Source organism: Chrysemys picta, chromosome 3 (assembly GCF_011386835.1).
Source record: "Chrysemys picta bellii isolate R12L10 chromosome 3, ASM1138683v2, whole genome shotgun sequence".
NCBI lineage: Eukaryota > Metazoa > Chordata > Testudines > Emydidae > Chrysemys > Chrysemys picta.
The window spans coordinates 23,903,596-24,047,774 of NC_088793.1; the positions used below are offsets into that span (position 1 = coordinate 23,903,596).

At 45.3% G+C, this 144,179-nt stretch overlaps 1 protein-coding gene and 1 non-coding gene across 6 annotated transcripts; both read left to right on the top strand.

Annotated features, from left to right (window-relative positions):
• Window positions 1-16,735: 16,735 nt before the first annotated feature.
• On the top strand, window positions 16,736-91,041 carry HS1BP3 (HCLS1 binding protein 3). 5 transcript variants are annotated; one of them, XM_065587604.1, is made up of 7 exons: window positions 16,736-16,914; window positions 26,717-26,882; window positions 40,382-40,589; window positions 42,930-43,134; window positions 69,700-69,857; window positions 70,330-70,465; window positions 89,461-91,041. In XM_065587604.1, exons 2-7 carry the CDS (start codon window positions 26,784-26,786, stop codon window positions 89,690-89,692), a joined length of 1,038 nt encoding a protein of 345 aa, XP_065443676.1. In that variant the 5' UTR covers window positions 16,736-16,914; window positions 26,717-26,783; the 3' UTR covers window positions 89,693-91,041. The 5 variants fall into 5 exon arrangements, with proteins under 5 accessions (XP_065443676.1, XP_008161290.2, XP_042704619.2 ...); XM_008163068.4 differs by lacking the exon at window positions 16,736-16,914 and adding an exon at window positions 16,975-17,160; XM_042848685.2 differs by lacking the exons at window positions 16,736-16,914; window positions 89,461-91,041 and adding exons at window positions 16,984-17,160; window positions 76,254-77,081.
• Window positions 16,854-16,935, top strand: TRNAS-AGA (transfer RNA serine (anticodon AGA)). Its single transcript has one exon. It is a non-coding gene; the product is annotated as a tRNA-Ser (tRNA).
• Window positions 91,042-144,179: the final 53,138 nt, after the last annotated feature.

Here is a 144,179-nt window from a genome sequence, read left to right on the forward strand (position 1 = left end):
ACTGCCCATATTATCTGTCTCATGCCCTGAGCCTCTGCATGTTTCAAAGGGTGAGTTACAGGAGAGGATGAGGAAAGGGAAAAGATCCCTTCTCCACATAAGATGAGGAAATATCCCCGCGCGCCCCCCTCCCCTCCACCCTCAAAGAAATAGCATCTGGAATATAATTAGAGGAATGCCATTGCTGTAGGTTTCCTTTACTGTAGCATAACCTTAGCTCATGCACAGGAAAATAGCACCACCTGCTGGTCAATGAATTTATAGTGGTTAAACTTTTAAGGACCAGCTATCTTCCTTCAGCTGTTTTGCAGATTCATGAATATGGAAGGTCCAAGCAGGATGCAAAGTGCACTCTTGTTTCACTGGCCTTATTTATTTTGTGAAACTGCTTAACCAGCTCAGTGGTATATGCGAGAGAGAGATCAGTGACCGGGTCATAAAATGAATCCACAGCAAAGAGTGATCTTTAATGTGTCGTGTGGGCACATTTTTTGCATTCTTGTCAGACTGTCAATGGGAGTTTTGAGTTTGCAAGGAATGCAGGCCCAGGCCCATTTTATATAGCCAGTTTATATAGATATGGAGATAGAAAATGGGCCTGATCCTGCATTACACTCTGTGGCAATGTAAAGGGGGGACTTAAAGTGGATATAAATGTAATTTACACCCACTCCGAGACTCCGTTGCATTGTCAGAACTGTATAAAGTCGCCTTAGTGTAAATCAGAATCAGACTCTTTATCTCTCTTTCTGTCTCTATCTGGAGATGTAGTGTGTGTGAAACACTGATATGTAAAACAGGCCCAGTTCTACATTCCTTGCACGTGCAGAGCTCCCATGCACGAGCCAATGGCTGATATATCTGGACAGACAGATATATACTCAGACATACAGACATGCATTTGGGTATGTGATGCTTTATTAACTATGACTGATCTCTCTCCTTTTAGAAATATATCCACACACGAACATACACTTCTGGATACAGGATGCCACTGGGAGTGGCTGCAAGCTGAGGGGGTTGCCTGGCCATCAGTATGTAGATGACACAGTTCCCACCTCTCCTGCCTGTGTGACACAAGTGGTGTATTTACTTTGCCCTCCCAGTATCTCCCCACCTTACTCACAGGAATAGTCCCACTGGAGTCAATAGGATTGCTTGTGTGGGTAAGGTCAGAAGCATTTGGCACACAGTCACAAACTGGGAATTGCTAAGGTAATGAGGAGGGAAAACAAATACTCTAAACTGAACATTGCTCTATGCTAAAAAAGCACTTGCTCTCTTTGGAAAAAAACCCGATTGTTAACCCTTCAAGTTTGCAGTGTGTTGTGAGTTATTGCGGTTCCACTAATGCAAAGCTCTAACAAACTAGGCGGGAAATAAAATAATGCATTTAAAGTTCCACACTCCATGCATGTTATCCAAGTGAAACACTGAGAATAACAGATCTGATCAGTCCGTATATAAAACTGAGTGATTGACTGGAAATTAGTTGCCACTTGAGGTCCCTTCCAGCCCTACATTTCTCTGATTTTAATTCGTTAACAAGTGCTTTACGCTTGTTCGAGAAGGGACGTATATTGCCTCTATTAATGGTTCAGGCCCTAACACTGCAGTCCGGATTTAGACTCTCCTGTCTCTGGGTTTCCAGTTTTAATAATAACAACTGAAAGGAATAGTCAGACACCAAAGCCAATTAAAACCCTGCCTGCGGGCCAGATTCATCCCTGCTGGTTTAGGGAGGTGCAAACTGCAAGTGAATCTGACTCTATGTCTCCTGGACACTGCAGTAGACAGTGTTTCCTTAAGAAAAGACCCCTTTACTCTATTCCTGCACAGTAACTCTCCAGCTGGTATGAATTCAATCCAAACCAAAGTATTTTAATGCCATTTGCCAACACAAATGCTGTGGTGTTGACCTAAAACGGGCCTTAGATTTCCAACATTCATCCATGCAAGTAAAATGGTATTCCATCAGTTCCTTTAGAAACTTATTCTAAAGGTTGGCCTTGAGTCTGAGATGCCCGGTGAGCAAGAGTGTGTGTCTTGGGGGAGAAAACCAGCCTGTGTGGTTGGATGCACATGGGTGAGGTTCAGAGAGGACTTTTCAAGATGCAGCAGTGATGTGTGCTGCTCCCAGGAGCTCAGTATTTGGCCCAACATGTTGAATACGAAACAAGGTACCTAGGAGAAAGTTTTCCAGTAAATAATGTGACTTTCAGGAAAAGAGGCGCAGCCAAATATTTCACATTTGTAATGGCTCAGTCCAAAAATCTGTTCTGAAAAACGGAGCTGATCAGGCTTTGTTGCCTTCAAATCAGGACAGTTCCACATTAGTGAATAATTCATCGGGACATCAGGGTTACTTATCAATAGGTTCCCTAGTTTTGAGCAGGGATGGAAAGGAGGAGGCATATCCCTTGCTGGGACATTGGTTCAGTACTTATGTAAGGCTCAACTATAGCTTTGCTTAAGCGAGGGTTAAGGCTTAAGCGAGGGACAGTGTCTAACTGTGCTGCCTCAGGGCTGACCGGGAACTCTGAGAGTCATAGAGTTGCCTTCATTGCTCCAGGAGAGAGGGGGGAACATAGAAGTAACCTATCAACCTAGAATCTGCTACTGATTACTTCCTCTCGTGACCAGGGCTGGCTGGTGCATGGGAAGGGCAGGGGCCTGTCTACTCTCCACATACAGGAGTCACTACTCTTGCTCTCCCCCCATGCTTCTCCCCACAATAAAGGTGTAAGGGTCTGTCTTATACAGCCCTTGTACAGGTGCATAAGCTGATTCACTGTTACAGGAAAGAGCACCTTCTGAACCACCAATTTCTCTCTGGGTCTTTCTTCGAGATCTCCCATCTAAAAGCAGATGAGGGGCAATCCACTTTAATGTGCAGTGTGTAGGTAGCCACCATGATTTTGTTTTCTATATACCTAGACCTATGACAGTTTAGAAGGCTGCTGTCATGTTATGGGGGGGCAGAACAGTCCCAGCCTATTACAGACCAAGGACAAACAATGTGCTGCCTTGTGAAGACTTGTTTTTGTTCTTTCTTCTTTTGTTGTTTCCCGTAACCTTAAATAACATTGAGAATGAAGGTGTAAGTTTGCTCTTTGTACGGGGAAAGCTTGCCACAACCTGAGAAGATCAATGCCCAAGATGTCTGTGAAGCCATATACATTTTACTGTCTTTGGTTGATGTCTTTCCCTCTAGAGAGACATGTACACATGCACGGACAGATCTGTATTTGTCTCTGGGATGCTACTGTGGGAGACCACAAGATGATGTGGGGTGCATTGCCATCGGTACGTAGATGATATGTATTTCTACCTCTCCTCTCGCAGTCATGTATAATTGATGGGCAATTCTAGCCCTGGCCGGCAGTCGCTGGGAAATAAGATGATGATTGGGATCTAGGTCAAGTATCCCCCCAGCACCAGCATAATTAGAACTCTTCAAAAGAGTAAGGCAAAACATTAACCTTTTTTGAAAATTTCCCCTCCCCCCAATTCAAAATTTTGATTTTTTTCAGATTTCAATTTCAATCAGCTCAAGAGTTGGTTAAAAGACGGGGGAGGAGGGGAGGATTCCTCCAAAATGTCTTTGAAAATGTTCCCGATTAAAAAAAAACCATTCAAACCTCAACAAGTGAAAACGGGGGGCAGATTATAACCCCAATGGGCATTAAATCACTCTCTGATGGGTGGCGCAGCAAAGAAGCCCAGAGTTTGGTGGGCTCGGACTGCATGTGCCTCTGACTCCTAGAGGCACTCTCCCCAGAGCAGTCTAGGAGTACACTTGTGACGCTTCCATAGCTGCTGACTGTTCTTTCACCTTTCATTGAATTGAGGGATTCACCTTTCACTGCATTAGTTTAAAGAATTAATCACCCCAGTCTCATCGACTAGCCTTTTTCTTCACCTTTTATTTTTTCACCAAAAAGTTCCATCAAACACAGCTGCTGTTGAAAGTAATATAAATAATTTGCTGCATTGTAAGAGCTGGCTTTATTAAACTAGGGCAAACCATGAAATGTGATATCTTCTACTTTGCTGGATACTATGAAATTTGTCCATGATTTACATAGGACCCCAATGCTTAGCAGAGACATGGAGTTTTAATTCCCGAACTATAGCAGGGCAAGTGGCAGGTTTATCTTTCAACAGGGATTACTTAGGGTTTCCCCATGATTGTTCCTGACATGTCACTCATCATATTACAAGCTAATTGTCTGAAGGGGAAAAAAATACCAGGGATAATGGAGAACGTGATATAATTCTCCTCTCTTCTCCCCCGAATAAATCTATCCTGCGTTTAGAAGGTGTGTAGGTTAAAAGGCTGCCTTGACAGGCTATCAACAGCCTTACCACATCATATAACAACAGTGAACTTTAAATCTGCCAATTCAGCTACCTTTGAAACTCACAGAGAACCCCAATCCTAATATAAAATCTCCGACAGGTTCACATCTGGGTTCTGTAATTGTCATCTGAAAAAAAACCAGAAGTATAAATGATAGAGTGACTGGTCATCTCATTGGAATCCTATTACCCCAGCACAGCCTTTTCCAATAATTAAATAATATTGTATTTCTCTCAATATGATCTAGGCCTAAAAAACATTTATGTTCAGCTTTTAAATTGTATTTTCATAGCCAATTTATTTTGTTTTTAAATATGCTCCTATGTTCTTGGTTTTTTCCATTTTATTTACTATACCCTAAGTAGGGCTCTGATTTCTCCACGTCCCACCATGATTATGAGCAGAGCTGTTTGCCAGGGATTTGAAATTTGGCGGACTATTCCCCCTGGGCTTATGAACTCACTGTTGTTCGCCTGTTAGTTTGGGGGAGATTAAAAGCAAACCTGAAAGCTGCCAAGAATCACACCCAGCTGCTGATGAACTCTGGAATTCCAACTGCTGTGAGCACGGCAACTAAGCAGAGCTATTCCCTGCATTGCAGAAGAGAGAGAAATGTAATGCTCGGAATGAGATCACCAGGTCAAAATCGTGCTCTGATGGAGTTTCTTCCCCTGCTGCCCCACACTGTCTGTCTGAGGAACAGAGGAGGATTAAACAGTGGGGCTGCAGTCGTTTATACTGAACTGAGCAAACAGAACTGGCTGCAAATCACTGAATGTTTTTAAGGGACTTGGAGAGGTAGTTTTTTTTCTCTCTTTACACATTTGTGTGAATTCAGTGCTTGTGTATGGCAGCAGGTTGACAGGCCTGGAGATTGCTAGCCGCTAGCAGGAATGGCAATAGCAGTTTCCATACAAGCTTCCCCCTTATGTACCTCAACTATCTATTGAGGCGGGGATAGTCACCACAGTCTATTTTGCCCTTGCTCCTCTGTGCTGGGTGCCACCAATGTGCTAATTATGATGGTTGGTGGCTTTTGTAATGCAGACACTGGCTCACCAAACTACAGGACACCAAGCAGGCATCTGATGGTGCCAGCTTCTGGTCTTGCTGGATTAGGACTGTAAAGCCTATAATTTACTGCCACTCCTTGGAGCCATCCAATTACACCCCACCCCAAGCTCTGTCACAATTTGAAACACTTTTCAAGTGTCCTTAGACAACCTGAATCTTGAGTTCAAGTCGAAAGGGAAAGACTAAGTGGGGTCCTAGTCTGTTTGTGCCATTCTGGGAGGCAGAAGGCGTGTTATCCAGGATTCCTCCATTGACTTCCTTCTCTTCGTGGTGACCTTTGCTGTGCCTCAGGATGGATGTTACTCTGCAGCTTGTGAACCAGCTTCAAGTGCTGCTTGAAGAGTGGTGATGGTGAGGACGGCGATTATGTTAAATGCTCCTTTAGATCTGGGTGCTGCTATTTCTGCAACATTCCCACTCTGGGAGCTAGTGAGAGAGGAAGATCCCTCCCCACCGAACACCCCTGGTCCACCTTCTTGCTTGCGAGGAGGGAGGGTGAGAGAACTTGGTTGGGTTGCGTTACATTTAAATGATTTCAGGTTAGCTGCTGAGGGATAGATTGTAAATGTCAAGCAAGCACATAGTTCACTCCGCAGGCCAAACCCAGCCGAATTGCTGTGTGATTTCTGCAGTGCAGAAAAACCAGCATCAGTCTTTGAATGTTAACTAAGGATGAGACTGAAGTCAGTGGAATTACTTCCGTGAGTAAATGCTCACTGACATGAGGGAGGGTTGCTCAACCTACTCCGAAAAGGTTAGCTGCAAGGATGGCATTGAAATATCTTCAGTTCTTTCTAGAGTATGTGTCCCTCACGTAGGCTGTATTTGGGTGCTCTCTAGTGGACAGTAAAAGTAATCAAGTGGAAAGCTCTGTTATTGTCCATTTTCTCTACGCCGCCAACCATCAGAGGGGTAGCCGTGTTAGTCTGAATCTGTAAAAAGCAACAGAGGGTCCTGTGGCACCTTTGAGACTAACAGAAGTACTGGGAGCATAAGTTTTCGTGGGTAAGAACCTCACTTCTTCAGATGCAAGTAATGGAAATCTCCAGAGGCAGGTATATATCAGTGTGGAGATAACGAGGTTAGTTCAATCAGGGAGGGTGAGGTGCTCTAAGTTTCTCCTCCCTTGGTGTTCACACCTCAACTGCTAGCAGAGCACCTCACCCTCCCTGATTGAACTAACCTCGTTGTCTCCACACTGATATATACCTGCCTCTGGAGATTTCCATTACTTGCATCTGAAGAAGTGAGGTTCTTACCCACGAAAGCTTATGCTCCCAGTACTTCTGTTAGTCTCAAAGGTGCCACAGGACCCTCTACGCCAACCAATCCACTATCTTAGCTGCATTTCTAATGTCTGTACTATTTACGTGCTATTTAGGATGGCTAAATTCCAGCTGACCTGTATACAGCACATAGGGTGACCAGACGTCCCGATTTTGTCGGGACTGTCCCGATATTTGCTCGTTTGTCCCGCGTCCCGACCAATGTTTGGTCGGGACACTGGACAAACAAGCAATTTTTGCCCTCCGCTCTGGCTCGCGCCCCCTCCCTCGCCCCAACTCCGCCCCCTCCTTCCCCCATTGGATAGCTCCCCAAATCCTCGGCCTGGCCCCACCCCCTCAACTGCCCCATTGGATCCCTCCCCAAATCCCCGCCCCCTACCGAAGCACGCCGCATTCCTCCTCCCTCCCAGGCAAGCGCTGGAGGGAGGAGGCCCGGGGACAGCGGGATGAGTCCGGCCTGGCCCTGGCCCAATCGCAGGCAGGAGGGTGGGGGGTACCTGCAGGGGGGCAGCCCCGGGTCCAGCCTGGGGAACCGGCTCCCTACGCGCCCATGGGTGGGGGGGCAGCAGCTGTCCGCGTGGGGACTCTGGTTCCTCGGGGCTTCACCTCCGCCACGTGCGCTCCGGCCCCGGAGGGGTGTAGTTGGCGCTGGGTGCCAGGCAGATGCCTCTGCCTGACACGCGGCGAGGGAGAGGCGGAGTAGCAGCTGGAAGGGCCGGTCGGGCTGCACTCCCAGGCCCGCGGGGAGCTGAAGCCTGCCAGGGAAGGGGCTGCCACACGCTGGCGCGCCCGCGGCCAGCCCAGGACGGTCTCCGCGCAGGGACTTGGCGGGGGTGCTCCCCCTGTCCGTGCCCATCTCCGCGGCATCGGGCTCCGGGCAGGGGTTGTTGCATCCCGGGACCCGGGGGCCGCTGTTTACCGGCACCAGCCTAGGCGCTTTCCGCTTGTTCGTGCTTTTTTTTTTTTTTTTTTTTCTCCCTACCGGCTTTTTTATTTTTTGGCTCCGCCCCCTTCCCCCCCCCCCCCCCCCCCCCCCCGCGCGTCCCGATATTTCGCCTCTCTGATCTGGTCACCCTAACAGCACATGGGGAGGATGACAGAGGGGCATAAAACTGCCTTTCATGTGAGCTTGACCTTTTTATACAACCTCCCTCCCCCCACCTCAAAAAAATCATTTCTCCTCTCCCAAACAAAATCAACCAACCAGTCTGCGGTTTTTCTCTTCCTACTCCCTATTGATGCCCTGCTGCAACGCCTACTGCTGCTCCTCTGAAACGGACCAGGCCACCTCCTTCCACTCTGCTCCCTGTTTCCCTCCTGCCTGAAAAATGCCAGCTGCTCCCTCTGATCTGTCCTGACCTTCCCGCTTCCTTGCCAGGTGGGCAGAGGAGAGAAAGATAGGGGGAAAATTGTAGAGCCCCCGCCCCATTTCCCCGTTTGTCCCTCTTCAGTAGGTCCCAGGGCCCCTGGCCCCAGTTATAGGCCCCTATCTCTGGCTCCTTGAAATCAGAGGTTGGCCAGATCTTCATTCCCTCTGCCTCAGCTGTCCCCGGCTGGGGTCCTGGTCCTGGTCCTGAGGTGTGGGGAAAGCTCTGCACTGACACTGCACATACACTCACACTCACTTAGGGGCAAAGCTATATTTTAGCCCCAGAGAGAATTAGGAAGGCAGCCTCTGAGAAGCTGCAAGTCTCACCCTGCTTTAAAACTTGGAGGGAGGAGCCGCTCTTAGGGGCTAGATACCAGCAGCCTCACCCTACATGCTGTGCCCCCTATGGGGCTGCTGTAGTGAAGCTGTCAGTAGCTGCCAGCTCCCTTCCTCCTCTGACTAAACTCTATACTGATGCACTGAATAGGCTAGAGATTTAACCCGTAGGATATAACTCCATTTGACGTTACAGGGCACCAGAGGATGGATCCCTTTGCACTGGGGTGATTCTTCCAGGGCCAGACACACCAACTTCAGGGCTAGATTGTGCTGTTGTCGTGGCAAAAAGCTGCAAAACATCAGACCCACCTGGTTACTTAAGCTCCTTTAACATGAAAAGTAAGGTTGAGATTTTATTGTATGAAAATCTAAACTGCAATCAATTCAGAGCTAAAGTTGCCTTCCAGTAAACTTCAGTTGCCTTCTTTGTGCATATGACACTGGCAGGACAGGTGCTAGCTTATGTCATGCTATCTGGAGTGGCTCACAACTGTAAGTGCCAATTTCAGGTCAGACTGTCAGCAAACTGGGCAGACACTGGAGATAACGCTGGCAGCCAATTTCTCTAGTAAACTAACTAAAGATTTATGAGCTAAGAAAAGGAAATGAGAGTTATTGAGAGGTTAAAGCAGGTACAATATTTTAACAGGTGAGTCAAAATGTGTAAGTCCAAAATGTTGATCGAGTTGTAGTAATCGACTAGATTTCCAAAGGTTCCTCGGTGGTACCCAGGGTAATTCTGGGGATCTCTGTCTGTTCAGTAGTCCACCCTGTTAGAATCCAAAACAGTTCAGAGATACAGGATTGATCCTTGGATCCATTTATATAGATTCTTATACCATCTTTCCATGGAATGCAATCTGGCAGGTGTTTTTATTCACAGCATGGACTCTTCCTTTGTTGATTAAATGCAAAGAGTCTGTGAATTTCCATTGTCGAAGACAGTGACCCATGCTTTGAAGTTAACATTCTTGTACATTTCCAAGGCTCCAATCTTGTGTGATGGGTGAACATAATGTAAACACAATGTGATAGCCAGAAACAATCTTTCATTAGTTTTCATGAAGTTTACACATCCAGTACATTCACATCTTAACACTAACACACACTTTAATCTCGGGATATCTAAAAAACGGGTATACACAATGTAATGCGATAGTAAATGACAGGTTATAGATAAGTGAAGACAATACCATTATTTCTTTGATATCCACACACAAATGAATTGGTCCACAGATACGGTACACTTAACATTTCTTTGATAGTCATCCACAAGTGAATTAGTCTATGACTTTGATCTGAGCTGGCCTGTCAGCATCACACCTATGCCTTAGCTGGACACTGACAGATACATAGTTGGAATCTCTCTGGCTCACTTGTGGATTAATATTGATAAAACAGTTGTTAGTATTTTAAAAAGTGTTTAGCCTCCACTGAGTGCCTGTGAGATGCTGCCTGCATCTTACTTGTCATATCTGTGTTTTTCAGTGTAATGTAGTTTTTGAGCAGTTGTATTGTGAGCCTCTGCAGGGCTGGTTTTACCATGAGGTGAACTGAGGCGGCCGCCTCAGGTGCCAGACTGTGGGGGGGGGGGGGGGGGGGGCACCACGAGGACCCAGAGTATAGAAAATTGTGTCTGCTGCTGGTGCATATGTATTCTCTCTGCTCTAGATGCACAGAGATGGTGGAGTGCTGTGCTGGAGGAAGGAGGGCACAAGAGACATAACAGGCAGGCAGGAGAAAAGGTGAGAGGGAATAACAGAAAGCAGCAAGAGCTGCAGGGAAAGAGAGGAGGAGGAGCCTCTTATGTACCTTTCTAGCACCCCAGGAGCCTGATTGATTAACACCAGCTTCTCAGGGAGCTTCCTGTTTCCTGCTGCTTCCCTGAACCCACTTGAGAAGCACAGGCAGTCAACTGAAGTAGTAGGAGCCAGTTAGGCCCTTAAGATGCTGATATCTTCCCTCACTCAGGCTGTGCTACCAGCCTGCTTATTTGTCCCCTTCAATTGAGTGTTGAGAGCCACTATAGCAGTCATGAGTGAAAGAAGAAAACGCCCCTCTGGGGCAGCATTCAGAAAAAGAAAGGAAGCAAAGGAAGCTTTTCTATCTAAGCTGGAAGGAGCTCTCCTGAGATACATTGACACAAATGTTCACGGTGAGCCTTCCGGCTCCAGTGAGGATGTGAGTGGTGAGGAGATTCCTGATCTTCCAGTTAGTCAGAGTGCAGGTGACTGGCAGCTACTGCAGCATCCATATCTCCATCTCAAATGGATGTAACCATGCACATTCCTGAAGAAAAGTGTAGATCAGAGAAAAGTGTGGTGGAGGTGCACGAAACAGCTGCTGCTGAGTTTAGTTCCTTAAGTCTAGATGATCCAGGACTGTGGACCCTCTTGAGCAGTAGCCTGAGGGACTTCCTTGTACTGCACGGGCCACAGCAGGTGAAAAACTTCATGTTCCCCAAAAACAATGAAAATAGAAGTTTCCATCCAACACATTACTGGCATGAAATCCCCAATGCAGACAAAGTGGAGAGGCCATGGCTTATGTACTCAAAAACCCAAAATGCTGCATACTGTTTTTGTTGCAAACTCTTCCAGTCTAATGTTCCAACCACATTGGGTTCTACAGGAACAAAGGACTGGGAAAATCTGGCTAGAAATCTGGCATGCCATGAGAAGGCAGCAAATCACCAGAGAGCATTCCATAGGTGGAAAGAGCTTGAGATGAGACTAAGGTTAAAGGCCACCATAGATGATCAGCATCAAGAGAAAATTGCATCAGAGGCTCTTTACTGGCAAAATGTTCTGAAAAGGCTCATTGCCATTGTGAGAATGCTTGCTACCCAAAACCTAGCACTGCGTGGCACTTCAGATCAGCTGTATGTGCCAAACAATGGAAACTTCCTTAAAATTGTGGAGCTGATGGCTGAGTTTGATGCTGTACTCCAGGAGCATCTAAGAAGAGTCACCACCCAAGAAATGTACACCCACCACTACCTTGGAAAAACAATTCAAAATGAGATCAAAGCGTTACTGGCAACAAAAGTCAAACAGAAGATTGTGGCAGATCTGAAGTCAGCAAGATATTATTCTGTTATTCTGGACTGCACACCTGACATCAGCCATACAGAAAAAATGACTTTAATGGAGTGTTTTGTAACAACAACAGAACCTAGTGAAAATGTCTCTGCCATGGTGACTGTCAGAGAGCATTTTCTAGAATTTATTGACATTGATGATACTACAGGAGCTGGTATGACCAATGTGCTTCTTAAAAAGCTGGAAGATACGGGAATTGCGATAGCTGACATGAGAAGTCAGGGCTACTATAATGGTGCCAACATGAGAGGAAAGAACAGAGGAGTGCAGACACGGATCCAAGAGTTAAACCCTCAAGCTTTTTTTGGCCCATGCAGTTCTCATTCATTGAACTTGGTGGTCAGTGATGCAGCATCAGTTTCTAGTGAGGCTGCTGAATTTTTTAATGTAATTCAAAGCATCCATGTATTTTTCTCTGCATCAACTCATTGATGGCAAATTTTGAAGCAACATCTGGGAACATCCTCTCTGACACTGAAACCACTGAGTGTCACACGATGGGAAAGTCGAGTGGAGGCGATAAAGCCTATCAAACACCAAATTGGGAAGATAGATGATGCCATAGTTGTCATTATGGAGGATAATGCGATGACAGGAACTGTTCGTGGGAGAACAGCGGCAGAGCGAAGTGGAATCACCAGAAACATACATAACTTCAAATTTCTGTGTGGCTTAGTGTTGTGGCATGACATACTGTTTGAAATAAATGTTGTAAGCAAGAGACTCCAAGGTGTTGACCTTGATATATCTGGAGCAATGGAACAACTGGACAAAGCAAGTCATACCTACAGTCTTACTGGTCAGAAGAGGGATTTCAAAATATTCTGAAGAGTGCACAGAAGTTGGCAGAGGAACTTCACACTGAAGCTATTTTCCCACCCAGTCAAGAATACAAGAGTCACCGAAGAAGAAGACATTTTGATTACGAGACATGGGGTAATCCCATAAGAGACCCCAACAACAATTCAAAGTTGAATTCTTTAACCAGGTGCTAGATTGTGCAATACAGTCAGTTGAAGAACGTTTTATGCAGCTCAAGGAACACAGCAGTATATTTGGGATGTTGTATGATGTTCCAAAACTCCTCACTATACCTGAAGAAGACCTACACCAGCAATGCAGAGCACTAGAGACAGTGTTGACACATGATGACATGTGCAATATTGATGCGAGTGATTTAGGTGATGAACTGAAAGCCCTTTCAAGATACATTTCAGCAGGATCAACTCCAAAGGCTGTCTGGAATATATGTGCACAAATAAAATGACCACCCTCTATCCAAATGCTTTTGTTGCTCTGTGCATACTTCTAACACTTCCTGTAACAGTTGCCAGTGGAGAATGCAGCTTCTTCAAGCTGAAGTTAATAAAAACACATCTATGTTCCACAATGACACAGGAGAGGCTGGTCGGCCTTGCAACCATCTTAATAGCTGGTGATTGGCATAAGAAGAGGCAGTACTGCAGTGTGAGTTAAGAAATGTAATTATTTTGGTTTTGTTTAAAGAAGCTCTCAGGCCAAACCTAAGGCCTACCCTGTAAATAAACCAATGTGAAATATTAAATCTCTGGAGTGGGATTGATTTATCCCAGAACCCCTCAATGCCAGAGGGAGAAACACTGAGCCCTGATGTGACAAAAGAGGTGTGTTGCCGCACTACTTATTGGGAGGTCTAGTGTATGAATGTATTGGTTTAGTTTAATAGGTGGGTGTAAGGAAAAACAAGCAGGAAAGCAAAAGAATGGCTTGAGGTTAGCCATGTCTCAGCAAACACTTGAGAGTCATTAACAGACAATGCCAGGACAGGAAAAGTCCTGGGAATGCAGAACAACAAAAGGACTACAGTACAGTAACTCCTCGCTTAATGTTATAGTTATGTTCCTGAAAAATGTTACTTTAAGTGAAATGAGGTTAAGCGAATCCAATTTCCCCATAAGAATTAATGTAAATAGGATGGGGGTTAGGTTCCAGGGAAATTTTTTTCACCAAACAAAATGTTTTAAACAAACAATTTAATACTGTTCACAGCTATGATGATTGTGAAGCTCGGTTGAGGTGGTAAAGTTAGAGGGTGGAAGAGGGAGGGATATTTCCCAGGGAATGCCTTGCTGCTAAATGATGAACTAGCACTCAGCTGAGCCCTCAAGGGTTAACACGTTGTTAATGTAGCCTCTCACACTCTACTAGGCAGCAGGAATGGAGGGGAGAGGGGATAGCATAGCAGATAGAGACAGACACACATCTGTGTGTGCGGGAGAGAGAGAGATGCACGCTGCCCCTTTAAGTAAGCTGACCCACTCTGAAGTGCATTGTCTTTTTAAGTGGATCAGGAAGTTGAGACAGCAGCTGCTGCCCCAAACTCTCTCTGTCTCTCTCCATCCGTGTTCCCACCCTGCTCTATATGGAGAAGGGGTAAGCAGGGTATAGGAGCAGGGGAGAGGGGGACACCCTTACATTAGCCCCTCCCTCCTTCCCCCCCCACAGCAAGCAGGAGGCTCGGGGAGCAGCTCCAAGGCAGAGGGCAGGAGCAGTACATGGCAGTGGGGGGTGGGACAGTTGAACTGCCCGGCAATTGATAGCCTGCTGGGCAGCTGCTGCACAGGGAACTTAGGGGAGCGGGGAACTGATAGGGGGGCTGCCAGTCCACCCTGGTTCCAAGCCCCCACCAGCTAGCTCCAATGGGCTGCTCTTCCTGAAAGCAGTGGACAAAGCAGGAGGCTGCCAAACGACGTTAGAAGGGAGCATTGCACAACTTTAAATGAGCATGTTCCCTAATTGATCAGCAATGTAACAATGTTAGCTGGGACGACTTTAAGTGAGAAGTTACTGTAGTTTCAAAAGGGACACTGTCTCTCTGAATGGGGGTAGTTGTTCAGGGGAACCAGACTAAGATGCAAGCACCGGCTGGGGTATATGAAGTCAGGCCTGTTTAGGTTACCACCAGGAAGACTGTAGGTAATATGTAATACTGTTGTGCAAAAAAAAAAAAAAAAAAAAAATCATTCTGGAATGTTTCTGAGCAAGACACGAGAAGTAATTCTTCCACTCTTCTCAGCACTGATAAGGCCTCAGATGGAGTACTGTGACCAGTTTTGAGCACCGCACTTTGGGAAAGATGTGGAGAAACTGGAGAATGTCCAAAGAGGTGAAACAAAAATGATGATAGATCTGGAAAACATGACCTGGGAGGAAAGATTGAAAAAATTGGTTTTGTTTAATCTGGAGGAGAGAAGACTGAGTGGGGATAGGATAACACTCTTCAGATATGTAAAAGGGTGCTATAAACTGGAGGATGCTATGGGGGGCTGGAACAATTTTTATAGTGGGGTGCTAAGAGCCATTGAACCAAACTATAAACCTTATATATGATGGAAACCACTTCAAGGCAGGGGGTGTGGCAGCACCCATACTTCCGGCACCACTGAGGATAGGACAAGAAGAAATTAGCTTAAATTTCGGCAAGGGAGATTTAGGTTAGACATGAGGAAAAACTTCTTAGCTATAAAGGTAGTAAAGCACTGGAACAAATTACCTGGAATCTCTGTCAGTGGATGTTTTTAAGAACTGGTTAGACAAACACTTGTCAGGGATGGTCTTGATAATATGTAATGTTACCTCAGTGCAGGAGACGGGACTAGATTACCTATGAAGGTCCCTTCCAGTCCTACATTTCTATGATTCTAAAGCCATGTGTGTGGACAGGGCCGGCTGTAGGCCGATTCGGCCGATTCCCCTAAATGGGACCCCGCGCCTAGAGGGCCCCGCGCAGCTGTCCACCCCGCCCCCGGCCCACTTCCCCCTCCTCCCCTGAACGCTCCGCCCACCTTCTCCTCCCTCTCCCCTGCTTCCCGCGAATCAGATGTTCGTGGGAAGCCTGAAACAAGCAGCAGGCAGGAGGTAAGGGGGCAAAAAAAAGATCTCCTGTCGACATAGCATTGTCTACACAGGACGTTAGGTCAGTATAACTATATTGCTCATGCGTGTGGATTTTTCACACCCCTGAGCAGGAGAGAGGTGTGGGGAGTAGGGGGTGGGCGGGGATCTTGGGTGTACAGGGCTGCCATGGTGGGGAGAGATGCCTCTCCCCTGGCCTCAGACCTGGAGCTGCTGCGGTGGGGAAAGACGCTCTTCCCCAGCCCCAGGGCTGCTGCGGGGAGAGAGGGCTGGGGGGCGTCCTCTCTCCCCGCTGCAGCCCCGGGGCAGCCTGCACCCTAAACACCTCATCTCCAGCCCCACCTCAGAGCCCATACCCCCAGCCGGAGCCCTCACTCCTCTGTACCCCAACCCTCTGCTCCAGTCCTAAGCCTCCTCCGCACCCTCAACCCCTCATCCCTGGCCCCACCCCAAGCCCGCATACCCAGCTGGAGCCCTCACCCCCTAACTCCAACCCTCTGCCCCAGCCCTGAGCCTCCTCCCGCATGCTGAACCCCTCATCCCTAGCCCCTCCCCAAGCCCGCAACCCCAGCTGGAGTTCTCACCCCCCAACTCCAACCCTCTGCCCAGTCCTGAGCTCCCTCCCACACTCCGAACCTCTTGGCCCCTCCCTTGCCACACATCAACTCCATATTGATGCACATAACAAAATTCATTCTGTAGATGGATGGAAAAAATTAGAGGGAACATTGCCAGGGAATAGTTACATATATGTATATTATGTGTGACTCCCGTGTTTGTTTGTTTTTTTGGAGGGGTGGGGAAGCATGTATGTGTGGTTGGTGTGTTTCTTTGAAAGTGAGATAGTAAAGGCTCAATCCTGAAAACATTGACATCCTTTACTAACTTTATTGCCTGGCCAGTACATATGAGTTTGCAAAATCAGGCCCCAAGTTTTAATAACATATTTTTTGGTTTATTTCATTTCTACAGAAGAACAAAGACTCATGGTACAGTTTGTGTTTTCATGAGTTCAGCTACTACTGGTGCCAAACAAAAGTGCATCTAGGTCAGGATCAAAGTGCTCCTTTTGTGCTGAACTGCAAATAGTTTCAAACGTGGCTGAATCACCTGTGTGCTGGCAATATTCTGTAGCTCATCAGAGGGCAAAGGTTATTAAGTGGGGGCATGAATCCTTCAGTGGTAAATATATTGAGAACAATTATGACACATTTTAGTTAGTGGATTCTTTTATTAAAGGTAATGACACTGGGTGGCACTATTACTAAGATTTGTAAAGGCATGCGGAGGGAACTAGTTAAAGTACAAAGAGAACAGATGAGCAGCCGCGTTCAGCTTGTGACATAAGAATACCTCCAATATACCAAAAACGAACACAAGAGCGAGGAATTTGTAGAGCAATCCTTTGAAACTAACCAAAAGAAGTTGTAGTCGTGGCCGAGTGGTTAAGGCGATGGACTAGAAATCCATTGGGGTCTCCCCGCGCAGGTTCGAATCCTGCCGACTACGGGTTTCTTTTGGTTCCTTTTCCCCCTTGTAATTTAAGCAAACGCCCCTATGGGGCAGAGCAGCCGGAAAACAGGCCGGGGGAGCCGGGCCAGCCCAGCACGGAGTCCCTGCGCCGCAGCTGGCTCTTAGCAAGGGAGCGATCTCGGGACTCCGGGCCGGGGGCTGCGCTCTGCGGGGCGGCAGGATGCAGCAGGGCGCGGCGCCGGCCGTGCTGGTCACCAGCAGGTGAGGCGGCTCGCGGGGCGGGGAACCTCCCCCGGGCCCGCAGCGGCTCAGGGCAGCTGCCGCTTCCTTTGCCGGGGCGCCTCGCTCCTGCGGCCGCAGCCCGCGCTGGGAGACGGCCCGGGGGACTGGGGGCTACGGCCTGCGCCTTTCCTCCGCGGGATCTGCCCCGGCAGCCTGGCTCCGACCTGCCGGGGACTCGGCCTTGGCCGGCCGGGGATTTGCGGGCACTGCCGGGGGCTGCGGCGCCCTCATGGTGGAGCCTCGGCCGGGCGCCCTGCCAGAGCGCTGCCTGTAGCCGGCCGCGGCAGAGCCTGGTGCAGCCTCTGTGCCGCCGCGCTGGGGCCTCCGCCGGGCCTGGCTGCCCCGAGCTTCTGGGCTTTCCGGGGAGCCGCGGGCGCTCTGCCTTGCGGGGAGCAGGGGGTGGGTTAGGCAGCACTAGTAGGAATCGGCGGTGATCCCTTTCCACAGCCGCGAAGGGGGCACAGTGGAGGTGGGAGATGATCTGACCGCCTAGCAGTTCTGGGCTGTAGTCCACGAAAGCTTATGCTCTAATAAATTTGTTAGTCTCTAAGGTGCCACAAGTCCTCCTGTTCTTTTAGCAGTTCTGAATTACCTCCCTCTGAAAATGTACCAGGCCAGCTCCCTGCGCTCGAGGCTTTCTCTTTCCCAGATAGCGTAGCCATTCTAAAACCACGCCTGGGAGGTTGTTAGTCCCTTTACTGGTATCCAAAGTTATGAGACTGGCAACAAACTGGTGAACATCAAAGGTTTCCGCGCTGACACTTGGGTTTAGGGCTCTGCAAGTGGGAAACACAGAACGATGGCAACAATCCACCTTTTTCTGTGCAGCAGGACTCCCTTTACATAACATTAGCCTGCCTCTGAATAGCTGTACAGCCAGGCGAAATTTTCTGCAAAAGCCTGTTATGATGCTGGATGATGCTTAATCAGTGTAAATTAATCCATTTTAATTTCACCCTGCTAGAAATTCTGGATGTGAGATTACAAGTGAAAAATGTGTGGTTTCTCTTAAAGTGTTCGAGGTTCACTGCAGCTGTAGAGTACAGCTATCTACCGCTATAGAGTAGTGTATAAATTCATCAACATTATTTATTTATAATCATGGAGCTGGGAAGGGCACAGGCCGCTTTATGATCGTCTTTGTGGCTGTAGGTAATGCACCTAAAACAATTTTACAAATGTGTGATTAGACAAATAATATTCTGAAAGTAAACACTACTCTCTCTTCAGTAAGAGCCTAATCCTGCCAGGTGCTGAGGGCATTCGGCTGCTCCTCAGTCAAGAGGATAATAATAATAATGAATAATATAAACCTCATTTCTTTTTATAAGAAAAGTTTAGAATTTGTAGAACGCAGCAAAAATTGCTGAGTTCCTAAAATTGTGGGATTGGCATGTTTGTTTGCATGCTTGTTGGAGAATGAGTATGTTTCAAGGTATGAGTATGTACGAGGTACAGTAGAAATACCATCTTTTTGTTCTGTGTGTGGACAGCACCTCCCACAGTGTGATCCTGACCCATGAGCAGGTATCCTTGTTGCAACCGTACAAAAAATAAATAAATAATCTTGTAAATTATGTATAGGAAAAAATCTGCATCTGCTTTTGATAGTACCCATTATCAGATGTGCATAGACCAGCCTTCATCTTTATTTCTGTTTATATTCTTCTGTAAGCTTGGTGATATTTAACTAGGCAGCGTGCCTAGCGGCTTGAGCACTGGTCTGGGGGGAGACCAAAGTTGTGTCAGTATGTAGAACATTATATGTGATTATATCATATCCTGCAAAGTCTGGGCAGGATGAAGTGGACGATATATTGGCACGTATAGACCCCTGACAAGTCTGTGTGGGGTACCAAGGTCTGGTGGCGGGCAACTGCATCCCTTGTCCCATAACAAATGATGCCCCTGTTTACTACTATGAGTAGTCCTACTGATATCAATGGAATGACTCATGGTAAAGTTTAAGCATTTCTCTAATGTTGCAGGGTCGGGGCCTTGGATTGTAAACTCTTCTGGGCAGGGATTGTCTCTTACTCAGTGTAATTATAGAAGGCCGAGCATGGTGGGGCCTCTGGGTGCTACCAAAATTAAATTAATAACAATACTGATAGATCCAAAATGTCCTAGGGACATTCATTTTGAAACTTAGGCAATTCAAAAACTCTAAAGTCGCTTCAGATAATGCATCTTCCTGAATTTCCCTGCCAGTTCTTATGGTTTTAGGATCACAATTTCCTAATTTAAAATAAATAAATAAATAAATAAAATTCTCTCTCCTGTTTCTGTGGGAGAGGTTTGCCCAAATAACAGGGAAACTGCACATGGGAAACAATGACGATGAAACTGACCATATGCAAAGTGCTGTCAAAGGCACAAAGTTAACAAACTGCAAACAAAAATATCATTTCCCTCTCTAAACTCTTTCAGTTATAGTAATCTTAGCTGTTATTTCTAACAATATGAAAAAAGTCCAAAAATCAGTGTGATTTTTTTTTTTGGGTGGATAGCCCTTTAAGAACTCTGATTCAGTAACCCTTGTAATTAAACTAGTGTTTTGAACCCAATACATTTGAAGTCAGTTGTTATCCTAATATACAAGAGTGTTGACAAGCTGCTAGATTTCATCTAGACAAAAGAGTTGTTCCATGTACTGAGGAAGCTGGAATAATAGTGGATGGTTTGTCAGTTCATTTTCTTTTTCTTATTGTTGGGGGTGGGGAGAGGGAGAACAGATTGCTTTATGAATCTGCAATATAGAGATGTGTCTAAGGATTTGTTACCAAAAGCAGAACTTAGTCAAAACTACCAGCCTGCTGAACTGTTGACTAACTCTTACAGCTGCAATCTGAGTGAGTAAGCATTTGGGGAGTGTTGTCTCTAACATAAATCTATATTTAAAACACAACAAATTTTACTGTCAGATGTCCCTTACTCAGCATTGTTGGCTGCCACTGCTGGAGAAGACACTCCAAATAACAGCCATAATTTATATGTGAGAGAAGCAATCTTTTGTGCAAACATCTAAGCAGTATGGGCAAAATTCTGTTTTCTTACATCAAGACAACCCTGGTAAAGTCAATGCACCAGTGTAACTGAGAACAGAATTTGGCTTGATTTTAAAACGAGTCTCTGCCAGTGTTCAGAGAAAGAAAAGGGAATTGGGACAAGACAGAATACCACATAAAGCATATAACGTTAGTTACCTAGGGTGAAATCCTGGCTTCAGTGAAGTCAGTGGGGCTAGGATCAGGTTCCTTTTCAACACGATCTGCTAAGAAGGGTGGGTGAGAAATTGGGCTAGTGTGCTTGTTTGTTTTTTTATGATTTATAAAGAAACCTCAGTCTTTTTGTTTAAAAAAATAATTTAACTTGATTTTTACATTAGAAATTATGTCTTGTCTTTTCGGGTAAACTCATCAGTATCTAAAGAACTAGTTCTATTATGATATCACATAAAAGCACACAGGGAAACCTGACATGTTGAGAGGGGGAGGGATTTATGGTTAGATTATTTAAAACTATTTCCTTTTTGTTTTTTTTAAGCACATTTAAAACTCTAATACCTAATGAACACTTGGAAGAAAGGTGGTCCTTGTTGAAGATTCCACAGCCTGCCTGTAACAATTGAGGCGTGAAAACATATAATAAACACCTCTGAGCCTCAAGAAATTCTCAAACAAATCCAGGGAAGACCAGATTTGTCGTTCCTGTTATTTTTAAGGGTAAAAACAAGCAGAAAAAAACCATTTAATTCAAAAGAAACTCATTTTTTAAACCCCTCCCCCCCTTTCATTTCACTTTTAAAAAAACAGGCAGGGAAGGAAACACAGGGAGATGCGTGTTCAAATAATATTTAATGCTATTGATTACAAAAATGCCACTTGATGGACCAAATTTCTTTTTGGTAATAATGTAAAGCTAGAGTTACACCAACAGTGTCAGTGGAATTAGTGTAGATGTACACTGGTGAAACAGGAAAACATCACCATATCTGTGCATAGTGTTTTATTTTCCAGCCAGTGATAATACACTATCTGTTTTGTTGAACACAAAGTTCTCTTTGGCCCTTATAAAATGTCTTGCTTTCTACCAGTGAACAATGGGATGCTGGCATTCCCTCTCCAAAAATATCGTAGATAATTTGGGATAGCTTCTCAGATATGGAACCAGATGGGAGATAATACTGTGGATCCTAAAATGGCAGAAGAAGAAAACAAGTTGGAGTGGGACTAAATGAGCATATTGATTGTGTTCTTGTCTAACTTTTTAAGCATTTTGGAAAACGTGTGTATGTTGAAGCATCTGCCAAATAATTTTAATTTCCTTTTGTGCAAAACATTACCATTGATCTTACTAAGCCAGGTGTCAATGCTCAGTAACATTTCCTTGGTCTGTTGGACTTTACCATTTGCAAATAGTTTCATCTTTGTCTCTTTTTCTCTTTCAACAAACATTGTTATAGGTGAATTATCTGAGTACTGTACACGACCTTAAATTATCATTTTGCCACTAAAATATTGTTAATTGTTTTATATTAAACTTTCTTAATTTCTTTTGGCAAACTGAGATAAAGCTGCTCATGGTCTCATTAACATAGCTTTCTTTTGCCTATGACATGATCCCTTTTTCATTAACTTTTAGGACAGTGGGTAATCTTTCACTGTACACGCTTATCTGAAATATCAGTATTGCTGCCTTCTGGGTCTTTGCCTACTTAGCATTTACTGGGTAAAATTCTTCTCTGTATAGTACTTGTGCTTTTCTTTCTTTTTTTAAAGTTACGTTGAAGAACTAATCATGCTATTTCTAGCATCAACTTTGGATGCTTATAGTCACGGTATTGCTGGCTTCTGTACAGCACGTTGGCATAATTGACAAGTGTTATCGAAATGAATTTCAAACATAGGGCTAGATCCTCAGCTGATTTAAATTGGTATATCCCTATGGCAGTCAAGGGAGCTACAGCAATTTACACCAGCTGAGGATGTGCTCCATGTATTTTTTTATGCATTGTGCGTACACGTAGTGATACAGCACATACACGTGTAGCCATTCTTTTTCTCCCTTCTGAATTACAGTGACTTACTAGGGCTTGTTTAGATTTGAAAGCCGACAGTAGCACAGCTTAAGCGCTTCAATGTAGACACTCACTACAGCAGTGGTCCTCACACTTTTTCCATTGTGGCCCCCGCCCCAATAATGGAACCTGTCCGCCCCCATTCCCCCAAGCTGCAGCTGGGAGCAGGGCCGGGGCCGGAGCTGTGGCTGGGGCCAGAGCTTGGGGCAGAGCGGGGCTGAGTGTTGCTCCCTCCCTGGCCTTTGTGGAGGCTGGCCCAGCCCCCCCCCCCCCCCCAACATTTCTCTGTGCCCTGCTAGGGAGGCACATGCCCCACAGTTTAGGGACCACTGCACTACAGTGATTTAGGGATTCTCCCATTGGCATAGTGAATCCACCTCCCCGAGAGGCGGCAGCTAGGTCAACAGAAGAATTCTTCCATCGACCCAGCACTGTCTACGCTAGGGGTTAGGTTAGGTTGGCTTAAGTGTGTCGCTGGGCTGTGTGGATTTTTCACACTCCTGAGCAACGTAGCTGAGTTGACTTAACTTTTGAGTGTAATCTGGCCTTAGAATTATTGCATGTTGACCTACATGTAGGTACAGCCTTTCTGGGACTGTCCGAACAGCCGGAACACAGCACCCTGGTGTATACCCTGGAATTTGTAATGTTAAGGAAAATACTGTACTGTACTGTTTAGTGTACTACTTTTTTCCCCAAACCTCCCTCCATTAATCCTTGACCATACTCCACAACAAAACAATAAAGAAGGATCTTGAGAGCACTGTCATATTCACATTAGAGAAAGGAAGCTCATTGGCTAGGGCATTTATCTAGGACTCAGGACATCCAAATTCAATTCCCTTCTCTGCCACAGACTTCGTGTGTGATCTGGGCAAGTCACTTAGTCTCTCTGTGCCTCCCTAAGGATAAAATGGGGAGAATATCGGGTTTTGGGAGGGTATAGACTGAGAGGCACGCAGATACTACGTTAATGGGGCCATGTAAGTACCTAAAGTAAATAACTGTCTGCTACTTAATCTGTCTAAAATATCTCACACTTGCCTTTCATCCTAATGAATAGGAGATCAAAGTACAAATTGGTATTGACCTACCACTGAAAGGTAGACACATCTGAGGTAGCAACTGTTTAACTAAGCACGGCAACAATGTACAATGATTAGAACAGGAAGATGAATGATAGTCTTATTGGAAAGTGAATTGGAACATCTTTTATGTCAGGTGCATGCCTGGTATCCTCACTGCTCCTATTTGCATTTGAAATGGTGCCGTGGTAACTCAAGAGAGTCACTGTGGTTCTATCTGGAAGACGAGTTTCTTTTACTTGGGAATAAACAACTTATATTAATAATATCTAGCATCAGCCCAGCTAAAGTTTGAATCAATTTCTGATTAGCTGGTAGTTCTCAGTGCTCTTCTTCATCTCAGCTGCCTAGTTCACTTCATGAGCTACAGCACAATTCCAGTGATCTGAAGAAACCTCTGAAGCACGTAAATCAATCAGTGTAATAAGAGGGAGGGAGACACTTGGAAAGAAGCAAAAAGAACTATGAAATATGACCTGTTTCCAAACACGTGACCATACTGGATAGTAATACTTAAAACAGAGGCCAAGTTTGCAAGTCCCAGATGCAGCTGTTGTTTTAAAACCTACCAAGCAATGTGTAATCCAATTCTTCTGCAGGCCCAAGCTCTATCAAAACACTAACTTGTCAGTAGGTCTGGCTTTATGATTTGTGGACCCCATGTAAAGACAGGACCCCAAGCTGTCAGAAAGGGAATGGGCTGGCTGATGAACTGCAGAGTTGAGGCTTTGTCTTCATTGTGTGTGTCTGGTCTACACTAGAAAATTAGATCAACTCACTGTGAAGAATCCACATACGCAAGCCAACCTAACCCTTGGTGTAGACAGTGCTAGGCTGACGAAGAATTTTTCTATTGACCTAGTTACTGCCTTTCGGAGAGGTGGATTAAATACAGTGAGGGGAAAATCCCCCACATCACTGAAGTGGGTGTATACGCTGAAGCGCTACCGTGGTGCAGCTGCACAGTTTAAAGTGTAGACAGAGCCTGTGTGTGTGTTTTACAGTGAGATAACTATTGTGCAATAGTTACATCACAGAAAAATCGTAGTAGAGACAAGGCACTGTAGTTTTTACTGCCAGGTAGCTAGGTGAGGTCAGCACTGTACTCACCACCTGTGGTTGACCTTGCCTAGTTGCCATGGTAAAACTACAGTGCTTTGCCTCCATTAGGACTTTACAGTAGGATAGCTGATGCACTTTAGTTATCCCATGGTAATAACACACCTTTTTTTATCAGTAAAGACAAAACCTGCTAGGCATTCACAAGTATAAAATTAGAGAATTAAAGTTAGCTCAAGTTTGGTTAAAGGAATATGTGTTATAAAGAGAGGCCGTGAAAGTAATGAGTTAAAAGGCGAGAAGGAATGAAGTAGGGAGGATGTCTGGTTCAAAGAATCACTAATGAAAACGGGAAATTTCTAAAAAGAAGGGCTCTGACTGATAGGGGTGACAGCAGAGGCTTTAAATAAGACAAAGAGAATTTGTTGTAAAAAGAGCCAACGTGGGCTTTCCCACTCCACATACCAGCGTTATCTCAAAGGGTATGTCCAGATTACCCGCCGATATGGCGGGTAGCGATCGATTTATCGGGGATTGATATATCGCGTCTCATTAAGATGCGATATATCGATCCCTGAAGGCGCTCCCCGTCGACTCCAGAACTCCACCGGAGCGAGCGGTGGTAGCGGAGTCGACGGGGGAGCCGCGGCTGTCAATCCCGCGCCGTGAGGAGCCAAGGTAAATCGATCTAAGATACTTCGACTTCAGCTACGCTATTCACGTAGCTGAAGTTGCGTATCTTAGATCGATTTCCCCCCCCCCCACGCCCCAGTGTAAACAGGCCCCAGTGTTTTGGGCTGATGTGAACGCAGGTGCAAAGGAAAAACTGTTGGTCAGCAAGAACGAGGGGAAGAGATAGGGAGGAAAGAGCTTAGGGAGAAACGCTGTTGTAAATCTTACCTGGATTAAGATTGGAAATAAAACTGAACGATCTCAAATTGTTTTTTAGCTGAAGTCAGTAATTGGCAATACAGCACCTGTTTGTTAAGGGGTATAAAAGCAGACTCTTAAAGGGTTCATTACTGATACCTGCTTGACCATGTTGGAGCCAACCAATATGGGTCTAAGCACCACTGGGCTTAGCCCTTTTGTAAGTCTCTTGATCAAATTCTTATAATGTTTTGCTACTGTTTGGATGCAGTAAATTGCATATTATTTCTTGCTTATTATTTGGGCTTTTTAGGCATGTTTAGAGCAATTGTATAAATACCATTCAGCCTTTGGATTTAATGAAGGAATTTATGGTTAAATTAGTGTCATGATAATATCCTGCATAAATAATAACTTCCATTGACTACTGTTGGAATTATTTATGTGTATACCAGAGAGGAGGATCAGGCCTGGAGGTCTGCTCCCGTAATTCACTGTGGCAACAAACAACCTTTGCAGGAATAATAATTTTGGTTGCTTTGGCCCCCAGGGTATTTGTAAAGAAAAAGTGTTCTAAGATATCTGAGGGTTCAAAGCCGGCAATGGCACTTCAGCCAATGAGGCTGAGGCTGATGGTCCTTTCTCCATCTTGTCTGTGGGTGGAGCATGCAGAAGGTGAGCAAATGGCAGGTAGTTCATTTGTGCACATTTAGGCGATGTGGCCGTGAATATCGGTAGACCTGCTTGAATGCTATGAAAAGTGGTTTTGCTTTGGTTAATTGGACTTGCTGTTCCTTGCAAAGGGTGCATACATTTTAAATAAGAAACAGAGTAATACAAGGTACAATAGAAGGAATTTCTCAGCAGAATAGAGGATGATTAACCTTTTTACAGATAATCTCAAATAGTGTAAAGTGAACATTTAAATTTAATATATATTTAAATGGGATTTAGGTGCTTCTGAAATGGGAGTTAGGTGCTGATCTGCATCTTTAGGCACCTAAATACCTTTGAAAATATGACCCTTAGGCTAAAATCCTGTGGAGGTTCACAACATATTGGAGAAGTTTTGTTTGGCTGCAGCAAATTTAAAGTTTGCAATTAAAAATGAATGCAAAATACTTTTCAGTCTTGATGCTGAAGTGTAGAGGTTTTGCAGTATATCTTGTTAAGCTGAGTGTACTCGGTGCTACTCTAAATACTTATACATTACTTAAGCAACATTGGTTATTTCTTTCATAGCATAGTTGGTGGTGTCATATTTTCACCAAATAGCAATGGTTTAAGGACCAAATTTAATTCCAGCTCCAAAGCCTATTAAAATTGGAGTCTTTTCATTGAATTCAGGAGACCTTTGATCAAGTGTGCTTTGAGGCAATCAATAAAGGTGTTCCTGTCAGTGCTGTCTATATTTGAACTCACTTTTTGTTTTCGTTCATAGGCAAGTTCAGAATGCTCACACAGGGATAGACTTGTCAGTGCCAGAGTACCAGGAAATCCATGGGAAGATGATGTCCGGCCATGTGGAATATCACATTGTAGCTGTTACCCGACTGGCTGCATTCAAATCAGCAAAGCACAAACCTGAAGATGTGGTTCAGTTTATGGTAAGTAGTTAATCATTGCTGTGTTTGATAAAGAAATCTTTTGTTTTTTTCCCCCCTCTATCAGCGTTGATTATTTTTATACTGTTGTAATATTACATGTTTGATCATATTCATAATCTTCAATATGACAGGGCAGTCTGGGCTGTTACAGAAATAACAGTACTTTGCATCTATAATTGTGCTTTTCAGCCAAACATTTCAAAGCACTTTACAAAAGTAGATGAATATTATCTCCATATAAGGCATGGAGCACAGAGATTTTCTACCCTATCTTCAACATCTTCTGAGGCTACCTTTGCTCCCCAAGCTGTTCTTGCCAGGGCCGGCTCCAGGCACCAGCTTACCAAGCAGGTGCTTGGGGCGGCCACACCGGAGAGGGGCGGCAAGTCCGGCTCTTCGGCGGCAATTCGGCAGTGGGTCCCTCACTCCCGCTCGGAGCGAAGGACCTCCCGCCGAAGTGCCGCAGATCGCGATCGCGGCCTTTTTTTTTTTTTGCGGGGGACGTGGGGGCTGCTTGGGGCAGCAAAAACCTTGGAGCCTGCCCTGGTTCTTGCTAAGTAATAATGTGAGTTCTTGAATTTAATATGTACTCTACAGTGAGATGTTAGTCATCCTAGCATTTCACCCTTCCTGGGTAAGTCATAAAGTAAAGCTGATTTATAGGACTAGAATTTTATCCCATCAAATATTTTTTGCTCAGTTGTCCCCTGTCTTGGAAAATAGTTTGAGCATGTGGAAGTAATTTTAAACCCGGAGTTTGTAGAATGGTAGGGTATATGCTTCACGTTGGTTTATTGTTGTTATTGCATTACCATAGCACCTTGGACTTAGTCGTAGACAAGGACTCCATTGTGCTAGATACTGTACAAACACAGAACAAAAAGATGGTCCCTGCCCCACGGAGCTGACAATCTAAGTATAGGACAGGCAGAGGAGTAAAATGAGACATTATTGGTCAGCATGATAGGCAGCCTAACCATTGTTAAGTTTTTTTTGTAGACATCATGGCAAAGAAGAGCTTTGAGAAGGATAATGAGGTGGCTTTGTGCCTGTCTGTGGGGAGCGCCTCCCAAACATGAGGGGCAGCACAGGAGGAAGCATGAAGGTGCTAATTTGAAAATGTAACGAGAGGGCAGTGGAGACTGGATCATGGACCTATCAGAGTCAGGAGTCGACCTTTTGACAGTGAATGAGAGCTGATAGGTAGGGTGGGGATAAGCTGTAAAGTGCCTTGGAAGTGAAAGCTTATGTTTGATGTGACAGAGAAGGGAATTATTTTGGGGAAGTTTGGCCTGCATTATATAGGAGATCAGACTAGATGATCACAGTGGTCCTTTCTGGTCATGGAATCTATGAATCTGTAATTCAGGGAGATGGTGACACGAACAAAATGATGGGATTAGAAAATGATCTTTGCAGCAGCATTCTGAATCAGGGCTTTGGAGCTCCGGCTCTGCTCCTGCTCCAGGCAAAAACCTGCAGCTCCACTGCTCTGGAGTTGCTCTGCTCCAAAGCCCTGTTCTGAATAGACATGAGCGGGGCAAGATTGCATTTGTCGAGGCCAGAGAGGAGTAATCAAGACATGAGATGATAAAAGCCTAGATGAGAGTTTTAGCTGTGCGGATGGATAGGAAAGACTGCATTTTTTTTGTGTTAGCTGATGTATTCAACAAAGGGAGTATTATCTGTAGTTAGTCAATTGAATTTATTGTTTCTGGTCATCAAGTCCTTCAAGGTTTTAGAAGTAATAGAGCTCATCCTCACACACTGAGTTTTTATTCATAGGTTGGAAGAGGAAAACAAGCTTTCCTGATTTTTCAACTCCCAATTGGTTTCCTAACTATGAATGAACAAGTCATTGAACTGAACTAGTTGAATAAACTGAAATGAAGAAAATAGTTTTTCTACACCTGAAAAAGAGGCTACTGCAGCCAAAAGCTGGTTTAACACTTCATAAGAATGTAAGAACAGCCATAGTGGGTCAGACCAATGGTCCATGTAGCCCAGTATCCTGTCGTCTGACAGCCAATACCAGATGCTTCAGAGGGAATGAACAGAACAGACAATCATCAAGATAGCCATTCCCTGTCGTCCGCTCCCAGCTTCTGGCAATCAGAGATACCCAGAGCATCTCTGACCATCTTGGCTAATAGCTATTGATAGACCTATCCCCCATGAACTTATCTAATTCTTTGTTGAACCTCATTATAGTTTTGGCCTTCACAACATGACCTGGCAAAGCGCTCCACAGGTTGACTATGCGATGTGTGAGGAAGTACTTCCTTTTGTTAGTTTTAAACCTGCTGCCTATTAATTTCATTGGGTGACCCCAGGTTCTTGTGTTATGTGAAGTTATAAATAACACTTATTCACTTTCTCCACACCATTCATGATTTTATAGACTGCTATCATATCCTATCTTAGTCATTTCTTTTCCAAGCTGAAAAGTCCCAGTCTTTTAAATCTCCCCTCATAGGGAAGTTGTTCCATACCCGTAATCATTTTTGTTGCCCTTCTCTGTACCTTTTCCAATTCTAATGTATCTTTTTCTCCATCCTAATCTAGAGAGAGGTCCAAGTCGAAGATGACCCCCAAGTTATGGGCCTGACTGGCAGGCAGGATGGTGGTGATATTATTACTGCTTGAGAAAAGAGGTAGCAGGCAGGGCTTTTGTGAGGCAGGGGAGATTAAGAACTCCATTTTAGCCTTGTTGAAATTGAACTGACTGCTAGGCATTCACAAGAAGATGTCAGAGAGATCGGCCAAGAAAGAGAGAGGTCTGGAGTAGAAAGGCAGATCTGTGAATTGTCAGCATAAAGATGGTAGCTGAATGTGTGTTTGCAGATGAGAGTGCCCAGAGATAAGGTGTAGGTGGAGAAGAGAAGGGGACCAAAGACAGAGACCTGTGGAGCCCGCACAGAAAGTTGGCAGGTGGATGAGGAGGATCATCCGAAGGACATGCAGAAGGAGCAATTAGAGAGGATGGAGATGACAGAGTCATGGGAGCCAAGGGAGGACAGAATTTCAAGAAGTGGAACATGGTCTGTGGTGTCAAAGGTGGCTGACAGGTCAAGGAGTATGAGTATGGAATATTCGTTCTGAGCTTTGGCTAGCAGGAGGTCATTAGAGACTTTGGAGACAGCGGTTTCAGCAGAGTGAAAAGGGTGGAATCCAGATCCGAGAGGGTCTAGGGTGGAATTGGAGAAGAGGAATTACAGACAGCAATTATAAGCAGTGTGTTCAATGAGTTTAGAGATGAAAGGGAGAAGGCAGATGGGGCAGCAGCAGGAGAGGCAAGTGGAGTCAAAGATAAGTTTTTTGTTGTTTTTTTAAATGAGAGAGACTAAAGGATGCTTGTGTTCTGGGGGGAAAGGGCTAGAGAAGAGCGAGCAGTTAAGGAGAAGAGTAAGGGAGAGTGGGTGCAAGGGAAATCTGGGAATGGGATAGGATCACTCTGACAAGTGGAGGGGATTACAGGAGGAGAGCAGATGAGAAAATTCTGCATCTGACCAGAGGGAAGGCGAAGAGAGTTGTAGGAGGGGATGGGGGAAAAGGAGGAGAGCCAAAGGGCAGGGGAAGGTCACATTGTATATTGTCAGTTTTCTCTTGGCAGAAAATGTTGAGATCCTGTGAGAGGTAGAAGTAGAGGCTGGAGGAGGGAAGGGTTTGAGAAGTGAGTCAAAGGCGTGAACAGCAGCTGGGATTGCAGGTGTGATATTCAGTTGAGTTGGAGAAGTAGAGTTGCTTAGCTCGGAAGATGGCAGAACTGAAAGAGATGAATGAATTAGTCATGGAGGAAGTCAGCTGGTTTCAGGATTTCTGCCAGAGACGCTCTGCAGTGCGAGAGCAGGAGGAGAGGAAACAGATGTCGGGTTGGCAGGGAAAACCTTGTGTAACACTGACAGACCCTGGTCGTCGGCGGGCGGGATCGAACCTGGGATCTCTGGAGCTAAATGCGTGAGCCTCTACTTCTATGATGAGATAACTGGCTCTGTGGATATGGGGAAAGCAGTGGACGTGACATATCTTGATTTTAGCAAAGCTTTTGATACGGTCTCCCACAGTATTCTTGCCAGCAAGTTAAAAAAGTATGGATTGGATGAATGGACTATTAGGTGGATAGAAAGCTGGCTAGACTGTCGAGCTCAACAGGTAGTGATCAACGGCTCGATGTCTAGTTGGCAGCCAGTATCAAGTTGGTCCTGGGGCCGGTTTTGTTCAACATCTTTATTAATGAGCTGGATGATGGGATGGATTGCACCCTCAGCAAGTTCACAGATGACACTAGGCTGAGGGGAGAGGTAGATACGCTGGAGGGTAGGGATAGGGTTCAGAGTGGCCTAGAGAAATTGGAGGATTGGGTCAAAAGAAATCTGATGAGGTTCAACAAGGACAAGTGCAGAGTCCTGCACTTAAGAAGGAAGAATCCCATACACTGTTACAGGCTGGGGACCAACTGGTTAAGCGGCAGTTCTGCAGAAAAGGACCTGGGGATTACAGTGGATGAGAAGCTGGATATGACTCAGCAGTGTGCCCTTGTTGCCAAGAAGGCTAACGGCATATTGGGCTGCATTAGTAGGAGCATTGCCAGCAGATCGAGGGAAGTGATTATTCCCCTCTATTCGGCACTGGTGAGGTCACATCTGGAGTATTGCGTCCATCTTTGGGCTCCCCACTACAGAAAGGATGTGGACAAATTGGAAAATCCAGCGGAGGACAACGAAATTGATCAGGAGGTTGGGGCACATGACTTACGAGGAGAGGCTGAGGGAACTGGGCTTGTTTAATCTGCAGAAGAGAAGAGTGAGGGGGGATTTAATAGCAGCCTTCAACTACCTGAAGGGAGGTTCCAAAGAGGATGGAGCTCGGCTGTTCTCAGTGTTGGCAGATGACAGATCAAGGAGCAATGGTCTCAAGTTGCAGTGGGGGAGGTTTAGGTTGGTTATTAGGAAACACTATTTCACTAGGAGGGTGGTGAAGCACTGGAATGGGTTACCTACGGAGGTGGTGCAAACTCCATCCTTTGAGGTTTTTAAGGCCTGGCTTGACAAAGCCCTGGCTGGGATGATTTAGTTGGGGATTGGTCCTGCTTTGAGCAGGGGGTTGGACTACATGACCTCCTGAGGTCTCTTCCAATCCTAATCTTCTATGATTCTATGATTCTACTGCAGGAGCTAAAAGACATATAGCTGTTAGCTAAGGCTGTAGAGCAGACTCATTAATCTCTCTCTCTAAGTGGTCTTGGTGCCAGTAGAGGGGACAGAACACCACACCCAGGAGGTGTGTGGGTTACACTTGCAATGGGAGAGAGAGGCAAAAGACTCAAGGATGGAGGAGAGTGAAGCATGGAGAGAATCAATAACAATATCAGTGGAAGAGACTAGGGAGGGAGGGCTGAGAGCAAATGAGAAGTCATCAACACTGATAGACTGGAAGGCACAGAAAGGCTGAGTGGCAGGGCGTGAGGGAAGGGGCTGATGGGAGATGTTGAAAGAGATTAAGTGATGGTCAGAGAGGTGGACCTTAGCAAAAGAGGGCAGAGACTGGTAAAGACTAAGTTGAGTGAAGACCCCTTTTTGTGAGTGAGAGAGCTGAACAAGAACTACAGGTCAAATTAAGAGGTGTGGGCGAGGAAACATATAGCTAGGGGGTTGGATGGGTCATCAGGATGGGGTTGAAGTCACCAAGGATGAGTGTGGGAGATTGTGAGGAAAGGGAGAGAGAGAGAGAGAGAGGGAGAGCAAGGAATCAAAATCAGAAAAGAAGGCTGATGGGGAGGAGTTGGGCGATGGTAGATGACAGTGACATGGAGGGGGGAGGAACAATGAGAAAGGGGAAGAGGGAAGGTTTGGAAGCAGCAGGAACAGGAGAGGAGAAGCCCTACAGCCCCACCACCATCTGGTGTAAGGTGGGACTGTGAGAGAAGAAGAGGCCTCTATAAGAGAGTGCAGCTGCGGTGTCAGATGGAGGGATGCAGGTCTCTGTGAGAACCAGGAGCTGGAGGGAGGGAGATATGAAGAGATTGTGGATGGTTGTGTTTTTTTAGCGATGGACTGGGCAAAGGGGTGGAGGTGACGGCGGCATGTGTAACAGAGATGTCAGTTTTCCGTCATATACTTGGGAGATCATATTGAATTAAGTTTACGTATCTTTGGGGTCCATTGTAGTAAATGAATGGCTTATGTATTATTGTGGGTCAGGATTGTATGTAACCTCTCAAATGGAGAGATGTGACAATGTGAAACCTGGGGTTCTATGTGGAACGATGTGCCAGACAAGAATGGACTTTTGGAACAAAAACGAAGTGGTTTTCCTAGGGAATATCTAGGGGGAGGTGAATGCAAAGTCCCCACCTCCGTTTATGCAAAACCCCAGCTTTTTGAAGCTACGTCCTGGGGAGGGGGCCATTATCTTCTGATCACAGCTCAATGAGGGCAAGATCAAAGGCCCAAGCTATATAAATGAAAGACTGCACTATTCATGGTAGTTCTGGTTCTGAATCTGAGACAGTTATGAACTTATCACCCAGTTGTGGGTTTTGAAGGAATGATATCTACCAGAGCCCGAGGCAGGAGTTGGGGTGACCTCTGATAAGCTTTTTAGCATGTGTGTAGGCTCTTTTATTGTTTTTAATATGTTTTCTCTGTAATGCTTTCACTTTAACAATAAATGTACTTGCTTAGAAAGAACTCTAACTGCAGGCAGCACACTGCGTTGAAGAGAAAGCAAAGCGCAGACACTGGCCTGTTTAGGCAGTCTGGCTTGCTGGGAATATCACATTGTAGGCAGGGAACTGCACAACCTTGTAAAACCCCTGGTTTGGAGGGAGAGATATGTGGGTCTCTGCTCAAGACAGGAGCAGTCAGCCTAGAGTGGGTCCTTCAAAGGACCACAGAGGGATTGGTGCAGATGCCCTGAACTGTGACAGTGGGGTAACAGCTTTTTATTGACTTGTTCTACAAGATATACTGTGTGCGTATAATCAAAACTACTTTAACAAGGAAGACCTATTTCACTTACAAATGTGAAATACTCTAGCCCTACCATTTCTTTGATTTCAACAATATAACTTTACCTATTAACCTGCAGTTTGCATGTGTGTGTGTTTGCATAGCATTCGGTATCAGTACATTTAAAATGCAATGTTCATATTGAGTATCAGCACGAGCAGTTCGCTTCCAAGCTGAGTCTTCAAATCAGAGTCTTTGTGAATCTGAAGTTATTTAAACACTTCCGTTTGTAAAGCACTGCAGAGTGTAGTGTGGGCTGTGGATAAGCGTTAACCTTGGGGTCACACTTGCTAAACTAAAGGAAAACTCGGCTGTGTTTCCTTTTAAAGTTCGGAATGTTCTCGGTATATAGAAACAATGGAGTTGCTTTATTTTTAAAACTGAATCATAGCAGCCATTGAGAAGGTAAAGCTTAATTATTGCACACAAACTGCCATTTTCTGGGGCAGAGACACACCGCCTTCTCTTGTCGCAAATGCGTTTCTACTGCTCACACCTTGTCTTTCCAGAAGTCCTCCACCGCCCACTCTCCTTTTAGAATGCACCCAGCCGTTGATGTTTTGTTTTATGTATCAGCCTAATACTCAGTGTAATTACTTATTAGTTCACAATTGAATTTGCTGATGAAGTTTATTAAATGCTAAAATAGCCCTGCCCTTACTGTCTTGTTGTCTTACATACAAAATGCAGCTTTATTATGTATGCACCACACACACTAATAGTTCTCTGTCTCTCTGTATGTATGTATATTTTATCTGTGCATGCATGCAAATTTTGGCCTAAAATCTCCTTGTGACTTGGTATTCCATCTGTGAATGTGGGATAACATTTCCCCACTTTAGAGGGATGTTGTGAAGATAGGTTCATCATTTGTGGAGCACTCAAATTCTAGGAGATAAATGCAGCTGAAAAGCCCAGGGGGTAATAAAACAATTCCACACTCAGTGCAGCAGTTGGTTGGTGTGCAGTAAATAAGACGTGGGGCCACATGTTGCTGAAAAGAAATATTGAGCCTCATCCTATTTGCACTTAATGAGGCAGGGTGGAAAATATAGCATGTGATCATGTAACTGTATCATAATACTGAGGCACAAGATTGCAGGGACAACCTTAATTACATCTTAACTTCTTATCTTTTGAGTGCTTGACTTTGCAACCTGGGATTGGAATCTCTGTAAAAAGAGATTATCATAGAATATCAGGGTTGGAAGGGACCTCAGGAGGTCATCTAGTCCAACCCCCTGCTCAAAGCAGGACCAATTCCCAACTAAATCATCCCAGCCAGGGCTTTGTCAAGCCTGACCTTAAAAACCTCTAAGGAAGGAGATTCCACCACCTCCCTAGGTAACCCATTCCAGTGCTTCAACACCCTCATAGTGAAAAAGTTTTTCCTAATATCCAACCTAAGCCTCCCCCACTGCAACTTGAGACCATTACTCCTTGTTCTGTCATCTGGTACCACTGAGAACAGTCTAGATCCATCCTCTTTGGAACCCTCTTTCAGTTAGTTGAAGACTGCTATCAAATCCCCCTCATTCTTCTCTTCTGCAGACTAAATAATCCCAGTTCCCTCAGCCTCTCCTCATAAGTCATGTGCTCCAGCACCCTAATCATTTTTGTTGCCCTCCGCTGGACTCTTTCCAATTTTTCCACATCCTTCTTGTAGTGTGGGGCCCAAAACTGGACACAGTACTCCAGATTGGCCTCACCAATGGCGAATAGAGGGGAATGATCACATCCCTCGATCTGCTGGCAATGCCCCTACTTATACAGCCCAAAATGCCGTTAGCCAAAGCCTGCAATTGTTTCAATTCAAAGGCTACAATGCCAGGCCTCCATTTTCCTGTAGTATGAAGAAGTGCTTTTTAAAAATGGAAAACACAGTTTAAATGTGCATACTGTAAAATACTATAAAATGAAGAGTAGTACTCAGAAAGCTGTTGGGCAGTAAGTTAAGGATACACCATGTCTTCTGCACACTGAAATCCTTGTGAACAAAAAGCACAAGAGCATGAGTTTGTGTCAAAGGCTTTGTTGTGGGGTGTGCCTGTCCTATAGTGCCCTCTGCTGACTTAATGAGGCCCTGCAGGCACTCCCTGCTCCGGGGCCCCTTAACAACTCCACACAGCCCAAAGGGGAATGTAAGACAAAATTCCCCTGATTGGGGTACTACTTTATTAAAGCCACATAACCTTGAAATAAGGTCTCTCCCTGTTGGATCAGGGGCTGCCCAGCCCTCCTCCTACTTGGGGCTTGTAGTTTCGGTCCTGGGCTCTCTGGCCAGAAGTCTCTCCCTTTGGGCTCAGGGTTGCACAGCCCCTCACCTTGTGGCCTGTGGTCTCTGGGAGTTCCTCTCTCTTTGGAGTGGGTTTCTCTGAGAACACTTCACTGAAACTGAGCCCTGAAGGCCTTTTATCAGGCCCAAATGCACCTTATTCAATTAACTGCCTACACAGGCTCTTTAAATTAGCTTCTCACAGTAGCGGGGGGCCGACGGGCGGTACTTAACTTCACATACATCTTGATAACTTCACTGGGATTCCTCATGTGTATCATTTGTAGGGTTGGAGTCAAAGTTTCAGTCTCCACCTTGAACTTCCGGGCAGTTTTCTTAGGCTGGGTCTACACTACCCGCCTGAATTGGCGGGTAGAAATCGACCTCTCGGGGATCGATTTATCGCGTCCCATCGGGACGCGACAATCGATCCCCGAATCGACGCTCTTACTCCACCAGCGGAGGTGGGAGTAAGCGCCGTCGACGGGAAGCCACAGAGGTCGATTTTGCCGCCGTCCCTACAGCGGGGTAAGTCGGCTGCGATACGTCGAATTCAGCTACGCGTTGCGTATCTTAAATCGACCCCCCCCGTAGTGTAGATGTAGCCTCACTCTTCCAGCTATTTCAGCATGTTTTTATTCCTGATAAATTTATTTATGTGTTTCTAGCAATAAAATCCTTCTTCCTAAAGTGCATGCTGTCTTTTCAAAATGAATGTTGTAAATAGGACCCCTGTCATGCAAATACGTTTGTGCTTAGTTTTATTCAGATGAGTAGTCTCTTTGAAGTTGATTAGCCAGAGTCTTAGATGGTGAATTCTATTTAAGCCAATTCTGCCAGTTTACACCATCTGAGAATCTGGCCAAAGGATACTACTTGCATGAAGCAACAGAGGGTCCTGTGGCAGCTTTAAGACTAACAGAAAGGTGCCACAGGACCCTCTGTTGCTTTACAGATTCAGACTAACACGGCTACCCCTCTGATATTTGCATGAGTAAAGTTAAGCATGTGTATAAGTGTTTGCAGAATTGGGGCCTAGAAGAATCATAGGTAATAGGAGAAAATCGTTTGAACCACATATTACAGATTAATAGTATTGATTTTTATTTATTTGCTAGAATAAAAAAAGATATTTAGATATTTAATCCTGAGTCTGGTACATGATAGACTATTCCAGCAGAGGGCACTTAAGCACTGTCTTAAATTATTTTGCATGGTGTAATAACATGCAGACTTTCAAGTAGCAAATTAGTATGCTTGGGATAGAGAATTTAGCACATTCTGTGTGCTGTATTGCACATGCTGGTTGGTTGTTGTGGGAAGCCTACAGGGATTTTCAATGGTTTAATTAGTAATAGTGTATGAGGGTGCACATTTGTTCTAAATTCAATAGTGTAAACACAAATTGAGATTTATGAAAAATGTGCACATTTGCTTTGCATAGGAAGATTAACATTTTCTGGGGTGAAGAGAAAAAAAGTAATATTTAAGGTTTTTTTGTCTCATCCCAATGCTCAGTTTTGAATTTGAGTGTAATATTTTGCGGGGTAGTTCTATGGATTAGTTGCTCTTTCATATTACTTTAATAAATTAACTTGCTACTTATTACAATTAATTCTACATTTGACATATTGTGCACATCATTGAAGAACAATATCTGTTTTTTTGGAGAAGAAACGAGGAATCTCCTGTCCCCACTCTGGCTATGTCTACACTGCAGAGCCTATGCCACAGCCCCCAGTGTAGACGCAACATATGCCAACAGAAGGAGGAGTTCTGCTGGTAAAGTGTAACCCTTCCAGCAGTGGCCTTAGGCAGCAACAAGGGCCGGGTCCTTATTTTAGGGGATTCTCTGCAGTTTCTTAATTTTTGGCTCAAACATCCACCAAGTGATCACTACCTATAACCACTCTAAGGCCTTGGCTACACTTGAGAATTCACAGCGCTGCCGCGAGTTCTCTCGCAGCGCTGCAAGTACTCCACCTCTCTGAGGGGAATAGCTTGCAGCGCTGCGAGTGAGCGTGCAGCGCTGCAGGCGCTAATTACACTGGCGCTTTACAGCACTGCACTCGCTGCGCTCGGGAGGGGGGGCGTTTTCACACCCCTGAGCGCAGCAAGTTGCAGCACTGTACAGCGCCAGTGTAGCCAAGGCCTAAGTCCCTTTACTAGGCAGATCTGTACCCGCTTGCAAGCACAGACGTTTAAACGAACAAACTTCATTTGGGAGGGGAGGGTGTGGAGGAGAAAAGGGAAAGGCCAGGTTGAATGGGACAAACATTTATAATTTCACACCTTCCACCACCATTCACCCCAGGGTGCATAAGTCACAGTCCCAAACAATTGGACCCTGAATGGCTGATGCACTTTGTTCTGCCTTCCAGCCTCCCACTCTCAGTTCATGGTTCCCCAGCTTCCGCACTTACAGTTTGTGATTCCAAGAGTTCAGGAAAATCACAGTCCCTGTTTTGTAGACAGCTCTGGGGCTCTACCACCCCTCCTGCTTTATTGATTTCAGCACGTAGGACAGGCAGACCTCATCCTAGTTGCTAAGCTGACACAGACTTACTACAAATTCCTCTGCTCTCACTGTAGTGCGCTCTGTTGCTCTCACTCTGCTGCTAGAAGCTGTGACCTGTGGGTGAAACCAACTGCTGCTTTTCTTTGCCTATGGGGTGCTATGGCTGGGCCCAACTCCAACTTTGCTTTGCCTGCTGCTCAGATGACCAGAGCTGCGGCTGGGCTCTGGCCTCTGCTTGCCACTGGTAGGAACCTTAGGTGAGCTCTGCTCACATAAGGCAATGATAGGTCTTAGCACAGCAATTTCAGATACAAGGGTTTCAGTGGTTTTAAGAATCCATCCAGCCTTTGTACTTCTATCCCCTGGGTCTGTCCCGGCCTCTTACCCCACCCCGGCAAACATTGGTTTAATCAGGGTGATTCCTCCCCAGTCATCATCCAGACTTTGTGCAGGTGGGTTCCCAACAAGGTCATCTCAAAAATTATGGGCCCCAAGTACAAAACTTGGGTCAAATTATACCCCTGTGTTCTCAAAGTACCTGGTGTTTATATGTAAATGAGATACTGTCTCAGTTGACACCCCTTGCTGTCCAGCAGATGAGGAATTGCCTCACTCAGTCTTCTTTTTCTGGCTGAAGTAAATGTAGAGCAACTACTATAGTTTTACATTAAGATGGTTCAGCCAGATAATTGTGTCTGGAGTAGCAGAGTATATTGCTGTGATGCCTCCTTCGTATTTGTGGGCATTGAGTTCCTTATGTAGATACTTATAGACTGTAATCAAGGCACCCCTTAATCTTCTGTTTTGTTATGCTAAATAGATTGAGCTCTTTGAGTCTGTCACTATAAGACATGTTTTCTAATCCTTTTATTGTTCTTGTGGCTCTTATTTGAACTCTGTCTAATTTATCAACATCCTTCTTGAATTGTGAGCACCAGAACTGGGCACAGTATTCCAGCAGCGGTCACACCAGTGCCAAATATAAAGGTAAAGTAATCTCTCTGCTCCAACTTGTGATTCCTGCTTATGTATTCCAGGATTGCATTGGCTATTTTGTCCATAGCGTTGTTCTGGGAGCTCATATTCAGCTGATGACCCCCAAATCTTTTTTCAGAGTCATTGCTTCCCAATAGAGGTAGTGACAAGTTCTGAGGTTCTGTGCTGGTTATCAGGTACATTAGCAAATGCGGCAGACATTCAGGCACCAACAGCATAGAGCAGCTACCTACCAAGGTTGGCAAATCTGCCTTAAAGAGAAGCAGCAAACTGGGAATAAGATCCCTGCAGCTTTTTCCATTAGGATGCTAGCCTGGAGAGGTTCCTACTTCCTGACCTCTCACAGGGCAGGCAGCAAAGAGTCTGTTTGTAGCTGAATGTTAGGGGCCTGTGCTTTCAAAGAAGAATATCTCGAGTTCTGATCCTCTATGTATGCAAGTAGCTGATGCCCATGCTGTCTGACTGAATACTGTGCTGGATTTTTATTTCATTACAGTAGGGGATCACAGTAACGCTGTGTGGTGAACTACAAAGATGACAAGCTGACACCAGGCCAGATGGAAAGCTTTTTGGTACTGCATATTTTACACTGAGGCATCCAGGGGAAATGTTTCATGGAGCATAACTCCCTGCACGTTTGCGGTCTGTCCTTCACTCTTGTCTGTTCATAAACGAATCCAACATATATATTTCATTACAGGTCTCTAAGAAGTACAGTGAGATTGACGAGTTTTACCAAAAGCTGACTGCCCACTACCCACAGGCATCTCTTCCACCATTACCCAGGAAAGCTCTGTTTGTCGGGGAATCTGATATCCGAGAACGAAGAGTGGTGTTCAATGACATCATGAGGCTCATCGCCAAAGATTTGGAACTAGCAACAAGTCCTGAATTACTGGAATTCTTAGGTAACTAAAATAATTATATTGCACATGCACGCGTACACAGGCACACACACACACACACACACACACACACACCCTGTTAAAACGATATTAAGTCAAGCACTCAAAAGTTAGGAAATACTAGAATTAAGGTCTTCTGTGTAACCTTAATTCAGCCCCCCCTTGTGCATATGCATTATGGTACAATCTTTAATGACATGATCACATGCTATTTTTTCCTTGCCTCATTCATTGCACAGGATGGACCTGCTCTGGAGATGAATGAGGGCTGCATATTGAAGGAGGCTATTGTCTATAGACCTTGCTTTATTTGTTGCTGAAGTTGGAAGATGTGTAATGAAAGAAGCAGGGGACTGCAGGAAGAGAAAGGATGGTCTCATGGTTCAGGCAGTTGAATGCTGCCCTGGAGAATTGGATTTTGCTCCTGCCCCTGCCGCAGGGTTCCTGTTTGATCTGGACAAGCCACTTAAAGCAGTCTTTTCACAAGTGGTCACTAATTGTGTGTTCCTCATTTTCTGGATGCCTGACTTGAGATACTGGGGTCTGATTTGTAGAAATGCAGAGCACTCACAGCTGCAACTGAAGTCAATGGGAGCTGTGCCAAGAACATATAAAATTCTGTATAATGCTCTGAAAAAACAGGCCTTAGGCATCTCAGATTGGGCATCCAATATCAATGAATGCTTTTGACTCTGATCTCTCTGTGCCTCAGTTCCCCATCTGTAAACGTAGGATAATACACCCACTTTCCTCGCATAGGTGTTGTGAAAATCAATTAATTAATGTTTGTGAAGCACGTGGATACTACAGTGATAAATGCCATAGGAAAGCCCATGAGGAAATTAATAATTCTGTCTTCGTGGTAGGATTTGAACAGTGTGCAATAAATAAGGTCTGGGGCCACGCAATGAACAATGAGGAGAAAAGACAATATTGAATAGCTGCTCACTAAATGAATGAAGCAGAGGGTCCTGTGGAAAAAATAGGATGTGACCAAATAATTAAAGCCTGTATCATAATGCATACTCATAAGGGGTTGCACAGGTAATCTTAATTCTGGCATTTCCTATCTTTGGGGTGTTTGACATTGCAACCTTAATAATGTTCTTATAACACCGTATTTTTGTGTGTAATTTTCTAGGTTTTTTTAAAAAGCAAACTGGAAAAAATTAATTCCATCATGGGGCATCAAATTGACACTCACCTGGATTATCGGAAGAGTTGGAAGCTTTACATCCACTGCACAGACATCTGCCACTTGAGTTAACAGAGTAATTGATAGCAGTGGTAGGCCCTTATCCTCTGTGTGGACCAGCACTAGAGGGGGATGCAACACTTTGCCAGAGGCTTTCACAGATATTTTCTGGCAGCAGAGGAATGATGAGACTTGGGAAGCTTGGGTTCCATTCCAGTGCATGCTCTAATGCAGAGGTTCCCAAACTTTTCTTTTTGCGTATCTCCTTCCAGATCTACCAGCTGCCTGTGTACCCCTTCCCTTCTCATCACTGATACTTTGTGTGTTCTTCTCAACACTACCTGTCTTTAGCCATCTGTCCATATTTCACTGTTACATACAGATATATTTATAATGCAATGTTGTGGAAGCAGAGAAATAAAACCCTTTGACTAAGTTCTGAGCTCAGTTAGACAGGACAGTTGCTGGGCAACTGAACCCACGCTGTACAGTGGTTGGAGATGAGGGTTGTGTATGTCAGCATCTCTGCGTATCTGTGTGTTCTCATTGGTACATCTTGAAGTAAATTAACTACCGTATTATATATAACAAATTCCCACAGAGTTTTAAAGCTGCATCTGAGTAGCCTATTATGAAAATGCAATAAATAAAATAATTAATAAATAAAATCCACCATTATACTGTTTCTCCCATGTGCTCCCCAGAGATGTCTTGTGTACCCCCAGGGGTATGTGTACCACAGTTTGGGAACCTCTGTTCTAGTGGGCACAGTCTCTTCTACCCATTTTAGATTTTTATTTATGTGTGCGAATTGAAGAATTGTACCACATACTTATCTCAACTTCATTTTTCATGCAGTCCAGGATTGTACTTTTAGTTTTCACTCTCTGTTGGGGTTTGACCTGAGAGAAGTCCAGATATGTTAAGTCAGTGTCAAATATTCAGATCTAGAGGTGCATATAATGCCATGTTAGTGGATAGGGGGAACTAACTCTCCAATCCAGATTGCTGGATATAGTTGACAATAGCTGATTGTAAAGCTAGGAACACATTCCCCAAGGGAACAAGTGGAAGAAATTGACAAAAAAAGTATGGCTGTCAGTTTAAATTGGCATGCTCAGTTCTTCGTGCATTATTGTTTTTCGCAGGGACAAAATCTACTAGTGTCATTGATTTGAAAGGTAAAAATGTTCCTGAGGAGGAGGAGAAAGATGAAGAAACCGAAGAGTTAGATTTCTTCAAAGAGGAGAGGACATCTGACATAATCCCTCAGTTTGGATTAGTAAAAGATCAAGATGCCAGAAAAGAGGAGGAAGAGGAGGAAGAAGATGTAGATCCTCTTGGCATAATCCGGTATGACTGTCTTCTTCCTCTGTTTATGCCATTTTTACGTAGAGTATACGGGCCAGGTTTCACTTACACTATTGAAGTTGGAGTTGCAACAGTATAAACCCAGTGTGGAAGCATTTTTATTATGGTGTCCACGTGTGGGCTTTCCCGTTCTTCTTCCTGTCTCCGAAGAGCTCATATGCTCCTAAGCATAAGCGACAGTATCTGGAGACTCTAAATAATTAAATCAAGACCTACTTAGGTAAACAAACCTAGATACCTACTTATCTTGTAATTCTAAGGCAATTATTTTCTTTATTTAAATCTGAAATCCCTCACTAATTCCCAAAACCACTTCTAAATTGCAACAGAAACCCTGCGGCTAAATTGGCTTACCTCTGTCGCCAGGATTGTCAGCAGTGACAACAGCAATATTGTGGATTGTCAGCAGTGCCCAACTTGAGATCATTTAAAGGATCTTGATATTCAGAAAATGCTAAGCACCCTCCTCTGAAAATCAGGCTCCTTTAAGGTGTGTCAAGTCAGACACCCAAAATCACCAGTTACTTCTGAAAATCTTGGCTTAGGACTTTAATACTGCTCTGAACTGGTTCCTCCCTAGGATGGCGACATGGTATGGACCTTTCCTTTTACTTCTCCCACTTAAATCTGAACATGATTTAACCTAAGGTCATTCCTGAGCCTGGGTCTCCCACGCTGCAGTCGGGCCAAGCAGAAATGTTTAATTCTGGAAGCATGTTTTAGAGTTCATTGCCACTATTAGAACAAGTTGCAATTACTAACTTTAGGACATTGTTATTTTTACTTAGTGTATTTCATTCCTTGCTTGTCATTGGAATATTTTAACCTTTACTCATTTAGCAATTGAACAGGTTCTTTGCCAAGTATCCAAATTATTTCTTCTTTTTTTTTTTAAAGATCAATTTTTTAAAAATGGTTAAATTACAGTTTACAATGAGACTCTAGGTATAGCAATACTTCCCGCAAAATGATCCCCAGCTGGTGAACTTACAAAAGAAGCTGTCCTTTTTTGGATAGGAAAATGATCTTTTGAGTTAGAAAATGTATTGTTGGATTTCCTACTTACACCAAAGATAAGATGGAAAGAATTCACAGTGCCAAAACAAACAAGAAGTTTGCTTTTCTGTTCTGCGGTGGTTTGACTTGCGTCTAAAAGTCTGAATCTTTGGATCTCTTTAGTGTATTGAGGGATGACCAGATCTGGCACTTAATCCCCATGTAGCTTCCTGTTCAACACTTCCTACCAAAGCAACATTCTTCCTGAAATCAATGGAGTTTTGTCTAAGTAAGAGCAAATAAGGCACTTAAAAATATGTACTCCACTACAGTGGGAATCTCTGCATTGTTGGTGAATTTTTTTTAAAAATCAAATGCTTTGAACAGTAAACTCAGGTTTAACAGGTGGCTGTTCTGGCATCCAGCTAATCTGGTTCTTTTGTTAAAAAAAAAGTTGTGCACAAAGCACCAATATTAAGGGTGTTATAAAGCCAGAAATTTAAAGTTGAAATGATCAGCCTGAATCTGATCTTATGCTGCTGTTGCACTGGTGTAACTCCACCAGCTTCAGTGGAAGTAACTCCCATTTTACACCAAGGAAATGGAGATCAGAATCAGGCCTCATGTCTTGAGCAGCTCCTTTTGTGCCTGCATTGCTGATCTTGTGCTATATATCTTTATTTATTATTATTATTATTTATTTGTATTACTGTGGTACTTAGAAGCCCAGGACCCCATTGTGCAAAGCACTGTACAAAAACATAAATAGGTGCTGAACCCTGGCTTCAGGCACTCTGCCATAATTAAATTTCACAGTAACATCTCAAATAAAATTGCCTGGTTTTTACCACTATAAAATATATAAATACCAGCCATTTACTCCCCTCCCCCACAGCAAATAACATCTGTACATGTTGATAGCCTGTAGATACGTTTTACAGTCTCCCACTGTTCTGGGTCTCCTATGAATGAACTATGTAAGGTCCAGAAAGAAAACCCAGTCCCTGAGATGAAGGCAGATTTTCAGCCTTAACTCTGGAGTTTTCTGCCCCTTGTCGGTTGTAATGTTTTATCTGCACGTGTGAATGTAAAGGTCCAGTTGGCTCTGGAGCAGTTATGGTGTAAATGTACAAGTTACTTTTTCAGAGGTGGATTTTGCAAACTTCCTAGATAACACTGGCTTCTTCATATATTAGGGGAAATTATCATAGAACTGGAAGGGACCTCGAGAGGTCATCTAGTCCAGTCCCCTGCACTCAAGGCAGGACTAAGTATTATCTAGACCAGTGGTTCCCAAACTTGTTCCACTGCTTGTGCAGGGAAAGCCCCTGGTGGGCCAGACCGGTTTGTTTACCAGCTGCGTCTGCAGGTTCGGCCAATTGTGGCTCCCAGTGGCCGCGGTTCGCTGCTCCAGGCCAATGGGAGATGGTACAGCCCAGCTCAGGGGTCCCCTGCTCAGTGTGCACTGCGCTGGGTCTGGCCCATCGACTCCGAGTCCGTGCTGCCCCCCAAGGCAGTGCTGCTGCTGCCCCCCGCTGGGAGCCCCCCACCGCTGGGATCCAGGGTCCCCCCGGCAGCGCCCCCTCCCCACATGTCGTCCACCCCTCCTCCCCTGGGGACGCCCCGGTGTGCGGGGTCCCAGCGCCCCGGGAGCTCCGGCCGCCCCTTTCCTTCCACGTGTGGCCCAGCCAGGCCTGATGTTCCGCTCCTTGCCGCGGTGTGGGTGTGAACTGGGCGCCACCCACTGAGGCGCTTTTACTGACGGGGCGGCGCTCCGGGTCTTCGGCGGCACCTCGGCGGCGGGACCTTCACTCGCTTCGGGTGTCCTCGGTGGCGCTGAAGCTTCATTGCCGAAATGCCGCTGAAGACCCGCGGAGCGAGTGAAGGTCCCGCCACTGAGGTGCCGCCGAAGACCCGGAGCGCTGCCCCGTCAGTAAAAGCGCCACAGCGGGTGGCGCCTTTTTTTTTCCGCTCCCCCTCTTCCCTCCACCTGGCTACGCATTCTTATGTCTGTCATATGGATCTGCTCTGTCTCCAGTGGAGTCTGCTCTCTGCAGGTATGCAGGCAACAGATGATTTTAGAATTTTTTACCTTTCTTTCCTGATGCAAGGGGGAGTGTTTCTGAGGGACCAAAATTGGACATGTCTCAATTTTGGTCCCTCAGAAACACTCCCCCTTGCATTCTCGCTCCTCTTGCCCTCCTTCCCCCGCATGAATTCACAGTTGTATTTGGTCTTATGTTAGCAGTTTCTTGTGGGTCTTTGGTAGGGTGACCATATTTTCCCAAAGGGAAAACAGGAGACCCCCAGGCTGGCCCAAGCCCTCCCTGAGGTCTCCCAGCCCCCATGCTCTTGGGCTGGCCCAAGCCATCCTGCCACCTGCCACCTGCATGTGAACCCCCCCCCCATCTGATGCCCCCTACTACCTGCCTGTGACCCCCCCCAACCTGGTCCAAGCACCCAGCTGCCTGCCTGCAATCCCTTGTGATCCTCTCTACCCCCCTAGAGCTGGTCTGACCCCCACTTCTCCCCTGCGCACAAGGCTGGTCTTCCAAGCCCCCCCACCGCATGCGGGGTTGGTGGTCCGAGCCCCCCTGTCACCTGCCTGCAGGGCTGGTGGTCCAAGCCACCCCCCCACCCCCATTGCACGCCCGTGTGTTGGGCTGCCTGAGGCCCTCCCATGTAGGGCAGGCTGGCCAGCCTGATCCACTCTTCCTAGCCCTCACTCCAGTGCAGGGCTGGCATTGTCATGACCCCCCATGTTCCTCCACACCCCACTAGGGGTCCCATGTGCGGCGGGGGGGGGTGGGTAGGCTGTGAGGTGAAATGCTGCTCACAGCCTGCTCCCACTGCCCCCTCCGCCCGGGGGAGCAGGGAGCACAGCAGATGCACGGAGGAGGAAGGGCACGCCTGGCCCTGGCTTCTCCCCCATGCAAGGTGGGAGCTGATGGCAGCGAAGCTGGAGTGCTGCCCAGGAGGGTGGCGGGGCAGGTGCAGCAGCAGGAACAGGGGGAGTGGTGGAGCCTGGGCTGCTCCTGGCCGCGTTGTCACTGCCCATCCCTGGCACTGGTGTCGCTGCTGCCGCTGGAGAAGGCTGCAAGGGAGATTCCGTCGCAGGCATGCGCTGGCGAGAGCAAAAGGGGGTGGCAGGGCCGCTTGCTGCCCCCCGCTGCTGGCTCTGTGCTGCGATCCCAGAAAATACGGGACAATTTGCCCATATTTAACAAAAAGTCAGGATATCTGGAAGAATGCTTAAATACGGGACTGGCCCATTAAAAACAGGACATCTGGTCACCCTAGTCTTTGGGCCCTAGCTAGCAAGGTGTATGATCTCTCCTTTGAATCCAGTTGAACTCTCCCACATCAGCAATGACTCTGCTGCTCTGTCCCATTCCCTTCTGCCAGGGCACTATCATTAGGAACTGGGGCCAAGGCAGCAAGGAAAGGGGAAGGCCCATGTTACAAGGTGGTTGTTTAAATGTACTTTAGACAAGAAAAACAAGCAAAGGAGAACTCCTTTCAAATGCTGTATTTTCCTAGCGTGCAGTTGTAGGGCAGTATGTATGTCCAGCTGTGAAGCCTTTAGAGTTCTAAACAGGCAGATCTTTATTTGCTGTCAATTGTTGAGTCACCAGTGAAGGTTGCAAACCATGCTTGGACATCACTGCTGCCAAGTGACACAAATATTTGTGCTGATTCCAATCCAGTTGCTGTCGGAACTGCAACTTACAAACCCCATTAAGCAACCCTTCCATTCCTCCTGTCCATTCACTCCTCTTGTGAAACATTTTAGGGCAACAACCTCAAGAGATTCTCAAATTGGAGACAGTGGCTTGGTGCCATAGCTATTTTTTTTAACTGTGGCGTGTGTATTGCTGATCCCGAGAGGGGCTGAGCCACTCCCCTTTAAGCCAGTTTCCTTTGGCTTTATTTGGAGCCTCAGTTCTCAGCCTCATGGGATCAGTTCTAAAAAATCTTTGATTAAATGTTTTTCTGGATAGGCTCCCCTGCTGTTTTTAAACATCTGACATAGCATTTCTGTTCCCTTTCAAACCTAATAGATAGGAGCAGGGGAGAGGTGCTCTCATTCCTCTAGGAATTTTATTGCTATAGTTTATCTGTATGTCTGTTGATACAGCTTGATCTATAGTTTAGCTGTGTTCATTTCTTGCATAGCCCCTTGATTCAGATCCCGTCATGGGCTTCCCCTTTCCTTCTGCATCAAAACTGAGGTCCTTAAAGGCTTTTCACAGCCTGACTCCCACCTGTTTCATCACCTTCTGTTCCTTATTTGTCTTTCTTTGCTATGTAACTTTTTGCCCCCATTATGGACTCCTCCCACCAGGGGCGGCTCTATGTATTTTGCTGCCCCAAGCACGGCAGTCAGGCGGCTTTCGGCGGCATGCCTGCGGGAGGTCCGCTGGAAATGCGGATTCGGCGGCATGCCTGCGGGAGGTCCGCCAGTCCCGCGCCTTCGGCGTACCCGCCGCCGAATTGCCACCGAAACCGCGGGACCGGCGGACCTGCCGCAGGCATGCCGCCGAAGGCAACATAACTGCCGCCCTCACGGTGGCCGGCAGGCCGCCCTCCGCGGCTTGCTGCCCCAGGCATGCGCTTGGTGCGCTGGTGCCTGGAGCCGCCCCTGCCTCCCACTGTTCGTTTCCCTGTTGCCTCCTAGGCCTGGATCCCACTCCCTGATGCTGTCTGTCATTCTTGTACATCGTCCCTGCTTTAATACGCTTTGTCCAAGAGACCTATAAACCCTCTGGGGGAGGACACTGTAGATATAAGATATAATAGAAGTATCAAAGTTGGAATTTGTTGCAATAGGTCCCTCTGCTTTTGAAAGATTGCCATGAGATCTTCAGTGGATTCTATTCCTTGTTTAATATTTTAACATAACAAACAATAAAATTTGCCACACGCTTTCTGTGTATATAAGGGTGGGGGTGGGAAGATTATTTAAAAACAAACAAGCAAAGCCTGCTTCAGAACAAAACAGAGTTGAGCTAATAAGCCACATGCTAAACCCCATGGCGCCCTCACTCCACTTCTGGCACTGCTTCATCTCTCATTAATTGCTGCGAGAGTCAGAAAGGGATTTTTCCTGTCCAAGCGGAGCATGATGTAATTGGTGTGGAGTGCTATACAGGGGGATTGGATGGCTCAGGGAGTGGGTCAGGGGTTATAGATAGGGCCCTACCAAATTCACGTCTGTGAAAAATGCGTCATGGACGGTGAAATCTGGTCTCCTCCCATGAAAGCGGGTCTTTTGTGTGCTTTTACTCTGTACTCTACAGATTTCACAGAGGAGACCAGTGTTTCTCAAATAAGGGGTGCTGACCCAAGGGAGTTGTAGGGGGTGGGAGGTTGCAAGGTTATTTTAGGGGGTGTCAGTATTACCATCCTTACTTCTGTGCTGACTTCAGAGCTGGGGGGGCTGGAGAATGACGGCTGCTGGCTGAGGGCCCAGCTCTACAGACTGCAGTGCAGAAGTAAAGGTGGCAATACAATACCCTGCCTTCCTTACTTCTGTGCTGCTGCTGGTGGTGGCTCTGCCTTCAGAGCTGGGCACCGCTCTCAAGCTGCCTCGCTCTGAAGGCAGCGCCGCCGCCAGCAGCAGCACAGAAGTAAGGGTAGCAGTACCGCAACCCCCCGTACAATAACCTTGCGACCCTCCCCTCACAACTCCTTTTTGGGTCAGGACCCTACAATTACAACACCGTGACATCTCAGATTTAAATAGCTGAAATCACGACATTAACAATTTTAAAAATCCTATTACTGTGAAATTGACCAAAGGGGATCCTGAATTTGGTAGGGCCCTAGTTATAGAACCTTTCCTCTGTGGGTCCTCTCAAACAGTGTTGCTGTGTGGATGTGCTGAAGAACCAACCATCTTCTGTAACTCATGCTCCCTGTAATGGTTTCTTCCTCAGTACAAATATGCTTCCTGAAGGTCACAGCTCAAGTCTGGTTAGGTGCTTGGATTTGAATTTGGGAGTTCCTGATTCCCACTCCCATGTTCCATCCACTGCTGCTCATTCAGGATATCAAATTTGGCAGCCAAATGCAAAAAGAGAAGTAGTGAATAAGCATTCTGAATTGGATGCCACAGCTCTCAAATTGGCATTGAGAGCTGTGGCATCCAATTCAGAATGCTTTTTCACTATTTGCTACATGGTGCTAACCATGTAGCAAAATGTCTGCTCTATGATAATTTAGGAATCTAAAATTGGTCTCTATGTATTCCTTTTTTTCAGATATAATTAATTGCTTTCCTATTCCTTGGACAAATTTCAGTTTTTCTCTGTCAGTGAGGGACCAATATCGGAGCAAGCGTTTAGCGAGGGCACATTCTGCTGCTGCTTGTGCATCTCTTGATCTATTGTTAAATTTCTGGTTATAAAAGATCCTCTGGTCGTTATTTCCCAGGCTCTGGGGAGAATTGCTGTTGTACTCTTAAGCAGTTGCCATATTTTAGCACAGCGGTATGTGCATTTCATAGATGGATAGAGTTATTCCAAATTTATGTATATAATTAAAGTTTGTAAAGCACTTCAAGATCCTTTGGGAAAGAATTTAAGTAAATTATTTTTAGTATGCTTCATTTTCCTTCTGATTAGACCCTGGAATATATTTGGTAGTGCTTATAAATAGGTTATATAAACACAAAAATTACTTTCTCGTCCCAGAGGATTACAAAGAGCTATGCAAATTTAAACGGCACTCTGTATAGCGTGATCTCTTCATCCATAATAAAAATGCAGCTACCTCTGGGGTAAAACTCAGTGATTGTTTACTACTTTATAGCACCACTACATTGCAGCCTAGGAAAATAAGTGGAGAAAACCTTATCCAAGGGAAATGCTGGGAGAATTGTAGGTAGATGTAATAGAAGTATCTAAGTTGGAATTTGCTGCAGTAGGTATCTCTGGTTTTGAAAAAAATGCCATGAGATCTTCAGTGGATCCTATTCCTTGTTTGTAATATTTTAATATCTAAAACAATAAAATTTGCCACCCACTTTATGTATAGAAGAATTGCAGAGACCCAAATAACACCAGTTAATAAAACTGCAATAATATTGCTACTAGTTTGAACAGACTATTAAATAATTTCTATAATCCTTTTGGCAAACTTCTCTGTTTGTTGTTTTCCCTCGTTCTATGGTTCTTTCTTCGTATTTAACAATAATATAGACAGTCACCTGTAGCCACGTAGAACAAAACATAACATGAAAGTCAAACAGAAGCTACAGAAAACAGCCTTGCAAGCATAGAGGACAAGTCTTAGGCTAACTGATGTAAATATGTAGAAAGCAGCAGATTCCTTAAAAGCTGTGCAGGTTAATTTCACAGCTAAACAAAATCCAAAGTCCCTTTATACTCCAGCTTTGTTATGAGAGCCAAGCATGATGTAATTGGGCAGCTTTTAAACATGTTTTGTCTCATGGGCTTTAGCATAATGGGTTGACTCAAGCCCTCAATTAGAATTTTTAAAAAAGCATTACCTCATTGATTAGCCTGAGGTCTGTACTGAGCCTCAGGAAATGTTTAATCAATAGATCTAGGGAACTGCTTTCTAACTGAGACAAATTGCTAATAGGGGATGAATTTCAGTTACCTGTTGTTTTCTATTTAATGAGTTTAAATGAATCATTTGCTTTGAAAGAAGCCTGTTTGTGGGAGTGAATGTTCCTTCAGTTTAAATCCCTGTGGCAAATCTTGCATCCCCATCCATCTGAACAATTAAGCGCCCAACCCAACAGACTGAACGTTGGTTCTATGGTCTCCTGGAACAACATACTTGCTACAAAGATATTTACCCTATTTTAAAGGCCCAAAGAATTGGCCATTGCAAAATGATTTTGGGGAGCAAACCATAAAACATTTCCAGAAGTGCCATTAATTGTCTGGTATAACGATACAGTTATTAGCTGGTGCAAATTACAGCAGCCTAGGATCAGATTCTCCTGTGGTAATTGGATTGATCTGTAGTCTGGTGACACACTGTGGAACTTTTCCCATCTAGACTGCCAGCTCAAGGAGGAAGAATGGCCTTGTAAAAGTACAGAGCTTAAAGTACAAACTGGGAATTGGCACATCTAGGTTCTGCTCCTGGATCTGGCATAGGGTGATCTTGGGTAAGTCATTTAACAGCTGTATGCCTTGGTTTCCCAATGGGAAAACAGAGGTTAATACTTACTTTGTAGGTGGGTTTGTGAGGCTGAATTCAGCTCTGCCAAAAGCTTTGCGATCCTGTAATGGAAGGCACTCTAGAAATGCAAAATCAAATCCAGGCTGTTATTAACGACGATGAAGGGCATTGACGTTCATGGGAATCTTTCCATTAACTTCAGTGGGTTTTGGATCAACCTCCAAATGCTTTTTCACATTGAGCGGAATATCTAAAATGGACAGCCAGCCTCTGTCCAGATCCTAGTAGACGGGTGTGACTGTCATTGAAAACTACTGCAGACATGACGAACACCCCTGTGGCAGTCTCAGGAGAGAGGACAAGGACTGATCATGTGTGAAGCAAGTTCAGGGTTGAGGAAGCTTGCCTAGCAGCAGGCGGTGCTAGATGTCCTCCTATGACAGGACGGGACTCACCACTGCGGCGCCTCCTGCTGGCTGTCCTGGGGATTAGCTATGTACACCAGTGTGCCCTCTTCTGGTGATGTCTCGCCACCATCGCTTCTGCTCCAGAGACCCACGTCACTCCCAGGACTGCAGCATCTTGTTCGGGACACAGCCCTCTGGGTGTGCCACACTCTGTGTTCCCTCCCCCTTCCAGGGGACAGTATCGCAGTCCCTCAGTCCAGCCACTTCCTCAGTGGCAAGTGGGAGTTGGGACCCAGGCCTGCCCACTACTCCAGGTCCTGGCCCAGGGACCCTGCAGATGGCCGCTGCTTGCAGTGCCCCCTCCAACTGCTCAGTAGATTTCCCTGGGCCTCTTCCCCGCAGCCCCAGCACCCTCTTTGCCTTAGGGCCTTAGCCTGCAAATGTCTGCAGCCCACCAGGAGCTGCCTTTAGCTCCCTGGGTCTCTGCCTGCAGCACTGCTCTGTCCAGGGTGCTTGCTGCCTTCAGCCTGTAAGGCAGCCAGTCCACCTCCCTCCTCAAGCTCCAAGGAGTGACTGAATCTGCTGTGTTCTGCAGCCCTTCTTATATGGGCCAGCTCGGCCCTGATTGGCTGCTCCTTGCAGCCCCTCTCGGATTGGCTGCCTCCTATGCAGCCTCCCAAGGGCTCTATTACCCCCTTAGAGCCCAGTGTGCTGCAGGCGCCCCATCACACCTCCCAGTAGTTCAAGATGTTTCGTGGGCACAAAAAGGAAAAATAAATACATAAATGAAAAAGTCCCCAGGTGGAATTTTAAGGCTTTTATTCTAACATTTGATTAACTATAGGCTGGGAACACAGTGTTTGGCAGGACTTAGGACAAGAAGCAGTGGACCAAGTGCACATTTGCTAAAATCCCTCACGTAAATAACCAAATTCTTGAAACAACAGTCCATTTATTTGAATCTGTACTAGGTTTGCTACCTCCAGTGCTGCTTTCCCTCGCAACTCTGCAGTTAGCCAAACATGGTAGCTAAACTGGTTGGAGCAGCCAAGCAAAGAGACGATTTCCAAACCGATTCTGTGCCCTCCTTTGTTGAACTGCAAATATTTTTGTCTGGAATAGTGTTTACTTAGAGAGTCTTGAAAGCTTCCTTGAACACACAGCACTGCCTCTTGACCTCACAATAACTTTACAAGATTATCTCAATCCATTTGCTAAAGAGGTCTTGTTTTTCAATTCTGTGAGAGGTTTGCTGCTTGCAAACTTCTAGCATGGGCCGGACCTGAGTGGAATGAGCTTGTCAGAGAAGTTCTTGCTCGAGTACCACTTGAAAATGAGGTTTAAGCTCCTAAATCAGTTAGGCATTGTAATGCTGAGCACAAGTAATGCCTAGATACCTTTTAAGAATCTAGGCCTTGAGGTCTAAATCAGCTCCAACTGAGTCTTTCCATTTATTTCAAGGGCAATGAGATTTGACCCTCTATTGTTGTTATTTATTACTTGTATTCCAGTAATACTTAGAGGCCGGGGTCCCACAGTGGTAGGCGCTGTACAAATATTATAAACAAGCAGTCGCTTCCCAAAAGAGTTTACAGTTTAGTTTATGAATTAAGTAGAGAGCAGGACAGGTGGTCCAGTGTGTGCAGGGGGCACTAACCTGGGACTCTGGAGAACTGGTTTTCGAGCTGGATGGAGAAAGATAATTCCATTTCATGGAGGATTTGGCTATTTTGTAGTTACCAAAAAAAAAATTAAATTCTCTGCAAAAGGGGATGGAAGCCGTGGGGTCCCCGACTTGAGGGCAGTCTGCTTCAGAGCTGCAGACCCCGGCAGCCTGGGCTCGTCAGTCTGGGCTGCTGAGAAGCCAGGCAAGCAAGCTAGCAGGAAACCAGCCAGCTTCCCATAAGAACCTTGGCTAGTTTCTAGAGAAACTTTGTCTAAATCAAACCATCTCTGTTGAATGTTTTGATTTCAGTAGGCCATTCCACTGAAAAACTGCGTAGTATTTCCAACCAGTTCTAACTGGTTTCAATTCTCTGCTCTGTCACAGACTTCCTGTGTGACCGTGGGCAAGTCACTTAGCCCCTCTATACCTCAGTTCTTGTCATGGGGTTTGCACCCCACACAAGGCCTGAAGGGGTTAAGGTGGCTAGGTGGGCCAATTAACTGCCTAGGCTGCACCTGGAGGAGGAGCCATGGGGCAAGCACTAATTAGAGATGAGGCTTATCTGGACAGGAATAGGAGGGACCTGTATAAAGCCCAGCAGCTGAGGGCAGATGGAAAAGTGAGGCTGTGGTCACTTTCAGGGTTAGAGAGAAGGCAAGGTAGGAAATAGCCCAGTGATATAGCAGTAAGGTTCAGGACTGTGCAGACCTTGGCTGCTTGTTGTAGGGTCTCTGGGCTGGAACCCAGTGTAAAGAGTGGGCCTGGGTTCCCCTGCCAGGCACTGCCGAAGTGGCACCATTAAGGGGGGGAGTGAATGAGAAGACTGCCTAGGTCAGTGGGCCGTGAGACACTTTGGTATCCCAGAAAGGAAGGACTACGGTGACTTGGCCAGAGAGCCAAGCCACAGAGAGGGTAAAGCCGAGCCCTGAGAGAGTGAGACACAGAGAGAGTGACAGAGTCCAACTGCAAGAAGGGGCATCGGCCAGGCAGAGCTAATCCCAAAACATAGCCAGAAGGAGGCACTACAGCTGTGAGGGGACCCTGTGACAGTTCCCCAGGTGTAAAATGGGGACAGTACGTTCCTACCTCCCAGGGATGCTCTGAGGATAAATACATCAAAGCCTGAGGCACTCAGATGCTACAATAATGGGGTCAGATGCGGAGGTAAGATAGATAGAAGTGGTAATCATTTAAATTTATGTGGGGAAGTTTGAATTTTGATCAGAAACACTTCAGCTTACTGGATATGGAAATTTTGTTGATTTTTAGCAGAAGTTCATATAATTTACCCTGAATTAATGACATAGCAAGAATAACTGCTAAAGCAAAAACTAAATGGTGTAGGATTGTTTTTTACATCTTTGCCCTTTTTGTCATCAGCATTTATTCCAAGTAAGGTTGGTTCATTACATCAGGGTAGAATAATCATGTACTTTCTTTACTGCACAGGGCCTTTGGTCCAAAGGATTGCCAGGCATTTTATGAACATTAGTTAATTTATAGCACCGCTGTGAGTAACAGTAGACAAGTGTTATTGGGCCAGATTTTCCACTGATGTAAATTTGCATTGGCTGTACTGGCTGGGCACCAAGTTATACCAGCTGAGGCTCTCGCCCATTATCTCAGTTTTGCAGGTGGGTAAACTGAGGCACTGAAAGGTCAAACTACTTACCCAAGTTCACACACTGAGTCAGCAGCAAGGAGCTCTTCCTGAGCAGGCCCATACACAGCCTCAGGCCTCTTTCCACCTCACTCCCCAGTGCAGAGATCGCTTGGGATTCAAATGCTTGAGGTTTGTACCTGTGGGTCCATGAAAACCTATTTGTGCTCCCTGTCCCTGTTGCCTCTACTCCCTCCCCTCCCCCCCCAAATCCTTATCCCCAAATGAAGGAAAGGGGGAGGGGGGAGCCAGCAGTGAGAGACCGTAGCACACCATCAGTTAGCTATGTGGGAACAAGGGGAAAATCCTGTAATAAATCATACGGCTGTTGTATAAAATAATAATTCTCTGGGCATATGGAACCATAGAGGCCTTGCTGAGCTGATCTGTCTCCAGTCTCTGCAACGCGCTGCTGGAATAGCAAGTGTTACTGCACATTATCTGATCCTGCGGAGGTTATTGTCGATAGAAAATGTGTTTAGAAATTGTGTTTTAGGAACTGTGCCATGAAAAATAGGCATAGCATAAAATACACCCCACAGCTGTTCCTTTCTGATGTGTTAAACAAAGCTCTGTGTGGGTTCTGTTGGAGCTAAGATGGAACTTCTTTGCTTTTCCCTTCCCAGAGTGTGACTTCTTCCTATCCAGATTTATTATTTGATTATACAGTAGGAATTGATCTATAGAGAGGACAATAAATCTATTCTGACTTTGAGAGGTTAATTACAAACTATACTGTGGATATTCATTTTTCTTTTTGAAAGCAGTGATGATTACTATATATGCCCTTTTTAACCATGGTTTTGATCTTTTCATGTTAAACTGAGACTCCTGCCTGGGACTTGATGGTTCTGAGCCATCAGGAAAGGGATGCAGAGCCCATTATGTTAACACTGTATGTTTGAAGCTAGCCCAGGCCCAGTGACAGATATTCATTACAAAGTACCACAGCAGGTTACACACTTAGCAGAAGAGAGGCCAAGCGGCGGAAGCACACTTACTCCTAAAGTGGTCCATTCTGGTTAGCACTGAGAAAGCTGGTGGAGCAGTATGGGAAGTTTGTACTGTCTGTGCCAATGAGGTATCTGTTCAATGAATAAATAAGATACAGTCTCTGGGTCTGTCCTTTGGGTGTTTTACAACCATGCTAAATTAACTTTAAAAATACTAGTCTGCTTTGGAAAGCACCAATAATATATTGCAGCTGGAGCACACAACACACCTGGGAGGTAGGTCATGCTATTGTTATTGTAGAGGTGAGTAACAGTCACCAAGATAGTGACCTGTCCAAGGTCTCACAGGAGTCCGTGGTGGAGCTGGGAGTCTGATGACTAGACAGACATTTTGAGACTATTGTGTTATGCTCTGTCAAGGGGGTTGAAGATTGGGTTCAGACTTCAGACGCACTTAGGCCTGAGTTCAACAAAACGCTTAACTATAAGCATGTGCTTAAGTGCTTTGCTGAACAGGGATGAACTTAAATACATATTTAAAGGCCTTAATGCTGGTGAAGACTGGGCCCTGTTGTACATGTCATTCACTTTGTAATAAAAGTTGCTGTTTGCAGCACTCTGTCATCAGTACTAACCCTTCTGTGGAGGCAATGATGGTGCCTCACTCATTACCTGGAGAAAATGGCCAACTGGAGAGAGGAAGCAAGGAGGCTAGTCTAGTAGCATCAGTCCTGGCTGGAGAATGGAGTACTACCATAACCCATTACATTGTGGAGCACTGGCATTTGGCTCTCATTCTTAGGGCTTATCTACACAGGGTATTCATGGGGAAATTAGTGTGAAATTGCTAGGATGTGAATTTAAAACACAGTGGATATTCCGACTAAGTCTCCATGTGGACACTCATTCCACACTTAGTGCCTTTGTGCAGTTTAGGTTGAATTATTCTTCATTTAAAGGCCTGATCTTGCCAGATGCAGAGGGCAAACAGAATTTCACCAAATAGGGTCCTATGACTCCATATAGCAGCCAATTATCCAACTATTGTGATTCCATATACAAACCTCATGTGCCCATGTCCTGAAATTATTTACATGCAAAATGCAAAGGTTTGTGGGTTGAGAAGTGTCGGAGTCACATATATATGAATCTAATTCTAAAAGCAATGAGTCAGTGAATTGTGTTGTCTATCTCTGCCAAGAAAGGAAAATGATAAACTCCCCGCATGGGCAGAGTTAAGGAGGGTGGGTGCCTGGCTTGAGAAGTGTCGACTTATCTCTGTATTTCCTCAGTTTTGAACATGTGAGGGAGGCTTTTTCCCCTCTAACATGAATTGTTGCATCTATACATACAATCTTAATGAAAGGTTTCAGAGTAGCAGCCGTGTTAGTCTGTATCCGCAAAAAGAAGAACAGGAGGACTTGTGGCACCTTAGAGACTAACAAATTTATTAGAGCATAAGCTTTCGTGGACTACAGCCCACTTCTTCGGATGAAGAAGAAGTGGGCTGTAGTCCACGAAAGCTTATGCTCTAATAAATTTGTTAGTCTCTAAGGTGCCACAAGTCCTCCTGTTAATCTTAATGAAGTCTTTTGTGTGAGAAATAGAATTTTATTCTTGCATTGGTTTTATTCATGACCTTAGGGGCCCACATACAAATTATTTCTAGGATCCATTGCACGGATATTCATTTTTTAAGTCCTCACTTTTGAAAAGCTGTTAAATTCAAATTACAAAAGCAGATTGTTCAGATGATCTCTTGGCTGGCAGGGAGCCAGTAGTCGGTGACCAACCACCAGTGTGTGCTGTTCTGTCTACATTCACACCATCACTTAGCTCCCACAGTGTTCCGGTGTGTCTTGCTTTATGTTGTTTCCTGCGGAGCCATTACTCGGTTTTGGCAATTGGTTCATTCTATCTAGTGACACAGCAGTCAAAACAATAAAGAAGAAAACTGACCCATCTGAAGAGTATGTGGTTGAGGCGAGGGCAGGGAAGACCAGTCTAAGCCAGGTGCTTCCTGGGGCCATATCATCAACTAGTCAAGGTATTATACCTTTAAAATGGTGTAATTTTGTCTACATATACTACCTAGCTGTTGCTGGAATCTGTCCACTGCCTTAGTAACCAGCATTTGTCTTGCTTATAACAAGCTACTGAGATGTGGTGTAGCAGGTATGTCGGGGACGTTTGAGACTGGAGCATCCCTTGTACTTTGCCAGAGGTCTCTCTTAGGACGGGGGTGGGACTGTGTATATACCAGGACTAGAGGAGTGGATATCTTGAGATGAGACATGCCAAACCCACGGAAAAAAACCTCAGAAATTGGGTTTGTTTTGGGCTTAATTGGCTTGTGAGTTGCTTGTTGGCTAGTTTTTTGCTTGTAGCTTGTTTCCTCTCTTTTTTTGATTGGCTCCCAGCTAGGGTGACCAGACAGCAAGTGTGAAAAATCAGGACGGGGGTGGGGGGTAATAGGAGCCTATATAAGAAAAAGATCCAAAAATCGGGACTGTCCCTATAAAATCAGGACATCTGGTCACCCTACTCCCAGCAAGCAGGGGCAAGGGGGGAAGAGAGTCAGGTGTGCACAGTGGGCCCACCACAGTCCCAGACTGCACACTGGGTGGGGAATCTAGTCACGTAGAGTGTTGGGGTTCTTAGGGACTGGCTTGTTTTGGCCTTGTTTTGAAATGGGATTAACTTGATTTTTGGCTTATTGTGAAAGTCGGGGTGCTTATTTACCACGTGAGAGTTGGCAACTGTGCTTGAGACATAATTTTCCAAGGAACCTCGAAGGCTAGAGTGAGGGTTGGGGCTGGGGGAGTAGAAGGAAACGGGCCCTTTTCTTCTAGGCTTCTCCGTCCACTTTGTACACACAAAATCAGAGATCTTCCCATGTCCCTGGTTCTCGTGTCTGCTCAGCATTTGGATGCAGTAGTGATGGAGCACACTTCGCAGCGAATTCAGTTGAGGGGGCAGCACAGTGGAAATCTTGTCTCTTATGCCAATGAGCACAGCAAGTAATGGAGGGGCTGACTGGCATGTGCAGCAGGAGCCACTGTGGACTGCCAGGAGATGAAGTGCACTGGATGATTAAGCAGCATGAAATTAAACCCCTGCAAAGCAGTTTCTAAATGATTAAGTGCCGCTCTTCCGTAAGAATAGCATCCTGTATTTAGGGCTTGATGTTCAGAGGTGTTGGATTCCTGCAGCTCCTATTGCTTTCACTTAGAATTGTAGGTATTCAGCACTTCTGAAAATCAGGCCCTGGGTTAATTTCACATTCAAATCAATTCCTTGATTGAGTGGTTCTGAAAAATTATTCAAATATGTCTCTAAACTAGAAACAACTGTTATCAGTTTTTCACTATTTCATTGTTCAAGGAACGGGTCACTAACGCCAGAAATGATTGCTGTTTGCATTCATCATTGTTATTTTTTAGAAGCTGTAGTAATCCTACTCACTGATATTAAAGGTTTCATTAAATTTGATACCGTAAATGCACACATGTGGAGACCTCGGCATTTCAGGTTTTCCCAACCACATTCACATTTTCCAGCAGCGATATGTGATGTACAAAGTGAAATCTAAAGGGGTGCCAGGGCAGAGTCAAGTCAGAGAGAGATTACCCTGTGTTTAGATTAATATATTACTATAAGCTGTTTATTTGTGGACCCTTGTTCTCTCTTTTTGTGTCTGCTGCTCCGAACCTCTCCAGTACACAGTAAATACACGTTTATTAGGTGAGGCGCTTTACAGTCTCTCCATATCAACTTAATTGACATAGATCATAAAGCTGCTCAGGACATTTAAAAGAGGAGGACATATAAAGTGTAAGGTTGGTTGGATTTATTACGTTAGTCACTCCTATTTCCTTGTATATTCTTTTTTTTTTTTTTTATGGTTAGATATGTATACAGCATGTGCACAGTGCTTTGCAGATGTGAGATGCAGACCTTGCTCAAGAGTTTACTGTCTAAAGGCCCACACCTGGAACAGTTAGTGATGGATGCTAAATCTGTGTTTGGGATTAAAACATTTGTGAATAACTCCTGTGTAGGGTTGGGAATCCTACAGCTGGTTGGGAATTTTTTTTGATGAAACAGCTTTTCATCAGAAAATGCCAGCTCATTGAAAATGAGACTTTTTGCAGGAAAGAGTCTGTTTTGTAGAAGCTTTCGTCTGGAAGGTTTCTCAGATCCAAGGTGGAATTTTTGGTCAGAGAGAGAGACAGAGACCCCAGAAAACCAATAGCTAAGTGTTAAGGCACTCACCTGGGATGTTGGGAATCCAAGGTCGGGTCTCTGCTCTGCCTTATTCAGAGGAGGGACTTGAACCAGCTGCAGAGGAGCATCAAGAAGGCTACATCTGTAGTGGCTTTGGCCACAACAGCATCCCTGCCGGCCAGAGAAGGTGGACCGAGAGGTTTTGTTCTCCTGCCTCATAAGGCAAGAACGAGGGTTTGGACATATTCAGTATACTATGTCAAACTTTATGTCAGTTACCTTTATCAACCAAATTTGTAATCTCATTAAAAAACAATATCGTGCTTGTCTGACAAGACTTATTTTCCATAAAACCATGCTGATTGGTATTAATTATGGGACCATCTTCTTAATTCTTTACTGATTGCGTCCCTTATCAGCCTTTCCATGATTTTATCCAGGATTGATATCAAGCTAACCAGTGTAAAGATACCCATGTTGTCCCATTTAACCTTGTTACATATTGGCACAATATTAGCTTTTTAAAAAATTATTCCTCTGGAACTTACCCAGAATTCAAAACATTGTTAAAATATCAACATCAGTGGCTCAGGGGGCTTCTTGGCCAATTCTTTTAAAACCCTCTGGATACAGTTTATCCAGCCCTACAGATTTGAACATTTTTAACTGTAGCAGTTGCTGTTTTAATATCAATCCCAGTTACAGTTGCAATAGAAAGTATTTCATTATCACTGTATGCTGTGAATGTGTCATCCTGATATATTTTGAAAATTTTATCTTGTTAGCCTTAACCTTTAAAACCTTGTTTTAGCCCGTTCCAAATGTCTGGACTGGTCTAGGAGATCCAGAAAGATGAGAAAATATTTCATACCTGGCGGTTTTCTTCCTTTAAGATCTTGTATACCAGTCCAGGTTCCTTCCCTGTGTAAAATAGTGCCTGTGTAGATTAAAATCAGAGTTTTCATGGAACTATTCATATTTATGGACTGGTTAAAGATATTGGTTATTGTATATCAACAAAAATAGTTTCACTACAGTCAGTTGGAGGTCTGCTTTCAAATGACATAGGAGTGTAGCGTCATTAAAAGCTAAGGGCCAGATTTTCTGAAGAGCTCAGCATCCGATAGTTTCCATTCAGAACAATAGAAACTCCTGGGTGCTGAGTGCTTCAGAAAACCTGGCCATGTATTTAGGTTCCTAAATGGGAGCTGAACGCTTGTAAAACTTGCCCTTAATGATTTGTCCCCGGCTGTTGGTTGGTTGGAACTATATAATCCAAGAGCAGCCTGGTCCGAAGATCTCAGAGAAGGAAATTTTCCCTCCTTGATAATTTTCTCACTGAAAATTGTTTTCAAAATGAGGGTACTTTTCTACCTTTTATAACTTCTTCTCTTGCTTTTTGAGACCCTGAAAGCATTTCAATCACTATTAACTGATTTTTCTGCCCTGGTATCTGCAAGAAAAGGCCGACGACTCTTTGAGGTGAACTTGCCCTACAGTAAGCGCTTGTCAACATTGCTTAGTGCTGAGCCGTCACTCTGGGTGAGCTGGCTGGCTTAGATTTCCCATTCGGCACCCCTCCTCCCAGGCAGATGAGAATGACCCTTTTGTCTTGTCTGTTATCATACAGCTTCGGAAAGTGAACACTTGGAATAGAGAGAGAGCAGCAGATGACATTTTGTTTTCTGTGTGAACCAATGTGCAGAGGCTCTTTGTTTTATAGCAGTGGTTTAAGCTGAAGAAGTGTTAGTATAGTACCACTTTAGTTGTTCAAGCCTGTTTTCTAAATGGAGATTGAGATGCAGGTTTATATTAATTAGCTTTTTCCTTCAAATTATGAATTCGAGTGCTAGTCCTAACATGTTAATATAATTCTTTCATATGTTACTGGAAGTTTTTGTTTCCTGCCTGTATTTCGGAAAAAATCATCACCCAGATTTTCAAACTGTGTTAACAATCCAGGCCTGTTTATTCACTAATTTGCAATTGTGTGTGCAGTCTGAGTAATTGTGTTCATAAATATACATGCATGCAGGTCTGAAAATCCGGTCCTATGGGTTAGGAGTGTCCCTGATACAGCTCTTGAAGTCACTTGTGTGAGTTCCCAAGGGGCTACATCACTTATCCTGTTGTGAGCTCCTTAGGTCTCAGGCCTGTTATCTTTCTGAGGGCTGAGACCAGGAATTTAGGCCATAATTCACTGTGATCATCTCAGCAAGCCTGCCTTCAGTTCAGCACCTGCTGTCTTGTTTTCTCAGGGGCAATGACAGGATTAACCAGTGACCAGTCAACCAGCTTCCTAAAACTGTGTTGGGCCCAGGATATCAGCGGCACCAGACCCTGCCAGAACAACAGATGCAAAACCTGCAGTCACATCTCCCCACACAACACACCTTTAGGATCCAAGAGTCCTACTGGATGTACTTCATCCAGTGCCCTAAATGCCCCAATAACAATTGTGTGGGTGAACAAGACGATCACTACGCTATCGCATGAGCTCACACAAAAAATTGATAAAAGATGAAAAAACACTGCATCACCTGTGGGTGACACTTTTCACAAAGCGCTCACTCTTTATCTGACCTATCAGTCCTCATCCTCACAGGAAACCTGCACAACACCTTCTAAAGATGAGCCTTGGAGCCAAAATTCATGATGTTGCAAGACTCAAAATCATTGGCTAAATAGACACACTGGATTTGTGGCTTAAGACAGCAATCTGTAACCCACTAACGCCCCTCCCCCTTTGACTGAAGAGGTGTTAATGGGCCACTTCTGTTCCACCTTGTATTTAGCTGTGACCCTCTGAGCACATTTCCCAGACCTGAAAAAGAGCTTTGTGTAAGCTCGAAAGGTTGTGGCTACATCTACACTACAGCACTGATAGAGCTGTCTACACTGGCGCTTAGGTTGATGTATCTTATGTCACTCAGAGATGTGGATTATTCACACCCCTGAGTTATACTGAAGTAACCTGTAGACATAAGTTATACCGACGTAACCTGTAGACAAAAGTCTGTCTCTCTCTCCCAACAGAAATCGCTCCAATAAAAGATACTACCTCACCCACCTTGTCTCTATAAACTGCAGATGCAAATAATAGTGCCCATAAAAATGGGTTTAAAATGTGGCCCTTAATGCTTACACAGATGGGTTTTATGTACAGGGTTTTATACAACAAAAAGTTTTAACATTGTTGAGTCTTTTTTGAAGCTCATAATCTTCAAATGTCTTCATTTGATCTCTGAGAACGTTCAGTGGCCTAATTAGTATTACACTTATGGAACTCAAAAGGGGTGAAATTGGTAAGGTCAGAACTTTAATAAGGGTATGTAGAAATTATTCTGAAAACCTATTGAATTGAACATAAAGTATCTTAGCTTTAGGGATTTTTTGGGACCACGTTATAGTAGAGGTAACATTTTGTGTTCTATCCCATAGAACTATAGCATGCTTCAAGGCTCCAGGACTCTTTCCAAATGAGTGTCAGTTTTCTAAGGATCAGTGACCAGTGAGTGGCATGGCTGATTCCAGCTCTATTAGCATTGGAACCTGTAAGCTGGTGAAAGAAGTGCAGAGAGCCAAAGTGCAAGTATTTGCTCAGCCTTTGTGCGGAGAGGTCATCACATAGTGTGAAGAAATATGCACAGTGCTCAGCATTTCTGCCTGAACAGTGAGCACTGCTGTGTAGGGAGAAGTGGATGTGTGATAGGACAGGGCCGAGCATAGGGGCTTAAGTGCTTCCCAAGAAATGTAAATGATATGGGCAAGAGCCATTTTTAGGAGTGTCCATTAATCCTACTGCCAATCAGATGCAGTGTCTTATTCAAATAACCTTCAGGTACCAGATACCAAGGTGATGAGTGTAATGTAGATAGATGAGCTCCGTGAAGGAGAAATTAATAACTGAGGCAACCCTGGGGTTCAGACATAGAAATACTTCTGAAGGTTCCCAAGGATGGCAGAGCTCGCCCAAAAGTGTGTGTGTGGTTGGGGGGGGGGCAGGGCCCAAGTGCCCCATCTCTTCCGCCCATGGTCAAGCTGCAAGCTGGGGGGGGGGGTGTCAAGAGCGGCCCCTGGACCGTGTCCTCACCCTACAGGCCCCCTGCCCAGGGCAAGTGGAGGTTCCACAGCGTGGCTCCCCACTCCTGCCTGCGCGGCTCTTACCATGGACAGGCTGCGGGCACCCCAGCCAGAGCCGGGACCAGGTAAGAGCCACGGGCAGTTGTGGGGAGCTGTAGCTCCTCCTGCTCTGGGCAGGGAGAGGGGTCAGAGACATTGCCTGGCTGGGGGAGGGCTCAGAGGGAAGAGGAAGGGTGGAGCACCTGCCGAACCAGGCCCATCCACTTTCAAAAAGTGGGAGGGCCATGGCCCCCTGGGCCCTCCTATTCCGGTGCCCCGAAGGTTCCCATGGCAAGTTACTCTCCCAGCCAGCTGCTTCATTCCTCATAACACATGCTGGGTACAATGCTGCTTTTAACCACTCTCTGTTCGCCTCAGCTGACCTTACTTGTTGGGTCATGAGTGACAGAGTCGTCTTACTGGCAACTCCTTGTTCTGCCCTCTTGTAAGACTGAGCCCTGGATTTATAGCAGTGCAACATTTATACACTCATGTTTTCCCCCTCAAAATAATCTTATTGCTATTGCAGGGGGTGGCATGGAACCGGCCAGCTAAATACAGAACTGTGGGAATCTTTTCTGGCTTAGATTCTGCTCTCAAGAAATCCACATTGCTGGTAAACATTAATCGCTTGGCAGTACAATGCTGGTGTCCTTAGAAGGGTAGTAAGGTGACGCAGATCCATCATCTTGTTCATCCCGGTAACGGTTAGAAAATGCGGCAAGTCACTTTCTGTGCTCTCAGTCCTGGGCCTTGCAACGGTCCAGTGATGTATCCTGGCAAGACTAAAAATGACCGAGTGTAACTGGGATAGTTTCGATTGCTAGACTAAACAGAGGATTATCAGCAAGTCTTTGCAGTTCAGTTCATTTTCTTTAATACACTATTCGCTGTGACAGTGCTGTTCTGGCTCTACTCCCTTCCCCTGCAATTTCCCGCCACTACAAAGCTCTTAAATGCCAATACTCTCAGAGCCAGATCATGAAACCCTTCCTCATCTGCTGACTTTCAAAGGGACAGCTTGTGTGAGTACCTGCTTTCCACTGGAGGTAAGGTGTTCACAATCTCAACCTTGGAATGTTACAGCTGTGATTTCCTAAGGAGCTTAAGGGAGTTAGGTGCCCAAATCCCAATGATATTTTGGCATCTAACTCTCTTAGGTTCTGTTGAGAATTCCAGCCTGCATGTTCAGAGGTTGTAAGGTGCTAAGATCCATCAACTTCCATTGACTTTATCTGAGGGAGTTCAAACGGCTCTCCACTTCCATTGACGTTAGTGGACTTGATGCCCTGCAGGAGTTGCTTTCACCAGCTTCCAGGTCAAACTTTTTTAAAGAAAAGCAGCAATAAACTATTCCTTCTATGCCAATGACGGCTTGGGCACAAATACGGCGTGAATGGAGCTCTGCTGATTTACGCCAGCTGAGGATCTGGCCCAGAAAAGGTGAGTACCATCTAATTTGTTCAGGAGGAAATAATCATTTTCTGGAAGCTTCCTAATGATCCTCTTATCCCCTAGAGGTGCTCTCTTCAGATCAGAAGTAAGACACATTGATGGGGCAGTGCTTGGAAGCACTGTGCAGTAACTGTTTTGAGGCTACAAAGATCTTCACTCTCCGCAGCTGTTAAGCCAGTACTTAATAACTGAGCACTAAAAGCTACTTTTAAAATAGGAAAATCCCAGCACAAATGCACAATAAGTGCCAAAAGATGCAAAAAGAAAACATAACATCCAACTGGCTAAGGAAATTTCTCTCTGTAGCAATGCACCTGATTTTTCATCTTCGCTCCTGCTGTAATATTTGAAGATCAGTTATATGGCGATTTAAGGTATATTTTTCTTTTAAGCAATTGCAGGATGGAGAAGAGCTGCCTCCAGATATCTGCCTCGGGATGTTTTAATGTTAGAATTTAAAATGTGCATCTCTCCAGTGTTTGCCTTCTTAAAATCATAACGGAGCAAGTTGCTTGGCAATAATAGCTGAAATGTTACTAGGTAATTGAATGAGGTGGATGGGTGAATGGTTGCATCTAGTCAAATAAAGGGTAAAACTGAGGCTGAAGGGCATGAAAGAAAGGATTACGGAAACCATGCTGCAGAACTATGCAGCTTTTACTATACATACAGGGCCGGCTCTGGCTTTTTGGCCGCCCCAAGCAAAAAAAAAAAAAAAAAAAAAACCTGCGGCGCGGCTGGAGCGCGGGTGCAAGGGGACCGGCTGGGGGGGATGGGGGAGGGAGCGGGTGGGAGAGAGAGAGAAGGGGGCAGCCAGGGCTACAGCAGGGGCGCTGCCACGCGGCCGCTCCTGCTGCGCCGCCGCCTGCCGCGAGGGCTCCGCTCCGGTCGGTGGGGAGGGAAGGAAGAGGACTGCCCTGCAGGGCGCTCTGGTTCTCCGCGCCGGCGCCCCCTACAGGGCAGCCGGAGCGGAACAAGAACAAAAAAAGAAAGAAAAGCGGCTGTGCCGCCCTAGGATTGGGCAGAATGCCGCCTCCAACAATCTGCCACCCCAAGCACCAGCTTGCTCAGCTGGTGCCTGGAGCCGGCCCTGTGTACATACTATCAGCCTGGATCAGGCAGAGAGGTGACTGGATAGAAACTTACACATGAACTCCACTATCTACTCACCTATGTCCTAAGGGTGACCATGCTGTTAGAAGGCTTGTGTATTTGGAGAAAAATGGGCTCTTTGTAACTTGGGAAAGAGAAGTTAACAGATCTGTCCATCAATCTTAGGTACCTATATGGTCCCCAGCTCTGTAGTATCTGAGCACCGCAGTCTTGAATGTATTTATCCTCAACACCGCTGTGAGGTAGGAAAGTGCTATTATCTCCATTTTGCAGATGGGGAACTGACTCCCAGAGAGATTAAGTGTCTTGCCCATGGTCACACAGGAAGTTTGAGGCTGAGCAGGGTATTGAGTCCAGGTCTCTAGCTAACACCCTAACCACAGGAAGCCCCCTGCCCCGAACCACTGTAGCAGCTGAGCACCAAAACACAAACTCAATTTGTTGCCATTTTAAATTGTTTAGCAAGCCGTTTAGCAATTGCTTCCTTGTCATTTCCCGTCAGCGCCGTACATTTCCAAAACAGTCAGTGATTAAGCATTACATATGGATCTTGTGTAGTCATTTAAAGTGCATCTTATGCTGTTGCTAAGAGATGAAGCAACAACGGGAACATGCTATTCACCAGGGCTTATGTTCTGTTGATAATAAAGTCTTATGAAAAGTAACCGGACTCCGCTTACCTTCTGTGTGTGGCCATAATCCGGGGAGTATTTTATTGGCCTGTTTAATGTGACTGGAATGCACTTGTAATCTCTTTGACTTTATTGCCTTGTTTTTTTTTTGATGGCAATAGTATTTTAAATGCTGCTAAATGGTTTTACTATAGACTGAAACCTGACCTTGTACTGGGTAAAGAAGAAGAGCAGATCTTTTAGTGCAAAAAGTGCCTGTTGGGGGTGCACTGGTACCTTGCAAGGACGTGCCTGTTACATGTGTAGGTCCAAATATCAGGAGATTCTGTGCAAATGATTTGATGCCCTAATGAATAGGCATTCCCTTGTTTTGAATTAAATTCTCTCACCCAAAGATTTCCTCTTAGCCTCCCATTTTCTCTGGCTCCCCACATGCCGACTTCTCTCTTGAATTTTCCCCTTTGTTACGTCAGGCTGCACTGTTGTAATGTGTGGTACCTAACTGTGAAGGCCGCCTTAAAGCTCCAGCTAATACAGAGCATGGCTGCCCATCTTCTGAGTGGGTCAGCGGGTTGTGAGCATGTCACAGTTGTGCTTCTCGCTCTGTCGTGAATGTCTCTAAATGTTTGAGTGAGATTGCTACAGAGACTAAAAGGATGTGGGCTCATGGGTCTGCCTCTCCCTCAGCCAAAGGTGGTGCAGATCCTGGAGAAGCCCCCAATGTCGTATGCCCACTGATGGGGGTGAGTTTGCAGTGATAAAGTATCTGCTACCTTCTCTTCACCAGTGAGGTACACAGGCCTAAAGTAGTAGCCACTGGCTGGGGAGAGAGGCTCACAGGGATTTTTTTAAAACACCACACAGCTTTAACCAGTGTCTGCAGCGTGGCCAAATGGGTCCAGGCCATTCTGTGGATATCAAGCCATTCCCTTCCTCTTCCCTCTATTTCAATGGTGCTGAAATTTATTCAGGAGTCTACCATTCTTATTCCCAAATGAATGAAAAGTCCTGAAAAGAAGGAGAAAATTGTAACCAAATGTGATACTATTGTAGTTTTTAAAATACATCTTGCTTCCATTTCCGCCTGAATTCCTTGATAGTTCTTGTAACATAAGAAATATCAGCTGAATTTCTTTCTTGTTTCTTGTACTTTTAGATCTAAAAAACCTAAGAAGCCCACGCCTCCTGTAGCCAAGGAAGACAAGTCCAAGTTAACCATTTTTGACGAGGAAGTAGATCCTGAGGAAGGATTATTTGGCCCAGCAAAAGATTTTTCATCTTCCAGTTCCAAGAAGAACTCGTCAGCCAAAGAGAGTAAATGTGTTCCATTTTCCATTATGTACAGTTAGGTTGTGGTCCCTAAAGCTTCTATAAGGGTCTTGTATTTAAAATGGAATGGTGCAGCACATGAAACTTGGGTTTTGACGTAAGAATGTTGGGCCAGACCTTCAGCTGTAAATTAGCTAGAAGTGGAAATAAACATGGCTTGCAGTTGCAATAGCCATACACTGTTGGACTTTAGATTCTCAGTTGTTATGGATCTGTAGTTGTTGTGTAGCTTATGTGGATGGGTGAGTCGAGCTAGTAGCTCCTGCTAGTGCAGTGTATCAAGAATGTATTTCCTAGCGCTTTGTGGATTTTTACTTTGGATATGGAAGACTTTTTATAAAAATAATTTTTCTGTAGGACGTTTCCTTTCAGCCACACAGCTTGATTCCCCTGCTAACAGTCATGGTGGTGTTGTAGTTGAAGCTTAACTAAACCTTTCTGATGATTCAATCTTTAGATCTGAAATTATTTGAAGACCCAGACCTCGGTGGGACTGTTAAACTAGGCGACTCTCTACTGCTGCCAACGGCCTGTGAGAACAAGGACTATGCGCTAAGTACCAGCCTCAAAGAGGACACAGAGGAGCTATTGAGGTATTCATCTAAAATGGGTCCTGTGGTAATGATGTCCACTAGGCATTCTTGAGCAGGAAGCAATTTAGATCCCAAGGCCACAAACTCCAGGGCAAAGCTTAAAAAACATTCTGTGCTGAAAGTGGATTGACATTCATACTAACCAAGACAAGGGCAGTTTGAAAATCAAACACAAAACATCTTTATTAAAGCTTAACAATAATGGGCACTGACAAACGGTAGCACCTTTACTTTACAAATAATCCTCAGGAGGGTAGATGGGTAGGTCAGCTCTCCATTTTCCAAATGTGGAAATGAAGGCAGAGGAGTATCTTGTCCAAGGGCAAAGATTAACTCTGTTTCAGAACTGAGATTATAATTTAGGCGCTCAATGCTCGGACACTGTGCTCAAGCCACTAGACTGGGCTGCCTCTTTATTTAAACAGTGTCTCTTAAGACATGTATTTATATTTTAGTCAGAACTATGCAAGATCTGGATTATCAGGAGGCTCTGAGGTCGGAGGAAGCATTCATGAACATGCCCTCCCTCTATCTAAAGTACTTAATATGGCCCCAGTTACCACAGTATCTGGGTGCCTCTTAATTTAATGTATTTATCCTCAGAATACTCCTGTTGAGGTAGTTTTGCTGCTCCGATCATTCCCACATTATAAATAGGGAATTACGGCTCAGAGAAAATAAGCTCACACGGGAAGTGTGTGGCAGTGCAAGGAGTGGAATGTGGGTCTCCTTAGTCCCAGGCTGGCCCCCTAACTGCGGGACCACCTATTAGCTCATGCTATGAGTTGCTATCCAGCTTTTTAGTATCCTACTTTAGTAACCAGTCCTGAGTAGAGACCAAAAATTCTGATGGGTGGTGTTAATCCCTTGGAGCTGGTAGTTTTGCAACCTCTATTGTTTATACAAAATGCTATAGTACTAACATATCACAGCAGAAATGCCTGGTTTAATTTATGCAGAGGTTAAGTTAGGTTATATGCCATCTCCTCTTACACTTTGGGGGCACATCTGATATTTACAAGACATGATGTGGCAAGACATAACTCGATTTACTGAGGTGGCATGTTGGGAGTGAACACGCACATTCACAGCTTTTCATGTCTGCTTTATCCTGTGCTAATAATCTAGGCATAACACGCTTCACCCAAATTGTTCATATAACTAGAACAAAAGTGCCTTATTTAGTGCAATTCCCCCATTAGCCATGAAAGCAGTGGAAAGAGCCTGACCATTTGTCATATTAATGCATTTCAAATTATGCAGTCTTCCCTGCTCAGGCACAGTGAAAGAGGCCCACTCTTTGACAGGCAGATCATGCCATTATATAGATTTGGTGTTGAAGAAGATAGCGACAGTTGATCAATTGCCAGAGCTGGTGATAATGAAAAAAGAGGGAGAAGATACTAATTCTTTAAGTTATGACTGATTTTTTTCCCCTGAATTGTCACAGTGCCAGTATCAATGCCTTCAGCAGCTGGCAATGCCAACATTCAGTTGGAAACAAGTAGGTGTAACCCAGCAGAAAATCAAGTGTGTGACCCTACTGGAAAATGGCACGGGAATCATTCTTGCTCTAGAGACCAATCTTATCCCTGGTAGGGATGTAGAAAGATTGTGCCCTATAGACATAGCAGAGAGTAGGTAAACTGAACTGAGAGAAATAGCAGGAGTAAGGAAGAGCTATTGGAGACAAGAAATAATGAAGGATGGAAATTAGCAGAGGACCTGAAAAACATAGAACATGGGGAGAAAGAAATGTTGGAGTCTGATTATGGACATGATGGGAAGCAAAATAGAACAGGGACCATGTGAGGTGACAGATGAGTTTCTGCTGGCTTAACCTAGTGGAATTCTTCTTTTCACCCCAAAGAGAATTTACCTGTGAACCCTGAAGCCTTGCAGCTTAACTTTCACAAGTAGTCACTGATTCTGGGTACCTCAATTTTTGATGCCGAACTAGTGACACTTGTGGCCTGATTTCCAGAAGCACAGATTATCTGCAGCTCCCACTGCACCTCATGGCACTTCTGAAAATCCAGCCCCAAGATGTCTCAAGTTGGGTGCCCAAAACTGCGGCCCCTACCAGCAGTGGATTTTTTTTTCTTTTTTGGGGGGCAAAGTTTGTCTTATTGTTCAAGGAACTGATATTTGTGTAAGGATCTAATGAAGGGTGAATACTGAATTATTTAAACAGCAAAGTCCAGAGACCACTCAGTGCACAAGTGGTTTAAACTTAATCCCCATCCCACCCCATTAGTTCCAGAATTCCAATCAGCCCATCCAGATACATCAACAAGCATTGCGTCCCAGCTACTGCGAACCTTGCTGGAGCTGGCATACTGGGGTAGGGACAGAGGAGACCAGACAGGGATCTTAATATATCTCTCTCCAAATCCATGTGGGATATAAAATATTTTTTAAAGGGACTTTCCTGAGCCTTCCCCCAAATCATTGTTCCCCAGTGGGGATAGGGGAGTCTTTGTGACATCACAACCCGGAGCATCGCTTTGGAAAAAGAAACTCCACGGGGTGGGATATGAAATAGTGGGAAGTACGGTGGAGAAGCAAAGGGGAGGAGAGTTTAAAAACCACATGAGGTGAACAGCTCTTTTATCCTTGTTGTTTAGTGCATGCAGCACACAAAATACACTTAATACTGATCTGTAAGTCACCTTTGAAAAAGACATAGTTGTCTCATCATATTATATATACGTGAAGCCCTTTTGAAAACCCATTTTACAGAGCTTAAATGCAGGGCCTAAAACCATCTACGAGTGCCCCTTGAAATGAAAAATGGAGCAGAGGAAGCCTGAAATCAAGTCAGCACCATAACCTAAGTGAAGTCCTGAAGTCAAGATCCTTGCAAATAGCTTGCCTTAGATCAAACAGATGCATTTAGTGTTGGATAGTATGATTAAGGGATATACTGTACTAAGCACAAACATAAGTGAAGTATGACTGTATTCTAAAACCTGTGAATACAAATAAAATGGCCTGATTTCCCCCCTCTGGTAGTAACCACTAACCGAGATTATGTGGAGGGCGGCTCACACATGCATGCCCAGTGGTGGAATACTCAAGACCATGCCAGTACATGCCCACTTATCTGAGATTAGATTTTAGCCCTTAATTGACTTGTTGTACAGTCTTGGGGTCTGTTCTCTTGAGAACACCAAGGGATTTATCCACACAACTTTCCCATGAATCAAGAGAACAGCAGATCCCTTGTTTTATGCTTTATTACATTAGGTGAGTAAACCCAATGCCCTCTGTATATGTATGTAACTAAATGGACTCCACTGGGAAACCCCCTTTGAGGTTTCTACTACCTGCAGGTGTTTTCCCACAAGGATTGTGTGTCATAGTCAGATTATTGTTAATATGGAAAACGATTATGATTTAAAGAGATTAATAGCTCCCATCCCACTGGGGGCTTTGGTCCCAGAGGGCAGCTGCTGCTTTCTCCTCCTGTGTAGCAGTAGCTCCTAGTAAAAGTAGGTAGATTGGCTCCTCCTCCTCCTCCTTCCATTCACTTTCACAGGCCTCTAACATAGGGATGGGCAAACTTTTTGGCCCAAGGGCCACATCTGGAAATAGAAATTGTATGGCGGGCCATGAATGCTCACAACATTGGGGTTGGGGTGCAGGAGGGGGTGAGGGCTCTCTGGTTGGGGGTGCAGGCTCTAGGATGGGGACAGAAATGAGGAGTTCAGGGTGCAGGAGGGGGCTCCGGGCTGGGGAGTGGGGTGCAGGGAGGGGATGAAGGCTCTGGCTGGGCGTGCGGGCTCTGGGGTGAGGGTGAGGATGAGGCATTTGTGGAGTTGGCAGGTGCTCCGGGCTGGGATCGAGGGTTTGGAGGGCGTAAGGGGGATCAGGGCCGGGGCAGTGGGTTTGTGTGCGGGAAGTGGTGCTAGTTCTGGCTGGGAGTGTGGGCTCAGGGATGGGGCTGGGGATGAGGGGTTGGGGGTACAGGAGGGTGCTCCGGACTGGGATTGAGGGGTTTGGAGGGCATAAGGGGGATCAGGGCTGGGGCACGGGGTTGGGGCATGGGGAGAGGCTCAGGAATGCAGGCTCCAGGCGGCACTTACGTCAAGTGGCTCTTGGAAGCTGCGGCCATGTCCCTCCTACAGCTCCTACATGGAGCCACGGCCAGGCAGCTCTGCACGCTGCCCCATCGGCAGGTGCTGCCCCTGCAGCTCCCATTGGCCTCAGTTCCCAGGCAATAGGAGCTGTGAGGGTGACGTTTGGGGCAGGGGCAGTGTGCAGAGCGGAGCCCCCTGGCTGAGCCGGAGCAGGGCCATGCCGCTGCTTCTGGGAGCCATGTGGAGCAGCCCCCGACCCTGCTCCCTGGCTGGAGCGGGGCAGGCCCCAGATCCCACTCTCCAGCGGGAGCTTGAGGGCTGTATTAAAATGGCTGCTGGGCCGGATCCGCTGTAGTTTGCCCACCCCTGATTTGAGATAATTTTCCACACACCACAAGGCTTTTGCTCTGCCACAAAATCCCCCTGTCCACTCCAACACAGCTTCTCCCTACCATGCATATGTGTTGCTCTTATTAAAGGACCTCCTCTGAGGTCAGCTTTCCTGCACTCTTAGCAAGTATGTGTGGTGGTGATGGGGAACCTGGATGAGGTACCTCCTCCTGGGTTCTGGCACTGTGGCTTCATTCACTCTTTCCTGCTCTCCGGGGCTTCCAAGTGCACTGGAGGCCTGAAACCTCATAACCCCAGGGTCCTGCAGGGCAATTCACTCTGGGTAGCCCCAGAATGTATAGGAGGCAATGGCAGATGAAATTCAATGCTGATAAATGCAAAGTAATGGACATTGGAAAACATAATCCCAACTGTACATATAAAACGATGGGGTCTAAATTAGCTGTTACCACTCAGAGAGATCTTGGAGTCAGTGTGGATAGTTCTCTGAAAACATCTACTCAATGTGCAGTGGCAGTCAAAAAAGTGAACAGAATGTTGGGAATCATTAAGAAAGGGATAGATAATAAGACAGAAAATTTCATATTGCCTCTATATTAGGGCTGTCAATCGCAGTTAACTCACGTGATTAACTCAAAAAAATTAATCGCAATTAATCGCACTGTTAAACAATAGAATATCAACTGAAATTGATTAAATATTTTTGGATGTTTTTCTACATTTTCAAATATATTAATTTCTATTACAACACAATACAAAGTGTACAGTGCTCACTTTGTTATTTTTATTACTAATATTTGCACTGTAAAAAGGATAAACAAAAGAAATGGTATTTTTCAATTCACTTCATACAAGTACTGTAGTGCAATCGCTTTATCATGAAAGTGCAACTTACAAATGTAGATTTTGTTTTTTTTACATAACTGCTCTCAAAAACAAAACAATGTAAAACTTTAGAGCCTACTAGTCCACTCAGTCCTAGTTCTTGTTCAGCCAATCGCTAAGACAAACAAGTTTGTTTACATTTACAAGAGATGCTGCCAGCTGCTTCTTATTTATAATGCCACCAGAAAGTGAGAACAAGCATTCGCATAGCACTTTTGTAGCTGGCATTGCAAGGTATTTATGTGTTAGATATGCTAAACATTTGTATGCCTCTTCATGCTTCAGCCACCATTCCAGAGTATATGCTTCCATGCTGATGATGCTCATTAAAAAATAATGCATTAATTAAATTTTTGACTGAACTCCTTGGGGGAGAACTGTATGTCTTCAGCTCTGTTTTATCTGCATTCTGCCATATATTTCATGTTATAGCAGTCTCGGATGATGACCCAGCACTTATTTGTTTTAAGAACACTTTCACAGCAGATTTGACAAAACGCAAACAAGATACCAATGTGAGATTTCTAAAAATAGCTACAGCACTCAACCCGTGGTTTAAGAATCAGAAGTGCCTTCCAAAGTCTGAGAGGGATGAGGTGTGGAGCATGCTTTCAGAAGTCTGAAAAGAGCAACACTCAGATGCGGAAAGTACAGACCCCGAACCACCAAAAAAGAAAATAAATTTTCTGCTGGTGGCATCTGACTCAGATGATGAAAATGAACATGCATCAGTCCACTCTGCTTTGGATTGTTATCGAGCAGAACCCATCATTGGCATGGGCGCATGTCCTCTGGAATGGTGGTTGAAGATGAAGGGATATATGAATCTTTAGTGTATCTGGTACATAAATATCTTGCGATGCCAGCTACAACAGTGCCATGCAGACGCCTGTTCTCACTTTCAGGTGACATTGTAAACAAGAAGCGGGCAGCATTATCTCCTGCAAATTGTAACCAAGTTTGTTTGTCTGAACGATTGGCTGAAGTAGGACTGAGTGGACTTGTAGGCTCTAAAGTTTTACATTGCATTGAAAAATAAAACAGTTATTTTTTTGTACATAATTCTACATTTGTACATTCAGCTTTCATGATGAAGAGATTGCACTACAGTACTTGTATGAGGTGAATTGAAAAATACTATTTCTTTTTTTACTGTGAAAATATTTGTAATAAAAAATAAATCTAAAGTGAACACTACGCACTTTGTATTCTGTGTTGTAGTAATTGAAATCAATATATTTGAAAATGTAGAAAACGTCCAAAAATATTTAAATAAATGGTATTCCGTTATTGTTTAACAACGCGATGAATCGCGCATTAATTGCGATTAATTTTTTTAATTGCTTGACAGCCCTAATCTATATAAATCCAGGGTACACCCATATCTTGAATACTGTATGCAGGCATGGTCACCCCATCTCAAAAAAGATATATTGGAATTGCAAAAGGTACAGAAAAAGGCTGCAAAATGATTAGGGGTATGGAACAGCTTCCATATGAGGAGAGAGTAATAAAACTGGGACTTTTCAGCTTGGAAAATTGACAACTAAAGAGGGATATAGTAGAGATCTATAAAATCATGACTGGCATGGAGAAAGTAAATAAGGAAGTGTTATTTACTCTTTCTCATAACACAAGAACTAGGGGTCACCAAATGAAATTAATAGGCAGAAGGTTTAAAACAAACAAAAGGAAATATTTTTTCACACAACGCACAGTCAGCCTGTGGAACTCCTTGCCAGAGGATGTTGTGAAGGTCAAAACTGTAACAGGGTTCAAAAAAGAACTAGATAAATTCATGGAGGACTGGTGCATCAATGGCTATTAGCCAGGATGGGCAGGGATGGTATCCCAGCCTCTGTTTGCCAGAAGCTGGGAGTGGGTGACAGGGGATGGATCACCTCATGATTACCTGTTCTGTTCATTTCCTCTGGGGCACCTGGTATTGGCCACTGTCGGAAGACGGGATACTGGGCTAGATGGTCTGACCTGGTATGGCCACTCTTATGAGAATGAATGAAACTGCTGTGTCCAGATCCAACAATGAGGTATAGTTTCATCATGCCCAGCTGCCACCACCAAAAATGGAAGAAGGTCATCCTTTCACTTCCAGAATACGCACTGCAAGGGGTAACAGGGTGTAGCATACCCCATGGCTCGTCCCTCTCCAGCATAAGGGCAGAGGGGAGGAGCCCAGGCTACCGTGGACGATCCTACCCGGTGATACAAGATTGCTGATTTGTGGGTGCAAATGGGTTGGGTGGAATTTACTGAACCCAGATGCTTACTATTAGGTTTGGGGATGGACCTAGGTCCAGTCGCTGCTTATAATACCCAGCACCTACAGTTTTCCTCTGGCTATCCATAGTTCTGATACTTGGCACTATGGCTCTTTCTATTTCATATTAAAATTCACAAGATTGTTTTAATGTTTCCTTTTGGTCCTAGTCACTGCTTTAATATCAGTCTAATAACTCTTCATCTGATTTACTGCTCCATTTTATGCAAGTAATAGTAGGCTTGCATGCCAAGCCATGTTTGATTTGTGTTGCTAAAACTTTCAGGCTATGGTGTCTCAGGTTCTTCTTGTTTCATCCATCAGCCTAGTGACTCATTCTGCAGATGTGCAAATTCATGCACCAGGCAAAGCACGGCACAGTCTTAATGCAATCAACTTCCTACGCCTCATTAATCTAAATTGTGACTGTCCAGTGTGACGAATAACGTTTTTGATGGGGGAAAAAAACACAGTACGTTTTCCTGAGAATGTTGTGTTGGGACTGTGGCCTGAAGAGTGGCACAGCTGCAAGATTGAAATGTTGTGCAGACGCTTCCTGCGTCAGTGGAAGGGGTTTTTCAATCAATGTAGGTAATCCACCTCTCTGAGAGGCGGTAGCTAGGTTGATGGAAGAATTCTTCCATTGGCGTAGCTGCATCTACAGTGGAGGTTAGGTCGACCTAACTAGGTTGCACAAGGTGAAAAATTTTTCACTGCCCTGAGGAATGTAGCTAGGTCAATCTAATATTTAGGCATAGACCAGGCTGTAGGTGGGGCAAGATTGACAGTCTGTTCTAATGGACCTTCCAGCACAATTTCCAGCTCAAAAAGATTCCCATTATCTCCGGCTAAAGCATGCCACTTTTTGTTGCTTATCTGATCCAAGTGGAAATGTTTGTGATTTTCTCACCACTAACATCATTTTGTATTATTTATTAATCATGTTTATTACAGTAAAGTCTAGGGACCAACCAAGAGTGGGGTCCCACTGCACTAGGCACTGTACAAACATAGTAGTAGATCGTCTCTGCCCTGAAGAGCTTGCAGTCTAAATAGACAAGTCAGACACCGGGTGCAGGAAAGGGCTATAATATATGAACAGACTGGTCAATGTGATGGCAGCATTACCTGTTTCTCTACATAAAATCTTTTCCCGTTTCAGAATCCACATCTGAGCCTTTACCTCACACTGCTGAATTTGTTATAAGCCTTTTATTTTTAATAGGAGATACTTTTTTATGCCAGGAAAAAAAATGCTATTTTCAATTACTACTTAGAATCTGCACTGTAGTTGAATCAGCACATTATTATGGCAAGAATTTCAAACACTACAGTGCTCCTTTTCCAAGAGAAGTCAGACTTTGGGAGAAGAATTCATTAGGTGGATATCTGTGCCCTATAATCTTTTAAACAAATATTTTCATTTTTTTTCCTGTGAGACGAGCGCCGTGCTGTTGCTAGGTTTCATTTTTTCCCCAGCTCTGAGTTAAATGTGATAGTTATACATGGTATATTTACTTGCCAAGAAATGTAAGTCCTTGGTTCCACCTTGGCCTAAGGCATTTCACGTTGTTGTTAACCATGTCTTTCATGATCAAGCAACAAAACATCAGACATCCTGACTTGCACAACAGCACTGAAAGTGGCTTGTGAGACAAAGATCGCACATTATGTACTATGTTCTCTGTAAAAGATCTCTAGCTAACCCATGTCTTTCAAAATCTAGGACTACCAGTTCATAGACCTGTTTGAAACTGAACTGTCCTCTGGTATCAGGTTCTGGGTTTTTTTTTTAATTATTATTTCTATTAAGCAGCATTCTGAGGCCGTATATTGTTTGGTGTTTTAGGACTGTGCGATAAACATTTTAGCTGCTATGACTAAAGCTAACTAAGATTTAAAGTGCAACTCCAAATGAATCAGAATTTCTGAAAGTCACAATAACCAACCAGGTTAATGGCCAATGGCATGCGTATCCCTGCCCTCTAGGGAACAGAATGTCTGACCTTGACAAATGCTACACCTAATGGAGAGCAAGGTGAGTAATAGCTAGGGTGACCAGACAGCAAACGTGAAAAATCGGGATGGGGGTGGGGGGTAATAGGAGCCTATATAAGAAAAAGACCCAAAAATCGGGACTGTCCCTATAAAATCAGGACATCTGGTCACCCTAGTAATAGCTTTCATTGGACCAACTGTTGGTGAAACGGACAAGCTTTCGAACTACAAAGGAGGACGTATATAAGGTGACCAGACGTCCCGTTTTTAAGCCTTCTTCCAGGTGTCCCAACTTTTAGTTAAATACGGGCAAATTGTCCTGTCTTTTCTGGGATCGCAGCACAGAGCCAGCAGAGGGGACCAGCAAGCAGACATGCCCCCTTCCCCCCCCCCCCACTCTCCCCAGCGTGCGCTGGCGCTGGAATCTCCCTTGCTGCCTCCTCCAGCGGCAGCAGTGCCAGGGATGGGGAGTGAGAGTGCGCCCGGACTCAGACGCTCCCCCCCATTCCTGCTGCTGCTCCTGTCCCACCGCCCCCCTTGCCTACTGGGCAGCACTCCTGCCGTGCCGCCATCAGCTCCCGCTTTGCACGGGTGAGAACCCAGAGCGCGGTGTGCCCTCCCCCACACCTGGGGCAGCCTACGGGCAAGGGGGTCCCTGCTTACCCATGGTGGGAGGATCCCTGCTTCCCCGGGTGGAGGGGCTCTGCTGGCCGCATGGCAGGGGGAGTAGGCTGTGAGCAGCGTTTCACCTTGCAGCTGACCCCCCCGCACATGGAACCCCTAGTGGAGCATGGAGGAACGTGTGGCAGGGGCAGTGCCAACACCAGCCCTGCACTGGAAGGAGGGCTACGGAGAGCAGCTCGGGCAGGCCGGCCCACCCCATGTGCAGGGGGACCTCAGGCGGCCCCCCATGTGCAGGCATGCGGTGTGGGGGCTCAGACCATCAGCCATGCGGCCGTGCATGCAGCAAGGGTAGCGGGGGGGGGAGGGGAGCTTGGACTAGGTGTGGTGGTGGGGTCGCAAGCTGGCAGTGCGGTGGCTTGGATGGGGGGCGTGTCGCAGGCAGGTAGCGGGGTGACTTGGGCTGGCCCCAGGCACCAGTGAGAGGAGGACCTCAGGCTGGCCCCGTGTGGGTGGGAGGCAGGGAGGGCTCAGGCAAGCCCAAGCATGGGGGGACTGGGGGACCTCAAGGAGGGCTTGGACTAGCCCAGGAGTGTCCCTTTTTTCCTTGGGGAAAATATGTTCACCCTTGACCTACAGGACTTGAAGAGGAACTCTGTGAAGCTCGACAGCTTGTCTGTTTCACCAGCACAAGTTGGTCCAATGTCTCTCTCACATCCTGGGACCAACCCGGCTACAGCAACACTGAAAGCACCTAGTTGAGCCTTTACATTTGTAGTTTGAAGTCCTGAAATCTATACCTGATCTCTCTGTGTATGGCCAGAGCTTTGTCACTCTAGGCTGCTGATTCACTCAGTATTTGTGCAGTGGGGGAGGAAGGGATAGAATTATTACTTATTACATAGTGTACCAGAGAACAGGGAATCTGTCCTGGGGATATGTGGCAGCAGTTTGATCTCTGGTTCAGTATCACACAGGAATTTTTCAACTGACTCTAATACAAACATGATTAAGGGCTGATGTGACAAATTCTGGAGAGGATGTTAAGGTGAAAACCCAGAGCCAAGTGCTTGGCTTGGGTAGCTGGGCTGGGTGTTTGGAAGGTGCATGGGAGAGGGAGGAGAACCCCACCATTGACATCAGGCACAAAGTACCTGTGCAACCACTCCATAGAGGCTCCTATCAGAAGTAACCTCTGTGGGCTGTCTAGCCTCACCCAGATCCATTCCTCATCCCCTACCCCTGACCTGTGCTCTGCTGTGCAGCAAGATTATATGGAGCAAGGTGTCACACTATAGAGGGGATCTCCTTCCCCTCCCTCCCTATTCATCCTTTCCCTTGCACAGCAGAACCCCACCTGAGCCATGAAGGCAGAGGAAAGGGTCTGAATATTCCCCTAATGGGTAAAATTTATCCCTGGAACAACTCTGACTTCAGTGAAATTACATCAAGGATGAGTTTGGCTCTATGTGTAGAGCTTTATTGAAGGATGACGGAGGGTGGTTGTGTAGCTTGGGGACATGGTTACTGACTAGAAGTATCTGAAGGAATTGTTTAGGGTATCCTTAGGATTAAGGGGTGATGAGGTGAAATTAACAAAAAGAAAAAAAAATTAGGCCAAGGATCAGGAAATGTTTCCTCACACCCGTAGCCTTTTAGCCTAGGGCAGTGATCCCCAACCTTTTTTGTCTGGCGGGTGCCAGACGACGAGCCACGGAGGACCGTGGTGGCGGACGAGCATCCACCGAAATGCCGTTGACAAGCGGCAACGTCAATAGGCGTTGCCGCCGTCAAGCAGCGTCATCCAGAGGCGTCACCACCGAAATGCCGCCGAAAATCGGCAGCATTTTGGCGGCGACACCTCTGGATGCTGCTGCTTGTCGGCGGCATTTTGGTGGATGCTTGTCCGCCGGCCAGTACGCAGGTGTACTTAGACGCCCCGGCAGGCGCCATGGCGCCCGCGGCCACCGCATTGGGGACCCCTGGCCTAAGGAATAGTCTTCCAGGTGACAGGCTAGAGGCTCAGTCCCATGAGAGATTTTTAAGATTAGACTTGACAAAGCACCAGAGGGCGCCCTGTATGAAACAGTCCTGCCCTGAGCACTAGGGCACTGATACTCTTAAACTCATTCTTAACCCGAACAAATGGGATTACTCACATGCTTAAAGTTCAGCACGTGCTAAAGTGCTTGGCTGGATCATGCCCAAAAAGGTCTGTTCCATCTCTGACTTTTGTGATTGTTCTACCCTGAATTGAACTGAAAGGGATTTTATTTAAAAAAACAAAACAACCCACACTGCACATGTCCCAGTAACCTTGCCTAGCGTCACAGACCCTTCTCCTATCCCCTCTGGTATTCGGGGGTATTTACTTCAGATTATAATATCTGTGGTTTTGAAACAACTTGGCAGATACTTGTAAGTTGATAGCCAATTGCTTGGACATTCGTTCAGACTGTCTGAACTCCGTTAAACTAAGTATTGACTAGACCATGGCAATGGTTAACACTGATGCCAGCTTAATTAATTTTTCAGTACCATGCCATCTATGTGACATCTGGGAATCCCAGTTTATGGCATCAACCTGCTAGCCTAGGAGTGAGAGAGACCAAGGTGAATCTTTGGTCCCTCTGATTCAGTGCAGAGGAAAAAGTTGCAAATTTCTTCTTTTAAATTTTCTTTTCAAAAGCTTCCTATGTTTGTTATTTGAAACTATTTCTAATTAAAAAAACAAAAAGTTTTTTGCATGCCTTAATAATTTCCCTTCTGAGCTGCTGGACGGCTAGAAATGTCTGAGCATATTTGCTATGTTAATAATTCAAACGATACTTTGCATCTTGAGCACAGGCATAGCTAGGGAGTGGGAAAGGCAGCTGGTTGGACACTTGGCTAGAGCTAGTGAAACTGAGGTGAAACTGGCTTCACTAAACTGCCTGAGACACTAGGGGAAAATTTTCAGAAACACTTCAGTGACTGAGACTCTGAAGTCCCATTGCCTTTCAGTGAGGCTTATGCTGCCAAGTGCTGGCCCACATTTGTAAAGGCATGTAGGCGTTGCTGTGCTCAGTGTTGCAATGCTTTACTGATTTAGGAGTCTAAATCCTATTGACCATCAATGGGATTTTGGCTCCCAAGTGCCTAAGTCACTTCTGAAAATGAGTTAGGCTCCTAAATCAGTTAGGCACTCTGACGCTGAGCATGGTAATGCTTAAATTCTTTGAAAATTTGAGCATGTCACTCTTGAAAATGGGAGTTAGGCACCTAAATCACTTAGATGGGTTTGAAAATTTTACCTTAGGACTTTTGATCAAAACAAGGACATCCGCTCACCCTATGCCCATGTGTCTCCTGCAGTCAGAGGAAAAAGATAGTGGAGAATACACTTCCCAGTTTTAGTACATGCTCCATGCTCCAGAGGATAGTGAAAAACCCCAAGATCACTTCGAGATATTCCGGGAAGTCAAGTCCTTGTCTACCTTGAAGCTCTGTCCTGTGTATGTGAGCAACACTCAGCACGGCTAGTTAAATATCTTATCCCACTTTTACCCTCATTATTACAGATGAACAACTCTGTTTTTGTCAATTTGGATGACAGCCCAAACCCTTCTTGTTTGCACACGCAGTATAATAAGGTGTGTTGTTTTGATTTAACACAGGAAAATGTAATTCAATGCCTAAAGGAAAATAATTGGGGCAAGCCTTGATGTACCATAGTCTTTCTCTGTCCTTTATGTCTTTGTGGGTTGTATATTTCTGGTTCATTTTTTGCATTGTACTGTGTGAACACAGGACCTCTTTTTCCTTATGGCCTAAGAATATTCATGCAGAAAATGTATTATTTAATTGTGGCCAGCTTCAGAATTTTATTCAGTCAAAAATGAAAGAGAATTGTCATTGTGCAAAGGGATACCTCTAGGAATGGGACTCACCCTGGGGCTAGCAGGCAGATTATTACAGAAAACACATGTGAACGTTGAGAAATGAGGTAAGAGGAGACACATCCTGTGTAAATTTTACAGGAAATTTGCTGATAATTTTTTAAAAAGTCATACAGGATAAAGCTTTTCCGTTTTTATAATCTAAGATGAAAACAGTAAAACCCAGGGCATGATAAATATTAGTGGTTGGTTGGTTGGTTCTGTGGGATTGCCCACAATGTGCTAGATGGTTTTCAGACAGACAAGATGATATAGTTCCTGACCTGGAGCTCACAATCTGAGGCCCCGGTCTGCAGACTACAATGTATGTGTTTGACTGAAGGATGGGCAATTAATTCCATCATCCAGCTCATTAATAAAGATGTTGAACAAAACCGGCCCCAGGACTGACCCCTGGGGCACTCTGCTTGATACCGGCTGCCAACTAGACATCGAGCCATTGATCACTACCCATTGAGCCCGACAATCTAGCCATCTTTCTATCCACCTTATAGTCCATTCATCCAATCCATACTTTTTTAACTTGCTGGCAAGAATTCTAAAATCAAGATATATCACATCCACTGCTTTCCCCATATCCACAGAGCCAGTTATGTCATCATAGAAGGCAATCAGGTTGGTCAGGCATGACTTGCCCTTGGTGAATCCATGTTGACTGTTCCTGATCACCTTCCTCTCCTCCAAGTGCTTCAAAATGGATTCCTTGAGGACCTGCTCCATGATTTTGCTGGGGACTGAAGTGAGGCTGACTGGTCTGTAGTTCTCCAGGTTCTCTTTTTTTTCCCTTTTTAAAATATGGGCACTATATTTGCCTTTTTCAATCGTCTGGGACCTCCCCCCGCCACGAATTTTCAAAGATAATGGCCAATGGCTCTGCAATCACATCAGCAACTCTCTCAGCACCCTGCGATGCATTAGATCTGGACCACAGGCGCCAACTTTCCTTGGTACTGGTGGGTGCTCGTGCCCTGGCCCCGCCCCGACTCCGCCCCTCCCTGCCCCTATTGGACTCCGCACCAAATCCCCGCACCGGCCCCACCTCTTCCACGAGTGCGCCGCGTTCCTTCTCCTTCCCCCTCCCTCCCACCGCTTGTCGTGCGAAACAGCTATTTCACGGCGCAAGTGCTGGGAGGGAGGTGGGAGAAGTAGGACTTGGTGGCGCGCTCAGGGGAGGAGGCGGAGGTGAGCTGGGGCAGGGGGGCGGGGAGCTGCCGGTGGGTGCAGAGCACACACCAATTTTTCCCCGTGAGTGCTCCAGGTCCGGAGCTCCCACAGAGTCGGCGCCTATGATCTGGACCCATGGACTTGTGCATGTCCAGTTTTTCTAAATAGTCCTTAACCTGTTCTTTCACCAGTGAGGGCTGTTCACCTACTCCCCATGCTGTGTTGCCCAGTGCAGCAGTCTGGGAGCTGCCCTTGTCTGTGAAGACCGAGGCAAAAAAAGCATTGAGTACTTCGGCTTTTTCCACGTCATCTGTCACTATGTTGCCTCCCCCATTCAGTAAGGGTCTCACATTTTCCCTGGCCTCCTTCTTGTTCCTCACATACCTGTAGAAACTCTTCTTGTTACCCTTCACATCCTTTGCTAGCTGCAACTCCAGTTGTGCCTTGGCCTTCCTGATTACACCCCTGCATGCTCTAGCAATATTTTTATACTCCTCCCATGTCATCTGACCAAATTTCCACTTATTGTAAGCTTCCTTTTTGAGTTTAAGCTCACCAAAGATTTCACTGTTAAGCCAAGCTGGGTGCCTGCCATATTTGCTGTTCTTTCTGCACTTCGGGATGGTTTGTTCCTGCACCTTCAATAAGGCGTCTTTAAAATACAGCCAGCTCTCCTGGATTCCTTGCCCCCTCATATTAGCCTCCCAGGGGATCCTGCCCATCAGTTCCCTAAGGGAGTCTAAGTCTGCTTTTCTGAAGTTCAGGGTCCGTATTTTGCTACTTTCCTTTCTCCCTTTTTTCAAGATTCTGAACTCAACCATCTCATGGTCACTTCTGCCTAGGTTGCCACCCACTTCTACTTCCCCTACCAATTCTTTCCTGTTTGTAAGCAGCAGGTCAAGAGGAGCACGGCCCCTTGTCGGTTCCTCCAGCACTTGTACCAGGAAGTTGTCCCCAACACTCTCCAAAACCTTCCTGGATTATCTGTGCATTGCTGTATTGCTCTCCCAGCAGATGTCAGGGTGATTGAAGTCCCCCATTAGAACCAGGGCCTGTGATCTGGAGACTTCAGTTAGTTGTTCAAAGAAAGCCTCGTCTACCTCATCCTTCTGATCCGGTGGTCTATAGCACACGCCCACCACGACATCACCCTTGTTGCTCTCGCCTCTAAACTTAACCCAAAGACTCTCAACAGGCTAGTGTCCAGTTTCAGACTGGAGCTCTGAGCAATCATACTGCTCTTTAACCTTTACCTCATTGGTTAGGGCCCTCACAGTGGACATTGGAGACCCACGTTGAGACCCAGAATGAACTTTTTTAACTAATCACAATTTATTTAAATTTCAGATTTGATTGAAACCAAACCAATTTTTTCCCCAATTTTTTTGGAACTGCTGCTGTACTGAAAAATCATTTATTTGCCCAGTTCTAACTGTAACTCCTACCAGGACATGGAAGGCAATCGGGGAGGTTGCAAGGCATTGAAAATGTTGTTATGATCTAAAGCAGAGAAAATAAAATTTCCAGAATTATTTCATGGTTAGCAACACCTTCCAAGTTTGTGAGGTCAAATGTAGTTGTATTATATAGGCTTATCATTTATACACTTTTACTTTTATAGTAAACGTAAGGGGGTTGTCAAAATGTTTGACTTCAAATAAGGAGCCAAGTTCCAACAACCTTAAAAGGCTGAAAGACAGTTGTTAAATAGAAAGATCAAGGTGCTACTTAGCCATTGCATGGCCCAAATGGCGTTAAGTTCAACTAGATTCACTCTACGCCAGTGGTTTTCAACCTGTGGTCCCCAGACCACGGGGTCCGCAGACTATGTCTAATATTTCCAAAGGGTCTACATCTCCATTTGAAACTTTTTAGGGATCTGCAAATGAAAACAGGTTGAAAACCACTCGTCTAGACAGTACAGTCAGAAATTCTATGTTGTATCTTTTAAGAAAGCCAAACTAATACTATTTCTGCTAGTAGTAATAATGATGAGGGAGTTCTTTGAGTATTTTAAAATTCAAATATTTATAGAATTGTAACTGGGATGGATGATGTGATGAGAGAAGCGTCTCAGATTTGTTGACTCTTCTTTTGTTATCGCCTATGTGGAATAATGGCCATGGTGCTGGAGCTATAAGCAGAATAAACTGCTTCTATGGTTACGGAACACCTCAGCTTTGCTTTGCATTTAATAGCCTGCCAATGGCTCCTTTATTGCTCTGCTGTGCTTAGTAGAGAGTATTATTAAATCTCTGCTGGGGGCACCAGTGAATAAATATATAAGGGGTGAAATCCCGGCCCTATTGAAGTCAGTGGGAGTCAAATCATTGACTTCAATAGAGCCAGGATTTCACCCAGTATACCCCAAAGCCACCAGCTAGCGCAACAGGAGCAGATATGTGGTGGGGAAAATATGAACAAGAAAGTATAAATAACATTACAGGGAGCCAAAATACCTGCTAACTGATCTGAGATAAGGGCCAAATCCAAGGCCAAATCCCAACCCAACTAACACAGTGTGTGAAAAGGGATACAATTAATAGGAACTTTGCCCACCCCAGGCAGTAAAGTGGCTGCAGAGCTGCTCCGCCAAACCCATTCCAGCCACCGGTGCCACAGCATTAGCGGGAGGACCAGAGAATCCACACAGAAGTGAAGAGTCTGGCTTTGCCCCTTCCCTTATCCCCATCTTCACTTGCTCTGTGCATATTGCTCTTGGGGAGTCATTGCTGCTGCAGAGAGGGGTGCACCCAGTCAATCTAGCACTACCCCGTGCATGGCAGAACTTCCCCCATCCAGCCAAGGGGGGGAGGGGGTCTTTCCAGCTGCAGCTTTCAGAATGATCAAAGATGGGATTTTTCAAAGGTTCAGCACTGACCCTGCTCCCATGTTTTACCATTGACTTCAACGGCAGTAGAGTTAGACCAATGCAGAGTGCTTTATCCCACCCTGAAATCTCACACTAATACTTACGTCGTTCAATCCAGCCAAACAATATAAATGCCCTTAATTTATTTTAATTTTTCCTTGTATGTTTTGATGTTGTTTGAATATTATTTGATTAGAAAGTTGGGAAAAGTTACCCTAAAAAAGCATAATCCACACAGATCAAAGGAGCCTTCTGTTTCACAGGAGCATGTGTGAACAAGCCATTCTGTGGTTAACTTTATCCAGATCAGCATTAGCAGCTAGATTTGTAGTTCATCTTGTTTGTCTGAGAAGCAGAGCTGGGCAGGAAAGAGTTTGCCTGTCCTGTGAAAAATGATGAAATTTCAAAAATATTTTCCCGTTCCAAATTGAGGCAAAAAATCAATCTCAAACTTTTGTGAACAGGAAAAAAAAAATCAGTTTGGTCAACGGAAAGGTTTTGTTTCAATTTCAATTTTTTAAAGTTTTTCTTTACTCTACATTAACTTGCATTTCTAAATAAAAAGTCATTTCAAATAAAAAAAATTGAACTTTTCATTTAGTGTCTCATTTTACCGTTTTCTGTGACAATTTCAAAGTTTCCAGAATTTTCAGAATGGGAAATTGGTTGAAATCAACCCTTTCCCATGAAGTTTCAGTTTCAGTGAACTGGCATTTTCTGAGGGAAAATATTTTTGGTCAAAAAATTCCTGGTCAGCTCCAATGAGGAGTCACATGTGCATTTGTTTTTTTATTTGCTTTCCTTAGGGTTGAAGAGGATTTAGAGAGGCTCTGGAGAGTGAGTTCAAAGCCAAAACCCAGGCTGCCATGTAAACCGGCATTGCTTAAGAAGCCATTAATCACCACTAAGAACAATGTTAGCCCAGCCCCTCCAGCAAAGCCGAAGGAAGACAAGATTCAAACCATGGACGAGGTAGACATTCTCCAGTACATTCAGGACAACGAATCTATCAGCAACCAAGACATGAGTCTCTTTTGAAGAGTCTATTTCTTTTTTGTCTTCCGAGGCTGCCTTATCCAAGCGCCTTTGACCTCGTATGTTGAGGGAGGCAGGAGTTAGCTCGAATTCTTCATTGTCACTACATTTGTCAACTTGTCATGATTAGGAGAGCAGCAAGTCTGATTATTTCACAAGCTCTAAGTGGTAAAGAGTGTGTGTTTCTACAGTGCAATTATGATCTAATGTTGCCTTATATTTTCAGGGTTTTTTTTTTTTAAGAGGTGTAGAAAATATACAACACTATAGATTCTGTGTACTACAGTCATGTCAAATTATTGTAACATTAATCTATTACTAGACCGAAAGGGCTAGAGCAAACCGCATAGGCTACAAGCATGAATACAGTCTAGTGGGGCCCCCTTCACTCCATTAGCTGAATAAGAGACCGTATGTTTCAATTAACTGGAAATGTGATCCTTTTTCTCTTGTCCATCCTTGTAGCAACCTGCCCTCCCTTGCTGTCATTTCAGTGAGATGCAGCCAGTTAATGCTTCTGTGGATACACTAAATTCCACCTTCTTTGTAGTTGAGAGAGAGATTAAAATCCCGAATTCCTGACCATTCTTCCCCTATTCAGGCACTCACTGAGTCCCAGAGAAAGTTGTCCCTACCCCCAGTATAGATACAGCCATATAGTGTCAATGTCTTGCCATTGGCTATTTAGATACACAAATTCCAGCTCAGGGGAGATCTAGCACAATAGTGAAACAAGGCTAGACCCTGCAAATCTATGTACAGATTTTCCGACTACGGATAGTCAGCACAGGAACATGGTGCAGAGTTAGCAAATGACTAGAGCTGTATTTCAGGCCATCTGTAGATACACAGACAAATTTAGGAAGTTTGGATCTTTTTCCTGATCTAAACTTCAGGGCTTGGCCCCATCTCTATAAAGACATGGGAGTGGAATGATGCTAAATGGTGGGCCCTTCGGTATCTGTTTAATTTTTATAGCCAGGCAGGAGCAACTTCGGGGTGATAAAATAGTTTTTTTAAAAATCTGAATATTTTCGTGAAATTTTAGTGCCTGTGAAAAGTAAGAAATTAACCCAGCACCTCAAGGTCTCCAGCAGTGAAATGCTAGTATATTTAAGCCATGTCACACACCCCAAATCTGCCTTTTTAATGCATAACATAATAAAAAGCCTATAAAGCACTTTAAAAATATATTTTTTAATAATTACCATGTTCTCTATTCATAATTTTCTCTTTATTCTAAAAGATAATGTATTAAGTACATTTTTGTTTAAAGGAACAAAAAAATCAATATTAGATTTGAACCATGTAAAATAAGATTCACTATAATAAAATGACATGCTAACCTTTAAGTACTGTTGTTCTTTATTATATCCTAAAGTAAGGGCTGATGAGAGTTGAAAGTTGGGTTCTAATTACCTAAGCTGTGATGAATGGTCCGTTTTTATTGCCATATGAGTGTAGTAAAATATGTATATAAATAAGAAAATATTGAAGCATGGTTCAGATAAAGCTCACTGATGGACACAGAAGTTTATCTATGGTTCTTATATGGCTTCCATTAGTACCTGAGCAAAATATTTAATTAGACTCCACAAACTTCTTTTCCTCGCCTGCAGATTATAGTGACCTCAGCCCAAGAAGCCCTGGAATGTGATTCCTTTGGAGGACATACTCAGTTGAGACATAATATTGACTTGGTGTCCAACAGAATGTAGTAAGACGAGCGTGGAATGGATTTTATTAACACGATTGAGCTGCTTGTGAAAGATTTTGTGACTATACTCATCTAGGCACACGTGTTTATAATTCTCTGGAAATTTTGTTTAGTGACAATTTTGACTCCTTTTGACTAGTGACTTTTCAGGGTTTGTCTGGTGACTTCTGGCTATGTAGAGTTGGCAACAAACTCCAAAAAAAAAAAAAAAAAAATTAAAAGCGATCAGTGTTGGCCTACCTCTGCTCCCTCTAAAATTAACAATTAAAGTCCCTTTGACTTCAGTGGAAGAAGAGTTAAGCCAATGCGGAGCATTTTTGAAAATGCCACCATATGGCTTCCTGTAATTATACTATTAGAAGCTACCATGAAAGTTACTTGGCTAGGAGGGGTGAATAACAAATAACACATTTCCCAAGTATCACTTCACTGTTGCAAAAAAAGTCATTGTCTTAGAGCTATTTAGGAATAAATTCCAGTAGAGTAACCCCTAAACAGAATTTCTGCAATCAAAGAATGTCCTTTTTCAACAGGATGCTCAAGGATTCTGGAGTCAGGTTTTTCAGGAAGACATGGTGTTCTCCAGCTTTTCAGTAATAAAAACAATACACGAGAGTGGCATACCATGCCTCCTGCTAAGAAACACAAGGCTATCTGATGTGTCCATTCACTAAAGTGATGGTGGACAGGCAATTGTTTAGATGGTAGCATGCTCAGTCTAATGAGTAGTGAAACCAAATCTGGACAATACCTGAAACATACAACCATTTCAACATGTGGTGGTAAAAACCTAGGGCTAGATCATCAACTAGCATAAATCAGCAAAGCCCATAGAAATCATTGATGCTATGCTACTTTATGGCCCCTGAAGATCTGACTTCTTTCTTTCTGTGAAAAATGTGTCTAGAAAAATCTAATGTTTAGAATCTCATGTAGAGTATTAGCAGCTTTGTGGTTGCCAGTCAATCTGACCTGATCTAAACAGATGGGATGTGACTAGTCTGATAATCTTGAGTCTGTGATAATGGGTGAAATCTGATGACAAGATGTAATTGGAAATGTATGCCTGCCTGATATATCTAGGCTGTTACAAAAACCTGATTTCCCTTTAAGAAGCAAGGTTGGGACCCTGAAATGAATGGGTTGTTAAGTGTTTCTGTTGCAAGATGTGCTTCATCCTCTTTTTTAAATGTTTATTAAAATCTTTCACAAAGCTATCTGTGCTCTATATTTACCCAAACAGCACATTTCTTATTGCTCCTATCATTTCTGTTTGCTCTTTGAGTTTCTTGGACATTGTCACTAATGATCCCAAAATTCCCACAGATTATTTTGTTGGTGGTAATTATTAATGCCAATAATTTCACCTCAAAAGAGCTAACAATAACTTCTCATTATGTTAGCAATCACTCCTTGGCCAGGCATGCCAAGGATCCCTGATATACACTGCTGACCCTGAACAAGAAAGTCTCAAGGCTTCTGTGTTTTATTTCCCTATTTATTGTTTTGGGCTCCTGCGCCTTTCTTAGCTTATCTTTTTTTTAACCTCTATGTGCTGCGTCTGGCTATAGTTGTAGTTTTCAGTAGTTTTTGAACCTGGGACCTTTAACTTTAAAAGTATGAGCCTGTATCATGTGAAATAAGGGAGCAACCTCTTTACCTGGCAGCAGTGAGAGGCTTTTATCCTTTTGTGGATCAGCCACTAGAGAGAGACAAAAATAACACTGGTTTCAGAGGGGTAGCCGTGTATCAGCAAAAACAATGAGGAGTCTTTATGGCACCTTAGAGACTAACAAATTTATTTGGGCATAAGTGTTTGTGGGCTATAACCCACTTCATTAGATGCATGGAGTGAAAAATACAGTAAGCAGAATGTATATTATAGCACATGAAAATATGGGAGTTGCCTTACCAAGTGGGGGGGGGGGGGTCAGTGCTAATGAATTTTTTTAATTTAATGGAGCTATCCTCTCTCCTAGAATTGGAAGGGACCTTGAAAGGTCATCGAGTCCAGCCCCCTGCCTTCACTAGCAGGACCAAATACTGATTTTTGCCCCAGATCCCCAAGGGGCCCTCTTCAAGGATTGAACTCACCACACTGGGTTTAGGAAGCCAATTCTCAAACCACTGAGCTATCCGTCCCTTAATTTAGTTAAGGTGGAAGTGGCCTATTCTCAACAGTTGACAAGAAGGGGTGAATACCAAGGGAGGGGAAATTACTTTTGTAGTGCTAACAAGGCCAATGCAAATAACACTGTACTAGTGTGGATTACACTGGTTCAATCCTACTCATCCACTCCATAGAGTTAAGTGCCTTTACACTGAGCCCAAATAGCTCTTTATCAGGGAAAAATCCAGAGAAGGAACAGAAGGTCCCATAGAGGCAGACATTTTAGATCCTATATTAAAACAAAACACAACCATGCAGAAACTTGCAACAGTTCCCAAGGTTCTCATACTCTATATTATTTCATCAAACTATATGATGAGATAAATCATAGAACATCAGGGTTAGAAGGGACCTCAGGAGGTCATCTAGTTCAACCCCCTGCTCAAAGCAGGGCCCATTCCCAGACAGATTTTTACCCCAGTTCCCTAAACGGCCCCCTGAAGAATTGAACTCACAACCCTGGATTTACAAAGCCAATGCTCAAACCACTGAGCTATCCCTTTTCCCCACATCCCATGTCTTTACAGTGTGGTAATTGCAGGATTGACTTGGCCTTCCAGATGTTGACCAGCCAACAGCTCATGCCTGTCAGGGCTTCACACAGTAATTATATTGAATGAAATCTGTACCATTTGTATTTCACACTGCTCCTTTATCCATTTCTATTTTCTGTGCTTTTCCACTTTCGGTTTGACCCGGCAATAGCCTGTCAGGGTTCTTATAAAGATACCAAATGAAGTGTGTGGATTTGTATTTAACACTGTGACTTTTGCTCTATTCTATTTCTAGCTAATTACTAGCTTTCTGAAAGAAGTGCATGTTTCATGACTCACCCACCTTCTGAGGTGAGAGACAGTAAAAAAAGTGAGTGTAGTAGAAAAAGACAATGTTTTCCTCTCCTGGGAAGACCTGTATTTTAATATACTACTACTTTGGAATTCTACAGCAACGGCTAGTAGAGAACCCCAAAGGGTCTCAGACATACAAACACTAACAAACTTAGCATTACAACACCTCTATGAAGCAGATAACTATTTTTATTACTATAATTTGTATTACAGTAGCACCAGTTAATAGTGGGGGTCTCATTGTATTAGGCACTCTACAAACACAGAGCTGAGAAAGAAAAAGAGCTGAAGAATTTATAATCTCAATTGACAAGACAGGATGAGAGAAAAGAAAGTATCATTTCCATTTTACAGATGGGGAACTGAGGCATAAAGAAACTAGCTGATATGTCTATGGTCACATGGGAAATCTGTGGTATAGCTGGAAATTGAACCTAGATGGCATAAGTCCCAAGCTAGCATCTTAACCCACAAGACCAGCTTTCTTCTCGCAGAGTATACCCATTTTACAGATGAGTAAATGGAAAGATAGGCTGATTTACCTTCACACAGCTAAACGAGAACCTGTAGCCAGGAAAAAACACAGATCTGCATCCTACCCTGGCCATGAACCTTTGAGGTGACCTGAAAATGAAAAACAAATGGGCTTGCGGTATTTTTTTAGGGTGTTTGTTTGTTTGTTGCTTCTTTATGATGTATAAAGATGGCCTGAAATATTTTTCCAAAAAAAGGTTTATTTTAACACTTTTTTCTTGTATTAGAAAGTCAGGAAGACTCTATAATCACTAGACAACCAGTAACATGATGACAGCACAACTGACAAAAGTGAAAGATGAACAATTTGAGATAGAGTAGGACTTTTAGACATACTGTTGTATTTTGATTCTGGTAAAAACCTATTTAATTCCAAAATGTGTAATGAACAGTTGGGAGAAAAGATGTCTTTATTAAATATTCAGTACTCCTAACCCTTTAATAAGGGTGTAGGAACTCACAGTACACATCACTGGCATCTCCAAGAAATCTTCTGCAAAGCTAAGGAAGACCACATTTGAGATGCCTGGAACTTTTTAAAGTAAAACATTGGAAGGAAAAGAATAAACTTTTAAAACCAGTACATTTTGTGGCAGCCACATACCTAAAATGGAAATGTTTTCAAGTACTGCAATGTAGTAGTTGGATTATATTTGCTCCCTCCAGACTGAAAACAACACACTTGCATTCTACAATAGTCTTGACCCTTATGAATACAATCTGTGAATACAGTTCAGCCTGAAGAAATGTTTACTAACAAGCCATTATTCAAGAATATGACCACCCACTTCAGAACCAGAGAGAGAGCAATGCTAATCACTTAAAGCAGAAATGGTTAGGTCACTGAAGGATGGTAAATTGATTAAGGTGGTTCTAATTTGCCATTGTATTTTTTGTTTCTATTTCACCTCATTTTTTTTAGGGGATGGGCTTGTGTGGAGAGTGAGAATTAAGGTTTTGGAATCCAAATCCCTGGTTTAATTTGAGCTATGAATTGAGCTCTTTCAAATTATCTGATACTCCCTGCTACTTCTACTTTATAGACTAGAGATCGCAAGCAGTTGCAAGTAAATCAGTGGCACATTTCTGCACTTAACGACTTCAGTGGGAGCACGATTATTATTATTAGGTATCACAGGTAGCGCTGCTTCTAGTTAAGGTTGCCCAGCAATTTCCACTATAAGACCCTGTTTTCGGTTCCCTATAACTTTGCCAAACTTCAGCCATTCTCAGTACTTTGAACAATCAAGTCCTAGGTGTCTCAAATTGGGCACCCAAAATGGTGGATACTTTGACCTTAATGACTCTATGCCTCAGTTCCATAGCTGTAAAACAGGGCTGGTAGTACTTCCTCACCTCAGAGGAGTGTTGTGGAAAATCAGTTAAGGTTTTTGAAGCACTCAGCTGTAACTAGAGTGATAAGCACCATAAAAGAGCCCATGAGGAAATTAATAATGTTGTTTTCAGAGCAGGATTTGAATAGTGTGTAGTAAAAAAGGCATAGGGTCACCCACGGAACACTGAGGAGAAAGCAACTTGAGGGCATTTCTCTTTGTCTGTACATAATCTGATAATATGAAAATTGCATCCGATCAAATCCAGAATCTCAGGGAATGTTCTAGACATCAATGGGGAGATGCCTATTGATTTTGATGAAAGCTGGAAAAACCAGTTTTCCACTAACATCATCATTTGGTCACGCAGGATACAGGGATGAGGCAGTGACCTCAAGGTTAGGGTTTAGAATGATGGGTAGGTGAGGGTTAACGGACCCCTCTACCAACTCTGTCTGGCCCCCACTCTGGTCAGAACCCTATTGATTTTGGTGAAAATTGGGAGTGGGAAAACCTGATTTGAATGAAAAATCAAGCTTTTCACCAAAATCAATAAGGCTCTCGCCAGAGTCCCAGCTGTGGTGGGGGCAAAGGCCCAGCAGGGTACAGCTTGGTCTACATAAGCAACAAAATGTGCAACCCACTCGTTATGTATCCTTACAACTCCCCTGTGAGGTAGGGAACCGCTAGAGTATCTGTTTTACAGATAGGGACCTGAGGCACAGAAACCCTGTGATGTGCCCAAGGTCACACACAAAGTCTGTGGCGAGCAGGGATTAGAATGCAGGCCTCCTGTGGGCCAGGGAGACACACTAACCACTGGACCATCCTTACGCTCATGGGCAGACCCCTGCTGAGTAACTGCAGCAGATGCCTTTGCTCTGGTTGCCTTGCTTTTCACGGTGTTCGTTAGAAGTGTTCTTTGGCCATTGTAGACTTTGGTACGTCATTTACTCATTTAGGACAATGGTAGAAAAGGAAATCATGAAATCACAGTTTTTGCTTCTGCTTCCAGGTGCCTATTTTGTTTGTTTTATCCCTACTGTGCAGCTTGGATGATAACTGTGATCTTATTGATGAGTGCAGCAATGTTGCACAGTCTGAAACAGCAGTCTCTGAATGGAAAGCACTCATCTGATGCTGGGTAAATCTCTAGTGGGGCACCAGTATAAGCATGTTTTAGTAAATAATGCTTCACATTTATATCCATACTCCAAGAATCCTGAGGAATTTTACAAACATCAATCAAACCTCCCAACCCTCTGGGCTACGAGATTAAATATGATTGTGCCCATTGTACAGATGGATAAACAGAGGGCTTGTGAGGCTGGCAGACCAGATGCCAGCTCTTGCCAAGGCTTTAGGCCTTAGCTGAGCACTAACAAATTCATTGCTGGAAAGCAGTCTGTTTCACCAGTGTGGTTAAGACTTAGAACAATTGGACTTATAACAATGTAGTTAGTGTTTATACTTTATGAAATGCTTGTAAGTTGCTGCCTGCATTGCAGTGGCGTAGCTAGGAGTGGAAATTTGGGTTGGCCCCGACTTTCGGGTGGATGGGCAATGACAGACAGAGCTAGCTCAGCTTCTCCCCCGATGCCACGCCCTCTTCCTAGCCCTAGTGCCTCCAGACACAGGGCTTCCCCTGCCGAGCTGGGCACGTGCATGCCTCACCTTGGGCAATTGCCGCCAGCTGCTCCTGCTCTGCCGGGCTCAGCTCACCTCTCCTGGGGGGAGTCGTGGCACCTCCTCCTCGCCCTGTGCTCACAGGGGCCAGATGTAGCACTGCGCATTACTGAACCCGGCAGGAACCTGGCGCTGCACCCCCCCTACATGCCTTCTACCCCCCTCCCCTCAGAGCAGCTGCCGGTGGGGGCCCAACCATTCCCCCTCCAGCGGCAGGGGGGGATATGCAGCGGACACCCTTGACTGCACATGGGGTTGATTTCTCAGCACAAATGGTCCACGTTGCGTGCTGCGTGAGGGAGGACCCAGGCCCCAAGTTCCGTTCGTGGGGTGGTAGTTCCCATCACCTCCTTTCCAATCCTCCTCCCCCCAAGCATTAGCAGCCAGATGATATGGCCGGGCAGAGGGGGGCGGGGCGGCAGAACGGCTGGGATGCTAATGTGTCTCTGCAGCGCTGTCCTTCGCCGTTTCATTGTGTTTGGCTGCTGCGTGCCAGCGTGTGCTCCTGTGGCCGGGCAGCCCCGAGAGGTAAGGGCGGTGGAGACCCTCTGGCCTGCGGCTCAGATAATGACAAGGCAGAGCTGCTAGAGTGTAGCTTTCTGAAGAGCGGGTGCATAGGTCTGTCCAGGATTTCAGGTGCCCGAGTGATGCTCCGGGCCGCTGTGGCAGCACTGCACCCATGCTCAGATTTGGGTAGGCCTGGATGCTAAACGGGTGGGCTGCGGCCCTCGCAGGCCTACCTGTGGCTATGTCCCTGATTCATTGATCTCACTTACAATATCTTTATCACATGCTATAATAATACTTAAGTTTTTGCTTTGTGACTGTAAAAACTGTTTGCTCCAAAACTGTGTTAGGGATTGTCTCCTGCCCATCAAGAAGGCCTATCAAGACTAAATGGGCCATTGTGGGACATCACAATACAAAGACTTTGTAAATTGCTCCTTCACACCCATGAGGAGGCTACATGCAAAAGGGCTCATCCCATCAGCTTGAATTCTGGAAGAAGGAAACAAAAATAGTTGACAAGAAATTTTTTATTTCTTTTGCTATTTGGATTTTCACAGGGCTGGAGCTACAAAACAGAAGCAAAGGTTCCCAGGGTCAATCTGAACGAGCCCTAAAAGACATTAAGAGCTGACAGATTACTACAACTCCGTCACCTTTAAAACCAGAGACTGTAACTCATTTGTGTATATGTTTGCCATACTTTAATCTTTAATTCTCTCATTTCTTTTTCCTAGTGTATAAATCTTTAGTTTATTACAGGATTGGTTACAAGCGTTGTTTTTGGTGAGAGATCTAAGGTACATTGACCTGGGGTGAGTGACTGGTCTCTTGGGACTGGAAGCAACCTGAATATTTTATGATCTTTGGTGTATATCAACCAACTATCACTAAGTCCAGCTTGCCTGGGTGGCAAGATATATTGGAATGTCCAAGGGGGCTGTCTGTGACTCATGGTAAGACGATTATAGTCCTTTGGGAGTTCACGCTAGTTACAGCATTGGAGAAACCTAATTATAGAAAACACAACCCAGGCCATTTGGGGTCTCTGTCCGGCCTCTTGACAGTCTGCCCTGAAGGTGGCACTCACGGTTGTGAACCACTCCAGACAGTGTGACAGGGCTCATTCCTTCATTCAAAGTCATACAGAAAGACAGTGGCTGAGCTGGACGGAGGCTTGGGAATCGTGAGGCTATCTGTTCCCTAAGCTGAATAATGATAACACTTTCTCCCAGCCATTTTTGATGCGACATATGAGGTTCACGTTAGGTTGGAGGAGTTGGCTACAGACATGCCTATCACATGCATATGGAGAATCTTAGGCATTATCCCCGCTGAGTAATTTTGCCTACAGCTGGCTGTAATGTTGTGTTTCCTTAAGGCTGCCATGTGGCTGTAACGTGAGAAGGATAAACATTGCTAGTAGCTTCAATGGGTTGTACACGAACTGTTATAGGTTGTGGAGGCATTTGCTGGAACTCTGCCAATACAATAGTGTTGAGCCTGTTCTGTGCATGTGCCTGGAGTCATTTCCAGACACTGACTGTCCAGCCAAAAATATATTGGCAGCAGGTACAGGAGGGATTTCTTTCTTGTCTATCCATTCAGACGAAAGACTGCTGAGTCATTAGCTTGTCATGGATGACACGCAATGCTGTCTCTCAGACCAAGGGAAGAGAGTGTGTCATCTCCTATATGAAATTCCCTCCAAGCAAAGCTCCCTCTCCATCTGCCCCCCAAAGGGTCAGCCACATTACAAGGTCAGTGTAGGTTTGGATCTTCCCCAAAATACCACACTGCAGCCAATCGTTTAGCGTCTAAAACTAAAGGTTTATTATAAAGAAAAAAGAAAGAACAAGAAGAGAAAAATTAAATGGTAGAACAGTCACATACATACAAAGACTTCAAAGTCCATATATCAGGTTCCTAGCAGTATTGGTGAGTTTGCTACAAACTGAAGCTCTGAACAAAGGACTGAATGACCTGTGGATATATTCCAGAGGGACTTTCAAGCCAGCAAAGTTCCTCCAGAGGTAAGAAGCAGGACTGAAGACAAAATGGAGAAGATGTAGCTGCCTTTTATAGTCTTTTGCCATGTGGCTTGTGCTTCCTTTATTTCAAACACAAGCTACCCAGGACATGGCTTGGAAGCTTCCATAGGCATGCCTTGCTGACTCATAAGGTGTATTCTTTGCCTTCTCTCAATGGGTCTGTTGTATAGCTGATGGTCCTTAATGGGCCATCAAGCAGGCTAGGCAGTGCTGATGCCAAACTGTCTGGGGATGTCACCCAGAAGCATAGCACAAGTTTGAAATATAGACATACACACATATCTATAACATAATACAAAGGAGATACAAACACATAAACAAGATGATCATATCTGGCAAATAACATTTTTGCAGATACCTTATATCTGGCATAACTCATTGCAAATTTTACAATATTGGTATTCATAATATCCTAACATGTCACCCAGGTTCCATACAGCATCACAGATGGATTCAGTAACCTGACCCCAGCTAACTGGGAATAAGGAAAAGAAGAAGATTTCTGTTCTCACTTACACTCTGGTCGAATTGAAGTCAGAAACCATTATTAAGCCATTATTTTTATCCTGAAAGATGTGTGGAACCAAATAAGAATCTTCAGGAACAGGAGAACCTGTAAGAATGAACACAGACTGTTGAACCACTTTATGACTTGATAGCCAGATGCTTCTGTCCTTCAAGTCTCCATTTCTCAGAATCATTAACGAAATAATAGTGACGTGAAAAAATATATAATGGATAAATGTGGGTGATTGGGGTGGTGGGGTGGTGGGCTGATACATACAAACTCAAACTTAGACCTGAGGCAAGTGGTCAATGGAGTCGTATCTACGCACACCACATCTAGATTTAGCCCTCAGGAAAACAAACATATCACTGTAATTGTGCTGGATCTGGCATAATCAGGATGAATTAGCTTATCTATTTATGTTCCAATGGTGCATCTTGTCTGTTGCAGAGTGCTGTGGTTCAGTGACGGGTGGAAGGGGTTGGGCTTTTTGCTTGCTTGGTTAAGTGGCATGCAGTTGTGAATGTTCTCTGGCTGAAGTCACACATGCCTGGTTCCTTAAAGTTCTGCTAACACTGACTCTACCCTGCTCCCATTTGGTTGTATGGGCTGGTGCTCTCATTCCATCCGTAGCAGGAGTCAGGGAATCTGCTGTGAACAGGACAGAGGAATGTACCTCAGGGGTTTCAAAAATGCCATAAAAGTGCATTAGAGAGACAAGCGGCGTGAGGTAATAACTTTTATTGGCCCATCTTCTGGTGGCAAGAGAGACAAGCTTTCTAGCCACACAACAAGCCACCAGCATGCAGGCCATGCCCAGGTGTGTTTGTGTAACTGCAGCCTGCCAGTCACATCCTGGCTTTCACCAGCCTGCAGGGCCACCCCAACACACTCCCAGTCCTGCACTTTCCTCCAGAAATCCATGTCCTGTACTGCCCAATCCTCTCCGGGACAGCCCAAATATATTAAGTCAATTATTCCTTTAAGGGAATGATTTACACTAGCCTGCTATTCCCAAATAGAGTTACCCAGGCACTTTAATTTAAACACACTGGATTAGATAACAATAAAACAAGTTTATTAACTACAGAGAGAGAAGTTATAAGTGAGTACAGGTAATCAGGCATAAAAGTCAGAAATGGTTACAAGAAAAATAAAGATAAAACACTTTCTAGTGCCCTCGAGCTCCCGCAGGGGAGTGGGTTCGGAGCTTGCCCTGCTCCAGCGCTCCAGCCCTTCTCTGCTCGGCTCCTGGAACCGGTGGCATGTCCCCCACTCCGGTTCCTACGCATGGGGCATCCAGGGGGATGGTTGGGAACTGTGGCCAATGGGAGCTGCAGGGATGGCACCTGAGGACAGGGCAGTGTGCAGAGCTGCCTGGCCATGCCTCTGTGTAGGAACTGGAGGGGGGACATGCCGCTGCTTCTGGGAGCTGCTTGAGGTAAGCGCCACCTGGAGCCTGCACCCCTGACTCCCTCCTGCGCCCCAACCCCCTGCCCCAGCCCTGATCCCCCTCCCACCCTCCGAACCCCTTGATCCCGGCCTGGAGCAGCCTTCTGCACCCCCAACCCCTCATCCCTATCCCAGAGTCCACATCTCCAGTCAGAGCCCTCACCCCCTCCTGCACCCCAACCCCCAATTTCGTAAGCATTCATGTCCTGCCATACAATTTCCACACCCAGATGTGGCCCTTGGCCCCAAAAGTTTGCCCACCCCTGGTTTAACTTAACAAACTTTATTTGATTCAAGCCACATAGACACTGGGAGACGCCTCATAACCAGATTGTTATGCTGGTCAGAACCAGGCCACGGAGGTGTCAGCTAGAGGTGATACTGCACAATGCCTAGAATAAACTTGTGATACTAGTAAAACCAAACGTACAATGACTAGGGGTTCTGTCCTAAATGTACGACTAGTACTTTGCCAAGCGAAAAGCAACATGGAATTTATTCTCTCCGGGGGGAGGGAAACAGGGCTCCAGGCTATCCCCCACTCCTCTCTGCCACCATGTGGAAGAAGGGAAGAATAAGATTAATAATATCTAGCTCATGTAGAACCTCTCATCTATGGATGAACCCAGTGGTGCCCATTCTCGTGGTTTTGATTACAATATGCTCTCTGATGTTTTAGTTAAAGCCCCAGCACTTGGGGACAAGTGATAAGATGTGAGTCTCAGCTTTCGTTTAAAAAAGGAAGGCCCTCCTGGGTGCAGAGAAAAGCTTGAGAACATGACCCAAGTGCACCCTAAAATTCAGAAGCTAGAAGGCAAATCAGAAGAGCCCAAAACTTATTACACCTCTACCCCGATATAATGTGACCCGATGTAACACGAATTCGGATAGAACGCGGTAAAGCAGCGCTCCGGGGGGGGGGGTGTGGTGGGGCTGCGCACCCCGGTGGATCAAAGGAAGTTCGATATAACGCGGTTTCACCTATAACGCGGTAAGATTTTTTTGGGCTCCCGAGGACAGCGTTCTATCGAGGTAGAGGTGTATTTTAAAAATCATACGATTTTTAAACCTCTCTCATGCCCATTTGGGGCCTGACTGAATGCTTGGGGTTGATAATGCTTGATCCCAGTCTCTGAGTCCCAGCCCCAGTGCCTTAACCATTTGCCCACACTGTCTCCTCCCTCCTATTGGAGACAATCTGATCGCTCCAATGTGGGTGGAGAGTAGACAGAGGATACAGACTGGAGAAAATGAGAGAAAGAGATTTGTGGGGTGTCAACATATTGAGGGGATGGGAACCCCCAAAACTAATGTATATTCTAAAATCAATTCTGTTCACATCTTTAAGAACATGGCTGTTTTGTTCTGAAACGATGAAGAAGACAAAGCGTGTGAAGCACTCTACCCTAATAAATATGAGAAGCGAGAAACCTGCATGTTTAAAGGTACCATGCTTACATCCTCAAGTAGTTGAACTTCTCCTTCCCCAGAAAAGGCAAATTCTGTTATGGGTGTATGTCTCTTAGGGTACGTCTATACTTACCTCCGGGTCCGGCGGTAAGCAATCGATCTTCTGGAATCGATTTATCGCGTCTTGTCTAGACGATCCCGGATCGATCCCGGAAGTGCTCGCTGTCGATGCCGGTACTCCTGCTCTGCGAGAGGAGTACGCGGAGTCGACGGGGGAGCCTGCCTGCTGCGTGTGGACCCGCGGTAAGTTCAAACTAAGATACTTCGACTTCAGCTACGTTATTCACGTAGCTGAAGTTGCGTATCTTAGTTCGAAGTGGGGGGTTAGTGTGGACCAGCCCTTGGATTATAAATATGTTCACTACAAACAGCACTTACCTGCACACAGTATATTAGATTTCAATGTAAAGGGCAGTAGATGCATTATATCCATATGTTTATTTGCTTCTAACAAATGCCATTTCTTTACTGTGTAAATGATTATATCCTTTATTAAATGAATGTTTTGTGCAGAGACCGAAGAGGTTGAGAATGTCTCTTGCTGCTTTGCAAATACCCGTGAACTGAATACAAAGCACTCCCCCTTCTTCTTTTAATATCAGTGCCTTTGATAAATTCCTTAATAGACAGTCACCCGGTTCCCCCACAGGAGAGATAAGAGTGTGCATATAATGGCGACACGAAGCAAACGATTAAAGAGGCCAAAAGGAAAATATTCTCAGTGCTGCGGTTTTGACACTGTGGAATTTCCAACAATGAACCTTGACTCTAAGAAATAATGTGTTCTGGCAGCTGGTGACACATGATAAGCAGCTGCTAGCACTTTGAATGGGTGGAAATGCCATCTACCTAGTGTACAAGGCAATGTATGAATGGTGATGGTAGAGCCTTCATTTGTGAACCTGCCTTTTCTCCTTCCCAAGTCAAAATATATATAAACATGAACTATTGCATTAAGACTTGGATATGTTTAAACTTACTGACACCAACCTGACATTTAAAGAAAAGATAATGGAAATAGGACCCTTAAAAGAACCTGAAACCTGCTATTGCTTTTAAAAAAATCTACACAGATATTTTGATTTTACAGGGATTAAGATGTGGTTTATGTGTCTCAAACAATTATTTGACGTCTCCTTCACTACATCATAGTGGGGGAAATTGGCATTTTACTTAGCTAAAGAATATGGTAATGAGTTTAAGAACAAAGGGTCTGATCCTTATCTCCCTCACACAGGGTTTGCACAAGTGTAACTGTTGAGTTACTCCAAGTTCATATTGCCAACATGAGAGAAGTCAGAATCAAACCCAAAGCAATTTTGTGTGGATAAAGCTTAAGGTGCCTATGATTTGCAGTATTACAAGATTGGAGCTCCAAGGAATGGCTTAGAGGATATTGACCATTGTTCATTTTCTCCTGTGGCCAACTTTCATCTCCCTTAGATATGGCTACGGAGAGGGAAGTGAAATGGCTTTTCAAATGTTCCCCTGCCCTTCAGGGTAAAATTGCAAGCTTTAGAGGCCAGATTAAAAGATCCAGTAAATTGGCTCAATAAACTGGAATTCCTGCTGATACTGAAAACTTTCAGATTGGCTTGCTGCTTTTGGCCAACTCCGCCATTAATCCTAAACTATCAAACTAAAGACTGCGGGGCTGCATCACCACCGGTAGCACTTTGAAAGAGATGAGAGGCCAAGAACACGATGAGGCTAGTTTGTGGCTAAATTAGCATCTTTCATACAACTGTGTGTTAATCCTGCTGGCTGTAGCGAAGAAGCCATCTTTGCCTTTTTCTACCCCTTTTTCCTTTTCCACACACAGGAAGATGCTTGACGTGAAATCATGGCTTTGTTGAAGTCAAGGGCAAAATTTCCACTGTTCTCAATGGAGCCAGGATTTCACTCCAGAAGAGCCATTTCCAAAGCGCAAACCAGGCCTGATCCCTGAAGTAAGTTGTATATCGCCACAAGGAATGCTGACAGCAGAATAACACAGCCAGGTCCTGGGAGAGGCCACTGGCTGCTTTGTAAAAAGGCCTTATACCCAGGCCAGAGGCTGGGGACTGTTTCGTTGCAGGTTTGAATGTAGCCAGGTCTAGTACCTGAGATTTTAATCAGTAGTTTTGCATTCCTCTCCAGACTACTAAACATTGGGGCATATAAAGCATGCTTCTCAGTTAATTTCTCCAAGGATCTCAGAGCATTTTACCAACATTAATTAATTAATCCTCAAAACAACACAGCAAAGCAGGATGGCCTGTAATGCCACTTGATTGGGCCCTATAGATGCTCATTCAAAGCTTAAATGATGCTGTGCTTTAAGGTAGAGGACAAATTTAAGTTTGAACTTTCGGTAGCTGATCCTTTGCTGGAGTAAATCACCACAACTCCATTGATGTCAATGGAGCTATGCCAATTTACACCAGCTGAGCATGTAAAGTGATGGTTAAGGGCCTCATTTCTGAACTCCTAAGAGCTTGATTTCTTAGCCTTAATGTTTCATTAATGGTTTCTTTATTAGCTATTGTTTCTAGACTCCCTGTTCTGACTTTGCTTTTGTCACACTGGAAATGCACCATGCCATGGTGACTGAAATATCAGAGACACAAGGTGGGTGAGGTAATATCTTTTATTGGACGTCTGTTGGTGAGTGAGACAAGCTTTTGAGTTTACACAGAACTCAAATATCAGAGTGAATTCTCTCTATCTACAAATTATTTTTGTTTAAAAAAAAGTATGTTGAAACAAAATCTTGTGACAAAAAGTATCCTCAAGAATAATGGGACGTATAGATATATCATTGCAAATAACAGATGTTAACGTCAAGTGCGCATTGATCTGATTCTCTCTTGGGTTCTTGCTCATGGTCAGAAATTGCTCCTATTGTGTTTCTGTGGTTTGTGACATAGTAGAGATGGCAACGAGAGATTTATATCCATTCTGGGAACCGCAGTTATCATATATGTGCCAGATTTCAGGCTCTAAATTTGACTGATTTCATAATTGTTATAATCTGATGAGAGAAGGTCTCTGGATTCTAAATGACATCCAATAAAAGGAAACTGGAGTGACTAGTCACAAAACTATAAGGCCTGATTCGATGCAGTCAGTAAACACTATGTGGGATAAGACCCTTAGCTAAAGAATTATGTGTAAATTAGAGAAGGAAATTTCAGAGCACTTTATAGAAATATCTTTCTCTGTTTCAGTATTTCAATAGGTCTCTTTTCTCTCTTGGCAGGTTCCCATCTTAATAATACTTACCAGTAAGGCTTTATTCACCCCTTAGACGGTAAAAAAATCAGACTCTATATGAAAGTTTTGGAAATTTTGGACATTTTGTAAAGAAACAAACACATACTGTGTCTACAATTATTTTCATTTTAGGTTAAGAAAAAGCAACAAGGAAGAACAAAAGTAAGTCTTCTCCATTGCATGCTATGGCAACTCTGATAATGACATCTGAACTTTGCATATAGGTAGAGAACTTATAAACGTAAAGGTGTGGTGCAAAGAAAAAGCTGCATCAGCTTCATAGCCACATACACACCAGAATCATTTGTAAGTTCTACAACTTTCCTTTACATTTGCTTTAGCTAATTAGTGATCTGAGCTATGTCTGTCTACATGTAAATAGTTAGCAGATAAAGTGCCAGTAGGTGGCACTCAAGAATTGTAGCACCGTTCCTAAGTTTTATAGGACCAAAAAAACTAGTTGTTGTGCATTGGAAATGGCTTCCTCTCTGCAGCTCTTTACATCAGCTCTTAACAGTAAGCTGATGTTTTAACCACTGTTTAACTTTTCTCAAATTATAGAACTTAACTGTGAAAAATTCTAATTTCTAGTGTTTTCTAATTAGAAAGCAGATTTTTTTTTTTCAATCTTCAGGGCTGATTCCACAGAAACAGCCTGTGCAGACTTCTTAACTATATACTTTGCATAAATTAAGATAAGGAGGAATAATTTTTGTCATTATAGTGAGATAAGCAAAGTTTTACATTTCTAGTGTGTTATTCTCTCTTCCCCCCCCCCTAGGGTGACCAGACGTCCCGATTTTATCGGGACCGTCCCGATATTTCCTTGTTTGTCCCGCGTCCCGACCGACGTGCGGTCGGGACAACCGGACAAACAAGGAAATGCCCCGAGCCTCGAGCCCGGAAGTGCTCGCGCCCCCCCCTGCCCCGACTCCGCCCCCTCCTCCCCCGATTGGCTCCCTCCCCGAATCCCCGCCTCTTCCCCGGGCTCACCATTCCCCCTCCCTCCACAAGTGCTGGAGGGAGGCCCGGGAGACGCAGGGGAAGCGCGGGGCCGGGGTGAGTAACAGTCCGGCCTAGCCCAGTGCAGGCAGGACTCAGTTGGGTGGTTGGGAGAGGAGGGGGGCGACCCGCGGGGCCAGGCGGCGGGGGAGGAAGCGGCCATGGCGCTCGGCGGCTCTGGCGCCCCCGAACCCCCCGAGCCGGGGCCTGCTGCGGGGACCCAGCAGCGCACACGCTGGGCCCAGCCCCTGGCTAGGCACGTCTGGGCTGCCCAGCTGGTGCTATCCCGCGGCGGCCCCGGGGCGGAGGCATCGGCAGCCCAGCCCCGTTCGTTCACCCCCCCCCCCGCGTCCCGATATTTGTCTTTGGTGATCTGGTCACCCTACCCCCCCCCCCCCCCCATACGCCCTTTTGCTCCTGTCAACAAGACAGCCTCTGCTATTCAGGTAGATGTCTTCTTTCTTTCTTTCTTTCTTTCAAAATTGAAAGCCAGGACATTCATGGCAACATTTGTAGGGTTACAAAATTCTCATACAAAAGAGAAGAGAACAGAAGTGACATGATCACAGTCTATATGTAGTAAAGTGATCATCAACTGATCATCAATACTCAGAGTATTATGTGTTGGAGCTATGCGCCACTCCTTCCTTTCTTCATGTTTAGCTAGTGGCTGTTCTTCCCCACTTTGTTGTGATGTAGTTATATAAAGCAGCAAGTTCCCAGCCTTCACTCCTGTGAGTAGCCTTATTTTTGTTGTACTGAGCAGCACCTTTACAAAATATAGGTATATACATGATCCCTTTACAAAATTATAGGTATCTACATGGGGAGAAGATTTCTGATAGTAAAGGGCTCCTTAATCTAGCAGATAAATGCTGGTGGTTCATGGACCATGGTTTGAGAACCAGTTACCATTCTAGATTTTTGAGACAGAGAATGGCTGAAAGTTCTGCTCAGCTATCTTTCTTTCCAGTGCAGTGCGATTGTCACTACATGAGACCTAGTTACATTTTTTCTACAGATCCCTGGGGGATGTAGTTTTAGAACATGGTTATTGTGTGAGTGCAGACAGTGCCTGTGACTGCCTTGTTTTTCCTACACTTCCTTACATTGACTCAGACCCAAATCCAGAGCTCATAAAAAATATTTCCCAAACAAGAAATTTCCAGGAACTGCCCATTAGCTCCCATGAGTCAAATAATGACATTACAAGAATATATTTGTAGTCACCATGTTGAAAGGTGACTGGCAAAGCTGCAAACTTTATGTTATTTAATAACTTGTGGACTATGGGTAAAAGAACTGTTTCCCATTACATGACCCATTTCTCATAAATTCTAGCTTGAAGCACTTATTATCTTGTGTTTCAATCAGGCTTTTAGTTCTGTATGTATAGTTTTGAGTAATGATAACTAGCAGGCTAGGCCACCTAGTGTGTCCTCAGTTGGCCTGATTCTGATTCAAACTAGTTTTACATTGGATATCTACATTGACTTAAATGGAGTTAATCCTGATTTACACCAGCATGAGAGCAGAATGAGCTCCTGAGTCTTTAAATTAGCAGAAAGAGCACTGAACACAGCACTGGGTCTACTTTTTTAATATGGCTCCTTCCATAGCCTTGGCCGCAGTTTTCTCCATCTATAAAATGGAGAATGTAACATCTACCAACCGTACAAACAGCTTATGAGGACTAATTAGCGGATGTTTGTAAAGTGTGTGTGTGTGGGGGGGTTATGTTTATTTTTCTTTTTGCTGAAGTTGAACCATGTAGCTGCTGTTTAGGGCCAAAGTCTGTGTCTCCTAGAACTCATAAGAAATAAGTGAGGTTTACTAAGCTCCATGCATGGCTACCTATGCAGTTATGCAGAACAAGGAAGGCAAACATAGGCCCCATCCTGCTCCCATGGAAGTCAATGGCAAAACTCACCTTGACAAAACTTGGATCAGGATTGGGCCTAAAAAGTCTAGCTCCCCACTGACCACTTCTATCATTTACTCTCTGGTTGCCTTGACGTAGGAACCCTATTCTCCCTCCTTCTACATCCACTACTGCCCCCCAATCCCATCTCCACTTAAGTGACCACTCACCTGGGAACAAAATCCCTTTTCACTGGACATGCCTTCCAACTTCCCGTGTTTTTCTTTGCTCACCAGATCCTTGCCCCATATATCACTGCCATCAGCTAATCTGTCTCCAGAAGATCTTTCCCTTCCACACTCAAAACTGTTGCTATCTCAATACCCTGATGGGAAAGGAAATCTTTGTTTGAGGTGCGGAATTGGCACTTGGGGATGTGTAATATCCCAGACTATAATGGGTGCCAGAATGGATCCCATTCAAAAGTGGCACTGTGCCAACACCCAGTCCAGCAGCAGATGGGCTCGGAGTTCCATTAGGTTCATGTGAGAATGATGCAGTGGGGAATCACCAGTTGACTAGCCAGCCTATTATATTGAAACCAGGACCAACCCCTCACTGAAATAATCAGCAGGGTCACCCCCATCCCAGAGAATAGACCCCAGAATTGCAAATCAGCTATGGGCATGTTCAAGAGTATGGGACCAGATCTGCAGTTAGGGATAGACTTAGGCCTAGTCTTCACTTACCGGCTGGTCCGGCGGCACGCCATCGATGTTCTGTGATCGATTTATCGCGTCTGGTTAAGACGTGATAAATCGATCCCGGATCGATCCCGGAAGTGCTCACAGTCGGCGCTGGTACTCCAGCTCGCCGAGAGGAGTACGCGGCGTCGACGGGGGGAGACTTCCTGCCGCGTCTGGACCGCGGTAAGTCCGGACTAAGGTACTTCGAATTCAGCTATGTTATTAACGTAGCTGAATTTGCGTACCTTAGTCCGAAGTCTGGACTAAGTGGGGACCAGGCCTTAGCAAAGCACTTAAGCACATGCTTAACTTTAAGCATTTGATTTAATCCCATTGAAGTCAATAGGAGCTACACATGTGATTGAGTGCTTTACTGAAGTAGGACCTTAACTTGCAACTGGGACTCCCTAGTAAAACCTGTGTGCCCCCAAGTTTCTAACTTCCTGCATCTGATACCTCACTGTAAAACTGTGCTATAGAGTACAAAATTACATTGGCTGTATTCTGGCTTTTCAATGACTTTTTCATGTCAGGGTAACCACCCATCCCTATTTTAAGGAGCATCCTCTATTTGATGACTAATCCTGCATCAAGGATGTGGTTTGGCCTTTAGTTCATCACAGATCATGCAAAGGGTCAAACACTATAATACAAAGAGAGAAAGCCGCACGAGGAAGCAGCAGAGATGGCTGTGAAGATAATGGAAGAATAATAGCTAGACTGTATAGGGAAGCATCTGTACAAAGGTGAGAGAGACCAGCCAGGAGAGACCGAGAAATGCTGACCTGTGGAGTTTTACTAGTGATTTGTTGTGTAGGAAACTTTCCCAAGATGTATTTCAGGGCATGGCATGTTCCATAGATATATATGGCAGCATTTCCATTAGCCAAGAGTGGTTAATAAATATAATGCTTTCTCCCTCTTCTTTTCTCTGACCTTTAGATCAAGAACTAGCCCAGCAAAGCCAGCGAGAAAGAGGGTAAGAAGAGCATTTTTGGCAACAGCAACCTCTTAATATGCCACATTTAATGGCAGTAATAAGTACACATAATCCCAGGATCTATACAGGTCTTTTCACTGGGAGGCTAATTTGCATCTCCCTTGGATCTCTGACCCTAATTATCCTTTTTTTTTTTTTTAATTGCTTTATTTATTGTTGGGATGAGTACTAAGGCATTTCCTCTGCCAAAAGAGAGACTGAATGACTATCACCACTTGATTACCGAACTGGGCCACATTTGCGCACGCCAGTTACCAAGATTCCTGGAAGGCTAGTGCCAAGCAGGAAATGAAGTGTTGGGGGCACAAAGCTGTGGCTTTGAATGTCTTGAATATTTTTTTTTCTGCCATAGTTCTCACAGCATTTTGTAAACTGCAACCGAGAATTGCTAGCTGTTACTTGTGAATGACTGGATGGAGTCAAAATAGCAAAGGCTGGAGTCTGGAGTCATAATAATACTCTTCTGAGGCAGCCTTTATCTGTGAAGTATTTTACAAACATTAAGGGCTTATTCGTGCCAGGAAGGCACATGCCTGGGGTGGGAGAAGGGGGGGTGGGAAGCACTCTGTGAAGGAGTCCAATTCTTCTTGGAGTTTCCATAGTGATGTGCTGACAATATATTACCAAGGTCTTCTGGGAAAAGGGTGCATTGGCTTGAAAAGAAGAGGGGAGGCTTGAGGGCCTATTCATTGTTTTCAGAGTTGCTTCATTGTCCATAACTGAAGAGGGGAGGGCACCAGAAATTGGCTGCCAAACATAGATTAGGCTTGTGCGGGAAATGTTCCTGTAAAACATAATAAGTGTCTGAATATACTGCACAGCAGCCAGTGTGTAGAGCTTGAAGAGAGGGTTGGGGTGAAGAGCTTGTTGAGAGTCTGGGTAGATATCTCCATCCTGGTGCAGCGTGACTCTCTCTCCATGGCTGGCTAGCACACAGGGGAGTACAAAGGCCACATCTACTATCTGTTGCTTTTGGAGTGGCTTGTATTATGGGGGTGGTGCTAGGAGAGAGCAGTCTGTGTTGGGGGGGCAGGACTTTGGGGACTGTGATTCATATTTGTGGGCGGGGGGGGGCATGGCTTCAGTTCTAGAGCATGGCCCAGACACAATCTGTCCCTTCACAATACACCTGTGAGGTAGCACAGAAAAGTTAAGTGACTTGACCAGGACCCACAGGAAGGCGGCCACAGAGCCAGGGAAAAACCTAGGTCTCCTGACACCCAATCCTGTGCCTTGACCACAAATTCATCCTTCCTGTAATAAATGTGATAGTGTCCAAACAAGACTGTGAGAAATGTGTCCAGCATAAGTTACCCAGAGGCAGCTGACTCAGTGTGTGACAAGAAACCACACTCATTGTGACTGGCCTCCCGGCTGTACTGTAAATGAGAATTGCTTTCAGTTTCATTAAGGACCAGCCAATCGTTTCCTCATGTATTGATGGTGGGTTTACTGAGGGAAGGACAGGGTCCAAAATGTTTGCCATGGAACAGAGATAAAGGATAAAGTGTTACTGTGACGGGTTGGATCACAGAAACCCCCTTGGGAGCTGCCACCTGATGTACCAAGACTACCCCTGCTCCTGTTTTCCCTGCCAGCTCAGGACTCCAGCACCCTGTCTTGCTGAGCCAGACACTTCCGTCTGCTCCAACACAGACCCAGGGTCTGAATCACTTGCCCCGAAGCTGCAAGTTTGCCTGAAAACAGCTCACAGAAGTGTGCTTGTCTCTAGCACTCAGATGCTCAACTCCCAATTGGGTCTAAACCCAGATAAATCCGTTTTACCCTGCATAAAGCTTATTCAGGGCAAACTCATAAATTGTTCGCCCTCTATAACACTGATAGAGAGATATGCACAGCTGTTTGCTCCCCCAGGTATTAATACATACTCTGAGTAAATACTAAATAAAAAGTGATTTTATTAAATACAGAAAATAGGATTTAAGTGGTTTCAAGTAGTAACAGACAGAACAAAGTAAGTCACCAAGCAAAATAAAATAAAATGTGCAAATCTATGTCTAATCAAGCTAAATACAGATAATCTCACCCTCAGAGATGCTTCAGTAAGCTTTTTCTCAGACTGGACACCTTCCAGGCCTGGGCACAATTCTTTCCCCTGGTACAGCTCTTGTTGCAGCTCAGGTGATAGCTAGGGGATTCTTCATGCTGGCTCCTCTCTCCCTCTGTTCTCTTCCACCCCTTTATATATCTTTTGCATAAGGCGGGAACTCTTTGTCCCTCTGGGTTTCCAGCCCCTCCCCCTCCCCCCCCTGGAAAAGCACCAGGTTAAAGATGGATTCCAGTTCAGGTGACATGATCACATGTCACTGCAAGACTTCATTACCCACTTGCCAGCACACACATATACAGGAAGACTCACAGGTAAACACAGCCATCTGCAGACAATGGTCCTGGTTAATGGGAGTCATCAAGATTCCAAACCACCATTAATGGCCCACACTTTGCATAAGTACAATAGGCCCTCAGAGTTATAGTTCATATTTCTAGTTTTAGATACAAGAATGATACATTTATACAAATAGGATGCAGAGTAGCAGCCGTGTTAGTCTGTATCCGCAAAAAGAACAGGAGTACTTGTGGCACCTTAGAGACTAAGGTCTAATAAATTTGTTAGTCTCTAAGGTGCCACAAGTACTCCTGTTCTTTTTACAAATAGGATGATCACACTCAGTAGATTATGAGCTTTGTAATGATACCTTACAAGAGACCTTTTGCATGAAGCATATCCCAGTTACATTATATTCACTTATCATATTTTTATAAAACCTTATAGACTGCACAATGTCACAGTTACAGCACCTTATCATCCAGCTGCCGCAAGGTACAGCTGAGTGCTCCTAGCCAGGGAGAAGAGACCCCGGGCTCTGCAGCAGAGAGGCAAAAAACAGCATGAGATTGTGTTTGTGGGGAGGGCACCGGGGAAGAAAGCCAGGAATTGGGAGGGGTCATTCAAATAGTTGCCATTTAGGACATCCTGACAAGGGTGAATTAGCTCAGCTTTTGGAATATTTAGATTTGAGCAACTCAGGATACAGCCTTGCCAAGGGAAATGAGTAACAACTATGGAAAGTCATATGGCTTCCATAAGAGCAGGAAAGGCAAAGATAAATTCTAAGGTTGTTCAGTCCTCCCTGCTGAACGTCCATTTACAGAAGGCTATGGTGTCATCACAGTTACCTTTAGCAACCAAATCTGTAATCTCAAAGAAAAGAGCTAGAGCGTGCCACTGAAATCAAAGAACCCTGGTGGAATTCTCCCTGGTGGTATTAACATCAATGACTTGCTTCTGGGAACCATTTTATTAGTCTGTTTACTCACTATAACCTGACTGACCTGACCTGACCATGAGTCCACCAATTTCCACTCCACTCTCATTCGGCTATGTGTACCAAACCTGAAAGAGCAATTGCTGGAGTGAGTGGCCAAGGAAGGTGCATCGACCCTCCATATCTGAGGATGAGCTTTCCAGGTGAGGCATATTTGTTGGGGAACTTGATCTAATGCCACCTGTGTGGTGACTAGGGCGAGGACATCAGTTACTGCAGCCCTAAGTGTGTGTCTTTTTAAAGCAACAAGCACTTACTGATGGAAAGAGGTTGAGTGCCTAGATAGGCCTTGAGGTTTCAAAGACATCTGTTTATGAGTGAATCTGCAGCGTCTGAGTGCTTCCACATGCATTCTAATGTAAAGGCTGCCTGTTAGCACAGCTCTCCTCATATAAAGCTGTCTGCCCTCTGCATTCAAATCCCACACTGTTTATCAGCGAATACTCAGTGTGCTTATTTCCTATGAAGTAAGGTGAACAATTTGATTAACACTTACAAATTGAATTTCAGCTTGTGCAAAACAGACTCTCAATTGCAGATGCGGATTAATGTAGAGCCTTTTCCCTTTCAAGGTTTTCTTTTTTGGCTGGCTTGACTTTCTTTGCATGTCTGTGTGGCCTGCATGTTTGAACAGGCAGCAACTGTTTTCAGGCAACTCTGGCACATGTTGTACTGAGCTGGTCTTTGTTTTCTGTGCCCAGGTGTTAACTTATGTATCTGGCATTCATTACAATGTGTAGGGCTCAATGCTGTGAGTTGAGAGTGCTCAGCTCCAGGCAGGATAGACAGGATAGAGCATGTATCAGAGGGGTAGCCGTGTTAGTCTGAATCTGTAAAAAGCAACAGAGGGTCCTGTGGCACCTTTGAGACTAACAGAAGTACTGGGAGCATAAGCTTTCGTGGGTAAGAACCTCACTTCTTCAGATGCAAGATGCAGATGACTTGCATCTGAAGAAGTGAGGTTCTTACCCACGAAAGCTTATGCTCCCAGTACTTCTGTTAGTCTCAAAGGTGCCACAGGACCCTCTGTTGCTTTTTAGGATAGAGCATGTTTTTTCTTATATATACACACCTATTTCATAGAGCTGGAAGGGACCCTGAAAAGTCATCAAGTCCAGCCCCCTGCCTTCACTAGCAGGACCAAGTACTGATTTTGCCCCAGATCCCTAAGTGGCCCCCTCAAGGATCAAACTCACAACCCTGGGTTTAGTAGGCCAATGCTTAAACCACTGAGCTATCCCTCCCCCCAGCGGGTGAAGAGTGGACACAACACATTCTGAGAGCATACGCAGTCATCAATGTAATTCATTGTTCTCAGGGAACATGATTCCATTTCAGATAATAGGTAGTTTCATATAACGTAGGTTTGGATAATCCAGGTCTCAGTGTAATACACAAAGAGGTAGCCATTATATTCACTCATATATTCTGTATTGTATTGCCTCACATAGTTAAAGCAGACACATAATATTGGCCATAAATATAGAATCATGAAGGCTTGGGACATGAGAGATCACACCAGTCCTAACTGTAAAAGGAAAACACATCACTTGAGTCCAGCTACTGTAACGGCTCTTGCCCTTTACTATTCTTGGACAAAACAGCCTTAAAGAATCTGTTTAGAGACTCCTGTTTTGAAAAGTCCTGATTTAAATCCAGATTAACACCTCTGAAGCCAGTGGAAATGAGACCTGAATCAGGTCCAAAGAGACTGAGGTATCTGATCTTTTTCCATGTGATGATCTGGTTACCTTCTGAGAGCATATGAAACTCAGGGTCCTGTTTACCTGAGCTATTGAGAACTGGTTTGACGTTGTTGACCCACCTGTACTGGGAGATAACCTGCAATGCTAAACTTCCACAGGAAACTCTCACAAAGGGGGACTAAGAATGTCACATCTTTCTACTATCATTTCAAGAGTCCTGGAGCCCACTTGAATCGTTTTGCAACTAATTACCAGACTGGGCTAATGGCATGATGCAACGATGTCTGCCAGCTGTGTTTGGAAGAGTGATCAGTGTGGACATTTTTGGTACAAGTGGGTTTTCATTCACGGGATTTATCTGAGGTAGCAGAAGAAGAGTGGCGAGAAACTGTCCAGAGAGTTTCTGCCTTGAGGTATGGAAAGCAGTCACCCTTTCAATTAGCAATTAAACTATTATTGCCACAAATGCCAATTTCTGGCTTAAGCTTGATGTGGATGGCTGTACATTGTCCTTGTCTTATACGTTGGTTTCAGAACTAATGCTTTCATCTCACTGAGATTATTTTACTGTAATGCTCAGTTCTGATTTTACGGAGGCCCTAGTGTGCTTGGAAATAGTCAGTTTTCCATTCAGTTATTAAAACTCATAAGAGTGCCCTGTAAGCAATGTAAACAATGAGAAGATTGGAAAACGTTCTTGCTAATCAATAAATTGCTTATGATCATATTGAAACCTTACACCAGAGAACACAGCCAATTGATGCAGCACAAAACCCAATATTCCATATGAAATTTCAGTTTGACACTACGCCCTCCTATTCTTCATCGAGATACTGTTATGATGTGAGTATGGCATAATTATGATGTATTTTGTGCAGGATAAGGCATGTGAGATATCCTTGGAAAGCGTATATTTTACTGAATATGATTATCCTATTGGTTTGCATGTATCATTTCTGAATCTGACGTTAGGAATATTGATTATGTATCAATTACATGCGTGTTTACATTGAAGAACGCCCACCAGATAGAATGCAATCAGTGTAGATGGCTTGCTGTGAGGAAGAGCCGTTAAAGAGAACAATAGGTCTCAGAAGATGTTTATCATCCACAGAGAAGTCTTTCTGGGGACACTACAAACGGCCTTTGAGTTATGGCTGCAGGGTCACGTGATCAAGTCACCTGATTCTGGACACCACGATAATGCTAGTATTTTTCCAAAGATGGGGGTGGGGGGAATCACAATGGAAGATAGAGGATTCCCACCATATGTAAAACCTATTTAAGGTAGGGGAGTGATATAATCAGGGTTTGTTCTTCACTGTATCCCCGCCCAAGATGACTGCTGTAAACATCTAAGAAACAAAGACTGAATGAGGAGAGAAGGACTGAGCCCAGGCTGGAAGGTCATCTAGCCTGTGAATGAAATATCTGAAGATTTAAGATGGAGGCAAGTGCAGCTGGCCTTAAAGAATCTCTGCAATCTGCCTAAAACAACATTTAGGGTGAGAAATTCCTACTTGTAACCAGTTTCTTTAGTATCTTAAGCTTAGATTGTGTTTTTGTTTTATTTGCTGGGTAATCTGCTTTGATCTGTTTGCTATCCCTTATAATCTCTTAAAAACTATCATTTGTAGTTAATAAACTTGTTTTTGTTTTGTCTAAAACCCAGTGTGTGGAATTCATAACTGGGAAGCAAAAAGCTGTTGCATATCTCTTTCCACATTGAGGGAGGGGGCGAATTTCATGAGCTTACACCAGGGGTGGCCCGAGGGCCACATCTAGCAATTAAAATTGTATGGTGGGCCATGAATGCTCACAAAATTGGGGTATGGGAGGGGGTGCGGGCTCTGAGGTGGGGCCAGAAATGAGGAGTTCAGGGTGCAGGAGGGGGCTCTGGGCTGGGGTGGGGGTGTGTGAAGGCTCTGGCTGGGGGTGCGGACTCTGGAGTGGGGCTGGGGATGAAGAGTTTGGGGTCTAGGAGGCTACTCTGGTCTGGGAGCGAGTGGTTTGGAGGGCGGGAGGGGGATCGGGGTGGGGCAGGGGGCTGGGGTGTGGGAAGGGGTGCAGGCTCCGGCTGGGGGTGTGGGCTCTGGGGTGAGGCTAGGGATGAGGGGGTTGGGGTACAGGAGAGTGCTCTGGGCTGGGATCAAGGAGTTTGGAGGGCGGGAGGGGGATCAGGGCTGGGGCAGGTGATTGGGGTGCGGGGAGAGGCTCAGGGGTGGAGGCTCCAAGGCCCGGAAGCAGTGGCATGTACCTTGTCCGGCTCCTATGCAGAGGCGCGGCCAGGCAGCTCTGCACGTTGCCCCGTCCACAGGCACTGCCCCTGCAGCTCCCATTGGAGTGCCAGAGGGGGCCATTGGAGCGTGTAGGAGCCGGAGGGGGGCCATGAAGCTGCTTCCGGGAGCTGTGTGGAGCGGCCCCCGACCCTGCTCCCCGGCTGGCACGGGACCATGCTGCTGCTTCCGGGAGCTGCGGAATATTAAGCAATATGACTTAACGTGTCACTCATTAACAGCTGTGTGTGGTTCAGTCACTTACATCAATGGTCACCAACCAGTTGATCGCGATCTCCAGTGGTAGTGAAGTGTGGCTGCCGCTAAGGCAGACTCCCTGGCTACCCCGCCCCCACACCGCTCCTGGAAGCAGCCACTGCAGCCCTGGGTACGGGGGGGCAGGGGTCTCCCTCCGAGCACTGCTTCTGCCTGCAAGCACTGCCCCTGCAGCTCCCATTGGCCGGGAGAGCTGGGGGGGGGGTGCTTGCAGAGAGGGGCAGTGTGCAGAGCAATGTGCCACCTGCCCCCTCACCCCAGGGTCTGCAGGGGTGCATTGGCCCTTTCCGGGAGTGGTATAGGGCCGAGGTAGGCAGAAAGCCTGCTATAGCTCACTGCGCTTGCCACTGACCAGGAGCCTCCCGGAGCCAGCACCCCATACTCCCTCCTGCACCCCAAGTCCCACCCTGAGCCCCATCCCAGAGCCAGCACCCCAAATCCCCTCCTGCACCCCAACCCCCAGCCCTGAGCCTCTTTCCAGAGCCAGCATCCCATACTCCCTTCTGCACCCCAAACCGTCTCCTGCACCCCAAGCCCCAGCCCTGCCCCCCTCCCAGAGCCAGCATCCTGTACCTCCTCCTGCACCCCAACACTCTGCACCAGCCCTGACCCCTCTCCCAGAGCCAGCAACCTGTACCCCTTCCTGCACACCAACACTCTGCCCCAGCCTGGAGCCCCCTCCTGCACCCAAACTCCCTCCTAGAGCTTGCACCCCTCACCTCCTCCTGCACCCAACCCCCTGCCCCGGGCTCAGCCCAGAGCCTCCTCTCACACTGCGAACCCCAGCCCAGAGCCTGCACCCCCTCCCAAACCCCAACCCTCTGCCCCAGCCCGGTGAAAGTGAGTGAGGATGGGGGAGAGTGAGCAACCGGGGGAGGGGGAGAGGGAGGGATGGAGTTAGCAGGGTGGGGCTTTGGGGATGGTGCAGGGCCTCGGGGAAGGGGTGGGGTAGATCCTGGATTGCCCTTCGATTCAAAAAGTGATCTTGGGCGTAAAAAGGTTGGAGACCACTGACTGACATTGTTACAGTTGTAATAGAAGAGTTAGTATTCATCTGACTCCTAATAAATGAGCCCAGTATATGTGTCAGGGAAGATGGACGTTCTCTGCGAAGCATATTTCAATGCTGAACATCCAGCCACCACTCACCGAGGCTCAGATTTGAAAATCTGAATTTTGTTTTCTTTGCATCAACAGAAGACAAGGACATTAAGACTAGGTCAAGGCCACTTCTTGTTATCATAAAGAGAGATTTATTGGGCCAGATTTATCCACTGGATTCGCAAGAGATTAGCCAGGGATAAATCAGGCCCAAATTTGTTTAGTGGATTATGAGAGGAAATGGAGAGTCTGCTCCTCAAAGTTTTCAGTGGCATTTTTTGTTTGAGCCAATGCCAAAACCTAGGCCGATGCTCTTCCTGAAGAACAGAATAGAGACGAACAGCCTTAGTGGAAGATGCATCATTCTGAAAACATTTGATAAACTGCAGTAACAGCTGTCCCTTTAACATAGCTTTGCCTGATGTCATAGGGCCTTGTGATGGGGTGTTTACTTCACACATGTTGTGAAAGGCTTAATATGGGCCTGAGAGGCTGATTAACTAGCCTGGAAGGTGGGCCAGGACTAATTAGAAATAAAGCCCAGCTTGCGGGAGAGGACGGTTTGACTCCATAAAGAGTTGGGTGAGCCCAACTGGGGAAAGAAGACCCCGAGGACAGGGGGGTGGGAAGTGCCCTCTCGCTGGGAAAAAACCTGAAATGAAGGCTGAGGGTATGTCTACAGTGCAATTAGACACCCGTGGGCGGGCTGTGCTCGCTGCAGCTGGCCTGTGCTAGCTGTCTCCGGCTCGCAGGGCTCAGACTAAGGGGCTATTTAATTGTGATGTAGATGTTTGGGCTCAGGCGTCAGCCGGAGCTCTGGGACCCTCCCACGTCACAGGGTTCTAGAGCCTGGATCCAGCCTGAGGCTGAACATCTATACTGCAATTAACAGCCCCTTACCCGAGCCGGCTGGCATAGACCAGCTGTGGGTATCTAATTACAGTGTAGACATAAGGAGCTGGGCACTGTCAAGTGGCCTGGCTGGAGGGCCAGGAAACGTCTATGGCCAGAATAGGGCAAAAGAAGGTTGGGGAAACTGAGGCAAAAGTTGTTGCAGCGCTACAGTTTATTGGGGTGTGGCAACTTTTCCATAGGGCTGCAGAAGCCAGAGGAATGAGCTACATGGGAATTGCTGTGAGTATTAACTCTTAAAGGTAAATTTACAAAAGAGGAATTTACGTTGGAGAGCTTTGCTTGAGATTAGCAACCCTCATCGTTTAATCAGGGCAATGAATTTGTGTCCCACATCCGATCTCCCAGCTGCCAGGCAAATGCACAACTTCCTGGAGCCAGGAGGGAAAGAAAGACCTTATCTGCTATTCTGCTTAATTTCGGTATTACACCCAACACCGTGATCGCTGAGTACCGAATCATCCTCTCCTACTAAAAAAATCCCTGCTATCCTCAGGCCCCCAATCCTATACATTCAATGCTCCTTAAAAACCCTTTCTTAATAGTCAGATTGTCTCTCCTCACCCGAAGAACATAAATTGTTACAAAATGAGTGGGGTTTTAATCACCCAGAGATGACCCAGAAAGCCTCCTGATGCAGTTGTTTACATCCTTGTTGCTTTAGATAGGATTCTAATATGGATATCTGCATTGTCCCCTTCCGAAATATCCCTGTTGTCTAGCATTGCTAATACAGCCATACTATAGTGCGTTTCAAAGGGGGATGGAGGTTTCCCATACATACAGGGTAGGGTTACCATACGTCCGGATTTTCCCGGACATGTCTGGCTTTTTGGTCCTCAAATCCCCGTCCGGGGAGAATTGCCAAAAAGTCGGACATGTCCGGGAAAATGGGGAGGGAGGGGTCGTGGGGCTTGGGTCTGGGCTGGAGCCGGAGCCGGAGTCGCTGGGGCCGGCGGATGCTTGGCTGCCGGCCGGTACCGCTCGCTCTGTCAGGGCCGGGCTGAAGCTGCTCGTCCGGAACCGGGGCCAAAGCCGAGCCGGCCGGAGCCGCTGGGACCAGGGCTGCTTGGCTGCCGGCCGGCGCCGCTCGCCCAGGGCCGGGACCGGGCCGAAGCTGCTCAGCTGGAGCCGCTAGGACCGGAGCTACTCGGCCACTGGCCGGCGCCGCTTGCCCAGGGCCAGGGCCGGGCTGAAGCTGCTCGTCCGGAACCGGGGCCAAAGCTGAGCCGGCCGGAGCCGCTGGGACTGGGGCTGCTTGGCCGCCGGCCGGTGCCGCTTGCCCAGGGCCGGGGCTGGGGCCGGGGCGCTCAGCCAGAACCGGGGCCGGCGCCCCAGGGCCCAAGCCAAGCCAGGCCGGAGATGCTGGGGCCAGAGCCTCTTGGCCGGGGCCGGCCGCCGGAGGGAGCCGCTCGGCTGGAGGGGCCGGACTGGGCCACGCCTCCTCGTGCCCCCCTCCTCCCCCCAGCCCCAGCTTACCTGCTGCCTGCCTGCTTCAGGCTTCCCACGAATCAAATGTTCGTGGGAAACGGGAGGGGGAGGAGCAGGGGGGCGAAGTGTTCAGGGGAGGGGGCGGAGTTGGGGCAGGGACTTTGGGGAAGGGGCGGAGTTGGGGCGGGGGGGCAGGGGAGGGCCCCATGGAGTGTCCTCTTTTTGGACACTTAAAATATGGTAACCCTAACACAGGGTGATAGTTTCAGAAGAAAAAAGGTTGGCCTAACTCTGTTCCCATTGAAGCCAATGGTAGAACGCCCATTGACTTCAATGCTGAGTGCTTTTTGAAATCTCAGCCAGGCTATAAAATGCTATTTTTGGATTTTTAAAATGAAAAACACTGTATAAATACAAGGGATTGTTATTAGAAGCAGACCTGCCTACCTTTTCTCATGCATCTGCATTTTTTCTAGAAATATTTTAATACACATCTAAACAGAAACATTTTAATTTTGCATTGAATAAGCTTCCTTGATTTGTTTACAACCAGTGATCCTTTGTTTTCCTGACAACTGGCCAACCTAATTTAAATTATTGGAATGAACACATACACATTATTTTGATTTTCTTTGAAAGATTGTGAGCACTCCAAGCAATATTTAAGAGCACTTCTGCCACTAGGTTTTAGGAGGAAGCTTATCACTCTAAAATGAATGGATTAGAATATTTTAAAAAAAATCTTTAGCTAGATCAGAAAACGTACTAAAAAGGAAGAAACAGCTTGAAAGAGAAAAAAAGATGGATCAGATCTGAGAAGGCCAACTACTGCTTCTACAATTGTAAGAAAGGCTGATTTCCCTCCAAGCCTGTAATTCACCTCTTCCTTTGGCTATGGTTATGACTAAAGGGAAGGCAACCATCCAAAATGAGTTTCATCTCGGTGGATTAAATGGGCTCGAAAGGAGGCTCCATTTGCATTCATGAAACTGTAATTCCACACGCTGCAGGGGTTTCAGACATAGTACAAGGAATTGGTATATTCTCTGTGGATTCTCACTACAGCTCCTTGCACACGTTTTGATTACTTCATAAAAGCAAATCCCAGTGACCCCAGAAATTACCCTGCCCAAGTAAAATGGTGCATTTATAAAACGGCACAATAAATACGTCATTAAAGCAATGTGGTTGTACACAGGCTCAGTTTCTAGTTTATTGAGGGATGGTCAGATTAGCTGCGTAGATCTTGCCTGCACCGGGGAAATTTTCTGCTGTTGCTAATACCAATTCAGCTGAGTCATGTCAGCACCCTTGAAAGCTCTCAAATAGATGGAACTCTGGCTGCCAGCACCACTTCCCCCACTATGGTGCTGATTCAGCAAGGTATTTAAGCATATATGCAGTGTTACACAAATGAGCACTCCCATTATTTAAAGTTAGCCACACACTTAGGCCCTGATTCAGGAACGTACCCATGTTCATTAGACTTGCTCCCAGCTTGGTTAGATGGCGTGCTGGAGAGTCTGCACTGGTGGTTTCAATCGGCTATACAAAGCACAGTCAGTTCTTCTGCAGTGGATAAGAGAGCGTGGAATGAGTCCAAAAGTAGAACTTTAGCAGGGTTTGTTGGTTCCTGCATGGCCCAGAACATGCTACAAGCGCCATTCCTGCTTCCTGGTCTCTGCTGATAACATCTGGGAGGCTGAGCAGTAGGTCTGTTGGGTTTTAAGAGGGTTTCCAATGTGGGGACTGATGAGCTCCAGTCAGATGCATCTTTCTGTGGTCTGTGCATCACTTGGTCTCTTACACATGTTGGTCTCCCATGCTATAAACATCATTAACGGTGTTTAATTATTGATACTGTTTTGTTGCATTTACATTAAAGGTCTGATCCTCTAGTTTATTTCATGTGCGTTGGTTGCAATGGAAGTTTTGTGTGCAAAAGGACTTCAGGATCAGGCCTAGGGTGACCAGGTGTCCAGTTTTCGACTGTACACCCGATCACTGACCGGGCCGATGACTGTCTGGTTGACGGCGTTGCGCAGTGGGGTTGGCAGGCTCCCTGCCAGCCTTCGTGCCACACAGCTCCCGGGAAGCAGCCGGCATGTCCCCCCTTTGGCTCCTATGCATAGGGGCAGCCAGGGGGCTCCACACACTACCTCTACCAAAAGCACCACCCCCACAGCTCCCATTGGCCAGGCACCACAGCCAATGGGAGCTGCGGGGGTGGTACCTGCGGACAGGGCAGCGTGCAGAGCCACCTGGCCACACCTCTGCGTAAGAGCCGGAGTGGGGACATGCTGCTGCTTCCAGGAAGCACCTGAAGTAAGCGCCTCCCAGAGCCTGCACCCCTCACCCCATCCCATGCCCCAACCCCCAGTTCCAGCCCTGATCCCCCCTGCCACCCTCCAAACCCCTCAGTTCCAGCCCGGAGCACCCTCCTGCACCCCAAACCCTCATCCCCAGCCCCACTCAAAAGCCCAGAGCCCTCACGCCCCCCCCCCCCCGTGCCCCTGCCCCAGCCCTGATCCCCCTTCCTCACTCCGAACCCCTTGGTCCCAGCCCGGAGCACCCTCCTGCACCCCAAATCCCTCATCCCTGGCCCTACATCAGAGTCTGCACCCCCAGCCAGAGACCTCACACACCCCCAACCCCCTGCCCCAGTCTGGAGCCCCCTCCCACACCCTGAACCCCTCGTTTATGGCCCCACCCCGGAACCCACACCCCCAACCTAGAGCCCGTACCTCCTCCCACACCCCAATCCTCTGCCTCAGCCCAGAGCCCCCTCCCACACTCCAAACCCCTTGGCTCCATCCCCGAGCCCAGAGGCCGCTCCTGCATCCCAAACCCCTCATCTCTGGCCCCACCCCAGAGCCCGCAACCAGAGCCCTCGCTCCCTCTTGCATCCCAACCCACTGCCTCAGCTTGGAGCCCGCTCCTGCACTCTGAATTCCTCATTTCTGTCCCCACCCCGGTGCCCGCACCCCCAGCTGGAGCCCTCCCGCTCCCCAGCCCCCTGCGCCAGCCCAGTGAAAATGAGTGAGCGAGTGAGGGAGGGGGAGATGGAGTGAGTGGGGGGGGACCCTGGAGAAAGGGTGGGGCATGGCCGCGGCAAGGGTGTTCGGTTTTGTGCGAGTAGAAAGATGGCAACCCTCGCTCGTTCACAGCCTTAATTTAAACCATTACAAAGCTGTTCCTTTTGTTGAGGATCACCAAATTGAAAGTGCAATACTGGATGAAGCCATTGAATGAGAAATGACAGTTAGTTGAATTACTTGACTCTAAAGGAAGAGAGATAAGAAAAATAATGCACAATAAGCACGAGCAAAGATACCACTTTTCCTGCACTAACAATAACTTCTTGGCAAACATTCTCATTTTGAAGATTTCCAGATTCTCTTTTATTTTGTAGAGGATTTTCAGACTCTTACGGGATGCAGAAAGCTGTGAAGAGATGGCAGTGTCGCTCAGTGACTAGGCCCTGGAGTGGGCCTGGGGGCTGTTTCTGGTTCTTTTCTTGACTCTGTGCTTTGATCGGGACAAAGCATCAGTCCTCCCCGTCAGGAAAAGTGCACGACCCTCTTATGTCATTAGCTACAAAGTAGGGTGACCATATTTCCTTAAACGGAAAACAGGACACTGGGTACATGCTCAGGGGAGTTTACTTACCGTATGCAAAAAAGATAAGGCAGTTTCATATATTTTATCTATATGTTCATATATTCTTTTTAGTTTCATATATTTTACTTACAATTCAGTAGTTACTGGCATTGTTCCTTGTCTTGCTGCTGTTCTTCAGGGTGTGAAGCCACACGGGACTGCCCCAAGCCCTGCTAGGGTTGCTGCTGGCCCAAGCACCACTACATGGGGCTGGCACAAGCTGCCTAGCATTGCCGCTGGCATGAGCTCTGCCACAGGGGTCTGGTCCAAGCTACCTGGCATCACCACTTGCCCCCCCAAAAAAACATTCCTCTGCGCCCGCCCCACAATTTGAAAACTTCTGGTTTATGATGTTAAGTCACCACTTAACTGATCTAAATGCTTTTTTATTTTTTACTGTATCCTGGATGGTCTGAATAATAAAAAAAATGATTTTCTTATGAGTAGAATAGTCTATTCTGAATAGCATACAAGTCATCAGTCGGCAAGAGCAAATGGGACAAATGCCCAGTTTTGCCAAAAAAATCGTGACATCTGGGACAGAGCTTAAAAAGGGGACTGTCCCAGCCAAAATGAGACGTATGGGCACCCTACTAGAAAAACACTTTTAAATAAAGGTTCAAGCCAGATGTTAATAGCCCATTTGTAACCCTCCTTTGAAAGTAACTTTTGCCAGAAAGAAATACTGCAAAAGATCTAGTTTGTGACTACATTTCCTTTTAACATAATTGTGAATATTTCAACAGCAAGTATTTATTTCTAATAAAACCAAAAGCTTCTTTCTTTAGAATTAAGCTAGTTTTTTTAATCACTTGTGTAATGGAGATCCATACTTTTTTTTCTTCTGACATCACTCAAATTGTTGTCATGGAAATTACTCCATAGAAAAAGGTTGAGAGAAAATAATTTTTTGAGGAAGATTGCTGCTTGAAAAGCATATATTAATTATAATAATTTGATCAAAAGCATAAAGTGCTCAATCTAAGAACCTATGCAAGTATAATAATTCAATTCAAGAACTTGATCTTTCTCTGCTGTTCATATCTGCTACACTATTGTTAGAAATCTATTATTAATTAATCTGCTAGTACAGTTTTCCAGGACATGACCCAGTTGGCCACTGAAAGCACTTTGCAAAGGAGACGTCAATGCGTATGCTGTCTAGTGAAATCTGGACCATTGATCTCACCTTTGCTTTTTCACTTGATGATAAAACCAGTTTTCATTGGATATAATGTTCTTCACCATGTCCTTTCTTAAATTGCTGAGGTGTTGCTGTTTAATGGGCTGCTTAATGAAGTGGCTTCACTTCTGTGATGGGTGAGTTATCTATATGGGAGTGATCTGGACTTCACTGAAATAAATGGCAGTCTTTCCATTAACTTCAATGTGTTGTAGATCAGGCCCCATATTTCCAGGTGGAAAACTTAGTTTGCACAGAATTGTGAATAGATATGTTGTTGAAAATGTTTTCATTTTTAAAGTATGAAAATCTAGAGTTAAGGTTAAAGGAAGAAAAACCTGGACATTTTAGAACAAAACAAATACCCGACAGTCTGGAAAGGTTTTTAATTTAACCTTAGCTCTGCTCACTTCCTCTTGTTTAACCTTTTACTAAAGGTTGTGACAAGAAAGAAAATTTCAGTCTTCTGTGCTGTGTCTATAACTATATATGTAACTACTATGGTACGCTGGGATCCTCATAGTATAGATAAAAGGGACTACGCTATCATTTAACTTATCTGTCCCTCAGTTTGCCCATCTGTAAAATGGGTTTACTGTTACTTAACCCCTGTCTAGTTTTTAATGCCATGCTCATCACCATAATATCTGAACACTTATACAGTGCCTTTCATCCAAGACTGTCAGCACGCTATACAAAAAAATACCCAGGAGAGATTTGTAATGTTTCTGCTCATTTCTAAGATGGATATAGTAAGGCATAGAGTTGTTAAGGGACTTTTCTATGATTACATAGCTAGTCACTGGCAGAGCTGGGACTAGAACCCAGGATAGCAAATCCCAGTTCCCTGCTCTAACTCACTCCCTTAATGACAGGTTTCAGAGTAACAGCCGTGTTAGTCTGTATCCGCAAAAAGAAGAACAGGAATACTTGTGGCACCTTAGAGACTAACAAATTTATTAGAGCATAAGCTTTCGTGGACTACAGCCCACTTCTTCGGATGCATATAGCTAGATGCATATAGCTATATGCATCCGAAGAAGTGGGCTGTAGTCCACGAAAGCTTATGCTCTAATAAATTTGTTAGTCTCTAAGGTGCCACAAGTACTCCTGTTCTTCTTTTCACTCCCTTAATTAATTGTAAAATGGTTTGAGGTCTCTGGGTGATTCATACTATATAAATATGAAGTACTATACAAATAGGAAAGCTCTGGCAACTAATAAATTGGAGGAGAAGATGGGGAAAAGACAAATATAGCTAGAAAAAACATGAAATATAGAAGAACAAAAAATGAAAAATAAGCTTGAAGTATCCTGGGAGAGCAGTATTAACTGGAGAGAGCTGAATGCATATTTATAATGTATGCTGCAGACAGAGACAGAAAAGATTATTCCTTGAAGGAATGATAGTAGGGAAATATAGCCTAAAAATAACAGAATAGCAGAGTTATTAGACCACTGTTTATCTGGCTTTAGGACTGAAAAGGGTGGACTTTTACGTAAACCGGTGATAAGATTTACAGGGAGAGATGCTGGAGAGCTAGGAAGTCTGCAGAGAAATCTTTTGACAATTTAGAGCCTCTTGGTATTGACAAGGCATTAAGTGCAGACAACATCCGTCCAAGAGTGCAAAAGGAAGTGGGGGTGGTAACAGAAGCGTTGGCAGGATTTTCCAAGGTCAGAAACTTCAGAAGAGAATCATTACACTGATGAGGGGATAGGACAATATTAGCTTAAGCAAATAAATAGTACTAAATGAAAGGCCCAGGAGTGTAACAGCAGCAGCTCCTAAGTCCATTTGATATTAGCTGTGGGGAAGTTTTAAAGGAACAAATTAGGAAGTGTATGAAACAATTTCTAATTGAGAATAAGGAGAGAGTAGATCCAAGTATCTGTTAAAACAAGTGGCCTTCATTCAGCAAAGCATCTGTATTCAGGACAGGATTTAGGCACATTCTGAAGTCCCATTGAAGTCAATGGGGCATTTGCACATATTCCAAGTTAAGCACGTACTTAAGTGCTTTCCCCGAATGAGGGCCAGTGATAGTTACGAATTTAGCCCTTTCATGAACCAATCCTGATTTCAGTGAATGTGTTCATTATTGATAAGTAATCCCCAAATATATTCATTTAATTATCTACCTATAGGTGGTTCTCATACTGGTGGGTTTGTTATTTAAGTTAGGTGATTGGTCACCTAAATCATATGTTGTTGTAGCAGCTCCCTGACTGGATGGTTGAAACTTTTTGAATTCAAGGATAACAAATAATGAACTTTCCTAATGATTTTTGGATGAATAATTTGTACTAAAATTGTAAAATTGCCTGGACTCGTAAATACTCAGTAGCCATATGAATAATCATGAATAACAAATAAAATATCCCCCGGAATCAAAGGGATCCAAACTCAGCATTTTTATTCAAAAATTTGTTTTTCTACTCAACCAGCCCTAATAAAAAGGATCATTTCAGAAAAGGAAGTACAGGCATCCCTGACAAGCTGGTGGGTGTGTGTGTGCCTTTTTTCTTTTTAAGATAGAACCATTGTAAAAGAGTAGCTTTGATTTTCAGAAAGCTTTTGCCTTGGATTCATTAATAATTGAAATGCAGCAATTATGGAAAGGAGCATAACTGGACATAGATAAGAAGACTACATTTCATAGGAAATCAGGGTTGGAAGGGACCTCAGGAGGTCATCTAAGTCCAACCCCCTGCTCAAAGTAGGACCAATTCCCCAGACAGACTTTTACCCTACTTCCCTAAATGGCCCCCTTAAGGATTGAACTCACAACCCTGAGTTTAGCAGGCCAATGCGCAAACCACTGAGCTATCCTCTCACCCCCTTAAAATCCTACAAATTGGAATCATAGAATCTCAGGGTTGGAAGGGACTTCAGGAGGTCATCTAGTCCAACCACCTGCTCAAAGCAGGGCCAAACCCCAGACAGATTTTTGCTCCAGATCCCTAAATGGCCTCCTCAAGGATTGAATTTACAACCCTGGGTTTAGCAGGCCAATGCTCAAACCACTGAGCTAGCTGAAACAAACTGATTAGCAGGGTTTTATGAACAAAAGTGTTTGGGTGATCACTATTTCACTTCTTACAGTATGTCTACATTGCAATACAAGCCTAGGGTTAGAACTCTGGCTCAAGCCTAACCCTTTTCCATCTTCACACACATTGCATTAACCCAGGGCTTGGACCCCAGGAAGGGTAGAGGGTTTGCGTCTGAGTTAAGCTGGGACCCAGGGTTCAAGCCCTATTGCTTTTTCAGTGTAGACACAGCCACACATGGTCGGGAGTCTGCCAAAAATATTTCACAATCCCATGGGCTGACTTTCTTTGTCGTCTGGTCAGTCAAGATTGGTGGACAGTCAAGTTTTCCCAATTCCCACACTGCACCACAAACAAAGGGCTAGAGCAGCACATTTTGGGAGGGCATTAAGAAGCCTGGGATATGGGTGGTTAGACTCTGGCCTGCATAGTGCAGTGTAGACACTGGAGCCCCAGGTTGGGATCTGGGGTTCAACAGTTCCTAACCTGGGGTTACAAATGAGTGTAGATACTCAAGCCCTAGGTTAACAAACCCAGGGCCTGCTAACTCAAGGTCTGCTAACCCTGGGCTTACATTACTGTGTAGACATATCCATAAACTCCTAGAATGCTGGGAATCCTGCTTTTAGTACAGTACTAAGTAGATTATGCAGCTGAGAGGCCATAATTCAGTAAGACACTTGGGGTATGTCTACACTGCAATTAGTCACCTGCGGCCAGCCCGTGCCAGCTGACTCTGGCTAAGGGGCTTGGAATAAAGGGCTGTTTAATTGTGGTGTAGATGTTTGGGCTCAGGCTGGACCCCGGGATCTAGAACCCTGCAAAGTGGGAGGATTCCAGAACTCGGGCTGCAGCCCAAGCCCAAACGTTTACACAGCCCCATAGCCTGAGCCCCTGTGACCCAGGGTGCCTGGGGTAGCCTTCCCTGGAAATGCCAGGATCAGGGCATACTGCGAAAAGGAGAGCAAATACTCCCAAGACTGGTGGGTAACACTGAAGTTAATCTTCCCAACCAGTCACAAACTGTGCTCCTGATCCCCCCCACTGGTTATCAAGAAGCAAAAAAAGAAATCACACAGCCCTCTTTATTGCATTCTAGTTCTCTGGCTCCCAGTCAGCACCTAGGTCCAGTAAGGTGAGGAGTTATTTAAAAATTCTGCTCAGTATACAAAATGTTCTTCTGACCCCCTAAGGGCCAACCACATTGCCAGGTCAATTTTAGGTTGGATCTTACCCAAAATACCACGCTGGCAGCCAATCCTTTAGCATCTAAAACTAAAGGTTAATTATAAAGAAAAAAGAAAGAGAAAGAAGAGAGTTAAATGGTCAAGCAGTCACAAACATACAAAGACTTCAAAGTACATATATCAGCTTCTTAGCGGTATTAGTGAGTTTTCTGGCTTGAAAGTCCCTCTGGAACACATCCATTGGATGGGTCATTCAGTCCTTTGTTCAGCGCTTCAATTTGCAAAAAAGGTAAGAAGGAGGATTGAAGACAAGATGGAGATGATGCAGCTGCCTTTTATAGTCTTTTGCCATGTGCTTGTGCTTCCTTTGTTCCAAACACAAACTCATAGCACATAGCATTGAAAGGCCTTAGAGTTCTCTCCAGAGGCATGCCCCTGCATGCCTTGCTGACTCACGAGGTGTAGTCCCTGGGCCTTTCAATGGATTCATTGTACAGTTGATGTCCCTTGGTGGGCCATCAAGCAGGCCTAGTGCTGATGCGAATCTGTCTGGGGGTGTCACCCAGAAACACAGCACAAGTTTGGAAATACAGATATACCATACATATTTATAACTCATAATACAAAGGTGATACAAACATATAAACAAGATTATTATACTTGGCAAATTATAACATTTTCACAGATACCTTACACAGCATATACTAGGGTTACCATATTTGACAAATAAAAAAAGAGGACCCTCCATGGGGCCCTGGCCCCGCCCATTTCCCACCCCCAGCCCCGCCCCAACTCCACACTAACTCCACCCCCTCCTCCCTCCCACTCCCAGCCATACGAAAAGGGCTGCTCAAGCGCTACCGGCTTCATGGTTTGCCGGGCAGCCACCAGACCCTGCGCCCCCGGCCGGCACTTCCCCAGCGCAGCTGGAGCCCGGGAGGGGAAGCGCCCAGCCGGGGGCGCAGGGTCTGGAGGCTGTCCAGCAAACCGTGAAGCCGGTAGCGCTTGGGCTTCGGGCAGCCCCTATGCCTCCGGACCCTGCACCCCCGGCCGGGCACTTCCCCTCCCGGGCTCCGGCGGCGCAGGGTCCGGAGGCATGGGGGCTGCCCAAAGCCCGTAGCGCTCGGCTCTTAAACAGAGCCAAAGAGTCGGGGAGGAGCAGAGCCACCGCGGCCGGAGGCTCTGCTCCTCCCCTGACTCTTCGGCTCTGTTTAAGAGCCGAGCTGCCCGAGCGCTACTGGCTTCGGGCAGCCCCCATGCCTCCGGACCCTGCGCCGCCAGAGCCAGGGAGGGGAAGTGCCCGGCCGGCGGCTGGGGTCCGGAGGCATGGGGGCTGCCTGAAGCCCATAGCGCTCGGGCAGCTCGGCTCTTAAACAGAGCCGAAGAGTCAGGGGAGGAGCAGAGCCGCCGCGGAAGGGGAAGTGCCCGGCCGGCATTTTCCTGGACATGTTCAGCTTTTTGGCAATTCCCCCCGGATGGGGGTTTGATTGCCGAAAAGCCGGACATGTCCGGGAAAAACCGGACGTATGGTAACCCTAGCATATACGGCACAACTCATTGCAATTTTACAATATTGGTATTCATAATATCCTAAAGTGTTCCCCAGATTCCATACAACGTCACAGCCCCTTAGCCTGAGTCAACTGGCATGGGCTAGCCATAGGTGTCTAATTACAGTGTAGACATGCCCTTAAGCACATCTGTAACTTCAAGCATGTGTGTTAGTCCCTGTGAATTCGAAGTTAGGCAGGTGCCTACGTATGTTGCTGAATTGGGGCCATAATGGGGAAATATGGAAAATCCAAATAAGTTGCATAAAGTACTTTCAGTGCAAAAATGCAAAAGATAAAATCTACCCTGAGATGTCACAAAGAAACTCTGAACTGAGATTGCTGTAGGGTCTTAGTGAACCAAAGTTGTCGGGTGGTTGAAGAAAGGCATTAGGACTTATGACAGATGGATTCTATTCCTGATTTGTTATTGTCTCACTGTGTGGCTTCTGCTAGTAGCTTAACTTCTCTGTGTCTTTCTTTATTCTTTCTTTACTTCTGTAAAATGGGTTTGGCTAGATTTATAGTTCCTCAATGTCAGGGGTGCAGTATAGACTGAAAGGCTTAAATAGCTTTCCCAGGCTCTCTTAAAGAATTTAAAACTTTTCATCAGGCTATTCCCAACAGGCTGTTAAATCCTTGATGAACTTAAAAAGCTCAAGAAGTGAATAGTGTAAAAAGCCTTTTTTTCCCTTTACTATCTTTCTTCTATCTATCAAAACCAGATTAACTGTTCAATATTACAAGCTTCAGAGATCTTTCTCCTTTCATCTAACTAATGGAGGAAAAGTACCCTAACAACTTTAACATTTAATTCAGCTAATAAATTCTGTAAAGAAAAATAAATAAAATTGGCACTTTGCTTTTGAAAGCATTGTGTTCTTTTTAAATAGCCTATTTCTGGCTACTTAAGAAAAATATCTGCCCTCAGAAGCATGCTGGAATCTGGAATCTGGAAACAAACTTTGCTTTTGAAAGCATTGTGTTCTTTTGCAAACGTTTTACAAGCTTGGAAGCAACTCTTTCTCCTTTTCAGGTCCATCAACGAGTGGGGGGAGGGAAAAGGGGGCAATTGCCCAGGGACCTGGGTGTTTTAAAAGGGCCCAGGGGCCCCCAGCAGCGAGCAGAACTAAGGCAGGCTTCCTGCCCGCCCTCACTCTACGCCACTCCCGGAACAGGCCGGATTGGCTCTATGGCCCCTGCGGGGGGTGGGTAAGGGGTTCTCCGCGCGCTGCCCCCGCCTCAAATGTCGACTCCGCTGCTCCCATTGGCCAGGAACTGCAGCCAATGGGAGAGCAGGGGCAGTGCCTGTGGGCAGTGGCATGCGGAGACCACCCTGAGTCCCCCGCCTAGGAACCGCTGCCAGAGGGGTGTGTCGGTCACTTTTGGGAGCCGCCCGAGATTAGCACCAGTCCCCTGACCCCATTTTACACTCTAGACTCCTGCCCCAGCCTAGAGGCCGCACCTTGCACCTAAACTCCCTCCCAGAATCTGCACCCTGAACCCCCCCTGCACCCAAATTCCCTCCCAGAGCCTGCACCCCAACCCCCCCCTGCACCCAAACTCCCTCCCAGAGCCCACACCCTGCACCCCCTCCCACACCCAAACTCCCTCCCAGAGCCCACACCCCCGCCCGCACCCAAACTCCCTCCCAGAGCCCGCACCCCCTCCTGCACCCAAACTCCCTCCCAGAGCCTACACCCCACATCCCAACCCCCTATCAATCCTGGTGAAAGTGAGTGAGGGTGGGGGAGAGCGATGGACAGAGGGAGGGGGGATGGAGTGAGAAGGGGCAGGACAGGGGCAGGGCCTCAGGGAAGGAGCGGGGCAGAGGGCGGGGCAAGGGTCTTTGGGTTTGCGCAATTAGACAGTTGGCAACGCTACCGGGTGGGCATGTGGAAGCCCTGGCCCTGCTGGAAGAGCGTGCCCAGCAGCGCAACCGGCAGCTCACTGGGCACCAGCCAGCACAGATGCAGCACCGCCCAAATGTCAGGCGAACCGTGGGAGCCCACTGACTGTTCTGTCCTGGGGCCTGGAATTGCTGTTGGCGGGCCTGCTCCTTATTATAGGCCTGATCCTGAGCGGTGAGGAGTAGCTGCATCTACCACTGCTGTCAATGATGTCACCATTTGTGCATTTGATGGGTCCTTTAAAAAGTGGGGGGAAGGGTGTAAGTATCAAATATCTTTAAACTGACCTCATGAAGCAAGCATTCTGTTGAGAGTGCAAAACTACTGCAAATGAGCCTAATTGCATAGAGTACAGGGGAAAGGGAGAAAGCTAGCCAAAAAAGGGCATTTCAAGGAAAAAAAACCCAACACCATTAATTAGATGCACATAGTTTGGCAAATGGATAAATTGTGACTCAAGAGTATTCCTTGATAGCATATGCAGCGTTTTACACAGTCCTGCCTGTTACTAGGGCGTTTGCCATTGGCCCAAAGTGCATTGCCATGAAACAGCTGTAACAAATGTGCCAAGCACAGCTATAGAGAAGCAGGCAGGGCACGGTCAGAGAAGAGGGGGTGAGGAGAGACAGGAACAATGGCAGCGATGTGCCGCTGGGGAACAGGAAAGGTCCTTTAGCCATATGGTTTGCCAACCTGTGTACCCAGCAGAGGGCAGGCAGTATCCATACGGTAAAATAAGTAATGCAGGGGCAAGGGTGACCTTACCAATTACATGTTACAAGAGTATAGAAGGCTCACTAGGTATAGACAGAAATAGGGGTCACCATCCCCAATAGAACTAAGGCATGTACATATTTGAGCACACACACACATACACACAAACACACACACACCACGCACACAGAGTTGTGGAACATAAATAGTTGTTATGTTTGTTTAGCTCACAATGGCTCCCACTTGTTTTCCTGGGTGGCTGTTCCCATGCCCATTCCTTGGTATGTACAAAGTTACCACCATTGTGCACGCCCCTGATCCTGTGAGATGCTGACCATCTTCTGGTGCTGGGTGCCCTCAACTCCCATTCAAATGAGCAATGAGGCTGTTCAGCCCTTTCAGGAGGTGTTGAGCACCGTGAAGGATCAGGCCCTTAGGTAACCATCAAACACTGGCTGCCTAGTAGAGGTGATTTTCCAGAAAAGGAGCAGCAGAATTGCATTCCGTTTGCTGGGGATTATCATTACTTATTTGGACTATAGTAGTACTTGGAGGGATTAGGGCCCCATTGTGCTAGGTTCTGTACATACATACAGTGAAAAGATAGTCCTTTCCCCAAAGAGCTTACATCAAAGATTGACAGGAGACAACAGGCGGATACACCAAACAGATGGGGAGGTGGGGAACACACAAGGTGACCATAAGACAGTTCTGATTATTACTGTAATACTTGCCTCATGGATTGTATTTTCTAAATGGACAACCAACCTAATTCTCAATTACTGAGGGACAAGCCCCACTCATTGATATATTTTGCTTTCCTCAACCAACTCTCTGTACAACTTTTCATGAGTGATGTACCCGAGTATTGAGATTCTAATATCTAAACTGTATTGTTAAATCTATTCACCTAAATTTGGGTTATTGCTGATTATGTACTTTATGTATCACCTGACTTTTAAAAAACAAACTTTGTATTTGTGGATAATCTAAGCACTATACCCAGACGTACAGACACTCTTTTCTCAACCTATGTATTATATAATGTTTTTAACATTAGCTTTAATAAAAAATTTAAATCAGCGGTCACAGTATAACACTGACAGACCCCAGTTGTCGGTGGGTGGGATCGAACCTGGGACTTCTGGAGCTTAGTGCATGAACCTCTACAACATGAGCTAAAAGTCAACTGGCTGTTAGCTAAGGCTGTAGAGCAAACTCATTAATCTGTCTCTCTAAGTGGTCTTGGTGTCACTAGATGGGACAGAACACCACACTCAGAAGGTGTGTGGGTTACAACAGCATCCCAGCAGTCTAGCTATTGTCAAGTGAGGATACTTTGGGGTGGTAACTTAAGACAGATGGTTGCTTAATATGAGTGATCTGTCATACAGATTCCCCTGTACTTTTAGGAAAAATAACTTGTAAGGAAAGTGCACTATTGCTAAAGCCACCAGCCAGCCCCTAGTGCTGCATGTAGTTAGTCTATGAAGGGGAGGGGGCTGCTCAAAGGGACACCATGCCAAAACTCTGTCCAGGCACTGATATGCTTCAGAATAGAATATGAGCCAAAGGTGCTTTTATGACTCACAGGCAACTGCCAGACAAGAGGCATCTGCTATGTGGAGTGCGCAAATGAGGATCCTGTAATGACATGTGAGATATGGTAAGAACATACTGTAGTTGTACGCTGTTGTTTTAAATCCGAGTCCTGGTACACAAGTCTTTAAATATTTTGCTGCACCTTGCGCAACTAATTTTTAGTGGCGTAAAATCACTGCCCAAAACATGTCAGAACAGAAAAAGAAAAGCAAATTAAAAAAATACGTGCTACTTTAGTTGACCATATTTACACTGCATACAACATGTGGCCGTCAAAGATGCCACTCTGGGCCACTCTCAGACTCATCTCTCTCTCTGGTCTTTATACTGACAGTGTGCTTTGGGACACCCCAGCCAGAACAATGTCAATATCTTTTGGGACTCTGGTGCAAATGTCATGTCCTTACCTCTCCTTTTCTTCGCGCCAATTTCTTTGTTATTAATTATTGTTTAAGTGCTGATCAGAGGGTCAGTGCTGTGCAAAACACAAATGAAGACATGGTCCTGCCTCCAAGGAACTTACAGTCTTAGGGACCGGTCCTGCAATAGGCTCATCCTATCAGCATCTAACAAACAATAAACATTAATAAGTGAAAGCCAAACAGACTTTAAAAATATCTCTAGGTTTCTGAGCAATAAAAGGAGACTTTCAAAGGCCCAAGGGTGAGTTAAGTGTCCGGCTGCCCCTGACAAGTCAAGACCCTTTGTGTCTTTGAAAGTGACCACTTACAACTTTACTTTACATAATTGCTAATACCATGCAGGATCAAGCCCCCAAGTAAGAAGCTCATGGTCCACTGAGATTTTCTAATACCTTCTCCCAGCATAAGTAGTGTAGACTCCAATGTGGTTCAATTATTTCCATTTAAGTGGCAAGATGACACAATAAGGCTTGGTCTACACTAAACCCCCAAATCGAACTAAGGTACGCAACTTCAGCTACGTGAATAACGTAGCTGAAGTCGACGTACCTTAGTTCGAACTTACCGCCGTCCAGACCCGGCAGGCAGGCTCCTCCGTCGACTCCGCGTACTCCTCGCGGCGAGCAGGATTACCGGAGTCGACGGGGAGCACTTCTGAGTTCGATTTATCCGTCCAGACTAGACGCGATAAATCGAACCCAGAAGTTCGATTGCCTGCCGCCGAACCAGCGCGGTAAGTATAGACAAGCCCTAAGACAACCTGTGCGTGGAAACAAGGCAGTTTCTACCACATAAAGGAAAGTTGTGTCAGTGCAACTTTCCCACGCAGACAAGACTTAAATTCAGGGAACTTTTGCTGTCGCTTGAAGTGAGTCTCTCCTTAGTTGTCTGCACTCTCCCTCCTCGGCCTGGCTGCTGATAGCGTGATATGTGTATGTGGTTATTTACCATCACATTGCCTCACCTTTCATTAAATGATGGCCCATTACAAGATCTGTTCTTGGACATCTCTTGCAATGTTCTATTTGTCAGACATAGCATTTGCCTTAGCTGACAGCTACCGGACACATTAAACCAAGGGTCTGTTTCTAGGTAACAAATTAAGCTCTTGATCAAAATGAAGCACAATTTAAAAATTGATTAAAATGAAACAGTTTAGCTACCAGAGAACACTCTCTGCCAGCTACATAGTAGGCTGGGCCTTCGCCAGTTATTTGCTGGGGACTCTTTGTGCAGTGTTGCCATAGTTATCATACAGATAAACAAGGAAAGTGCTCCTTTGTCGCGGATTAAGTGGAACAGACTTCTGGAGCAAAGTCTGCCAGGATACAGTTGGAAAGAAGCATGAAGCTCACTTGCAGCTGCTGTGACTTTAACATTGTCACTGTGTGTGCCTGGAGCCACAGAAATTAGCTGAGAAAGAGGGGATTGATTGAAATAAAATATATTTAAAAAAAAACCAAACCAAAGCTATGACAGGAGACTTCTGGTGGGGATTAAATAACAAGCAAAGTCTGTAAATCTAAACTAGAAAGCCTCCAAAACTGTTGTAAAAGGCCTGATCCTGTTCCCAGGGAAGTCAATGGGAGTTTTGCCAGTGAGTCCTTTATGATGTTTTGGGGGGTACCCAGGACCTGCCTGAAGCATGAGAGTGTCTTGGTAATGTCAATTCCTTAACCCCACCAGCCTTTCAGCCACTCAAACTCTCTCCTCCAGGTGGTGCCAGCCTGTGTTTGCCTTCAGGTTAACAAGAGGTGCACCCCAGTCCCTAAGTCTCCTGGAAGCATTTCCCTGTGATATCCAGTCCCTGACACTGGCTACTCACAGAAAGCCCAGAACCTCTGCCCCCAAAGGAGCAGTGTACCCTAGTTTACCAGTTTTACCTTTAACTGCTGCTCCTGTAAAATCACACAACATTTGTGAGCACTTATAATAAAACAAATGTAGGTTTATTTAAAAGAGAATGGAGAGAGAGTGGTGGAAACAAATGGTTACAATACAAAGCCATGAATCTGGGTCTACACTTATTAATAGTCACCTTTCCTATCTAACAAAGTAGGTTTTCCCCCCAAAGGTCAATCTGTGGCAGAGCTGGCTGGCTGCACAGGAATCAGGATCAAAATTTTCATGAGAACATCAGCACTTGCTCCAGATGTTTCCTCAGTGAAAGGCTACAGAGTGCCTCTCCTCTTCTATATTATACTGAAACTGTCTTTTGTCTTTTTCATAGGCAGGGTGATTCTCTGTCTGTTGTAATGTTCCTTTTTTAACCTCCAAGTTATTTTGATTGTTTGCAGTTGTCACTAACGGTTTTCCATTGAAAGTCTTGGGCTGGACGAAGGCTAGACAATTGAGCCTTGCATTATATCTCTGGCTAACCAGGGTGGGGGCTAACTCCCGCCTGCTCTAATGGGCCATCACCTTGACTTATAATCCCCGGGGGACTAAATTTTACTCCAAATCTATAAAGCATATTTGCAATATAAATACATTATTCCTTAAACATTACCCTACATACATCTTGTAATGATTATGAATCTCAATAAGTTACAATCTTTCTGTAGATACTCTACATGTTACTCTATGGATAAATAGCCTGCAAGACGTGTTTGGTGTAGTGAGTTTGTCAGGTCTGAGTGAGAAGTGTTTGCAAAGGACAGGGGACCCTTTACCAAGTGGCCTCTATGCCACATCTTTTGGAGTAGGATCATGACTCTGAGCCTGATTAAATTAGGATATTAAAAGTTCTCAAAGGATATTAACGTTCTCAACAAGCTGCAAGTCACAATAGCAGGCACTGGTGACTCTGCTTACAGTTGCAAAATGGTGTCAGTAAACAATGGCTCTTGTTTTCACATGCTGGTTTCTTTCTGAAGCATTTGGCTTTGGGAGTGGGGCTCAGTGGGGTGGGGAGCCAGGTGTATTGCCATACAATGCATGAGGGAGCCGGTGCCCAAGAATGCAATCGATCCACAGACGCCAGCAAGCTGAGTGGGGAGCTGCCTAAGCTAGCCAGTAAGAAATGCTGAGGAGAGAGGTGGGACTTAGGTGCCAGAGGGAGGTGCCTTCTTCCACTAAGGATTCACAGTCATGAGCCTCTTCTGGGGTTAGAGCTGACCAGGCTTAGGCACATTTCTTGCTAATGAGGAGGGGATAGTAATCTCTTTTATACCCAATATCCCAGTGGTTAGCACACAAACCCAGGATGCACGAGACTTAGGTTTGAAGTGCTGCTCTGCCTGAATTGGAGTAGGGATTTGAACCCAGTTTTCCCACTTCCCAGTGGGAGTTCCCTGACCACTGGGCTACAGGCTATTTTGGGGTGGGGGGTCTTCTCAGCCTCTCCTGTTGAAGTTGTTCCACTTTGGATAACATGTTTAATGATGCATTGAACAAGAGACAGTGAGACTGACTGTACAGCCTGGTGGTTAGGGCCCTTAAATGGGAGACCTGGGTACAAACCCTTGCTCTAAACCAGACAGAGCAGGGATTCAAACCAAGGCCTCTCACACCCCAGGTGAGCGCACTGACCACTGAGCTGTTCGGTATAGTGGGGACTAGAACCACCACAGCTGTTGACTGTGCAAGTTAGACATGCTTTGACAACATCCACCAGATTGGGCCCTGCAGGGGAGATAGGGGAGGAAACACCTAGTGTGATCATCTTCCTAGGGCTTAGGCATGAGCTAGGCAGCGTCAGCACTTAGGTCGCTGTATGCATGCCCACCGGCAGAAAAGTAGATACTTTACTGGTGGAAAGGTAGGCACCAAGGGATGTTAGACATCTATAAGGTTAGGCAGTGGCTGAGCCGGCATTCTGAGCAGCTCAGTGGCACCTAAGTCCCTTTTGTAGATCTAGCACTATGTGCTACCACAATACAGAAGTTAAATAGCAACACCGAAGCCCTCAGTTTTACTTAAGTTAAAGAAAGTCAAAACCGAGTGACTTCAAAAATGGGAAAAAATAACCAGTAGCAAAGTGGATCTGGGGGTTCACATGTCAAAATGCAACAAATACTAACTATACCACTAAGCAGTGTCTCCTGTGTTCCTGCAGCGGAAAATTTCTCTTTGAACTGGGATTTGGGACCAATTTAAATGAGCCAACTGTTGCACAGCAGGAATGATGACAGCGGCAAAGCAGCTGTTCTGTTTAAGTGCTTTTTCTGGCACTTGTCTTTTAGCCAAGTAATTCAGAACCCATATGAAATAGTCATAACACAGAATAGTTTATGTTTAACAGTTATTTAACCATGACCTAGCAGCCCCCAAAGGGGCAAGCCAGCAGCACTACTCAGATCTTCCCGTCAGAGGCTGGGTAGTTCTGAGATCTCTCTTGAGACATTGCTGGCTTCTGAGGATCCCTTCAGTAGGTGTTTTCAAGTCCTTTCTGTTTTTAGGCGTCAGCTGCAAAGTTCAGATCTGCATGCATAGTGTGAATATTTCTTTCTTAACTTAGTGTGAAAGCATGTAATTTACGACAGGTAATGTGGTACTACGGAGGGAGGGTGGTCCAGAGGTTAGGCCTCTAGCCGAGGATGCAGGTTCAAGTCCCTGCTCTGGCACAAAATTTCCATGTGATCTCAGGCAAGGCACTTAGGTGGCCTGGATCCTCAAAGGTATTTAGGCACCTAACTCCTATTGAAAGCATTGATTTCAATGGCAGTTAGGCATTGCTTTGCTCAGCATTGCAACACCTAACACATAGGTGTCCTGCTACCAAATGGACTCCTCCACCCTGGGTTATGCTCCCTGTATGTTGTATAGGGAGAGTTCGGTGCCAAAGAAAGGGATTCTCGGAAGCCAGCAACCTGAGCAAGGAGCTGGCCAAGCTAGACAGATGTGAAATGCAGAGGAAAGGGGCAGGGCTTAGGTCCAGATCCCCAAAGGTATTTAGGCACTTAATTACCATTGAGCTGGGCACTGATGGACCAGAGATAGGCACCTCCCTCCACTTGGGATCCTCAGCAGTGAAGCACCTAAACCAGCCCATGGCCTAGCAGCTGAAAACCAGATCCTTCTTGTGAAAAAAGCAGAGAATGAATCAGTACCGTAATTAAGGTCAGAGTCACCAGCACCGTATAACTTCTCTCATAAATCTCAAGTTAGCTGATCATCCTTTCTTGTGGTTGAAAGTAATTTCAGATCCTGTCCTCAGGCCTTGAGGCTAAACACTAGAATACATATCTAAATATATCTGGATTATTTGCCTGATGCTTTATTGCAGTATGGAAGTCTCCTCGCTGCAGGGACATGCTATTATTGTCTATTGCACATACGTGTCCCATTCAATGTGCCTTCAAGGGCACAGGATTCCAATTTCTTGTCTCATTGCTCACAGCAAAGCCTAACAGTTGATGAGGTCTCAGTGTTGGAGTGAAGAGATGGTTTATGATCTCAGAGGCACAGCTGGTTGACTGTCCATATAAGGAAGGCATGGTAAGGTTCTCTGTGAACAGATGTCGGGGCGGCTCTAGCTTTTTTGCTGCCCCAAGCACGGCAAGCATGCTGCCTTCGGCGGCATGCCTGCGGGAGGTCTGCCGGTCCCATGGCTTCGGTGTACCCACCGCCGAATTGTCGCCAAATCCGTGGGACCGGCAGACCTCCTGCAGGCAAGCCGCTGAAGGCTGCCTGACTGCTGCCCTCGCAGGGATCAGCACACCGCCCCCCACAGCTTGCCACCCTAGGCACACGCTTGGAGTGCTGGTGCCTGGAGCCATCTCTGACAGATGTGACTAAAATCATATGCTCTGATGAAGAGGAATCAGGTCTGACAGCTCATGCCCTTGCTTAATGGTTGACCCAAAAGACTAATTTTGTACTAGTAAAGCATCCTGAGTGATAAAACAAACTAAGTCTTATCATGTTAACTTCAGCTACTTTACATCATCAGAAGGTTTACGCCCTGTGAGCCTGATTCAAGGCCCACGGAAGTTGGTGGGAAGAAGTCAAGTGACTTCATCAGGCATTGGATCAGGCCCCATATGCAATCTGTGGAGAGGCATGGTACTTGGAGAC

Bases quoted from the DNA above. Each gene is read 5' to 3' on its own strand.
- HS1BP3 (XM_008163068.4), top strand. From the start codon at position 17,120: ATGCAGCAGGGCGCGGCGCCGGCCGTGCTGGTCACCAGCAG. The intron at 26,883-40,381 runs GTAAGTAGTTAA...ATTTCATTACAG, and splicing joins AAGATGTGGTTCAGTTTATG to GTCTCTAAGAAGTACAGTGA. The intron at 69,858-70,329 runs GTAAATGTGTTC...TTCAATCTTTAG, and splicing joins GAACTCGTCAGCCAAAGAGA to ATCTGAAATTATTTGAAGAC.